The sequence below is a fragment of the Leptidea sinapis genome, chromosome 9 (genome assembly GCF_905404315.1).
Source record: "Leptidea sinapis chromosome 9, ilLepSina1.1, whole genome shotgun sequence".
NCBI lineage: Eukaryota > Metazoa > Arthropoda > Insecta > Lepidoptera > Pieridae > Leptidea > Leptidea sinapis.
The window spans coordinates 998,538-1,118,873 of record NC_066273.1 but is presented as its reverse complement, the minus strand read 5'-3'; the positions used below and the strand labels follow the sequence as shown (position 1 = coordinate 1,118,873).

The 120,336-nt window shown below is 33.5% G+C and overlaps 2 protein-coding genes across 4 annotated transcripts; one reads left to right on the top strand and one right to left on the bottom strand.

Annotated features, from left to right (window-relative positions):
• Positions 1–14,503: 14,503 nt before the first annotated feature.
• On the top strand, positions 14,504–111,955 carry LOC126965838 (titin homolog). 2 transcript variants are annotated; one of them, XM_050809599.1, is made up of 8 exons: positions 14,504–14,666; positions 31,970–32,122; positions 89,077–89,439; positions 104,398–104,522; positions 105,268–105,570; positions 106,745–106,928; positions 107,087–107,916; positions 108,049–111,955. In XM_050809599.1, exons 3-8 carry the CDS (start codon positions 89,099–89,101, stop codon positions 111,114–111,116), a joined length of 4,851 nt encoding a protein of 1,616 aa, XP_050665556.1. In that variant the 5' UTR covers positions 14,504–14,666; positions 31,970–32,122; positions 89,077–89,098; the 3' UTR covers positions 111,117–111,955. The 2 variants fall into 2 exon arrangements, with proteins under 2 accessions (XP_050665556.1, XP_050665555.1); XM_050809598.1 differs by having other exon boundaries at positions 107,087–111,955.
• A 1,706-nt stretch (positions 111,956–113,661) lies between these two features.
• On the bottom strand, positions 113,662–118,902 carry LOC126965860 (zinc finger protein 90-like). 2 transcript variants are annotated; one of them, XM_050809626.1, is made up of 6 exons: positions 118,660–118,902; positions 118,455–118,576; positions 116,704–116,913; positions 115,753–115,878; positions 114,316–114,360; positions 113,662–114,202 (listed from the first exon to the last, which is right to left on the bottom strand). In XM_050809626.1, exons 1-6 carry the CDS (start codon positions 118,776–118,778, stop codon positions 113,685–113,687), a joined length of 1,140 nt encoding a protein of 379 aa, XP_050665583.1. In that variant the 5' UTR covers positions 118,779–118,902; the 3' UTR covers positions 113,662–113,684. The 2 variants fall into 2 exon arrangements, with proteins under 2 accessions (XP_050665583.1, XP_050665584.1); XM_050809627.1 differs by lacking the exon at positions 114,316–114,360.
• Positions 118,903–120,336: the final 1,434 nt, after the last annotated feature.

The following is a 120,336-nucleotide window of genomic DNA, read 5'->3' as shown; positions in this document are numbered from 1 at the left end:
CATCAACCTTTAAGGCTTAAAATAATTGTTTGTGTGATGCTTCGTGAACATAATTGTCGAATAGCTTAAACACATCATCGGATTTGGTACGACCGAATTCGGATACAATGAATATGTTACGTGCCAATAATAGAGATTTTTATTGATGAACGAATTTTGAAATAGTTTCAAAAATTTTTGTGTTTATCCGGAACAATCAAACAATAATTAATCCATATTTCTTTATTATATAAAATAATATTATACATGTAATTAATTATATTTAGAGCTGGATATATATCATTGATAATATATTAAATGCTTCTCTTCCATGTAATGACGAACACCGTTCGAGCGTAAAATAAAAAGCGTCTACAAAAAAGGTAGAAGCTCGACTCATCCCAGCGTTACGTCACTTGTTAGTCATTCAGATTGTTATCCGCGAACTCGGGACGTGTCATAACAGAACCAGAATGATCTGCAAAATACGACCAGACTTAACAACACAGATATTTAATGTGGTTTATTTGTAGAAGTAAGACGCAATCAAACGCCCGGTTACTGCTCAACAATATGTTATGTTTTTAAAGTGATAACCCTCACTTCTAGAATTAATACACAAATAAAATTTGAAAAACAAAATTTTTATAAACGATGCGGGACTTGAACCCACGACCTCCGGCGTTCCGTGCCGGTGCTCTAACCAACTGAGCCAACCGTTCGAGTAACGTATTGTTACAAAATCTTGTTTGCTTTGTTCAACTCTAGGTTGAACAAAACAAACAGGCACTTCACGATTTTTGCTTTTTAATTATTCGTTGTGAACTGCACTAATCCTATTTAAAGAAATACGCTTTCTGCTAAGCTGCATCATAAATAGATTTTCTCGGTTGGTCAAGAACGTATTGTCAGAGCGGTAGTGGTTTATCATGGTGTAAGAAGGGCCAAGTTTTGACGCAACCTTCCCCTGTTAGCGGTCATTCAGCAGATTTGATTTTTCGGTCACATGTCTTGTACTTTACTCTAGTGGCTGCCTCGCCTTCTAATACGTTTCCGAAGAAACCAAGTATGCAGGAATGTACTATTGCAGATAGTCGCTGTTCAATATCTCATTTTAGGAGTATCGAAACGTTTGGGTGAAATTTGATCCACAATACTCCAAGCATTCTTTTTCAGCACAACATCTCGTTAGCGTCTACCACTCTCTGATTTATGGAAGAAGAAAACAAACACAGTGGAATATGATCACCGCCCACTCTCTTGCAACACCAGAGGATAATGCAAATGCAGTATGTTTATATAATAGTAATTAATTTAACAAATTAAATTTGTAACTAAAATTAATGAGCAAAGCGGGATTCAAACACGCAACCACTCGAACGGATCGCGATCCAAAATTTTGGTTAGAAATTAAATTTACATAATTAATCCCAAAAATGAGGGCTTAACAATTTGTTATTTTTAAAGTATCACATTAAATTTATATATTAATAAATTTTGAAGGTAATATTTTTAGCAGCGAAACATAATATGGAATTGGTCATAATAAAGTAATGATTGTAATCAATATACATACAACTATCTAGATTCATGTCTAGAAACATGAGCCTATTTTGGTTCCATTCAATCGCTAATACTATCAGTCTTGGACTGTAGCTAATAGACAAGTTTTTGTTGTGCTGACTCAAGAATAGCACTCAATGCTGTTATAAAAACCATTTACTAACAACGGCTGCTTTTTCCAAGATACAATATTAATAAGCAGTAAGTCTATTTTTTTATTTTTTGTCTTTAGAATCACTTGTATTACCTACAATCAAGCCTTAACTTAGACTAATAAGTAATTCTGCTTTAACTTAAACTGCTAGATAGATTAAACTAAGAATGTGTCCATTAACACATTTCTGTTCATAAATTATTATATGTATGTTACTTGATATTTATGCAACTATATTTCTTCTTTTTATTACTTCTATTATTTTTATAATTTACTGCAACTCTAAAATTGTAGATCGAAATTTATTTTGTACTTAATTTAATGTCATCCAATAAGAGTGATGTATGCACCAGTAAGGCCCTTATACCAGATTATGTATAACACCATGATCATTGTAATGTTTTATATGTAATGCTGTTGGTGTTTATTAACACTAGTATATTTATTTACATTAGCACTACACTAACTCAAATGGTTTTGTTCGTTTTACTATATCAGTGTTGTCAAGGAGCTGGATTGCCTCGACATTCACTTGATGGTAAAGTCTATGTTGATGAACTTCAGTGTTTTTTAGGATAACGTTGTCAATGAACTCGATGTTAAGGTCCCAATGGAGATCGCTGTTGCGAATGTACAAAGGTGCGTTAACAATTCAGTTAGTCTATGAAAATATCACATAATTGTGGGATATTTTTTACTAGTGGGAGACTTTGTACAGGATGCAAGGATGAAGGATAAGTGCTTACCACCTTTTTCTGCCGAGGAGTAGAACTGTGCAAGCATTTTTGTGTTACGGTTTGAAGGGCGCCGTTGTTGGTGAAATGACTGAGCTCATTAGACGTAGGCAGAGATCTACAGAGCGTTCTTAGACTTTGCTGACACTTCACTTACGTAAAACTTAGCTGAGTGATATAAAACACGAATTTACCTTTTGCATTGAGCTGTGAGCATAATTTCAGCTTTGCAATGACAATAAAAATGAAATCAAAGATTATTCCTAGCTTCATAATTATGTCAACAGGATAATATCTACTGCTGGACAAAAACCTTGCGCAAAGATCACCATGACGATCGGTCCCGCGCTGCCCTCATTAACCTTATTCCGGCAATCTTGACTAGATCATCGTTCCATTTTGTGGGGGCCTACAAATATTACGTCTTCCGATACGTGGTGGACATTGGAGGAATTTACTGCCCCAACGGCTATCTGTCCATGACGCTATTTGCCCTGCACACTGCCACTTCAGTTTCGCAACCATTTGGGCTAGTCGGTAACTTTGATACGGATCTCCTCATTTCTCATTCGATGCTGCAGGGAAACTCCGAGCAAAGTCTTCTCCATTATCTTCTGAGCGACCACGAGCTTCATCATAAGGCTCATAGCAAGCGACCACGTCATCGTTCCGTACGTCATCACTAGCAACACATGCTGTTTAAAAACTTTCGTCACTGTGGTATTTGGGAGCTATAAGCTAAGCTTACACTTAGCTGAGTTTTACGTGAGTAAAGTCTGAGCAAAGTCTAAGCTACTATAGCTTTAGATAATAGACAAATGTTTTTCCTTTTTCCATTGCAGGGGCGACAGGCCCAATTCGTATGTAGCGTAAAAGCACCCCTCTTTGTGAGTTAGGGCATGTTAGGGCCTATATAAAAAAAGCTTTTATATTAAAACAAAAAAGCTTATATTATATCTGTACATCCAACGTTAGAAAAAATGTTGTACATCTACCAGGGTAGTATGAATAGCGAAGAATCTATCACGTTGGCTATATAAAGTTCACGGGATTAAATTTAAATATGCTTTTTTATCAAAACAAAAAAGCTACATTTTATCTGTACAAATCCATCACTAGAATTTCGTCGTAAGTTAGAATAACCGTTGTTCATGGACTAGGGTAGTATGAATAGCGAAGATGCTATCATACATGCCGCTACGTAAAGTTCACAGGTATAAAGTTAACAGCAGAATTGTTATTTGCAATAAACTTTATAGCTGTCTGATATATCCGTCTCTTGTGGCCGAGGGGATTAGAGAGAGAAGGCATGCATGTCGAGGGCAGAGTTGTTCAGATGCATGTTATATGAAACCAGTCAAGCCAGGCCGAGTCACGAGTCGAGTTTGAAATGCGTTTTACTTTGTTTAACACTGAGAATTGCAAAGAATTGTGATTTAATGTATTCACTGTTTACAAATTGTACCTACGCCTAGTACATAGTACGTGCCTGAAATTTAATAAAGGAATGGTGGAAAAGGAAAACGGACTACACCACAGATTTGTATATGGACATACCTATGGGAGGCTCCTTTGCAAAGGATGCCGGCTAGATTATGGGTACCACATCGACACCTTTTTCTACCGTGAAGCAGTAATGTGTTTTGGTCTGAAGGGCGTCGTAGCTAGTGAACTGGGCAAATGAGACTTAACATCTTCCTTAATTAATCCTGAGCGACACTGTACTGTATTGGGCAGGTCGTATCAATTACCATCAGCTTAACGTCCTGCTCGTCTCGCCCCTTATTTTCATTTAAAAAAACTTAGAATATGACAGCGTGTAAGCAATCCGACAGCCCGATAACGATTGTGATTTGCAATGTATTTTGCGTTACAATTCAAACAATTTCAAAAACGAGGAGGTTAAGAATTTGATTAATATTGTTTTTGACACTTGATTGAATTTCAATACAATCATTACAGTATCTAGAGCTTTCATCTATACGCACCTAAAGTATCGCTGATCTAAGGACGAAGAATACTATCCATTCGTGATACAGTATTTACTAGTACGAAGGGATAGGGTTAATCAGTTTAATGACAGCCATTTGATCATCATCAGCCGGAAGACGTCCACTGCTTGACAAAGGCCAAAGATCTTGTGCCTTCAAGGTATTTTCTGCCCCACCGGCCATATGTCCGTCGAACTATGTACCCTGCCCACTGCCACTTTAGTTTCGCAATCATTTGGGCTTTGTCGGTGACTGGTTCTTCTACGGACCTAATCATTTCTGATCCGATCTCCCAGGGAAATCCGAGCATAGCCTACATTGCTCTCTGAGCGACCATGAGCTTTCTCATCTGGCCCATAGTTAGCGACCACGTCTGCGAACCGTAAGTCATTACTGGCAACACACACTGGTTGAAAACCTTCATCTTCAGTTACTTAGTTACATATATTAATAAAAAGTTAATATTAAATAATAAAAAGTTACATTTTGTTTAGTTAGATTGTATATATTAATAAATTGTAGAGTAGTTATTTTGTTATTGTAATAAATATTATTAATATGAATCAAGATTTATTTTTTTATTATTTATATCAATCGGTAAACAGTGCATGCAGTAGTTGTATTTAGTAACTGAATCGCTAAGGATACGCAAGGTGCGTGACACCCGCACCTGACGCGTGTACTTTGCTTCCCCTCTGCTCAGGAATTGAAAACCATTGGCTTGCCTGCTTTTTTTATAATATCTCCATGGAACTTTTTTTTTTTGGAGAGGAGTAAAATACATTTATGTATTAAAGACCCAGAAACGGGGCCTATATGTCGAGCTCGGGTGTAAAACACCCCCTGCCAGCTAAAAACCTCCTCTGTTCAAAAAGCTTTTTCAGCAAAGCCGGGCGGGTTACATATGTACATACAAGGTAGACTACTGTGTTCGGATCTTTCCGGTTCGATTCTTTTCAAAACACTTCAAAAGCTAGGTATCAGGCCTAATTTCTTATATATCGATCTATCACAATCTATCGATCCATCTAACACATAAAGACCATAAAAGATCGGGGTGGCCGTGTGCTCTTTCAACTAAAAAGGTCGTTAATGCTGCTAGAGCCAGAATGCGCCGAAATCCTACAAAGAAAAAATATAATGCAAAAATATAAGATTCCCGCTAGAGACTCTTTAGCGTGTGACTTGGTTTCAAGGCACCAATGACCCAAGTTTGGACGGAAGTCAACTTCACATTATAAGAGCTGAAAACTGGCCGTGATCACACTGAAACAGTGCGTAAATCCATAGATTTGTGGCCAGACAGATTAAAATCCTCCTTAAAGCCAAAGGTAGTCGTTTCGAATAGTTTTTTTTTCTTATTAAATTATTCCTGGGACTTAATAAATACATAATTATAAGTTGTTAAAATTACATTTTAATAATAATAATAATAATAATAATAAAGCCCTTTTATTTCCTTAACTAACATAATATAAAAAATAAAAAATATAAATTTATATAATATTTAAGTTAAGACCCCTGGTGGGTATAGGCCGCCTCCAAATATTTAAAGACTATAACCCTCCTAAAAGATTAAATTGCGCGAGAGTAAATTAAATGTATTTTTATTGGTAACAGAACTTATCGCCACACTAGTTATTTACCCAAACTTATAATTACTCAAAATTATCAATATGTTGATCACAATAATTGATTTTTACAAACATGCCCGTAGAAGTACAATCAATGAACCTTCCCATTACAAAATACAAAATAACTTGATTTAAGAAAGTTAATAATCAACGCCTGAGTATAGCCTCACTTTATGTCACATCTTTCATAATAAGTAATTAAATAAATAATTAATTCTAACGGCAATCCATCAAAATTCATACGGCCTCATTTTTCACTCGCCAATAATTGAGCCCTAAATTAACTGGTCAATAAAAAACTAAAACAAATACATGTAACAATTGATGTCTTGGATTGATTAAACATTACAAAAAAATGGGTTATTCATAGTTTACTTGTTGAATTAAACATATTCAGATGACAAAATAATCAAAAGTGTTAGCATCTAAATGAATCATTATTTAAATTTAAATCAAACGACACTCGCGAGTTATTAAACCGGTCCACAAAAGGAATTAGTTTCACCTTGACATCCAAGGCAAATGCCAAACCACCCATCCATTGCTGTTTGTCATAAAACGACGATCTTATTTAGGTTTTTAATAGCAGAGACCTTTATGATCATAAGCATAACCGAACGGCCCAAGTGTGACCACGATCAATGAAATGAAAACACAATCAAATTGTCGATTACATAATCATTGTAGTATGTACATGTAGTAGGTATTGACGTTGCCAAATATTACTAATTGTACACCCACCTGCGACAGTTGACATAGATACATAATATTCATAATTTGTCGGTGTAATATTTTGATTGACACTGCAACGAGTATAAAATTTTATATCCAATCTTGCAATTCATACCATTTAATTAATTCACATACATATTTTATGATAAATTTACTAAGTAAAATTCAACCGACAAAATGTAGTAAAAATAGAACACGAATCTAGTATTTTAGTAATAAGTTTCTAACTTTAAATTGTGTCAATATGATACATCAAATGATAGTTATGTCAATAATATAAGACTATTCCGTAAAGGTTGAGCATACCTGTCTTATACCTGTGGACTCAAGGGAAAGGGAGCCGTGACGTAATCAGTTCAAGCCTCAACTCTCAAGGACATTCTTTATATTTCTAGACACTTCCTGTACTCCACAGAATGACAAAAGAAAACACAAATACATCTAATCGTCCTTGTTTCTAAGAATAACTTAACTGCGCAGCTAAAAATACGGTAACTTCTTTCTAAATGACCCTCATTGTGACCGTTACTCGTGTGGTATTTTTAAAAAGACAAAACTGGTGACTCATACGTTACTAATTACGTTCTTTGCGTACAACAATTTATTGTTTTTGTTTTCTTTGGACTGCCAGATACACTTAAGATTTTTACTTTACTACAAAAATTTCAGCCAAAATTAGATTAATGTAATAGCAGTTTCTTTTACAAAAGGCAGTAATAGAAAGAAGGCATGTTTTGAAAGAAAATCAATTTGTGTGTTATTTGTACTATTCAACTCGCAGATACCTACACGATTTTATATGCCTACCTTACCTTACCTTAGAGATATTTAATTAACCATTTTAAAATTTCTTGTGACGATTAAGTTTTTTTAACCATTTAATGGTGCCATTGTTAGTGAATGTCATTTATACAATTTATGAAGCGAATCTGAGACCTAACAACAGGAAAAACTTACGATATAACTCACAATAGTCGCTGGAATTTAGGTATTTATAATTTTAATCCTTCTTTTAATCATAATTATTTGAGAATAATTATACTTCCTTAGTATAATGCGAAATAATTATATTAAACACATGAAAGAAGTAAAAATAAATGTTAATATTGCTTAATACATTAATCAGAACATGATCTATATTCGTAAGTACCAATTTATATCAAACTAACTATGTGATAAAATATAAGATTGTTTTTTGATAGAGCGTCTAGTTAGAGATCGAGAAGATACACTCTCTTGCTGATAGACAACGGTCAAAAACAGGCCAGGAATATTACTTTAGTGTGCGTGACAAGCTATTTGATATCTTACACTCGGGATTTGTATGACACTTTGTATTAATCTGCGTGATAAGCTCAAAATAGAGGTTAGTTCTAAAGAATATTTTTTTCGACGTTTTCACAGCTGTCATAGTCTTTCGAGACGTATATATGATCTATGTGTGTAACATTACTTTAAATTTATAAGTAAACTAGATAAAAGTGTACGCAAAGAATGCATAAAGTTTTACTTAAAAATTATACTTGTAAGTAAAGCTGCATAAAAACAAAACATACTTCCAGTAATTTCCGTATCATAAAGCTATTCGTAGTGTAATGATATTAAGTCAATTAGCATTCTTTAGTTTAACAAAGATATCAACATTCGTGCAACACAGCTGAACAATGGCCGACTACCTGAGTGTGGCTGAATGGAAGGATGTGGGATATGAAGATACCATAGAGCTTAGTGAATCAACTTGCTAACAATGTGGAATTTATCAATGATTTACTTGAATACCAGATAGTTCGCCTTTTGTATTATATTGGCATGACTAACAACAAGCTTAGCAATAAGTGGAATTAGTTATCTTCTATCAAATAATAATAATATCAATAATATCAGTTTTTAAAATTAAGGTTATTATATTTTTTACAAACACTAATAAAATGCTCACATCTACAGTACTAAATAATTCTAGTTTTTACGTATTAATTTACATTCACTAACTCGTGAGTATATGACGTTTGAGTATTATTGCTGCATCACTTTACATATAGTGTAGTTGAAATGATTTGTAAAACGACGGATCTGTAAATGTTGATTTAAAAGAGTGGCAGTGTATTTCTTGCCTTTTCTTCTCACTAAAGCTCACGTTTTCCGAAGTGGCGGTAAACGTAAAAAGAAAAGAAAAATTGACATACATAATCATCTCGCCGATAAACGTAACGTTTGGTGAGTAAATAAATGTAGGTCAAATGTAGTAGATATATGTAAATAAATAAATAAAAAAGTGTAATTACCTTAACCTACATGAATAAAGTAATTTTGATTTGATTTATAATGTCAAAATCAAATTATTACTATAGATGACGGATAAGTCTTCTCGACAGAAAGTTGTATTTGGTTAAGTATTGATCACGATATATTAATTTATGATTTGCATTTCCACTTGATGATACTTAAGTCAAAACCGAATACTTGTTTAACACCTTCGCTTATCAATTTCTTCTCACTCACTCCCTATTGCTATCTATATCACAAACCGTCAGTCGAAAAGCGGGAGAGTAAGTGGAAGCTAAGACTACTTTTTTGCTAACTGTACTGCTGCTATTTCAAGTACTGACCGAAATTTTAGATTCATGTTTCTATTGACCAATGGCATGTATGTAATAAACAGAAATGTGACTCAACTGGGCCACTAGACTAGCGATGCAATGGAGCAACGATGGTGTGCCGGGTCCCTCTCCTGCCTGCGTGCACTGATTCATTCAATTGCAAAGACGTCGACGCCACATAAATAAGGATATTTACCAGTGAGAGGTTTCTTTGCGCAGGATGTCGACTAGTCACTTATCACAGTTGGCACCTATTTGTGTTTCGTCTTTTGAAGGGTGCCGTAACTAGTGAAGTTACTGGGCAAATGAGACATCACCTTATGTCTCCAAGTGACCGGCGTAGTTGCGTTACCGCTCAGTATTTTGGAGTTTTTTAAGAATTCTGAGTGACTGCATTATACTGGGCAGTGCGATACGCACTGCCCAGTATAACGCGCATTTAGTATTGGAAGGTAGTCTTGCATGTCTTAACACAAGTTTTGCTCATAAACAATGTATATTTTTATGGCTAGCAATGCTCTTGTTTTGAGATCATGGACTAGAGTAATTATTATTACAATCTGGTGACTGATGTATACATCAATTAACCATTGATAGTTTTCTCATTAAAGGTGTCAATATCATACAAAAATTTGCGTCGACACTCTGGCTACTTCTCATGTCCAAGTTACGTCAGTTGGTGCTGGGTCTGCTGCTTCGACTGCCAAAGACAGCAAACGTCGCAAATATGTCGGTCTCAGTAAGTCTAAATCTTTGTGCCGATTGGTGTCGAGACACTTGGCAAGTTGGACCCCAGGCGCGTAGAATTTACAAAGTTATATTTACGCTCCTAAATAATGCTACTGGTAACCCAAGCGCTGGCCGCTATTTCGGTCAACGGATTAACCTAGCTATCCATCGCAGAAATGCTGCCAGTATTCTTGGTACAATATCTTTGACGATAGTTTTAATTTAATGTAATCATAGTAATGTTAAATAGTTATAAGATTTCTGTTATAGATTGTAAAATAGAGTAGAGTGTAGAAAACCACTATCATGTTTGATACGTATAGATACAAGATACTCGACCCAATAAGAACGTTTCGGTTCAGAGAGCGCACTACTTGCTCGCCCCTGCTTCCTGTGTATCAATGCACATGTCAACCAGCCTGCTTCTACTTACCTCCACTTATCATGTTTAACTAAATATTGTTCGAGAACTAGTTTTGTTTCTATCCAACTCCACAATGCTTCTTTATTAATATTCGAATGACACGTATTACTATCTGGCTACTTGTGGAAGAGGGGGACAATTGAGCGTTCCGGTCAAATCAAATCAAAATCAGTTTATTCATTATACTATATAATTATAATAATGACACACCCTCACACAAATTATCTTGTCCCAAACTAGACATAGCCTGTACTATGGGCACAAGACAACGATATATTTAATACAACATACTTACTTAAACATACATAAATACAAATAAATATCCATGACTCGGAAACAAACATATTCATCATATAAGTGATCGGGATTCGAACCCGGGACCTCTCAGTAGCAGGTTCACTAACCACTGCGCTATAGGGGTCGTTCATGGAGGTCACGGAAGTAACACTTATGAATGTTAAAAGTTTACTATTCTTTTTATATTTACCACCAATTCGTAAAAGTTTGAGCTTTATTGAGAAGAAGCGAAGTGAAGTTTTTAAATCAACAATTACACCTTCATCGTTATACAAATCATTTCAATTACAATATATCAAAAATCATTCACCAAATATACAAAAGGTAAGAAATAAACTTAACAATAAGCTTCATGCTTCAAAATATGCTTCCAGCCTATAAATATTGAAATCTGTTGAAAGAAAAAGCATGTTTTAAGAAAACACTAATTCTATAATAACTTTCATAGTATGCTAACTTTCTCCGAAGAGAGTCTAGGATGACACAGAATTATAGATTCTAATTTGCAATAATCCTCATTCTGTGAATACTAACACACAAAATGAGATTATAAATATATCAATATGAAATATTCGTCGTAATTAAAATGACAGATATTTTCACTTAAGCTCCTAACTTTTTTAAATCGCCACTCTTTTAACAAAATATAGTCATCACGGGTCTAGTTATATCAAATGTGAAAAGACTGCGTTTGAATCTCACTTACTCATATATAAGAACGCTAAACAAAGAAATCTGTTTGAATAATTTTTATAATTACGATCTGTTATGTTATATTTATGTTAATTGGATATGGAATAATAGGTTAATTGAACCTTGTTCAATTTAACCCCCAGAAGACTCAAGTTTGCTCGTTTACCACCAAAAAAAACTCCATTTGTCGTATCATCGCTGTTCGACAATTTAATTTGTGTAATTAATCGCAGAAGTAAGGTGGAAGTAGTAAAAAATAACAAATTGCTTACAATTTCTTTTTCGGGTAAGAATTAAAAAAGGAGTTTCAGTTTTAATTTAAATACCACAACAGTAAAAAATGCACAGATTATTACAACAGTGATTTCCCAATAACGGTTACTTAAGTGATCAGCAACTTGACGAATAATCAGTCTTCTTCATGCTTATCAGTGTTTCTGTAGAGCGATAAATAATCGAATAGTTCCATTGCTATAATGCCACTAATATTGACCAACGAGTACCTATTGAAGTGTCTGATCGTTGTGCAATCATTAATTATGTTTTTGTCAACTTATATTGATAATAGTAGTTCCTTGCGTAAAATAAGCATGAAATTTTTATTTACTAAAAACTGTTTTCTTATCATTAACATTATTTTTTTATAATTTAAGAAAATTAAACAATAAACTGCCAATTTTTTGAGTTATCTTGATTGTGAATTCCGCTAATGATTGTCTTCAATCAATTCGACATGCGCCTCTACACGAGGCGTCCTCAGGAGTTGTTGACTCGCCAAATTCTCATCTCGTCTCTTCTTCTCGTTGTCAAAAAAAGTTGGATAGTTATGGACTTCCGCAAAATAACGGTTAATTAAATTATCAAGAAATCAAATTAAATCAAAATTAGATTTAGATCATAAAAAGATACTTATACATACTTCGGGAACTGTTGAGTTTTAATGAGAAGTGGTAAGAAACTCATTACCACTTTTTTAAATTTAAGGTTGATTATTTTTCAAATTATTTTTATTTAATGTCTATTCGCAACGATCATACAAGATAATCAAAAAGTTTTGAAGCCAGTCAGTATGACTTTATTGTAAATAAAAAAGTTATTTTATTTTATTCGGAAAACTTACAGTATACTAATGCAATTTTCACTTATAATAACTAACAATAATAATAAATATAATAACAAAATATTCTAATCAAAATACCGATTATTTCGTATTTGACTATTAAGTAGTGTATATTTATTTTTATTTTTTTAATCTATTAGATGTACCAAAAATAACTCAACTACTATTAACATACTTTTTTACTAGTTCGAGGTTGTATATTCTATTAGGTACATTCACAATTTAAAAAAAGAAAAGTTTATGTAACTTGAATCTTATTGGATTAGTTTTTTGAATAGTTTTATTTTATCTTTTACGATTTATCATTATAACTTTATCAAATCAAAATAGGTTAGTAGTCTAACGCCAATCAGAGTTACAACAACTTTTTGACATGCAGTCTGTCCTTCTGTCACAAAAATCTATAAAATATAAACTAGTCTTTGCCTAAAAGTTGCAACTTATAGCTTTAATACATATTACTTAGATAATTCATACGTCTAGGTACAACCTGTAAAAACAGGCCAGGAATATTACTTTAGTTCGCGTGAATTGCTCAAAATAGAGGTTAGTTCTAAACTCAATATTTCGACGTTTTCACAGCTATCATAGTCTATCTAGACATGTAAATGTTCTAAGACATATTATTTTACTGAAAATTTATACATGCCTTCACATGTATACTTATCATTAACTATAACAATCTTATCAATTCTTTTTGCATTGCATCTGGTTTGTTTTTATTTTTCACCAGAGTTTAATATCAATCTAAAGGAAATTAATAAACTCAAGCCGAAAGATGCCATAAAACTTTTATCGTTATTTTACTGTCTTTAGTTTGGTTGTTGTTAAAACATTTTATCGTAAAATGGTTTGCGATATTAACGCGGTCGTGATTGCAAATCGAATTCCATGCACACATACAATAAAGCTTTACCTGCGCCGGACTTTTGTGAATGCCCTTCCATTATAACCCTGCCAAATTGCAAATTCTTCGAGCTTTACTGCCGAGAGCTTAAGATAAAGTTTCAATCATATTTATCTAAATATAAAATGAATATCGAATACCAATTTTAATTTTCACAGTTTTTTTGACGATATATATAGGCAGGTCTTTGTATTTGCATTGAATTTAAATATTAATTTCAATAATTACATTACATTTACAATTAATGCAATGTTACAATTTAAATGAACAGTATTTTCTAATTCAAAATAACCTTAAAGCGTAAAACATATAAAATAAAATTTATCGCAAATAGAAAAAAAATATTATACTCTATGTACCTAATTGATAGAATAAAAGTAAATAATATGTAATAATGAGTACTAAGTAATTGGAGTTATCTATTTTGAAGAAATATAACAGTTTTATTAATAATTGGGTATGTATATTGGTATTATAATTCAGTCTTACAATTAATATAGTTACATACATTACAATATAATGAGTGTTTTAAATCCGCGAATCAATATAATGAAAGGTAATCGATAGACAAAGATAAAATACTCTACACTTACTTCCGTTTCATGTTCTATTATAATTTACCTCTCTATTGTCCTTGTTTTTTCTTCAGTAAAATAGCTCTTAATAACTTCTGGTATGGACGCATTTCACAACCATTGTTTTAAGATGTACGTTTATCCTGGAATTAAAGTATATCCTTAACAAGATTACTTCGTTCCAAACTAACGTATTTTGTCAATGTATACTTTATATATTAAAATAATTTAATTATCATAGCTTATATTTGTAAATTGCTGTCAAAACACGACAAAATTGAACCACCAACAATAAAATTTTTCAATAAAAGGCAAGTGTAAGAAAATATGACGTAGGCTAAAGCTACCTTTCCAACTCGACAGGGTTACAGGTTGGTTTGGTTCTGCGCGTGACCGGTCGTCACTCGCGCGCTCACAGCGGACAAGACCGCTTCGAATTTCGAACGCTGACGTACATTTATTTTTAAATCCATTATTCTCAAGTGCCAGTGGGATTGAGTTGGATTCTGTGCCAGTGTTAGTGATTGTTTGATACAGGTTAGTTTTTTGTTATCTGTCACAGCTCACAACATGATGTTTGGTCGTGTTCCTTTTTGTTCCGGTTCCTGGGTTGATATTTTATAAAGAAAGGACATTCAACTGTACTCGGGATCAGAAAGTAACAAAATAGTGATATTTTTATTATTACATTACATTCTTAAAATCTGAATGATTGTTTATTAATATATTATCCGTATTTAAAATTTAAACTTGTTTAATTAAAATTGAATCTTTTCCAATCTGGCCAAAGTTATACCAAGCAATTATTAATTATCATAATTGGATTAAGTGCCTAAATTATTTATCTTTATTTTAATTAACTGCATTGATTTTATTTAACATATATTATTTTAATCTTAATAAATCATTAATATTTTTTTATTTATTATTCAAATGAGCATCTTAAAAAACGATATGACCTAAATTCAATTTAGCTATTGTAATTTCCTTGGTTTACTCTTCCATATGAACCAAACTCCTTAAGAAAAGACTTCAACGGGCTTAAAGCGTGATATCGGATTATTTAATAAAACATAACTATTTTTTTTTTTAATGGCGTGTTGTAATAATAAAATAACATAATATGCATGATTTTAATAATGATGATGATTTTAATATCCGGAAACGGTATAAAAAGATGTGTCCTTGGTCGGTTTAATTTGAATGTTCAACGGTTTTCATAGAGTAATGTTTGCAAATGATGACTAGTAATTTATCTGTCAGAGATCTGTAATCTGTGTATCTCCCGACTCATAAGATAATCACAAGAGATTACAAAACAATCTTCCTCGCAATGTTTACTATCCCTTTTTCTCTCTATATAGGGAACTAATATATATTATTTTACTTAGTTTTATGAAAGTATTTTTATCAGTGAAGTCATGAATTATATGGGCGTTTTTGGAGATACATAGTTCAACATTTTTCTGAATGTAGGTAACAGAAAAGTATCCATTCAGCTGGTGTTAAGCGGCACCCTAGCATGAACCTACGGCAAGGTGTAATGGATTCGACCCCAATTATATCACTTGCGCCCTTCAACCCGTGACTTAAGTTGCAATAACTCGTGTGTCTTTGAATAAATAATTATTATCATTTAAGTCTAGACCAATATTCCTGATATTTTGCAGTTACTTTAACGAAACCTGTCATTAAAAATATTTTTTTAACAGCTATCGCCACTTAATAAGTATTCTTAATACCTGGTTTTCAAGTTGTACACTACACAAATTAAATTTATAAATAAAATTTATGCACGATGCGGGACTCGAACACGCGACCTCTCGCGTTCCGTGCGAGTGCTTTTCCACTGAGGCAACCGTTCGAGTGACGAATCGTTGATAAATCTTGTATATTTTGTTCAACTCTCAGATAGTTGCTTCATCTACAGGATCTACTTTACAATTGATAACTTGCTCAACCACAATATTTGCATATTAGGAAATTGACTTCAGATGTCGCTCTTGCAAATCTAATTTGTAATTTTTTTTAAGTTGTAAACTAGAGGAAAAAACGTTCAAAGTTTGTAGGTTTTGATGTTTGAATGAATAACGGTCGTGAAGGAGATGAGAACTTGAAATTAAATGGTGATTGTTGCCAATATACATGGATGGATGGGTGTTCCTTGGGTATTTTTCTTTATTTTATTTAAAAATTAAAAAATAAATAAGTAAATTTATTTTGTACTTTTTTTTTACATATTACTTAATAATTAATAACTCTCTATATAAAAAAAAAACATTAATTGCAAATAGTATTATATATCACACATTGTTTTATTTTTAATGCTTAGTGTTTTTAATTATTATCAAAAAATTGTGTTTCTGAAATTATGTACGCACGCAATAATGTACTTATGTACACTTCTTTGGCGTAACAAAACAATAATCCTTATTTTTTTTATTCCTCGTTCTATTTTACGATTGTACAACAAACAATATTGTAATAATGAAGGTATTAAATAGAACCGATGAAACTTGTTATATATGTTATAATATATTTAAGTTATAATTTAGTCTGAAGTATGATGGTCTAGTTGACCGCTAACGCCAGGGTGTCGAATTTGGGTGTTCGGGCTATGTAGTAATAAAATTCGTAAACTTGCTTACTTAGTTATTTCTGTATACTGGCCAGTAGCGGAATAGCTGTTTATAGATATATTTATATAGTATAGATATAGATATATTTTACAAAATTTTAATGATCGCATTTCAAAGAACCAGAACAAGAGCCAAACTTTTCAAGGACTTTGGCTTAACTCGATTTCGTAGAAACTGGATTTGTATTTTGAATACCTGCTAACAGATTTTTATCGGTTTTTGGAATTACATTAGTAAATTTTTCATTATATTCATAAAACGTTGTAGGCTTTAAATATTACTAGCTAATGCCCGCGACTTCGTCAGCGTAGATAAAGGGTTTTTAAAAATAATAAGCATGTTTGGAATTGATGATTATCTCATGTCCTATTCCAGTTACCGTTTTCGCTTCCGTTTCCAACATTATATGTTTCCATATGAAGCTTATTTCGAGGAAGATTGAGATTAAGATTGCTATGGCAAACTAAACCTACTATTGGTATAGTTATAGCTCATCGACGCAAATTTCAGTTTTTCACAAATCCCGCGGGAATCATGGGTTTTTCCGGGATAAAATGTAGCCTATGTCCTTTCCCAAGCTAAAGTCTATCGCTGTACCAAATTTCATCAAAATCAGTTCAGTAGCTCCGGCGTAAAAGCGTAACAAACAAACTTACATTCACATTTATAATGTTAATAGGGCTAAATTAGTATGTTCATTAAAAACGTGGTGATCTTTTTTAACCAATTGACTATTCCATATTAGGATAATAAATACAACTCGCCTTTTGATGCCATACTGTAGAAAAGCGCTTCATCAAAATAACGCAAACGTTATGTGAATTAGGGTCTTAACCACCTTCCAAAAAATATTAGAGAGTTGCCTAAAACTATAATGCATAAATAATTCAAATTATGACGCTTAGATAGATAAATGCTTCTATAGTTTAAAAGAATTCTTTAGCCAATAAAAAAAACTACATTTAAAAAACCGACTTCAAAAACTGAAAAGTATCAAATAACTAGAAATTTAATTTAATACACCTCTTATGCATTACCTTTAATAATAATAAAATACTATTATTTATATATGCTTCCTTTAGATAAGTTTTAAGTCGGTGCCTTGTGCCTTAAAATATTCTTGATGAATAAGCAGCGATGTAAAACAGTTACTCAGCTTAGGTTCGATTCCGACAGTGACACTTGACAGTTTGACACACGACTAAGCAGAAGTGTACTAACTTTGCGTTAAAGCACACTTTTGCCGTTCCGCTATCAAGCTGCGATTGATATTATATTTTGGTCTTAAGTAAAGAATGATGTAGATTGTAGGTACAATATTAAAAACATCGAATAAAATTCTCAAGGAATCAGTTTTGAAAAATAAACGACAAGACTGACACTACAATTGTATAATTATAATTTGTAATTATTTTTGAATTTGCATAATTAAAATTTAATTAAATTATATTTATTACACATTATTCAAATTCAAATATTTTTATTCAAAATAGGATTTATAATCACTTATTGAACGTTAAAATCTACCACCTATTCAATTCTAAAAGATACAAATACCAGATACAAATAAGTATTTAAGAATGTGTGCTCAGGATCTACTTTACAGTTGATAACCTGTTGAACTCCAATATTTGAATATTAGGAAATTGGCTTGAGATTTCTCTCTTTCAAATCTAAATATTTTGTTATTTTAAATATCCCTCACTTCTAGAATTAATTTGATGTAGTTCCTGAAAAACGTTCCAAGCCACAACCATCCATTTTAAGGAACTCGTGTTTAAATTTTAATAAATATTAGTGTATTCCATACATGTGAGTCGGACTACTAAGTCATGATGCCATTTAAAGAGTAACAGTAGGGCTGCCATTTTTTGTCATTTTGTTAATATGAATCACGTGACCAGTGGTTTGGAACGTTTTTCTAGAATAACGTCCAATTATACAAATGAAATTTGTACCAATATTTATGAACGATGCGGGATTCGTACCCGCGTCTCTCGGGTTCTATCCGAACGCTCTTACCATAACTATGAACGATAACATATAAAAGAAATATTTTATTATAAAGTTTAAATAAGATGATTAATTAATAATAACTTGCATAAACAATAACTAACAAATATTGCGTTTTTTAGCATTAAAACGACTTAAGCCGTCACGCGCATGTCTTTTTATGGATATGAATAATTTCGTTCGTATTTCGGGGTTGTAATATTTTAAATAATATAGGTAAAAGCCATAATTTATATGTATTAAAAAGAAATACCCCTTAAATATACCTTAACCACAATTGAGGGTTGTAATAAGATTCTTAAATTTAATTCTGAAGAATATTTGGTTTTCTTTAAATATAGGTTTTAATAATTTAGTCAATAATTTGACTTTTTTTTATATAACTAGCTTTTACCCGCGACTTCATGCACGTGCAATAGTTACTTTGGGCAGCATTTTTTATTTATTAATATACTAATACCTTATATTAAGGTACCATCTATAGAAGTTTCATCCCCTTTTTACCCCACACAGGTCGTAATTTTAAAACGCTAGGACAAATATATGTTTTTCCTATCAAGTGCCTAAATACAAATTTTTATGGTGCTATCATCGATACTGACGAACTTTCATAAAAACACCATTCCATTCCCATTCCACCCCCTATTTCAACCCCGCCAAGCCCTTTTATTCGCGAAAAAAGTTAGTCTATGTCCTCTCCCAAGGTCGTGTCTATCTCTGTAATTAATATCATCAAAATCTGTTCAGTGGTTTAGGTGTGAAAGCGTAAGAAACAAACTTACATTCACATTTATAATATTATTAGGGATATACTAAATTTTAGCGATAGCATATCTTGTCAACCCGCACGTTTATATGTTTAACCATTTTAAATAAAAGTGGCACTGATATTTGTAATTTATTCTAATTGTATTTCAAGTTGCTTGTTAAAACATTAGTAAGAATAAGGCTTAGAATAACAAATATATTTTATCAGTAGTACAAATGATGCGGGTCACGAAACCATACAAATACAATTCAATTTAGAGATTTTGCTGTTAACAAAGTGTAACCGAAATGGATAAGTAACCGTAACTTATATAGTACTTACAGTGGTTCTAATCACTTAATCCCTGATACTGGCAGATTGATGGATAGAAGGTGCTAATAGGTTTATAATAAACTAGTTATATCCGCCAGGGTTTACTGTGGTTCGTTACGTCATTATCTCTGGTCCTGACGTCAATGACGTCACATCGTCGCTTTGTTACGGTGTGCAAAACAAACATCACTAGGGTATTATTATTAATAAATAAACAACGATTTATTTTTCACTATTATAAATTTATGTTAAGGTGTCGTGTGAGCGACTGCCCTCAGGCTCTTAATTAAGTTAAATAATTGTACAATATTACTTTGTAAGCATATTTTTTTGATGAAAAAAAGCCCGCTGATTTTGTTGCGCCCATTCTTCTCAGGTCTGAGGCATTCGTTTTGGAATGGGTGGTAGTTTTTCGAGTTTCACGTTCCGTCGAGGTGCAGAGATAATGTAACCGTGTAGTATATATGAATAAAATGAACTGTAAAAACTTTCATAACGATATCGAAAGAATTTTTGGGTAATTGCAATTTTGAAGAAATGAAAAGTATTTTTATATATTAATGATAAAAACATTATCTTATTTGAATACAATCTTATGTAAAAATTTCCGGATTTGTATTTTCAAATAATGCTGCTTTAGTGTCTTAAAAATTATATTTCCTATACATGACATAGTTTTTATTCTTAAATAATTATCCAGGACCTAGCTAGACATAAGAACTTAAAATAGACATAGTCACATTCAGAATTCCGTTCCCCTTGATATTTTTTTTTATATAAGAGGGGGCAAATGTGCAAGAGGCTCACGGGATGGGGAGAGGTGAGGCAATCACCCATGGACATCCGCAACAACAGGTGTCGAGAGATGAGATGAGATGCTCTTTTCTTGAAGGTCTCTAAGTAGTATCGGTTCGAGAAAACCGCAGACGGTAATTGATTCCACAAAAGTGGCTGTGCGTAGCAAATTTCTTGCAAAACGCGATGTTGTGGAATACCACACTTCAACGATATTAAATAATTTTAATTTAAAATCTTGCTTCAGTATTTATAATGTAGGTATTGTCAAGCTTAAAATTTTTTTTTTGCAAATTGTGTACTTCATAGAACTAAATTTTTGTTTGAAATCTTAAGGCCGCTATCCCAAGAATTCGCCAAAAGAGCGCATCATTGAAACCATTTCTTGATGTTTTATATAAAGCTTATATTTATACAAAAATTAATATATACCTACACTATATGAATACAAAATCAATTTTTTTTATCCATTTCTATTTTTTATACACATTGCGAAAAAAAATCACGAAGGTGCCCCTAACTTTTACATTTGGAGTCATGCTAATCATTCAAACTAGATAAATATTGTACTAAAATTTATTGATTGTACACCGATACTATTTAAAATAACATAGTTTTGTAAAGAGAATTTTATTACGTTTGTTATAAATTAAAAATGATAATTCTAAATTAAAACTATGGCGATGTTTTGCGAGAGAGGTAACCTAGCTCCTAGGCCGTTGGCTTGCTCCCCAGCCTTAAAGAATACAACATATTTCTTTTAAGTCCATTAGAAGCATTTTGCCTTACTGTCTCGGGCCGACTATAGCCACACAAAAGATATTAAATACTCTATAATCAGTTATGTAACACATTACCATACATTTGATAATATATATATCAATAATCACGTCCCATGTCACGACGACGTCACTCAATCGACATATTTCTTTCAATTTTACTGCCGAGTATGTGTACAGTATCGGTTGACACAAGTATTGCGCAGTTTGTACTATACCTACATAATGCATATAATTCCAATCGTTATATATCTGCTATATAATTACATATTCCTTAAGTTATAGATGGTTTTGTAATGCTTGCACGTGTTGCTTATAAAATCATGCATAACTTATTGTTTTCTTGTGTAGAAATATAAAAGCAATAAAATACGACGGAACAACGAATTGTCGTTAAAAATGAAATGGGGTTGGATTTGAATTTTTTGGTCTCTGTAAGAAAATCTTATCAGTACTAAGTTAAGATAAAGGGATCGTAGATAATCATTGAATACATTTGCTCACACTTGCGTTAAACTTCAAAAAAGCTGGGCGTCATAGATAGAGCACGGTGATACTTCAAGCCGGCCCACATTTGAGCAAGTCCGGCCACTAATGGAGTATTGTTGTCATCTCTGGTCTGGCCCAGTATTAGCTCGAACCATTTGACCGCGTGTAACGCAGAGCAGCTCGAATTGTCGGGGACCCAGTGCTCTGTGAACAGCCCTACCATGTGGCGTTGCGTAGAGTCGTGGCTTCATTGTGTATTTTCTACCGCATTTATCACGGGGAGTGTTCTGAAGAGCTGTTCGACATGATACCTGCCGCCGAACTCCACTTTCATACAACACGCTACAAATTAGAATATCATCCCCACCATCTCCACAGTGCAGTTTTCACGGAACTTTCTTCCACGTACAACAAAGCTTTGGAATTAGCTTCCTTGTGCGGTGTTTTCGAGATACGACGTCGGTAACTTCTAATAAAGCGCGAACACCTTCCTTAAAAGCCGTAAACACTCCTGTCACTCCTCTGGTGTTGCAATGTAAACACACAATTAACATCGGGAGACCGTACAATACACTGGTTTGTTCTCATCTTTCATAAAAATAAACTTCAAAATAGACAATATAAAATGGTCTGGCCTTTAAATAGCCTGCACTTTCGTGATGGATTTTATGAGAACATGTTATGAGACAAGCAAGACATAAATCATACGCCCTGCCCATCACAATACAGTGCCGCTTAGCATTCTTAATTGAATCCAATATTCTGAGCGCCACCGCAACGCGTCAAAATATGTATGAAAAGAAAGCCCGCTGTGTTTGTTGCGCCCATGTTTTTGTTTTTCAATAAGTGATGTCACATCCGTTGTAAATAAAAATATTTTAAATTGAATGTGGACGATATAATGCAGTCCACCACTGGACTGGATTGATCCTTTATATTACTGGACTGGAACAATGTGAACCGGGCATTAAAACCTACTAATTTTACAGAGCCCTTCAAACCGAAACCCAGTACTGCTGGGCATTACTTGATGTATTATCCAATTAACTATTTCATTGTTAACATTATCATAACCTGAGAGAATATTAATATTATTTGATACTTTGAGTACTAGCAATTCTACAGTCACTCAATATATTTTGTAATTTGTGGTTAACGATAATAACGTTTGAAAATAATAAAAATATCACTTAACCCGCTACTTTATGAGTCATTTTAGAATTCTGTAGAGTCAGTCATGAATTCAAATTCAAACAGGAAATGAAATCAGTTATTGAACGTCAAAACCCACCAATTAGAAAATTTCTACATCAAACCTGAGAAGAACTGGCGTCTGGCTCCAAGGCGGTTGCTCCATTCCCAATCTGTGGTCAATTATTAAGTCGTTTATAGCAACCTTTACCACATAAACATCTTTTAACAATTCTTTTGAATTTCGTAACACTTTCATTTGAACGTTTTGCAGATGTTTATTGCAAGGGATCATATTGCAAAAACATATATGCTTGTATATACATTGTCCAACAACAACTTACTAACTCGACCTAATCGAGTAATAGACATCAAGTTTAATATCATAGATTCTTGAAAAGTCGCTATGCGCTCATGTACAACATTTTCATGAATATTGAGAGGCAACAGTTAAAATGTTAAATTTCTTTATTTTTTTTTAATTAGGTATCTATATCAAATGAATAATATAATTTCAAAAATAAAGTGCGATTTTCAAGGAACTTTCTTCCAAGTACAAAAAACTGTTGAACACACTTCATTCCATGGTTCCAATAAATTCGTTTACTCTATTCCTAAAAAACGGTTATGACTTTGTTGGTTTACTTGACCCTTCATCTAAATTTATCAAATCGTCAATGCAAGTAATAGAAATAAATTAACCACCCCTCGAAATTGTACTTTCGCTATTGATAAAATATGTTGTTTATGGTCTAGTGTTGCCTCGGACATAATATAAAAATGACTTGCATTTTATTTCACGGATCGAAAGTGTAGAAGTCGAGAGTAGACGTCACATAATTCACTAGATCAATCGTGTCAACACGCTAAAGACTTTTCTAGAAGCAGCGCTTGAATTGTTGCCATCATAGAATAATCCATCGTGAAAAAGTTTAATACCGAAAAGTGGGTATATAATCATAAAAATAATGTGGGAAATAGGTATCACAAACTTATTCCTATTTCACATGTAAATTCAAGATTTACTATTTAGGTACCGGCGAGTTTTTTAACTTGGGTTCAATAAATACCTGGGCAATATGTACATGCTGATTTTCTGTAATTTAAAGTAAATTATTTGCAGACAAATATATTTCGTAAAAGAAGGTTTACATCAAAGTCCCCTTTCAATCAGTTTCATTATAAAAGCTTGCACAAAAACTCAGAGAGAGACACAAATAATATCGATCATAAGAATGAGTGAGACAGGAAACTCGGTTTAGTAGTAGGAGCGGTGCAGTATGCGTTTTTGCCGTTGAATTTCTGCACCTATAGTTGTGGTCGATGTCACAAGTTGAAGCAAGTTATTCAAATAATTGCCGTAGATGTATATGATCTGAATTTTATTATACCTAATTAAATTCATTATTAATATTAAGTAACATTATTATAATACCCTCATTTACGAATTAGTATCTCCTTTTAAGTTCGGCTTGCTATTTATTTTGTTTTTTAAACTATTTTTTATTTATAGACAGAAAAATACATATAAGGTAGAATGCGCTTTTGGAAAAAAGCAGCAAATGAAAGGTAGAAAACCTTCTTCTAGTTAACTCACTGAATCATGAATGACTTACACGAATCGGTAAAAGGACCTTGAGGAGCTTGACTTGACTTTTAAAATTTAAAGTTGAATTTTAAAGAGTATTATTATTGTAAATATGTCTCTCAATCTTGATGGACCGTGCTTTCCTTCAAATCTTGAATATGAAAAAAATATTATGAGAAAAAGTGACGAAAAAATGTTCGCCTGCAGGGAAATAATAAGCCTTGCTCATCGCAATGCAGTGCCACTTAGGATTCTTAAAGAACATAAAACCTGAGTGTCCTTGTGATTGTGTCATTTTTCAACTTGAGACATTAGATGATGTCTTATTAGCCCAATTATTTCACCAGCTGCGGCCTTTCAAATCAAAATACAAATAGTGTCTGCATACTATTGCTAAACGGCTGAAAAAGGCATCTTGTGCAAAAAAGCCTCCCACAAAATTATATACAAATATTTACAAATCGCTAACGTTCCTCACTTAAACGTTGTTAGACAGCTCGTTCGCCGGTCGTCCTTCACGAAACCGCTTCCAATTGCCGCTTACTTTCCACTTGCATTCGGCATTATTTCGGACAGGCACCATTAACTTCATCAATTACTAAACAGTGTTTGTTGCAAATAGGCAATTAACGGAAATATGAAAAACAAACAACGTATTGCAGAATCAGCTGGCTCTTGATTTTAAAACCTTTTTACTCAATTGAATGTTTATACTCTGTGAAATTTTTGTGGAATAATAATGCTTTTGTTATTCACGAAAATTTTTGATATAAATATGAAGTAAATAATTATATTATAATATATTAATTTCATTCCATTATTATTGATAAGTTTAGTTTCATTTCTTAACATTAGTTACTTATCTACTTTCATCTATTAAATTAAATTTGATTATAGTTAATTCAAAACTCCACTTTTAATATATTTACATAGGTATTTACAATTTGAAATAACATGTTTTTTGAAAATATGCTTTTTTATAACGACTTACATTGAATATTAGTGTTTTGTGAGTTTCCTACTTTTTTTGATTTTCGGTTTTCCACTCTGTCCCAAGATTCGTAACTTTATTCTGCATTTACCATTACACGGAATAAGTAACCTTTTAATTCACTAAAGAAACTGCTTTTATGGCAAGTATTCATTAATTACGAGCAAATTGTCGGAAACCTTTGACGTCATCAAATGGATTACACTTTGTATTAATAGTTCTTTACATAGATGAGAAATTTATTTAAAAAAGTCTCTCCTTGCATTTGTGTGAAAAAAGTCTGATAATCTATAACAACGAGCTACTAATAACTAAGGTCATATTGTGTAATAGTAACGTACCACTTACAAAATTCCAAACCAAATATAAGTTAAAAATTAATTCGATGTATTCGTTTTGGCATGAACAACTATCAACATGTCTTACAAGGCAAATATATCAAACCTGTTTGGTGGCCGAAGTCATAATATTTATTTAAACATTGCTAAAATCTCTTGGTTACCAATGTCGTTTGCAAGTAGTACATGTTAGCTACTTATCTATGTTAACAAACAATTATTATTGGGCAATGGCTTATGTTGTGTGTTTCTAGTATTCAAACTGTTTGGATTTTGTAATTTTAAAATTTAAGTAAAAGTGTTTTCTTCTCTGAACTTTTATTTATTGAAAAGGAGGTCATACCAGCATACATACAGGTTACCTGATGGTAAGTGATCACCGCATCTATACTCTCTACTGACACCAGAGAAATCACAAGAGCGTTGCCGATCTTAAAAAACGTCAAATAAACAAACATAATAATTAGAAAACCGAAAACACATTGGTACATGGCGGATGAGAATCGAATCAGGGGCTCCGTGGTGAAAGCCAACGGCTTAGATTATGGCGTCATCGACGTTTGATAATATATTTAAAATAATTTTTTGGCATACAGGTCTGTTGTGTTATGTGTATTCGATTTGGTTAAACTGAAACCCGACTGAACGAATTTTAAAAAATGATTTGCCTATAAAACGTTATTTTACCGGCAATTGACAAGAGTTTTTCCTTGTAGGTGCAAGTCATTATAAATTTGTCTATACAAGTCATTATAAGTTAGCCTATACAAGTAATTATAAATTTCCCTATACAATTCATTATATATTTGCCCATACAAGTCATTATAAATTTGTCTATACAAGTCATTATAAGTTAGCCTATACAAGTAATTATAAATTTCCCTATACAATTCATTATATATTTGCCCATACAAGTCATTATAAATTTGTCTATACAAGTCATTATAAGTTAGCCTATACAAGTAATTATAAATTTCCCTATACAATTCATTATATATTTGCCCATACAAGTCATTATAAATTTGTCTATACAAGTCATTATAAGTTAGCCTATACAAGTAATTATAAATTTCCCTATACAATTCATTATATATTTGCCCATACAAGTCATTATAAATTTGTCTATACAAGTCATTATAAGTTAGCCTATACAAGTAATTATAAATTTCCCTATACAATTCATTATATATTTGCCCATACAAGTCATAGTAAATTTGTCTGTACAAGTCATTATAAATTTGTCTATACAAGTCATGAAAACTTTTGCCTATTCAAATCATTAAAAATTTTGCCTGTACAAGTCATTATAAATTTGTCTATACAAGTCATGAAAACTTTTGCCTATTCAATTCATTAAAAATTTTGCCTGTACAAGTCATTATAAATTAGCCTATACAAGTCATTATAAGTTAGCCTATAAATGTAATTATAAATTTACCTATACAAGTCATTATAAATTTGCCCATACAAGTCATAGTAAAATTCTCTATACAAGTCATTATAAATATTGCTCCTACAAGTCATTATAAATTGGTCTATACATATCATAAAACTTTGCCTCTTCAATTCATTATAAATATTGCCTCTACAAGTCATCATAAATTTGTCTATACAAGTCATAAAAACTTTGCCTATTCAAGTCATTATAAATAAGCCTATACAAGTCATTATAAATTTGTCTATACAAGTCATACAAACTTTGCCTATTCAAGTCATTATAAATAAGCCTATACAAGTCATTATATATTTGTCTATACAAGTCATAAAAACTTTGCCTATTCAAGTCATTATAAATAAGCCTGTACAAGTCATTATATATTTGTCTATACAAGTCATACAAACTTTGCCTATTCAAGTCATTATAAATAAGCCTATACAAGTCATTATAAATTTGTCTATACAAGTCATAAAAACTTTGCCTATTCAAGTCATTATAAATAAGCCTATACAAGTCATTATAAATTCGCCTATACAGGTCATTATTGGTGAGTCCAAATAAAATCGATATGACACGACCTTTAAAAATGCGTAATAATTATTCAGGTATTCCATTAAAAATGTATTACTAACGTGCTTATTGGGCAAGTGTGTCCCACGTACGTAAAAGCACCCTTCACATATAAGTCCGAATCAGCGAATCCATGGATCTCACAAATAATAATAAATATATTTTTAGAAATACCTTGATGACAAGCATTGCATAACGTATTTAGTTATGTACATCTTAGTACGAGACTGCTATCTTGAGGAATATTCATTTTAGAATTATCCGCATAACTCTAATAATTTTACATGAATTATTCACGTCTTTTTAATGTTAAAATTCAATTATTTATTATTTAATAAGAGTGTTATTAAATACTTAGATCTACTGTAATGTTTAAATTCGTAATATTACGTATGCAATTAAAATGCTATATAACTGAAACTTAAATGATTATTTATTTTATTCTATACACGTTTATTTAACGAAGTCATATTTGAATACCTTAGAAGTTAATGGCGGATAAATAAAACCTGATTTGCATTGAAACTACATAAAGCAATAAGTAATCATGTATCTATTTTATAAATATAAAGTATGTAATTATAAATAAATCGTGGTATTTAATATTATTTAAATACTTCGAAGTTTTATCAGAATTACATGTCTCACTGAATATTAGGTAGTTGAATGATACTCACAATGTATAACCTACTAAATTAAGAACTAGAGAGAAATAAATATAATTTTATAATTATTTAATTAATGTTTCCGACTACAAAGTAAATTGACAAGCTCAGGGTACATATTGTCAACAATATCGGACATATAACACAACGTTATAATAATATACCTGTGGGAGGCTCCTTTGCGCAGGAACCCGGCTAGATTATGGGTATCACAACGGCGCCTATTTCTGCCGTGAAGCAGTAATGTGTAAACATTACTGTGTTTCGGTCTGAAGGGCGCCGTAGCTAGTGAAGTTACTTTGCAAATGAGACTGAACATCTTATGTCTCAAGGTGACGAGCAGAATTTAGTGCCGCTCAGAATTTTTAGGTTTTTCAAGAATCCTTAACGGCACTGCATTGTAATGAGTAGGGCGTATCAATTACCATCAGCTGAACGATCCTGCTCGTCTTGTCCCTTATTTTCATTAAAAAAAACATCTGGGAACCACCTGGATAATATTATAACTTTTCGCAAATAGTTTCCTTTTTCAAGACGATATAAACGTAGGCAGATATAGAATTAATTAATATCTATAAAGTATACTTTGTAAATTCATCTAAATTACATGAAAACTTGATGATCGAAGCATTCTGTTCCGGGTCGGCACCTCTACCAACACGAATTGATGTTAAACAATCATTTACAAACGTAACTGATTACGTAAAGTTTGGTAACTAACAGTCAGGTGGCGACTGCCCGGTACCCGGTAGGTCGAGCGATTCAACGAGGTCAGACTAAACTGTCCAATATGACATTTAAATCATGTGATTGAAGAGCATTCACAATATGTTTAGTGTGACGCGGTAAAGAGCTTGCATCATCATATTGTAGTCCTGTGTTTGGAAATTCTATCAGCTCTTTTCTTGTATTTGGATTGTATTTATCGGACGTTTGTGTAAAAGGCAATATTTGTAACCAATCATAACAATCTAATAGCGCAAAAAAAAGAATGCTGGGAGAGTTTCTTGCGCCTCTTCTTCTCTCTCAGAGCGCCATTTGTTTCCGAAGCGGTAGTAGTATCTATTATATTAGAAATGACATCAAAAAGAATTCTAAAGGAATCAATTTTGAGAAAATAAATGCCTTTTATGCCTTTATGCCTTTTAATAAAAAAAGCAATTTTTGAAGTTATTATTCTTTTGACGCGATACCTTCTATATTACGTATAATAGCCACATACTTTTTTTCTCGCGGTTAGTAATCGGTGTACTGAACTAAATTTTGTAAATTTTTACAAAACATTAACTGAAGGTCTACTAGAAAAAGGTTCCCGTGGGTACATGTCTGCTAGTCTGTAGAACTTGCAACCATATTCCCACCTCGCGGGGCGTTCGACACAAAAGACAAAACCTTCTGATACAAACGCCTGCATGTCTTCAACCTTATATCATTATGACGTCACTAAGGTCTGTCCCTATCTCAACACGCGGGATTATAGCGATTTTAATGCGCTTATTACGCAGGTTTCTACGATATTCAAATCATCATCTTGTCCTTCGAGAAGTCTCCGATCATTTTTAAAGCTTGGCAAAAATCTATCAGAACACCACAAAGTCTCCATTATATTCTAAACAATATCCTCAATGAGGTATCAAAAAATATCTAGTTACAGTTCATAAATTATCTCACAACATTAATATACTATTAGCGAGCGCCCGGGGTTTTTCCTGCGTTGATTTCATCGCAATATTTCAATTAAATATTTTTTTTAAACCGATTGGAATGAAACATACATAAAATATACGGGGACATTGGCATAGTACACAAATAAAAAACAGATTGTTTAGCTGATTGACGAACAGAAGCAAACAGAAAAACCGACAAATTATTCAAATGTATATGTAAAAAAGATATATATATCTGCACCAAGCATGATACGGTTAAAAAAATTAATACCCACTGGTATTGTCAAATTTGTGGTCTCAATAGACGTTTTAATCTTTGTATATAAAAATTTATGTCACAACTGCTAAACTAGTGAACTGATTTTAATCAAATTTTGCTCATTGTGTGCAGTTTGATCCAACTTGAGACATGGGGTAGTTTCTATTTCGATTCTCTTGAATTATTAATCACCTTAATTATTTTTATTTAAAATTTTATTTTTGTATGAATAATTCAATGTGATAAATTTTTGACGCACAGTTTGACAGTTCTGCTGTGAATTTAGGTTAGTTTAGTAATATAATAATATGACGTATTTTTTCTTTATCATTTAGCCACAACGCGTGAAGGGTATAATAACTAGTATATAGGATAAAAGTTAACCGTATGAAAAGAATATAAATAAATTCATACCACGAATAAGATAAACATAAAACTTTTGATTCTGTGTAATTGCGTTTTGTATTATAATGCAACATATATTTATATACATTCAAAAATCCATTAACAATTTGCATATTCGCTATGCATTTAACTTTTTATTTTGCGTTTGTGCGTTTAGAAACCAGTTTTGTTGTCCGGCGAAGGAATATTCCACAAAGAGGTGTTTGTTTCCAATAATAACATAAGTTTACGAGATTCTGATGACGTCTTTAATCTATTTATAATTTTGGGAATTTAGAAGTTGTTTTATTGTTTTTTTGAAGTTGTGTTTGTTATTTAGAAGCTGGGAGAGTTTCTTGCACCGTTTCTTCTCTCTCAGAGCGCCATTTGTTTCCGAAGCGGTAGTAGTATCTAGTATATAAGAAATGACATTTAAAGAATTGTAAAGTAATCAATTTTGAGAAAATTAATGCCTTTTATGCGTTTATGTTTCTGTAACAATTAATATTTTAAATTGAAATATAACAAACATTAATTCATAAATTTTAAATTTTCATTTCATATATACATTTGAAATATTATTGATTAGATTATACGTAAAACTTTCTATGGTAACTTAATTAATAAGATGTTTTATGGGTCCCAAATCGAAAGAAAAACTATCCTATCTCTTAAGGTGGACTAAACTGAACTCATGAAGTACCTAATCCCCGTAGTTTAGGAGTTCACTGGAGACAAACATCAGGCCACTGGATATATATATATTAAGATAAAGATTAGTTAGTTCTACTGGTAATAAAGCATTAATTATCCATATTAATTGCACTAAAATATCCACAATAATCTACATAACGTGTTGAGTATAATTAGATATTTTTGCTATTACTACATCAGCAATATTGTGCTTACTCAATTTACTGACACACTTTAACTGAGTGTTATTTTTGTTACAGGTAGTGAGGTGACTCGAACATCTGTGTCAGTGCATAAAACTAGTAATATAATATCGATATGTTATCGGAGGTACAGTGAATTATCGAGTGATTATATCGACTGGATAACTTTACGACACTGGCGTGAGCAATACCAGCCTTCTATATTGTTTGGTAAGTATTTCGTGAATTAGTCTTATATTGTCAATCAAATATTTGATAACGAATTCATTGATGGTCGTTATGTGGTCTACCGCCGTGATCGCCATACTTCCAGTAATAGCAAGTTGGATGGCGGAGGAGTTATGATAGCAGTAATGAAAGACATAACTTCAGCACGTATCAGTCGTTATGAAAGCGAATGTGAAGATCTATGGATAACTATAGAGTTGAATCTGAATAACATCCTTAAAAAAATAACAATTTGTGCTGTCTATTTACCTCCACCTGTCAAACTTCACACTCAAGCTGCTTTTATTAATAACGCTAACTCTGTCATCGATCATACAGAAGAATTAATTATAATTGGAGATTTTAATCAGAGCTCAATTATCTGGTCACCCTTAAACAACAGTACATACACTCTACCATCATACCACCACAATCCCTTAAGTTATAATTTGATTGATTTTATCTCTACTAATAATTTATACCAAATCAATAATATTCAAAACGCAAACGGCAATATATTAGACTTAGTACTTTGCAGTTTCAACTCTGTAAATATAAGTAAACCATTACAATTATTGTCTAAATTAGATCCGTATCATCCTAATCTCGTTTCAAATCTAAGTTTTCCCAACCTTACCTTCCTTAAACCTAAGCCCCGTAGCGATTATAATTATTTCAAAGCTGACTCTATGATGCTATTAAAAAAGAATTAAAGAGCTATCCATGGCAGGACCAACTAAAAGAAAAACATGTAAATGAAATGGTTTCAGTCCTATATAACAAGTTGTGGAAAACTATATCAAAATATGTACCAAAGCGCAAGGTGAAAACTTCCAGATATCCTCACTGGTATACTGGACAACTAATAAAAATACTTTCGGAAAAAATAAAGTCCGTGCAAAATATAAAAAATATAGAAACCCGCGGGATCGACTGGAATTTGAAATCCTCCGGGATCGGTGTCACTCCTTACATGATCATTGTTTGTCTGTTTATAGGAACAATATTGAGGACAATATAACAAAAGATCCAAAGGCGTTTTGGCGATACATTAAGGATAAAAAGAAAAATAAATGTAAACTACCTGACAGAATGACTAAAGACGACTCCGTGGCAAATACCGGCCCTGAAATAGCTAACCTTTTTGCCTCCCACTTTTATTCAGTGTACTCTAATATAAAGACTTCTACACACAATCACCCATCACAAATACTATCAGACACACTCATCAATTGTATTTATATAACAGAAACAGATATTATTAAAAAAATCAAAAAAAATAATATTTTTAAAGCTAGCGACGATATCCACCCATTTTTCATTAATAAATGTAGTACTGTTCTCTCTTTTCCTCTGTTTCTAATTTTTAACAAATCATTACAAGATGGCATATTCCCGGAAGTATGGAAAGAAAGCAAAATAGTGCCTATATTTAAAAAGGGCGACTTATCGAAAGTAGAAAATTACCGGCCAATTGCAATACTATCTTGCCTTGCCAAGCTCTTTGAATCTCTTGTTACTCCTACCATAACTAGGCATATCAGTGCCACTATTTCAAATAACCAACACGGGTTTTTCAACGGAAGATCTGTCCAAACAAACTTAGTTTCCTACGTTTCCAATATTTGCAGTGACATAGATAAGGGCCATGAAGTACACAGTATCTATACAGATTTTAAAAGCGCATTTGACAAAGTTGACCACAATTTGCTTACACTGAAATTAAAAACCGCCGGTGTATGTGGTTCACTTCTTAACTGGCTTATATCTCATTTAGGAATGAGATCCCAAATAGTGATGACCAACGGTTATAAGTCACATACTTACTATGCAACCTCTGGTGTGCCACAAGGATCCCACCTTGCACCAATCTTATTCTTGTTATTTATCAACGATATTAGTTCAGTAATACTCCACTCCAAGTTCTCTATATTTGCGGACGATTTGAAGCTTTATGTTACCGCATCCCCTGTCTCCTGTGCACAACTACAAGCCGATTTAAATAGAATATGGACATGGTGTAACACTAACAATATGTATTTAAATATCAGCAAGTGCTTCCTTATAAAATTTACCCGCAAAAAGAAACCATCGAATTTTGTTTACACGTTAAATAATACAGAGATACAAGAAGTAAGTGAAATCCGTGATTTAGGTGTTCTTATCGATAATAAACTCACATTCAATTCGCACATAGACTCAGTCGTTTAAAAAATCTACGCAGATGCTTGGCTTTATGAGACGCAACACCAATAAATTCCGTCGTGTAAAAACCAAAATACTACTGTTTAATGCTCTGGTACGAACCCATATTGAATACTCAAGTGTTGTTTGGAATCCTTTCTACAGTTTGCAGTCGCAACGCATTGAATCAATACAGCGGTCTTTTTCGAGACATATAGCTTTTTCAACACCTGGAATATCTTATAGATGCCCTTATACCCAACGCCTCGACTTCTTTAAACTTCATTCACTAAAATCTCGTCGCAGCTACCTAGATTTATTATTTCTGCACAAAATAGTTAATAATAAAATAAATAATTCTGACCTTCAAGAATGCATATCCCTCTCAGTACCCTTTAAATACCCAAGACAGACGATATCCAAGATCTTTCACATTCCTTACTGCAGAACAAACATTGGACTCAACGCCCCCATCGTCAGGCTTTGTAGATTATACAACGAAGTTAACTCAAAAAATTCAGAAATCGATATTTTCAACGATAATTCAAAAAAGTTTGTAAAAATTCTCGCACATCAAGCTAACCTGTGATTTTTTTTCCAAGTAGTATGTACCTATATCCTCTTCATTATAAAACCACATAAATTATATCCTTACTTTATATATATTTTAGTACTTAGACATTTTTGACAGTATAAATCACACTGTTCACTTTTACCATTGAATGATGTGTTCATCTTTAATTGTTACATATATCAGAATAATTGTACCTAGCATAAGTTTATATAAGTGTGTAATATATGTAATGTTGATGATCCAAATAAATAAATAAATTATTATTAGTATGTATGTAGTACACACGGACTAGTAAAGAAATAAGCACTCCGTGTCACCTTACATAACAGTGTAGCACCAAAACAAGCCGATCAACGTGTAAATACATAGCCCCACGCACACACTTACACTACGACAGGCCGATAGGCGGCCATTATGAGAATTATCATCGTCTGTGACAGATCAGTTTGCGTCTCAATAAAATATTTTAAAAATGCCGTCGTGCGTTGTGAAAAAGTGTAAAAACGATACTATATAAGCATTTGTGGCCATATATGATTATTTAAGAGAGAAAAAATTGTGTAACTAGTATCCCCCGTAACCGAACACACACTAGCATAACGGTCCATCACTTGCTAATAAAGGCATAAAGGCATAAAAGGCATTTATTTTCTCAAAATTGATTCCTTTAGAATTCTTTTTGATGTCATTATTATTTGATGTTAATATCACGGCATATCAATATAGTATATTTGATCAAAAATACGTTGCTATGTCACGGCAACGGTTACAATAGCAAAGTTACCATGGCAACGGTTTACAAGGCAAGCAACCATTTGCTTAATGTTGGGTGTAGGTGTCTTTGCAGATATTGTAATAAGTAGATTTTATAATATTTTGGATAGGATTTCCATAAAATCCGTTAGCAGTGAGTGTCTATATCGCGAAATGGGAAACGATGCAAAAATTCAATTCGATCGTGTATAAATTGTGTTAGAGTCGGCCTGTAACTCTTTTTTCCTACATGTTCGCCGGTTCCTAGTGCTTCGGACCTTTCCTTTTTCCAAAACGTCTTCAATTTAGTCGACGAATGTTCTACGAGGTCTCCCACGACCGACTTACCCACACACACTTGCCATTTGTCATTTTTTCTTCACTCATTTGCTCCACGTGTCCAATAAATGTTCAATATATAACATGAGAATTATTAAGTACAGAAAGCTCGTTCAAACTGGTTACTGTATCCGCGTGTACGGTTTTGGCGATGCAGTTTCACTACAATAATAATTACAGTGTTTCACTTAATGCATTCCTGAATATTACGTCAAGACAAATTATACTAGATGTATTCACACTTCCATTTTTGGAAATACAAGATTGAACTTTAGGCATAGACTTAAAATATTATACTTGTGTTAAAACTAACTAAGTACGCAAGGGAGAAGACCATCTCTAACGGAGATGCAGCAAAAATAAAGCGAAGATAATATTGTTACTTAATAGCCGAAACACATGATCCAATTTGGTACGGGTGAATCATCGGACGCGGTCTGGTACCGGACTTTATTCGTTGATATGTCGTATTGTCCATCGCACAAAATTATTATTACTACCGGACCATAACCGGTCCGTGTCGGACCAATGGGTGCGGGGTGGCCACCGGACGATCCGATGGTCCTCCGTACCAAATGCGACCATGTTTAGGCTATTTTCAATTTACTAAATAGAAATGAAGATTTCATATAATTTTAAAAACTATTTAAACTATTCATAAAAACCTACTTATATAATATACAATTATATGCATATTACTTTTTATTGCTACTACGACGTAAGTTCGTTCGCAAGGCACTATAAAAAAAAATAAAAAACATTGTAAAGGCTCTTGCAACAACTTAACAACGGCGTGTTAATATCATATCTCCCTCTCATACAAAAAGAGACAACTTAATTCACACGTAATAAATTAGACATTATAGAGGCTATAATATGTATAAAAGCTACATTAGTAACGCAGTGCCACATTCCTTCGACATCGATTATTATTATCAGATTGTACCGCTCAAGGGTTACCAATTAGTTATTTAAAAGTCCTCACAAACTGACTGACATTACAATATAAGTCCGGACTGTTTGGTTTAAATTTCATTTCTCGTTAATATTAAATACTTATTCGATATTAATTAATATGTTGTATTTATATTTAAGTTATAATTAAAAGTACATGAAAGGACGCAGGTCCACGCAGCGCAGGGCAGAGCAGATTTTGAAATATACGTACGTACTAAGAGCTACGTACATTGCGGCGCAGCTGCGTTCATTTAATTGAATTAGTGGTTAATTAATTAATGCCGAGAAATTAATAGATTTTCATATTATGTATGTTGAATAAAAATAGCCTACAAGCGACTTCTTGCTACCGCCTCAGCTTACAAAGAAACTGCCCCTTGTGTCTTTAAATAACGCTCACCTCATCCTAATTCTACGAACTCATTTTACTCGTCAACGAGAATACGTTTAACCTTTATACGACGGAAAAGCGTTCTTGCTGCGTCGCAGCATACGCTCGTGATCTATGTCTGCCTCCCCTGCCCTGCCCTGCAAAAACTGTACTGTGTTGTGCTGCATCACCTGCGTCTCAGCATACGTTTAGCCTAAATGTCCGGCCATGTCCGGATTAATCCAGGTGGATGCTAACCCCGCGTATGTTATGTAGAGAAAAAAGTTTTTATTTCAATAAGACTTACAAAAACGTCGCAACGATATCATTTACACCGATTTCTCCCATCCGAAGTTAGAAAAGAATGGACAAAAACTGAGTTTATATTTTGGCGACTTTTATCTCAAAGTCCTCTTAGATCCGTTTTGAGATTACGTCTTGGGACGCCGTCTGGGAAACGGCTATTAAATCAATATGGTGGCTTTTATTTTCGTACCAGGCTTTAGAAACCTGTTGATTAAAAGACACTTACGCCAGGTCAGCACGAAGGTTGTTAATTAAATTGGGTGTTGTTTATTGTTAATATTATATTTAAAGCGATGTCTTCACTCATACCGTATAATATAATTATTAACTATATAGTTAGTTCAAGTTTGGGATGTTGTTACTAATTGGTACTCTTTGAAACTGCGAAATTGAATTCTTAAATAATTTTATTACTAGAACACTACGATATCCCAGGCTCCTATATGTTATATATCATCGAAATTTAAATAATTTTATGTACGATCTTACTGCGATTTGAAATATTTTATTTAGCATTTTTATAGCCTTTCGTTCAGCAAACCTAACATACATGCCATTTTATAAATTTAAATCAACGCTGATTTATGCTAAAATATAAAACAAAAATAGGTAATATGGGACATGCTACTTATTATTATTATAGGTAAAATAAGTTTGAAAAACCGAATTGAAAAGTCGTGCATCTGCAAATATGTAAGTAAGGGTGCATGGCAATAAGTCCCGGCCGAATCAGATTCTTGAAAAAGAATTGAATTCAAAAAATTAAAAAGTTCAAAAGTTTTGAAATTCAGGAAAACTCTTACTTTCAAAATATATGAAACTGTCAGAAATAATACATCATAACTCTGTACTAACCATGATGACATGTAGAGACAGATCGTCGGCGAAACAATTTTCGTAGTCAGTGAAACACACAAATTGCAAGCTCATTAAATTACACATTCAATGCCAGCAATTGTATGTAAGAGTTATTTTGATAGCAATATAATTTAGTTTTAATGTTGTAAAATAACGCATCCCTCCTTCAGCTTGGCTCTTGTTACTGATAGAAGAATAACACAAACGTCGGATAAAAAAGTTTATTCGATGATTGCATTTTCATTCTTGTTTTATACTTTCCTTTAATTTTAAAACTTCAATAATTATAAACACGAAGTCATTTTTAATATGTTTGTATTGTAAATAATTTATTGTCATTAAAATAAAAAAAGGCTTCTTATTTCATCTCATCTGCATACGAACATATCGTGTACAAAACTGACATCTGACACAACACTTTTATATCTCACAAATTTAATTTGTAACAAAAATTTATGGACGATGCGGAACTCGAATCCATGCTGTTCGGGTTCCGTCCAAGTGCTACTACTACCTGAGAGTTGAACGAGACATACCAAGATTTACTTTCGATGCGTCACTCGAACGGTTGGCTCAGTTAGTAAGAACCCGAGTAGCACAGGTTTGAATCCCGCATCGTTTATAAATTTTGGTAACAAATTTCATCATCCTCATCAGCCGGAAAACGTCCACTGCTGGACAAAGGCCTCCCCCAAAGATTTCCATCACGATCGGTCCTCCGCTGCCCTCATCCAACGCATTCCGGTAATCTTGACCAGGCCGTCGCGTCGGTCCATCTTGTGCCTACCAATACTGCGTCTTCCGGTACGTGGTCGCCATTCGAGGACTTTACTACCCCAACGGCCATCTGTCCGTCGAACTATGTGCCCTGCCCACTACCACTTCAGTTTCGCAATCATTTGGGCTATGTCGGTAACTTTGGTTCTCCTACGGATCTCCTCATTTCTGATTTGATCTCGCAGGGAAACTCCAAACATAGCCCTCTCCATTGCTCTCTAAGCAACCATGAACTTTTCATAAGTTAGCGACTACGTCTGCGTACCGTAAGTCATCACTGGCAACACGCACTGGTTGAAAACCTTCATCTTCAGACACTGTGGTATTTGGGACGAGAAGATTATACGGAGCTTCCCGAAAACGCTGCCCATCCAAGTTAGATTCGACGAGTGACCTCTTACAGAGTGTGAACTGTTTCAAATTTAATTTGTATAATTAATCCCAGAAGAAAGGCATATCACTTTAAAAATAACAAATTGTTTAGATTAGTAAAAGAATCATAGATTGGTTTTATTATCAAAGTTGTTTGGCACGTGGCATTATAAAACCACTTTCTGGTCGTATCTTCCAGTAATTTCTCAAATGTCAGTGACCTTTATCTGCGCACAACACTGGGAGTGAATGCACTTGAGTGATAAAATAAGGTGTCTCGTATAATATCAACATGCAGATCGGCCCAGAGAAAGCGCAGACCGACCAAACTGGATAAATTCACTTTTTTACTTCACACCTACGTATTGCGTAACTTTTAGCTTGTGAACTTATTGGTAAACGTCATTTAAGTGGAAATTTTTGAATTCAAGTCTTCTGTACATTTGGGATGGGGATAAAGCCACTGAGCTCGCGTGATCGACACGCCAAAGAGTATTTATTATATGTTTTTTTGTACTCCAAAAAGACGCTCTAGGCACACATGCTTATTTCCTATTCCTCTGGTGTCGTCAAATTACGCACAACATACTATTATTACTCGGGTACATAAAACCTATAATAATAAGTATAGTTGATATTTTCCATCTCAATAAACTAAAATTCAAAAATGAGATATTAAGAATATTAGTTGAAACATAATTTTATGATTTTATTAAGATAGTTCATTTAAAAAATAAATATTATTTAATAAATAAATGACATAGAGCGTATGACACAAAAAAAAACAATTCGTATGAGGAATTTTTAATGATCGTCGTTCTATATACATATATCTTTTTTCCGTCACGTATTTGATATTCGACTAAAATTTGAAATATCAATAAAAATACGTGCGTTATTTTACGGATTTTCAGGTGTTCAGATTTTCAACATTACTTTCATAATTACAACAGTTCTTACAATATTATTGTCATATTCAAAAACTGATACGATAAACCTAAAAAAAAAATCCCACAATAATTTGATTTCAAATCTGTCAATTAATGTCAAATGCGAGATACAAATTTAAAGTGGCGCTGTCTACCGCGCATGCGCGATCCCGCGTGCGCTTGTATTAATGAAAAGTTAACTTCATTTACAGATGAAATTTAGTCGTAAACATAGACTGAATTTTGAAGCCAATGTCATGAAACGATTTAAAAAGTTTTCATTGCAATACAGTTGATTTGCTTGGAAATAGTCATTACAAAACGACCTGTTGGAATGAATAGTTCTGTGTTTGAGGATTTGTATTCAGTGAATTACGAAATGGGAGTAGAAAAACGCTAAAATATGAACCAACATCTAGACTTAAAGAGGCGTTATAACGTCGATACATAATGTATTTGTAAGTGCTAATGGTTTATTGTAGTTCGGTTTGTCCACCGCACGATAAATTGTAACTGAAATTCAATTACTGTACCCTGTAGGAATGTGAATTGTCGTTGCATAAAGTGCTTTTATACAGCGATGGAAAGCTCAACGGCCCACATAACTTCGGACTTGTTCCGTTTTACATAATCTCGCTGCAACTCGGTGCATTTTATGACACTTTACTTTTCAATATTAAATGATAAAGGCAATGGTCTTGATTGCGAAACCACAGCTGTTATTTAAGACTACAATACATAAGCATTTTTCTGTGACTTTACGCGCGTATTGTTCAGAATTAAATTTCAAATAATTTAACCTTTTTGTTTGAGAACCGATTGATATAAGAAACATTAAATCTTAGAGAGAGCTTTCCGGTTTCACCGTTTCTAAGATAAGAAAACAGACAATCACGAGAAATACTAACAACTATTTTTTGAGCACGCTTACATAGATACGTGGTGTAATTATATATTTAAAAAAAATGTACAGACACGATTTATGTATTAATTGAAAGCAGTGAATGATGTAAGACGATAAACATCGCTTTGAGTGCGTGCGAAGATTAAGCTTAGCTCGCCCTTAAGTCCACCATAACGACGACTTAAAACTCAGACTATAAGCCGAACAAAAAGGAGATCAACAATTCCTTGCGTCATCACAACAGCTGTTTTGAAGTTGCCGTACTATATATATATATATATATATATATAGTACTGTCTGCTGTCACTCATAGTTGGCACGCATTGATATTGGAATAGTTTACCGCGAAATGAGTAGGTATCATAGGGACGTGATTCGCGTCGCATGTCAGATAAGTCAAAAATTATAAAACCCGATTCGGGTCGGTCAGCGAAATAGCGGATAATGTTATAATTTAGTCTACTTTCTATTATAAAATATTTATACATAAATGAAATTTGAAAAACAAAATTTTATTTGTGTATTAATTCTAGAAGTGAGTTATCCATTGCTCTAAATTATTATTATTACCATCTGGACAAAGTACGACGCCGGACCAAATGGTGCCAGGCGCAACGGACCGTGTCATGGTCCGGCCGTACCAAATCCTACTATGCATTTGGGCTATAAGAAAACTCAGCGGAAAAAACACTAAATATATAGCACGACTAGGTTAGTAGTAAGAAAGTATTACAGTTTATTAGTAATAACAAACATCTGAAGTAAGGATTGCACAGTAGGATGGGATTATATTTTTAGGCTTCTGCTGCCAACCAAACAACTGGCAATTTGCAGTTATTAAAATGTAATCGTATAAAAGTTGTTTATTAGCATAGGCCGAGGGGAGATACAAATAAATTGATGGAAAAGGTCAGATAATTATCAGATCGGTAGCGAAATACTAAACAGGGACCAGAGAGACAAGAATAAGAGAGTTAGAATGAATTAATTGACACGAGTGTTAGAAGTCAGAGAAATATGGAAATTATAGTATTTTTATAGCACTTAGTAACTTGACTTTGAAAACATTAAAAGCTATTTGAAGCAGTTTCATGCTGCATTTAGTGCTCGACTGACAGTGAGCGCTGACTTCGGTCAAGCGTAGCTATAATAATGAAAACATATGAACACGTACAGTCCAGAGTGCCAAGTGTGAGATTATGATATGATAGATTTTATATATGATGCTTTTCACTAGATGGCGCTCTTCCGACGCCATACTAATCGTAGTTAACTTTTAGGCGTTCGAATTGGTAAAAAATCTCACCCATGGCACGCAGAGCTAATGAATTGCTACGCGCGTACAGCTACGACGAGCTGATAAGAATCGTCGGTCAAGCTCATGTTTGCTGTCAGCTGAGCACTAAACGCAACATGATCAGCGCGTATGGTACGCGCTACGCTCAACCGACGTCAGCGCTTACCGTCAATCAAGCACTAAATGCTACCTAAACTAGATGCAATTAAAAAATTAAGAAAAATAAAACTCAAGTCCAAATCTATATTTTAAACCGCCTCTTAATGAAGAACAAAATGCTTGATGAAACTATTTTTAGAAGTATGAGTTGTCTGATGCTAGCGTCATCAACGAATCTACGATGGAAATAATCGGAATCCTCCATTTTTTGCAGGATATCTTTGTCCAATAGTAAACTCGTGATTATGTCAAAATAAACTTCGAGGTCACTGCTGATTCGTACCGCTTTCAGTCAACTAGATTAAACCGCTTTCAGTGTTCTCAAAGCATGAATTTAAAACCTATTGGAAAGATATAGTCGTAAGTAATAAAAAACAGCTCTCATTTCAAAATCAGACAATTTCGAGTCCAAGTCGCCCTATGCTTATAAAAAAGGGAAAAGGTGTTTATTCATTCTTCATAATAAATAAAATACTCTAAAATAATTAAATATATGTTTAAGCATGTGCCAATGAAACCCTTTCATGCCATACCTACACTGCCATACACGACACGGTTAACTTAAATAAAAATTTGGACCACCGTTCCTTCCATAAAGACATATTATGAATATACATACCAAAGTTCTTGGTTCCAGATAAACGGAAAATACCCTATAAATTTTAATTCATTTGAGAGTGTTGAAATATACGCTTTTGAGGCATAAGCGGCCTGGTTTCTTCACAGCTTCGAAAGACTGTAATAGAGTATGTCGTAATTTCCTCGTCGTGTTCTCTAGATAAAGAGTAATTACAGACAGACGGTCGGAGGGACAACAAAGTCATAATCAATCATATATGGGTTACATTTTTCCTTTTTAAAGTACGGAACCCTAAAAAAGAATTTAGAATTAACAAAATATGTTTAGTAACTTAATGATAAAGTAACAGCTGAATCATTACCACAAAACTGGACACTTAAGATAAAATTTATGTGCTTATGAAACGTTTCAATATTTAACGTGAATCATGTGAGTACTTAACAAAGATTATTTGGTGTTAATTAAATCAAGCGACAACAACAAATTTTGAGCACAAAAGGAATCTTGCCAACTAGTAAATTCACCCTGGTTTGTTCGCAGACACATCATAACTTATACATTTCAACCATAAAGAAAGAAATAAAAAACACAAGACGATAAGCCTTGGCCATTCACCTTAATCTGCTAAACTGCTTGAGTTCACTCAAACCGTCAGAAGGCCAAAAAGAAACCAAAAAGAAAGGTTGGGCATACAAAACTGCACTGATGCGGTTTGAATTGAAAAAAAAAAGCGTGGGATGTAGAAGAATTATTATTTTAATAATATCTTAAAAAGCACCCCACGCTTTTTATAATGAAATATATAATATTTTTTTACTCTATTTTCATTTTAAATTTATTTTCTATTTTTTAGTTGAATTTTATATAAAGCGTGTTCTTTAGTTTTTTTTTGTTTAAACTATTATTTATTTTTCATTTTTAAGTTATTTTTTTTAGATTGAATGAAGGGATTTTAATATTTGCTAATAAAAATATTTTAGTTATATTGAAAGATCACTTAATTCAGCTAGCCCGAGATCCCCGAACTAGCTCTTATAAATAGCTAATTAGCTCAGTTAAATCACGCATTAATAATTTATAATGGAAATATAAATTCACCGCCATCTATTCGCTTCTAAACGAATTAAAATACTTTAATTTTGTGGAATTGTCTTGACATGTCGCGCGTTTCCTTTGTAGTTTACAATAAATTACTAGATGGCGCTTATTAGTGATTTATTTATTTAAAAATTATATAAATTAACAAAAATCATATTTTGCAAATTGAAAAATTTAATAATTTTATCAAATTAGTGTAATGTCATCGGTCCTCGATAAATGTACAAAGTTTGAACGAAATCTAGCCGTTTAAAGTAGGTCAAAATCGCGCCCAAAGAAGTCGGTTACAAACATACAAACATACAAGTGAAGCTAATATAAAGCGTGTAAAAACAGATACTCCTATTTTATTTATATGTGTGTATAGATTACTATTATTTAGATATTTAATTTGAACATTATTCTCGTAATCCGGAAATGTATTGAAGGAAAGTAAAATAATCACGTGATGTCTAGATCGTTCTATTGTACAATATTGCGATGTATATTGGGTGATTGGTATAACAAGGTCTTATAATATTTATTAACACTGCAGGTAAAATTTAACTATAAATAAGAAAATATCATAACAATTGTCTTAAATAAGTCTGCAGACAACTTCTTCAAACATTGATGACGCGAAAAAAGGAAAGAAAGGAAATTAAGCAGCAGTGGGAATAGTCACTCAAACGTTGCTGTGGAGGACCTTCAGACATATAGAATGAAATGTAGTTAAGTTTCCGGAAGATCATACAGTAATGTTATTTTGCAGATCCTTAAATAATTCAAATTCTACTTTTAAGCACCTTCTAAGATTTATCACCATAATCATAGGCCTCCAACAACAAAAGACTTCCACGACGACCAATCTTACGCATCCCCGCTACTTTAAGCAAGTCAAGCAGTCCATATTTTGCTAGTCACTCTACTCTCTCGGTTCTGTGAGCGATGCAGCCTGCCCATGATTACCACCAATCTTAGTAATTTTTTGCACTATAGACGTTCATTGTCTCTACAGCGAATATCCTCGCGCTAAGAAAGTCGTTGAGCGACTTTGGGCTTCTGTATCAGAACAACAGTGAAAGACCACTTTTCAGATACATACAACTAGCAATAATACCATAAGTCTTTCGATACTGAGGTATATTTCACTTCTAACAGAAGATTCAATATATTTTGTATTGTGAAATATTTACTCAAAAACTGCTAATAAACTCGTCACGATTTTCGTGATAGCTAATGACACAAAATGTGTGAATTACAAATTGAAGGTAATAAGCTATATTTATACTAGTTTAAACTTTATAAATAGTTGACTAAAATGTTCGTATTTTGATAAGCCTTCTTGCGTATATAACTGCAACTTCTTAAAACTATTACGGAGAAATAATAAATATTATTTAATCCATTGATAAAAACTACAAGTACACAACTCTTTAATTTTTGGCACTTCAGTTTTCAATAAACTTTATTCTTATTATAAAGTATTAATTACCACATGTGAAATGATAATTTATCCAATTATACTATAAAAATATTTCAGACGTTTTCGTACTTATTTTTATCGCTTTCTGGAAACAAATTCACACAGGACACCCATAATGTTTCTTATTTATAACGTCTTATCTTCCTAACACAAAACAATACCTTTATTATAGCTGTTTTGCATACGATATGTGCTCATTGTGGATTCTAAACAAACCTTATGTAATAATAAAATTATGTATTTTATATTCTTGGTATATAAGAAGCCTTCGCATAGATTTTAATGGAATGGTAATTGAAGACTTACAGATACTAAAATTTGATTAAGTCACCAATAACATATATCTTTAATTGAGAAGATCTTCACATTATAGTTGTTTTTATATATTTTATGAAGTAGTTTAATATTGCTGGAAATGAGCTATAAAAATCATTGTTTTGGCTTTAAAAAAAATATATGCCGTGAACTATTGCGACATACCATCGAACATGGCCTAGATGAAGGTGAGGGTGCATAACCCCAGCCCGCGCGTGCGTTATAACGTTTGGGGTTAAGCGCGACCTCCGTCTAATAATCTAAGCTCATGGTCCTGGAGGTCCTTAGAACATGGATGTGGTACGGCCGGACACTTCAAACCAATTGATCATATCGTAAGCGATACGCTTATTATATAAATGCGTTATTCGCATCCCGTACTTCCGACTGGTTTTTCATAAAAAAAAAACAATTAGCATTTAAAATGAAGTGACCAACGGATACCAGGACATCAGAAAGTCGTCGGAGTCTTTATACGTTTATGGAGTGACAGCTTTCCCGTGTCTGGTCGTCAACCGCACCCGTTTGTCAATTAAAAGCGAAATTACGAGCTACATAATATTGTACATACAAAGACCGGCCTGGGCAAGTGTAGGAACTTCAAACACTGAAGAAATATAGGAACTTGTTCTGTGAGTAATAAAAAGTGAATTTTATAATAGTTTGTTTTTATGTTAGCTATCAGCGGCGTAACTCAGAGTTCATAGCGGCAGTCTTTTATTTTTTTTTATTTAACTACAATTCTTACTTCATGGCCCATTCGTTTGTGAACAATTTGTAACAGTTTGGTAACCCCGCCCGAATCTTTCGTTAGATGCGCGTTAGGTTTGATAAATTTCTAGATTTACGCCGGCGCCAGTTTTAACTTACCACATATTTTATCAGGTGAAGATGATACAAAAAAAGCACAAAACATGAATGCTGGGAGAGTTTCTTGCGCCGCTTCTTCTATCTCAAAGCGCCATTTTTTTCCGAAGCGGTAATAGTATCGAGTATGTTAGAAGTGACATCAAAAATAATTGTAAAGGAATCAATTTTGAGAAATTAAATGCCTTTTAAGAAATTCTTGCGCATCTTAAATTTTCGCTTGGTTGGACGCCGACGCCACCACAAGAATCTTTTAAAGCAATATACTATTCTTTCATCAAGCCATAGACGCAGTTTAATTATATCTGTTTTTCCCAAAATTGGGAAAAATATGTTTGATAATTTAACAATTACATCCTCTGAAATACTTCATTGAATAGATTTTCATATACCAGCGCGTGCTACACGCTCTCAAAATGTATTTCATATCTCAAACACCAGGAAAATACTGGTACGTGCGCCACTGCACAATATGTTTGCGCTCCAAACTCAAGATTAAAGGATGTAGATATGTTTTCGTGTTCCTCCAAAACTTACAATAATATAATAATAATTGTTAGTAATTGTAACCGTTCACTGCTGGGTGTCAACATTATCAACGAGTCAACCGAATATACACTATTTTCATAGAATCATTGGCATCGTGGAATTTGATTAGTTAATTTCCTTCGATATGCCGAGTGAAATACGGGGTACAATTACCACACTCTTATGTTTATTCGATTATAATTAAATAACCTAGATAATTTATACGTCTAGATACACTCTTGTTGTGAGACAACCGATAAAAGCAGGCCAGGAATATTATTTTATTTATTTAATTAAATTGCGTTACATGCGACTTAGTTAGTGTTTAGTGTGCGTGACAAGCTACGTTTTACACTCGTGATTTGTATGACACTTTGTGCTAGTGTGCGTGCATTGCTCAAAATAGAAGTTAATTATAAATTAAATATTTTTTATTTTTTCAACGTTTTCACAGCTGTCATAGTCTATCTAAACGATCTAAGTTAAATAACTAATTTTACAATAAATTAATCAAAATCAAATAATATAAAGATCATTAATTAACTTATCTTAATATTATTTAAGAGATTTTCACCTATGTATTGTCATCAAGATATCTCTTGAACCATATGGTGTACAGAGATGAAATTTGGTAGGAATATTTGGGCGAGTAGAGGTCAGCTAAGAACGTATTTTACGAAATTCCACCCGCAAGAGTGTTTTTTTATTACAAACAGAACAAAGTCTGTTGGCTCAGCTAGTATTTATTATAATAATAATAAAAAACTCGTCGCTCCTCCTACTTCCTCTCCCTCCTTTCCTTTTCCAAGATGAAGAAGTAATTTTGTATATATATCTTAATATCAAATATAGACATTTGGAATTTGTTTTTTTTCTACGACGCGTCGCAGCTAATTTATCTCGGACAGCGACCAGTACGGTGTGACACTCAATAGTTTTGTCTTCCCAAGATTGCTTAGCGGCCATGTCAATCGTGTGTATGCACACATATGTGTTTGTGTGCGTGCGTCGATTCGGACGCTCTAGTATGACATTAAGGTACTGCTCTATTATTGTGTTGTGGTTATACGGTGCGTAATCTGGACAAAGAAGTGTAGGTGTAAGTAATAACACGATATCGGCACTACCGTACAACTCATCTCAAGCGTAAATTGGTACATTATTGGGGTTAACAGCTGTCACTGAATTTCAAAATAAGTCCCAATTCACATTATTGACTCCACTTTCCACCAATTTACGTAAGTTAGATATACGCTGTTTTCGTGTACCAATATTTAGCGAGTTTCACTATAATCAGTGACGTCACAACATTAGTGAAATCGCAAACATCTGCCAGGTCGTGATGACCAGCAAGTATATGATATTTACGTTGTAATTAAGGAAACTATTTCATATGATCAGCAATGGTTGAATATGAGACCCAATTGAATCAGTTTGTTTATAACAACTTGATTTATTTTTTCCTTAAATAGCTTGAATGAGCTTCCTTGCGATGTGTTTCCAGGACGATACGACATGGGTACACTTTTCTAAAAGGCCCGCAGTGCTTCTGTGATTCTTCTGGTTTTGTAAGAAAATGTGATTCGCGATGATCACTTAACACCAGGTGACCCGTATTCTAGAATGTCCTCCTCTCCCAAAAAAAAATCGGAAAAATTGCGAGGTTTAACAATATACTTAGAAAAATCTATTTTAAATATTTGGATTGGATTGTAGCTTTATAAAGTTAATTAATTGATTTTAAATCTTGTTTTGAATAAAAATATTTGAATTTGAAGTGAAAACTTGTACAAGCACTTTGGGCACTTTTACGAGTAGTAAGGGAAAAAAGCACTGATCTCGCGTTACCGCAACGTCAACTCAAAACTATTTGCCGCCTTTCGAAAATTAAACGTAAATCAGGCGTTACTTCTTATCATCGTATTGCCATATGAGAAATTACAATTTTACAATCAAAATGTTTACAACGATTACGTTATTTGGTAGGTTGCAACACAGTGTTAACGATGAAATTCATTCAATACATGAAGAAAGAATTAGCTGTACGTGGCGTTTATTAAATTAGCTCACTCACTGAATAGACGTCAAGATATATATTAAAGCTTCTTTGACAAAGAAGGCTGACTAAAATATAGTAGATTATATGCATAGATCTTGTCTGGTTCTGTGCAGGCCACCTCACCTAATATTATATTAAGTAGGCTAAGTTGTTATGTTATATAAAAGATAGGCTGGGAGTTTCCTATCATCTGAAGAGATTGAATTTGAATGGGGAGAAGTCCCCATGTCAAAGACATTCAAGATGTTAAGCAAGTGTTGTTGCAATATGTTAATGTCACTCCCTATGGTAATTAAAAATAAAACTATTTCTTTAAAAAAATCGTTACAATCATTACATTACTTCTAAATCTGTCAAAATAAAAGTCTAGGAACTGATAAAGGTAATATTATTTTAATTAACACATATTTTCTATAATTAATATACGAGTGTATGAAAAGTGTAAGTGATAGTAAAGTTCTCATAATTTAATGAGCACATAATTCCAAGTGAGAGTCACTTAGCACCTTCTGCTTTCGTTCGCTATCTTACCAACTTCATACACTCAAAGTTATCTACGTCCCACTTGTATCATGTTCGTTTTATTTTCATTAAATTGTTCGATTTCACTAAATCGTGCTTAAGAAAATATTTACAAATACTTCTGGCACGAAATATTGCGATGAATTTTCTAATTGGCTTGAGTCGGCGCTACTAAGTATACTACAGCAAAAACGTACTTCAAACTTCAATTAATGTGTGATATTAATGTAGGGTATAAAGTTGTTTACACTATGTACTTATACACTGTATACTTACACGCTATATATGCATAGTGTAAGCAAACTTAATGGGTAAATGATTTTTATACAGTAATTAGTAAAAATATTTTTTCAATTAGAGATCGCATTAGTAAAAGTTCCAATAGTTTTGAAAATATAATGATATAATAATGAATCTGTGCCGACAGGCAAACGCAAAGAGACTATGGTATGCCATGAATGATGAAAGAGATCCGATCAAAGAGTATTTCATAACCCCAGCACGCCTTTTCATAGCACATTGCAGGAGCGTTGCAATGTTCCAAATTCAAAAACGCTCCTGAAAATTCGATACTTCGCATGTCCTTTTTTCGAAAATAATGACAATATTTCCATGCATGTTTGAGAAAATGTATTTAATGTGTTACTAAACCTAGAATAAGATTTTACTAACATTATATTGGCTATGGCCTGAAATGAATGATATTATTATTATGTAGGTATTGTAGTGCGCACCGATGCGCTTCAGTCTGCGCATGTGCCCCCCCTCTCGTGCCGTCCGCCATTGAGACCCTATAAATGATATGTGCCGTGATTTTACCTTTGAGAAATATAGTTCTACTTGATTAACTAAGCAGTTCCTCGGCTAATAATAAATAATAATAATTTAAAACGAATTTAATCCAAGCGTAATGCTTGGATTAAATCCAAGCTATTTTATTTCAAACTTATTTCGTTCCGAAATTATTTAAAAAGTAGAGAACTTACAGTAAAAGTAACATATAAACATAAAACGTTTTGCATACAATTATGTTCTTTTATAATCCTTGCCGTTATATTTTTTAATTGACATAAATTATTTATTGACTTTTAAAATATTTATGTTTTTATATTATTGTATATTTTAATTCATTAAGATTTCAATGTGATAATATTTTCGTGATACTATGATAAAATCGCTAATTTGCATGCTAATAAATGAAATGGCTTAACATGTACGTCACATAAAAATATATTTTGTAACACCTATTTATTTACCATGTTTGAAATAAATGAAGAATTATGGATAAAAATTTCTGCTTTGAGGAAATACTGCTGATATTAAAAGCATCTTTGTTTTACAAATAACGGGGCATACGATTTATCAGCTAGGTTCAAGATTTTCCGGGAGATTTTTAAGGACATGCGAATGTAATGCATGTCAGTCAGAATTTAAATTTGTTTGAAAAAAAAGTAACGGACGAGTAAAAAAAGAAGGACTCCGTGCTGTGATATTAGCAAGTGAAGCACCGTTATGCTAGTGTGTTATTTTTTCTCTCTTAAATAATCATATATGGCAAATACTTACACAATTACTATATAGTATCGTTTTTACACTTTTTCACAACGCAAGACAGCATTTAAAGTATTTTATTGAGACACAAACTGATCTGTCACAGACGATGACAATTCTCATAATGGCTGCCTATCGGCCTGTAGTAGTGTAAGTGCGTGCGTGGGGGCTATGTATTTCACGTTAATCGGCTTGTTTTGGTGCTACACTGTTATGTAAGGTGACATGGAGTCCTTATTTTTTTACTAGTCCGTGGGTTGTGTAGCGAAACTCATAAAGCAATACATTACTTCACAATAACATAATAAGTAATATAAGTAATTTAGATTTGACTTTGTTTAAAATTTTTGACAAGTGTATGTTAATACCCAAGTGCTAAATAAGTATGAAGTATGCAGTAAGTATAGTAGTATATGTGAAGTATACAGCTCACGTTGTCAATTTGGATTCAAATAAAACGTTTGTTATAAAATCACATATATTAATGAAAAACAACACGAAAACAGCACGTATGCAACTGTACTTATTTCAATCATACTACATATTACTCTAATTTGACAAGTATAAATTGATAAACGGCGCGGGTATGTCGCTAGAAAGGTGCGTTCATGCGTTGGCGCCAAATCACAAAAAAACATGGCTGCCTCGATCATGACACTCCGGCAGAGCGACTGTCAGCTGTCACTTGCGTTGACACTTGACAACGACAACCACTCTCGTTCAACGCGCCGATATATATCATTGTTCGTTTCATAGAATAATGTAGTAGCAATGGTAAGAGGCTCACTGATTAGTAACGTATATACACAAGCATGTTACACAAACTGTCGGCAAAGATTGCAACAAGATGAGCCAACAGTTTAATCATTATTTACACTGGAGTAGCTAATTAAGAATCTTCACTTATTGCATGACTTTGTGAACACATACCTAGATAATTTATGTGTAAGTCAATTTTGTTTATTTCAATTATGTACAGTATCAAGAAATATGAAGGTTTTGCGTTGTTAATAGCTGATAATATTTAGCTGATTGTAATTGATATGCCCCGCTCATTACAATGCAGTGCCGCTAAGGATTCATGAAAAACACAAAGATTCTAAGCCGCACTACAACTGCTCTCGTCACCTTGAGATATAAGATGTTAAGTCTCATTTAATTTTACTTCCTACGGCGCACTTCATACCTAAACACAATACAAAGAAACCTCCCACTGGTAAATGCTTAAGTCGCGTCTTACAACAACCTTGGGCCTGGAACTTCCCTATTCTTTTTGTGACCCGGGGAAACGCAGGGAAAATAAGATTATTAACTATTATGTGCTATTTTATCTGAATTCTGCTGCCAAACTTTAGCACCGCACTATTGCCATAAACTCAACATATTGATGTATGTTATTTATACACAGTGCAGTCCTTATAAACTTGTTATGCCTACTACTCGGTTGGGTCGAGTTAGTAAGTCTTTTTTGGGCGATGTAAATGCTTCTACAATATGATCCCAGAAAATGTACAAAACAAAATATGTGTTACGAAATTTAAAAGAATAGTAAAAAAACGTTTGTGTGGGAAGGTTACTAAAGCATAAACGATTTTCTTAATGACACCACGGACTGGGAATAAAGTGAACACCCTCAAGCTCTTTAATTATAAATGTTTATTGTACGATATCACATTGTAATCCATATTTTTATATTAAAAAAAAGCCCGAGTTTCTTGCGCCCATTCTTCTCAAGTCTTTGGCAGTCTCTTTTGAATGGGTGGTGGTTTTTGACGTTCAATAAGTGATTTTGAATCCTACTTTGAATAAAAATATTTGAATTTGAATTTAAGAAACATTCCACTATTTACAACAAAACTTTTTTCTTGGTGTTTCTCAAACACAGAAACATTTAAAAAAACACACATAAAAATCAATTTAAAAAATCATTTATTCATTAATTATGTATTGACATATTTAACATAATAAAGTATAATAAGTTATTGAAATTAAACTTAATATTAATGAGTTGTATAGGAGTATATTAATTTTATATATAAATCATTTTTTATTTGATACAGATAAAATTAAATATGGCATATTTTTAATTTTATCTGTACTTTAATATTGTTTAAAATCAATGTAAACTCAATAATGTAATGTATTTTAAGTTATTCTTTTTTGTTTCAAAATTATTATTACCTATTATTATTAATAAGGTCAAAACTTACCTATGAATGTCAAAACAACATTTTTATCATTTACCACTACTTCGAAAAAGTTACTTGAGTCCTATCGAGAAGTGGTAAGAACCTCATTGCCACTATATATAATATAATGTTTATGTAATTATGCAAAAAACCTCAAGGGATTTACGAAAAGATGCAATAGATGCATCAATCTGAACACACTGTAAATAAAAATGTTTATAGATAACTCAAAGGCAGGCAAACCTATTACTAACGACATCTGAAATCAATTTCCTGAGATGCAATTATTTGGGTTATAGCGAAGTCGAAAGTTCACCAAACATATTAAAATTTATAAGCCATGCGTCAATCGAACGGTTGGCTTAGTTGTTAAGAGCGCTGATATGTATCCTCAGAAGACGCGAGTTTGAGTCCCGCATCGTTCATAAATTTTGGTACTAATTAAATTCGTATTTTTAATCCCAGAAGTGAGGAAAAATACTTAAAAAAAACATGTTCACAAATGGTAGAAGTAAAACCTTAAAAATATTTGGTTTCAAGATAAAGACGAATGTAAAATTTCGGGAAGAGGATAATTGTAGATTTTAGTAATGATCATATTAATACAAAGGCTGATAATTATTTAACATTTTATTCATATATATCACATAGACTACAGACTCAGAGCATACATTTTCAATAAATGATACAAGAGGCATATGGTAACTAAAGTATGAAATAAAAACATTATCATAATAATATGGTCAATATATCTTTGGAATACTGCGTCAATTACTGTTTTAGATCTTGTTGTTGCGACTGCTGCACACTTTCAAATTAAATTTGGCGTCTGAAAACTCAATCAACGGTATCGCTGGATCCACAGAAGAAGTTTAAAGAGTTACTGTTCAGTGGCTATATCCGATGTAAAATTTACATTTAACCTCTGAACTGCTTTCTTCCTCGTACTACAAAGCTGTGGAATGAACTTCCTTGTGCGGTGTTTCCGGGACGATACGACATGGGTACCTTCAAAAAAAGCGCGTACACCTTCCTTAAAGGCCGGCAATGCTCCTGTGATTCCTCTGGTGTTGCAAGAGATTGTGGGCGGCGGTGATCACTTAACAACAAGTGACCCGTACGCTCCTTCTATTCCATAAAAAAAAATATGAAGTCCTGGTACATGTTCCTAGGATGACACATGATTTCAACCGCTATGAAAGACATAACTTATTCTCTGATTTTCCAGAAGTCTCCAGTGGTCTAACTACCATCAGATTAACACACAGGGCTATAAGCCTCCGAAATGAAAGTCCACATTTAAAAGGTATTGGTATAAACTCAAAGTAATGTAGGTATTACATAAAAAGATAACTCATAAAACTTGATTAGAAAAGTACGGTACACAACAAAAGAATTCATATTACAATAATCGGCTTAACGCCAAGTTATAACGCTTGACAAGTATAATGTATATTATTATGTGACAGATAATCTTAATGCTTAGAAGTTGTATTTTACTTTATAACAGAGATTTAGTTCTTAAATCCGTTCATAAACTTTTGATAAGGGTATACAATGATCGGATTTTTCATTTTGTAGTCATCATGCGTATGCTATATAGCACTGACTAAAATGGCGTTACTTGCGGCGGCGTCGTGTGCCGAGTCGTCTCCTTTCCTTAAATATGTGCAAAGGGAACGATGGCTGGTCTGCACAATGTCTTTCTTATTACAGTAAGGGACGAGTCGAGTAGGACGTTCAGCTGATGGTAATTGATACTCCCTGTGTATTGCACAATACAGTGACGAAGTTCTTGAAACCCGAAAAATTCTGAGGGGCACTACAAGTGCGCTCGTCACCTAGAGACATATTATGTTAAGTCTCATTTGCCCAGTAATTTCTCTAGCTACAGCAACCTTCCGACCGAAACACAGTAATGCTTACACGTTACTACTTCACTACAGAAATAGGCGCCGTTGTGGTACCCATAATCTAGCCTGGAATCCTGCACAAAGGAGCCTCCCACTGCTAAATGCCCTCTTACGACATCCAGTGGCCTGGGACTATTCCTATTTTTTTGATGACCCGGTGAAGCACAGGGCGTCTCTAGCAATTTGTTACAAATTTGATTTATAATATGAGACTTCACGTTTGAAATATTTTATATGTTTGTACATTTTACAAACTAAAAGTATATCAAATCATTCAAAAACTCACAAACAATGCAATTTTATGCTAAAAAAACTTCAGCGCATCACCAATAATAACAATAGAAATCTATGTAATTACGTAAATAACAAACAAATAAATTATATAAATAGACAAACTTTCTAGACTCACAAAATGATTTTAAGTTGAACGACCGATTACTAAGATTAGAGTTAACTTAGAAGACCACCAACACAAAATACTGGTATTAGTTCTAACGCTTGTTAACATTATTTGAGTCATTGTTCTGTGTTGGTGAACCTGCTTACTTCATTACCTGTGACTGATATGTGCGACAATAATTAATACAACATTCCTTAAATATCTTTTATGAAGTAATGCTAGTAAAGTGCGTTTTAATTGCATTATAATGTCCTTTGTTGCTTTTATTACGACATTTTTATGGTTGAGCAGAGTTGTGATTTTCTTATGTAAGTTCTCTAATAGAATAGGGTTCGCTTATTCAATTAAAAATTCAAATATTTTTATTCAAAATAGGATATGAAATCACTTATTGAAAGCCAAAACCATCCATTAGAAAAAGTATGCTTCGGAGCTGAGAAGAACGAGCGCAAGAAACTCAGCGGGCTTTTACTTTATTTCTCTATTTTTCATGATTTCTCTGTAATCCCCAATAATTTTTCCATAGATAGTACAATCCTTCTTTCCAGTTCTTTGCCTATACAATTTTTGAAAGATACCAACTGTCCGAGATAAAAATATTCTTCGAAGTATACTATTCCCACGCCTTCCACCATTACATCATTGGTTTCCCCATTGGATAATATTTTGGTTTTTGATGTATTTAGTGATAATCCTAACTTCTTTCTCTACGTCGTGATCTCTGTAAGCATATTATGCAGGTCATAGGCGTATTTGGCAAACACCACTTTATCGTCCGCGAAGCGTAAGTGGCTCAAAAACTCTCCATTGAGTCTTATACCTTTGGTCTCCCAATTTAAATGTCTAAAAACTGACTCCAATACTGCTGTGAAAATTTCTGAAGAGAGGGAGCCTCTCCACTCCCTGCCTGGCACCCTTTATTATCTGGAACTCACCACCTTCACTTTGTAGTCGTACGTAACATCAGGTCGTAATAAAATCAAGTTTTATGCCGTGGGATTTACAAAAGATGATAATATGTAAACCAACAACTCAACAGTAACAGTTGAATTTAAAGATTATAAGTAACTTATCTATAAACGTAATGCTCAATATAACGATTAAATTAAATATATAAAATGATAAAACAAAACTCACAAAGTAATTCAAAACAAAAAACGGTGTTCTTTTAATAAAAAATGAATAGGATAAATCTAAACGTTTCCTTACAATAAGTCACGAAACAAATATAATAGATACAATATTCCTTAATGTTGTAATCGTGTTATAAATTAATGACAAAGTCGCGTGATCTTCAGTCTTTTATTTGAGCGTCTGAACTTAGAATTTGAACCGTCATTCTAAGATTACCCATGATGACGTCATTTAGATTGTTACTCCGATCATTGTATAGATTATAGTTTGGTGTTGTTAGATTTACTAATAGGCAGATTTAGCTTCGCACAATCTAAGAGTATGCCTTATAAGGACGCATGAGTAACAAAGCTGTTAACGGGTATTTGCTACTGGTAAACAAATTTGGAGTTCCATTGCTAAAATTCTATGGAATTCGAGTTGTTAAATAATCTATCAATTTAGTGTGATGTTTATCTGATGTGATTATGTAAGCATGACGCGTGGATCAGCTATCGCCTTTCCGACCATATTTTAGGGAAAAAAACAACCCACCCCACAGTACAAATATTATTGTAACTATTCCAATCTAGGTATTAAAGCCATAAAGGCACAAAGGTGCTTATGTTTTCAAAATTGATTCCTTTAGAATTCTTTTTGGTGTCATTTCTAATATAAGTACTAGACACTACTACCGCTTCGAAAACAAATGGCGCTCTAAGAGAGCTCTAAGAGAGCGCCATTTGTTTGCGCTCTTTTTAATAAAAATATACAATATTGTACTGTTATTATAAAAGTTACCTTTACCCTTAAAGCTATATGTTATGTTTTTAAAGTGATAACCCTCACTTCTAGGATTAATACACAAATAAAATTTGAAAAACAAAATTTTATGAAAGATGCAGGACTCGAGCCCACGACCTCCGGCGTTCCGTGCCGGTGCTCTAACAAACTGAGCCAACCATTCGAGTAACGTATCGTCATAAAATCTTGTATGCAATGTTCAACTCTCATACGATACGTTACTCGAACGGTTGGCTCAGTTGGTTAGAGCACCGGCACGGAACGCCGGAGGTCGTGGGTTCGAGTCCTGCATCGTTCATAAAAATTTCTTTTTCCAATTTTACTTGTGTACCCTTAATGCTATTAAGTATCTTATGAAGCCTACTAGAATTAATTACAAGCAATCCCTTATTTCTAGTATTAATATAATGAAAATCACTATTATGAGCAAAATATATATATTTTGGCAATATCGGCTCATGCATTGTAGATATATTGCAGTTTTTAATTTCACCAACTCTGTTCCCAAGGTGAGATCACTGAATTTAACAAGGTTGTAACACCGGACTTCTGTTAGAAGTTGAGAGTGTGGTCTACTTATGGCCTTGTACGCCTACAGCAAATATGGTCTCTGATATTATGTAGATTAGCTAAATCGTTATGTTGAAACAATTAATTAATACAGACCAATAAGACGAAGGTTGTATAACTTACAAATAGTTAAATACCTTTTTCGATTCATTCATGAAATACATCACTATAATGAACCCTTTTTCAACCAAAATCTTCAATGTGTAAGATTTTTTAAATATTCATTTGTTTATTTTACAACTTTGTAATTACAAAAATAATTAGGACTCTAGGCAATAAAAATAATTTTAAGTATTTGTCTGTTTATCGGTTGTCTGTGCGTGTTAAACAAAAAAATGGCAGTTGTAGAGACTGTATATACAATAGAAAACTTAGAACTTTATTAGAATTAGTAGTTTAAGTGTTTAAAACAATTAAATTATTAATTTCGATTAATTTTTAAAACTAATTTTCAATAAAAAATTAATCAAACAAACACACTTTTTCAACAATACACACATTAAACTTTTTTCTAAACCCATTAAACTTCACTTATAAGATTTAAACATCACTATTGTTGTACAATACGTCAGCTGTATAGCTACAGATATACTGCTATAAGCATTTCGGTGAACCGAACTCAGGAGATTTCACCCACACAAAGTGTCTAACTATTTATATTTAGTTCTTTTATATATTTATTTATCGCGTGTTCCAGTCATGAGCATGTCGGTGACGCGAACCCTAAAGATTTTTCCCTACCATAAAATTCGCAACCCGGCTAAAGAAGTTTTCACTTCTAAAAACGTTTCAATGGATTCGAATACAGTTTTAACTGGTAAAATTTGATAAAGTAAGCATTAATGTTTACTTCAGTACAATCGATTCATATAAACAAAAAATATTAGGCTGAAATCTAGGCGAGTAAAGTTGCGGGCGCACACTTGTAAAAATTAACCGTCATGTTATTACAATAGAATTAGTAGACGATTAATAGAAAAAAAAACAAATTGTCATTGTTAATAATGTCAATTGTCAAGTTATATAAAAATAAACGTATTTTAAATAAACGTTGTAATAAACGTTGCCTGCTGTTCTTACCATATACTTACAATACACTAGCGAATAGACAAACAAAGCATGCAAGAGAGAAGAAAATCTCTAACGGAGATACAGCAAGAAAACGAAATCGAATCCATTCTCACTGTAACCGATTTTGACTAACAAGTCGTAAAGAGTCAGCCACGCTAGGAGTCAGCTCTTTAATATTTTATATGTCAAACTACCATCAGTCGTCACGCGACCTGTAATGTCATCTATACGCTATTATACTCTAAGTATGATTTCCTAAACTAAAAACCAAAAATAGAAAACCGTCATAATTATTAGAATAAAACAAACACTAAGTTTCTTCCCACTTATATATAAGAAGCTTTCCTTGACATTAAGATAATATACATAACATTCATAAACATATAACTGTTTAAGACAATGAGTTAATTATATGATATATGAATGAACGATAACACATTGTTAAGACGCCTTTCTCTACTGCGCTTTCAACTTGTGTGAACTTTGATACCGCATGTAGTTTTTAAATCTAAAATAGTATCCATATTTGAACTAAGTTGGTGCTTATAGAATTTACTAAAAATAAAATAATCTATATCCCTACTAATATTATAAATGTGAATGTTAGTTTGTTTGTTACGCTATCATGCCTAAACCATTCAATCGATATCGATTAAATTTAACACAGAGATAGAATAGAGCTTTAAAAAGGACATAGGGTACCTTTTGCTCCGAAAATAAACAAGAAACGAAGTGGTTGAAATAGGGGATGAAAGTTTCTATGGAGATCATCATTATCGAAGATGACTGTAAAATTTTTGTATTTAGGCACTTGATAAGAAGTTATTTATAAACATTTGTTGGAAGGGATGGAATAGACGATTAAAGTACGCAGAGAAATACTATTAAAAATACTGTCCACAATAATCAGAGATATCCGCTGTATCGTAGAAGAGCGCCGCGCCGGCAGCGTAGAGCAGTTTGTATGTGTATTATTCGCAAAATATCCTAACCAATACAAAATGCTGCACGCGGACAAAGTCGCGGATAAAGCTAGTAATATATAAAGCATTAGCGGACCCGACAGACGTTGTTCTGTTATAAAATAAAAACTCTTGCGGAAGGAATTTCTTTAAATCCGTTCTTAGCTGATCTCTACTCGGCGAAAGGAATATTTCTACCAAATTTCAAGTGTCTGCGTCTTATGGTTCCAGAGATATCGTGATGAGTGACTATATACGTGGAAATCTCTTCTATATATATATATAGATAAAGACCCTGTTGGAAATTTTATTGCTCAGCAACCACAAAAGGTATAGACCTATATAATATATCGTTGGAAAGGTCTCGATGAAAAAAGGTTAAAATCGTTGCGTTTGTGTTTCGAGGTGGTCGAGGATCAAAAGCTAGTCAGGTTCAAATATTTCCCATGGCGTTACATTGATAATGAGGTTTGTTGCTACAGGAAATCGTAAAACTGTACATCCCTTTTTGAACTAATTCGAGCATTTTTTCTAAGTTTTAACTACCATTGCATTTGCTTAACAAGGCATGCATACACAGGTAGGATAGCGCGACAAACGAACAGTACTAGTATGTTAATAATAACTCTTTAATTTACGTTGATGTAGCAGAGGTATCGGTAGTTAAGTCCGCTAGGAATTTTAGTAACCTTTGCTCTTCTCAAATATTATTGTTTATAAAGAATTGGCCATGTCTTTTTCCGTATCCGGTATCCGTTCTATGTCAAATATAAACTTTAATCTAGCTAGTCGAAAACCAAGTCTGAATGTGACAATACAGTTCAGATCTCTATTAGACCTAACAAAACAATCAAACAAACGATCTGTAATGCATTACGTAACTGGCGCACTGAACTTTCAAAGCCCAGACGGAGGCATTCGCACTCACATCCGGCTGAGGAAGTAACGGCACTTCGCGTGTGTGGCGAATTGATCCAACTTACGATCATTAGGCTTTGTCATACCGGAAAATAGAAGATGCGCTTTTGTGAATATTAACGACTTTGAGGTTTATGTGGCTGCACATAAATTTGCTTATGCTGTGCACTCGAATAATTTATTACGCACCATTAAACTACCTCGGTATCGCATGGGAAAATTATTTTTGTAGGGAAAACATCTTTACGCGCACTTAGCACTTTAGTTAGTATTTTGACTGGGATGTTTACGCACCTAGCTCCTTGATTGAGCCATTGTGCGTGACTTCTTACTTCAATCAACCCAGATCATCTTAGTAATCTAGCAGCCTTTCAAATTGCTGCAGGCGTCAGGAAGCAATACTGAAGATCGGTGAATTTTTTCCGTTATTCGGCTACACACATGGCGTTTCTTTTCAACCTCTGCATCAGGAGCTGTCTGTCACACCTATTGTAAGTAGATGCTTGTTTAAGCGTTAGTAGCCGGTAATAATACATATAGTTTAACGTATATTCTGTTCTGTGTGTTCTGATCTTTCTTTTTTCTGATTCTTTGCCTGCGTTCTTCATTGTTTCTCCATTCTGTAAGACGGGTTTCTTCCTCTTTATTGCGCAGTCACTTTTGATTTAGGATTGAGATGTGCCAGCAGTTCTTTCCCACCTCGGACCCCCTTTTGGCTAGTTCGCCTGCAATATCATTGCCTTTTGATCACTTTATTTTGTGGCTATTTTAAATGAGCTGTCACGCCTGGCTGTACAGCGCTCGTCGATTCTCGCAATGGGAGTGCCATCATTCAGAGCAAAATTGTCCACAGACAAAAAAAAAAAAAATTGTTAATTTAATAACTTTGTCACGGTTGCACAAAAATAGTCATAAAGTTATAACGTTAACAAGTTTTATTTTGTAATATTAACCTCGCTTTTATTAAGTTTTCACTTTTGTCGTGTTGTCTTAAACACACATCGTAAATAATAATTCACATGAACAAATTGGTCTATAATTTGTTATGGTTTCAAATTTAACACCACCTAACGGTTTTTATACTCGATCATCTTAAGCTTAAAGCTCCAAATATATTTTGACGAAGGTATGGTGTTGTATAGGGGCTTCAGTTTTAGCAATTAAACAATCTAGTTGGGTCAATTTTACGTGCAGTGATGGCAGTCACTCCAATCAGCCTAGCTACTTATGTAACTTCGGAACACTTCTAGGATGTTTGCAAATTTCGACCTCGTAATTATTAAGGCTTTTGCCAGATGGCTGGCCACTACTCCACATTCCATGATAACATAGGTGAGGTATTTTGACGATATTTGTCTACATTCCAGAAATGTCTCAAATTGAAACTGAATGCTATTAATATCAGATGTCTCTTTTAAACACCGGTATTCAAACAGTGACAATAATATACTTGAATATAGTTTACGTATTTACTACTACAACTTCTGGAACCAGTAAGATCCCTGATACTTATTAATGCCCTTAAATATATATAACGGGGCAAGGCGGGTCACGTCGTCAGGATCCTCGTGGTTATCCATTGTTGTGGGTGTTTTAACACGACAGCAAGTAAAACACATTGTTAAAAACACAGGGTATCATTATTAGCAACAAACGTTACATTCCCGCAATGCGCTTGCGACACAACCGCCTCGCTCGAACGTTCTTCTCTGGCTGCCTGCTCGGCGCTCGGCGCTCGCCGCGCGCCCGCTCTCGTCCGTTCTCGCAACGCACCCCGATTACACGCGAGCAAAAACGAATAGCGGATGCTCGCGTCTTGGCTCGACGTTCTTGACTACGACACATATTTTACTATAAACCAATTTAGATTTAAAAATCTCCTTAAGGGATAAAAAGGCTTACAAGTTACAAGTTTATAATTAACACAGTATTTTTATCAATGCAAGCTATGTCGCCAAACTAAACAGGGGCAAATTTTGAAAACGAAATCTCAACGTCCTCGTTACAAGTGTGCATACAGGCTTACCTTAACTAAGCGGAGGTCACTTAAGCCGTTTATCAGTTCATTGCTAAGTAAAAGTTGAGTGGTGGCTTTTCGTAAGCGGATTGACGAATTGAAAGTTATTCAGACATCGATACGTTGTAAGAAATTCTTACACAATCTTGTGAGATATCATCAATTGCACTTAGTTTCATTGAAGCAGACGCAGATGTTGACCGGAACGAAGGGCGATGTCGGTTAGAGCTAATATGGTGATCCGTTTCACGCTTTCAGGATGCTGTTGAGGCTCCCTCGCTATTGCAGTGCCTCAGCGTTGACTGTTTCTATGCAATAAATAATGACATTTAAAAATAATGATTATAATTTAAATTGACCTAAGTGCTTAAAATATAGAGTTTATTAATGTTAAATCAATTATAATAATAACTAGATGCATCAACCTTTAAAACTTGAATTCATTGTTTGTGTAAGGATGCTTTGTGAATACCATGGTCGTGATAACTGTCATATAATTAGTAATCGCTCAAAAGTAAGGGAATCCATATAAATTTTATTATTTTTGCATACTTTGGCGTACAAAACGTATTTATTAGCTCTAATCACATGCTGAGCCCATAATAACAGTTTGGCAATTTGTCCGTACTGCTTATATTACTCCGCTCTCAATTACAGCTTGCACATTCATTAAATAAATTCTATTATTCAATACCATTGTGTTTCGCCGCGACGTGACTTGACGCCGCGCCCAAATTCTTCACGCCTGACATATTACGACTTGTCACTTTGTCAGTTGTCACCAGAGTTAGCTATTACATCCTCGTTGCAATGATCGATGGTGTAAGTGAAAATTGAAATCATTACTCTATTTGTTTGAACCGTAGATTTAGACTAGCGCATAGATGAGCTGACAACCCGATAGTCGGTGACCAATTTTGATTTGGTCCACTGTTGAATATCTTTGTTTATTTTATTGCAATAACAATGACAGTACTATATTGTAACCCCCTTATTCATAATAGTGTGCTAACTTAAAGCATTGCTAATTCTCACTCTGTCTTCTTCTATTGATCTAAGTCAGAATGAGAAAAAATACTACTAAGCGGCTGTTTAAAGTTAGCGGACCAATATGAATGAGGGGGTAAATATATTAAAAAAGAGCGCAAAAAATGAATGCCGGGAAAGTTTCTTGTGCCGTTTCTTCTCTCTCAGAGCGCCACTAATTGTTTCCGAAGCGGTGGTAGTAATATGTGAACTGATATGAAAAAAAAATCTTAAGGAATCAATTTTGAGAAAATAAATGCCTTTTTATGCTTTTTTATTATAAATATAACTATTAGATAATAAATAGAGTTATAAAATATCAATGGATACATTTCATGAGTCACTCCGCTACTATTGGTGTGTTGTATCACGACTGGGTGCTTTGTTTAAGAATGCTGTAAAGCCTTGTTCTGTAACAGATTATTGCTTTTATAATCATTACATTGAGAAACGTAAGCCGCCTTTCGAATAATAAATGAAACCAGGGTTGCTTGACGTTGAAATTCTGATATTAAATGAAAGAATAACTTAAGAATAATAACCTATAATTATATATTATATATTTTATTAAAAAGAGCGCAAAAAAGAATGCTGGGAGAATTTCTTGCTCCTTCTCTCTCAGAGCGCCTTTTGTTTCCGAAGCGGTATTAGAAATGACATCAAAAAGAATACTAAACGAATCAATTTTAAGAAAATAAATGCCTTTTATTAGCCTGCATTAGAAATACTTATGTTTAGGTATATTTAGTTTGTGTTAATGTTTTTACTAAGGTTCTTTATTGACTTCCAATGACGTTGTATACACATATAAGGATATATCATTCACAGTCTGATAGCGGAAGGGCAAAAGTGTGCTTAGAGACAATGTAGGCACACTTTTCTGTTTAGTCGTGTCTCAACTGTTACTGTTCGAATCAAACATGAACTGAATAAATATTTTACATTGCTGTTTATTGACCAAGGATATTTTCAACAACTGGAGTAAATGCGGCAATGTATATATAACAGTCGAAGCTTACTATGGTGTAATTTGTGGCATGTTCCATATTTAAGGCTTTGTTTTTATTTGAAGTGATTTGTCTATATGTATATATAGATACAGAGCATATAGAATATTATTGTTAACACACAAATAAAATTTTATGAAAGATGCGGGACTCGAACCCACGACCTCCGGCGTTCCGTGCCGGTGCTCTAACCAACTGAGCTAACCGTTCGAGTAACGCCTCGTTATAAAATCCTGTTTGCTTTGTTCAACTCTCGGGTTGTGGCTTCATCTACAGGATCTACTTTACAGTTGATAACCTGCTCAACCCCAATATTTGCATGATAGGAAATAGATACGCATCGTTCATAAAATTTTGTTTTTCAAATTTTATTTGTTAATCCTAGAAGTGAGGGTTATCACTTTAAAAACATAACGAATTGTTTATCATTGTTAACTTCAAACGATTTATATTTTGAGTAACTTCACCTGGTTCTCAAGTCGTACATCAGGGCCTATTTGAAATCTTCTTCTCACTTGCACGCCCTGTTCGTCTAAACGCTAGTATATTGTAAATCTTTGGTTAAATTTTTATAATTCATAGTTAAACATGCTCGTATATTCACTAAAAAGTTATCCGAGCAGATTCTAGGTACCTATATATTCCACGGTGTTGACATTGTTACCTATTTCCACTCACATCAGACGTAGGTATGTGATATTAAACTACATCGATTACATGTTTTGTGAAGCATTTTTAAATGAACTTTTAATTCATTATTAAGTATTAAGTACTTCGTGCATGCAAGAAAAGTGAAAGAGTTATTGTTGTGAACGAATACCTCTCACGCCCCCGAATAGACTTATAACCGTAATTCGCTGCTTCTGTGTAATAAAAAAAATATTAACATAGTTTAAACAATTTGTTATTTTTTAAGTGATAACAACTTTAATAAGTTTTAATTTTTTGTCACTTAAATAACAAATTGTATAGATTTGAAAGAGCGACATCTCAAGTCAATTTCCTAATATGCAAATATTGGGGTTCAGCAGATTATCAACTCTAAAGTAGATCCTATAGATGGAGCCACAACCTGAGAGTTGAATAAGACATACAAGATTTAACAACGATACGTCACTTAAACGGTTGGCTCAGTGGAAAGAATGCTCGAACTGAACGCGAGAGATCGCGGGTTCGAGTTACGGATCGTTCATAAATTTTGTTTTCAAATCTAATTTGAGTAATTAACATAGTTATTATGATTGCAGTTTCGTAAAGCCTCATGATCCTGAATTTTTAAGTGTTTAAAATTAGCTCAAGTAAATTAGAGTGATGGTATGCTTAAAATTAAGTCTCAATGTAATACCCAAAATGATACGTGTTACAATTGTAAAATGTTAACAGTGTTTTTTTTTTAACGTAGCTTAATCGTGGCGTATAGATCTGTCTATCTTAGGGGTTAAGGGTTGTGGATTTAACCTCTACTTTGCCATTATCCCCGTCAGTGCGTTTGTTTTAAGCAGTTCGTACAAGCAGTTAAAAGCGGACACGTATGGCGTCAGCTTAAATCTATCTGATCAGCGGAATGTAATTGTTATAATGACCGGGAGTTATCACCTACTATCGAATCAGCCCCGTTATCGTTAGTTGCTGATGTATAAAACGAAGAGTACTTACGGATGACAACTCTACAAAAGCTGTCTTAACTCTACAAAATGTTTCCAGCCACTAAGGCGGGGTTTCCACTGCGTTCGTTCGTTCAGACTACGAACATTCGCACGAGCTAGTTATTATAGGAGTTTACTCGAATTCTGATGAGCACACATATCCGAGTAACATTCGGCTTTGCACAATCAAGATGACTAGAATCTATTATGGAAGTGATAAGATTTTGTAGTTATTTAAAGTCTCAATAAAATATAAAACTATAAAATATATAAATATATGAAAAAAGATTAAAGATTTTGATTCGAAAATAGATTTTAAGTCGTTGTTTGCGTGTTACAACTAATTATATCCCATTATATCCCATAAGTGTAGGTATAAAGAGGATATATGTAAAAGATTGTTTTAGACTCCATTACGAACAAAAAAGTATGTCATTGGCAAAATACAATTTTAGTAAAGCAATACTTGCTAGATCTAAACATTCCAGTTTAGTTTAAACGTATACACTTTTATAATAAAGTCCCAGCCACTGTTCAGGCATTATCTATAAATAAATTTAAATGTTTTAAAAAAAATGGCTCTGCCGTAAATCCTATTACTCCACAGCTGAATATCTAAGTGATCGGACAGCCTGGGACTAGATTATGATTATTTTACAGTGACAGAAATGACTGTACAATATTTTTTATTTTTATTGAAAAGAGCGCAATAAAGAATGCTGGGAGAGTTTTTTACGCCGCTCCTTCTCTCTCAGAGTGCCATTTGTTTCCGAAGCGGTAGTAGTATCTAGTATATTAGAAATGACATCAAAAATATTTTTTTCTACTACTAATACTTTTATCTAAGATGGCGCCATTTTGTTATTATAAATTGATCTGAATGAACTCGAATGAATATAACCGCAACCGAGTAAGCGAAAACATAGCTCGGATTATGTGTACTGTAGTGTTCTCTAACTAACACTAATAGTAGTGTTAATCTCAAATTAGCTAGCTTATTTATTTACGCGGACTGAGGCAATGGAGCGAAGCGGAGTTGTGGACTGTATACGTCCTGATACGGAGTGAGCTAGCAGGTCGGAGCGACGTTCATGCGACGGGTCATCTTTCGCTCCCACGCTCCGCTTTCTGCACCGAATACTCCGTTTCTCTATGACATTTTAAACTAGCTCGCTAATCCCTGTCCACTGCAGAAGAGCAAATTCTAAGCAATCCTATTGGTTAAAATTGGCGCAGCTTCGCTCAACCTTAGCATGGTGAAAATCCTGTTTTATAATCCTGCGAAATTTATATTGTTGTTGTCATCAATAACATATCTCTATTTACAGATATATTGCTATCATCGTTTAATAACAAAATCTTATCTATACATAGTTATGTCCAATATAGTTATATTATTAGCTGTTATAGTCCAATGCTATCTGTCGATGGGTTACTGAAATGTAATTAAGCGTAAAAGGATAGATTTGTCTACCTCTAGTAAGTTAAACTAAGGATAGATAGTTTATTGAAAACGGCTGTAAATAAACACCTTTATAGCTGTAAAGTAAAAGACCCCGCAAACTGCAGACTTTCGATCGGCCGATACTTTGGTTGAGTTCGGCTGTTAAGTGCGCACACTGGCCCGACTAAACAGTTGGGTCTGTGATGAGTGCGCACACTAGATAACTATCGGTTGACAGTTTTAGGGACGATTCGCTATTAGTTTTAAATCGGCTATTGATGAGTCTGGCCGACTAAGCAATCGGTGGTGTGCGCGCCTAGAAGAGCGCTGTACTGATTTAACAGTTTAATAGTTTGCTGACGGTTCAGTTTGAAGGCAATCGTGTAGCCCATCAAACTTTTTTGTCGGCCAATACCGAATGGTTTTAATGTGCGCCCTCTCATACATCTTCATACTAATTAAGAAACCAACCAAACTATCGGCCGATCAAAAGTCTGCAGTTTGCGGGGTCTCTAAACTGGAACTGTGTTATTTATAAACGCGAAGTAAAGTAATTACAAATTTAAATACTTTTTGTCTTTATCTTACCTTTGTCACTACAGAATTACATGAGAGGGAGAAGTAATTTTAAACTTGGAGTAACTTTTCATTGCATTTGTTAATAAGACTGTTAATGTACACAGTTCGTCCTGAGCAGAACTATCAACACATCTATTTCTACCGCAAAACAGCAATGCACTTAAGCTTACTGTTTTGTTATGGTTTGAAGATGTGAGTACCAGGCAATTAGAAGCCCATGAAACGTTCCATTTAGTTAATAAAAGTGGAACAGACTTTTTTAATTATTGTATGGTCATCAGTCCTTGACAAGTGAGCGAAGTTTCAATGAAATCCGTCGTTAAAGTGCATGAGAATGACGTTCAAAGATACCGTTCCGTTATTTATCACTCACCTCCAATACATTGCGCTGACAGACAAACGAAGAAGAGAAGGAACCTTTAATTTGTGATTGTACTATCTCATATTTAATTGTGCTTTTTTAATTTCAGGTAAGTCAACTTAAGGATATAAGACACACGTCATTTAATGCACAAGAGAACTCCATGTGACTACATAAAGGTGAGTAAAATTATGATAGTGCCTCTTGTGGTGGGCATGTGTATTAAATAGATTCCGGAGTGCAAACCACATGAATTTAAGGCGGGCTGTATGTTTCAGGCTTCAATTTGAGCATCTCTATCAATTATATACACAGATGTATATATTTATTTTTAGATTTCAAGAAATTTATTCAAACAAAACTGCTTATATCTGTATTTACAATTCTATGATTACAATGAAATAATTTATCTTTACGGGGAAGCTGGTACGCTTCCAGCGTTGACAGCGTCCGGACAAGTCCGGACTTTTTGACTCCAAGTCCGATTTTGTCCGGATCTCTTACTTGTCCGGATTTTATTTTCGATTAGATGGAATATAATAATAAGACTAATTAATAACTAATATCCAATAAGTCTTTAATCTTTACAATGAAATTTCAACAAGATCAACTAAAAACTCCGGACATTTATCGAAATGTCAGGACTTTTTAAAATACAAAATGGTAACCAGCCAGCCAAGCTAATAAGAGATAGAAATACCCAATAACAACTGACAAATCACGAAAAAAAATATAATTTTTCTCAATTTATTAACCATTCCCTGGTATTAAGTAGTGGAGTTAGTCTAATTGACTATTGTCTTAAGATTGCTTCCAAGTCATCAATACAAAATATCCCAAGTCACATTCCTATAGAAAAAGCCTTCTACTCGGGGCCAGTAAATACTTGTTTAAACCAGTTTCACATTGTTTACGATGTTGGTAACTATTCACGTGTTTTAGATTTTTATGTTTTCCATAAATATAATATGTAGGTACTTATGCGGTTACAATTAAAAATATTAACAATTATTGCAGATGCAAAAACAACCGGTATGTAAATAGCATTAACAACTCTATCATACGTAAATAATATTAACAAAGTTGATTTCAATAAAAACTTGTGTTACAAGCTTATTAAAAGAGAACTGCATATTATTCTCGATTTAATTTGAATTACAAAAATACATTGAATAAAATATTATTAAATTTAAACAACACGTATTGCTTGCAGTCCTCAGTGTTACTTATTAAACAATTATTCGCATTGTACCTATTTAGTGATAATAGTGCTGTCTCGGCGTTTCCCAAACGTGCGAACGGGAGAGATGCATCTCTTTGGCGATTTCAGTATTTTTTTTGATGAAATTGGCGGTTTAGGAGTAAACTGTTTTTACCTACTAGATCGTATCAAATATTTTGATTTTAATGTCAATCGCTTGAGGAAAATGTAATCTAGGATTATACGTTTCGCTTTTTAATTTTCGGAATACTCATCTGTTTGTGAAAAAAAACTCTAACGCGAATAATCTTAATTTACACTGCCTATAACTTTTAGGTTATTATGAAAAAGTAAAATTATATTGACGTAATTTTCTATTATCTTTATCACTTCCTAAAAAAATTATCTAAAATTAATATGATTTAGGGATTGTTGAAACTTGTTCGCTTTTAATTCGAACATGTGGGTGGTACCTACACGTCTCTATTAAATACGTTAATACTTAATAAACAATAAATACGGTGCTAATAAATCGTAGATTGTCTTCAGTTAAGTCCCACGCGGCAGTGTCATTTACCTCGAAGACATTAGGATCACTGACCATCATCAAATACAGTTACTTTGCCCAAAATGGTTGAGTGCAAGGAAGCACTACAGTTGAACCACAGTTAAACTTATGTGACGCACCTTCTAATTCGTATTGTTTGTGGACTTCTTTAGGTATTCTGAGCACTTTATTTTGTGAGTTTTGAATTAGACTAAGGCGTCACGCTCGGCTATGTTCAGCTCATTTGAGTAGGAACAGTCAGCTCGAGAGAGACGTTGTTTGAAACTAAAAGTAGATTTGATATTATAAATTTAACACGCACCTTTTAAAATTTCTGTTGTGCCATAATTTCATTACAAGAAAAGGGAAAACTAAATAATTATTGTGATGATAAAAATTCTACAAACTTTCGAAAAATTAAATTTTGATATGACATTTTGCATATAATGCATTTGTTTAGTTGAAGCAAAGCGCACCGGTCACCAGTTAGTTTAACATATAAATTGTCATTAATCCTTATTTATTTTAGGTTTAATTGTTATTACCTAAGAGGTTAAATTATTTTTTAGAGTGGAAGTAACGAAAATGAAGAATAGAAGGATGTACGTTTACACATTTTTAAATAAGTACTTAGATAATAAGTTTACGAATGTATAACAAATAAAATATTTAAAAAATCAAGTAGTGGCATCATTTGTATAAATAAATTTAAATTAAACAAAAACTTGTAACTATATTTACAAAACTATTATTATATTAAATATATCTTTACTATATGTGTACCAAGAATAGCGTTGGATAGCTAGGCTGATCCGTTGCCCGAAATAACTACCATCGTTTGGGTTTCCAGTAGCCCTGTTGAGCCGCGAAGATAGTACTTTGTACATTCTCCGCGCATCTAAGTCTCACGTGCCAAGTGTTTCGACACCAATAGGCACAAAAATGTATGATTCACTGAGACCGACATATTTGCAACGTTTGCTGTCTTCGGTAGTCGAAGCAGCAGCCCCAGCATCAAATGACGTAGAAGAGTACGACGTACTTGGACAGAGAAGGACAAAGTGTTGATGCGTCACGTCCCACACCAGCGCCCTAATTTAAATTAAATCTAATCCACATTGCTCGATGCTGATGATTTCTGATGCGACACTGGAGTTCGAATTACCAGGCGAAGCCAGGGCGGGACGCTAGTTATAAACAATATTGCACTAATAATATGTTAATTTGTAAAGTGTCCGCCAGTTGTTAATCGATTACACAACTCAATTAGCTCAATTGTTGTTTGAAAGCATTGAAGGTATTTGAAATTCAGTTCAGACTTAACTCAAAGTCAGAACGAGGTCAGTTGGTGTCACGATCTCAAGAGACGACGGCCTACAGGAATTATTATTCAAGTGCAACAAGCACATTCTATATTGTAAATAGTGATTTGTAAATGTACTGGCTAGCTTAGAGACGGGCTTGGGGTTTCATTCCCAACCATTCCGACATCACCGACATCATGACCGACATAGCTCAAATGATTTCGAAACTGAAGTGGCAGTGGGCATGGAACATAGTTCGACGGACAGATGACCGTTGGGGCAGTAAAGTCCTCGAATGGCGACCACATACCGGAAGACGTAGTAAGCCACCCTCAAGATGGACCGACGATCCGGTTAAGATCGCCGGAATAGGTTATTCTGTATAATGCTACCAAATAATGAGAGTTGCTGAGAGTTACACAACACAACTAACATAGAACTTAGTCGTAAAATAATATACAGTTTCACGCCGCTTTTGGCGGTAAGCGATGTCAAAATGGACGCCAAGCCCATATCCCTCGTAAAAATTGGTTACGGCGGACTTCATTGTAATAGTTTGTATTGTTGGTCAATTCTCTTAAATGTCTTTGGTGTGCGTATTACTATATCAAATACCATGACAGCAAATTCATAATTTACAACTTACCTACTGTTATAGCGCCATCTCTTGTTTTGTTCTATAAAAGTATTTAAAAGTAACCTTTGTGTGCACGGGGATTCGTATTTGACCGGTCTTTAAGACAGCTACATACATTACAGGTCTTAGTAGTAATTAAAACGTCAGCTTTTCTTCATACTTTTACTCATATCTTTAGAGTATAAGTATTTAGTGATGGGAGTGCTATCTTGACGTTTCTCAAACGTGAGAACGGGACAGATGCAGCGCGTTTGCGACTTACTGTATATTTTATAGTGAAATTGGCAGTATGGGAGAAAACTATTTTCAGTTGTCATGTCATCAATCGCTGGAGCAAAATATAATATAAAATAATACGTTTTGCTTATTTGTTATATTCAACACAAACAGTGTAAAATTACATTACAATGTCAAAGTTTTAACGAAAAAAATCGTAATACATGCAAAATTTAAGCATTTATAAAATTTGGAAAAAATACATCACAATTGAATATTACTAATGGATCTTAAAAAGCGTTTTTGCTTTTCAATTGAACAAGTGGTACAAGTCCCTTTTTATATGAACAAGTGGGTGGTACACGTTAAATTCTGTATTACACTAGCGTATAGCGCATTCAAATGAGCTTGAAAGTATCTTCATTGTCGAAGGCAACCATTTCAAAGAACGGGCGTGAAGGCGCCTTGCATTCCTTATGAGTCACACACGGTCCCACAACGATCAACATACCTACATCCAACTATATTTGACTTTGCTCAGCTGTTTTAAACAATTCGATATTCAAAATGCAATGACTAATAAACGAGTTTGGCTCATGATTGTTTTCAAGTTATCGTTATCATCTCAAAATGGCTCTAACTAATGAAGTATTTCCTTATAATCCGCTACAAATTCCTTAATTGAATTGCTTGTTAAATGTTATAGTATCATTGTCCAATTACGTGGATTTAATGGATCAAGTAAGGGCATATTAATCATTTTGCTATTAAGCAAATTCTTTGATACTGAAATATAGTGGTTGTACCTACGATTTTACTTATTAAGTACTTCGCAGTTTTTGCATAGAAAATGTACAACATCTGGAGTAATATTGAAATATATTTCGCACGATCAACATTACTACATATTATAATACAATGTACTCCGCTACGTCTTCCTGTCTGTCTGCCCGCGATAAATTTAAAAATTACTGCACCGATATTCGTCCTGCTTTCGAGGTTTTTAGTGTTTGTGTTTTTCGAGGAAGGTTTTAGTATGTGATTTGTTAAGTTTTTAGTCCGCGCTGGATTATTTAATTCAGACACTCGAATGAAATGCCTGCCAACTTTAATTCAATATTACTAGTCACAGAATATTTATGAGCAGGTGGTACGAAAAATTCATATTATTTGTCTACGTTAACGTGATGTTTTATTCTTCTTTCACTAGATGGCGCTCTTTCGACGCCATACAATTACAAATCGTAGTTAATTTTTACGCGATCGAATAGGTAAAATATCTCACACTTGGAACTCAGGAGCAAAGACGATTTAAATATTACGTAATAAGAGGCGGGATTGCCTAAGTAAATATTGAAATTTAGTTTAGTATGAAACGTGCAGTGATGACTTATGTTTGACATAGTAGTAATTACAGTATGGTGATTGGCGACGAAGTATTTCCAGTTACGTTTAAAAGCGAACAGTTGCATAAAACGTAGTGGATTTCGGCTATCTCCGTTTTCACAAGATTATAGCCGTTATCGAATCGAGTGAATCGCTTTTTTCTTAGAGAGTTTCGCCAGGCTGCTAAGGAGTGTTAAGAATATAATGTGACACCTATGACGTAAGACAGTCCTGTATTCTGTAAGAGAATAATCTACTATTAAGAATGTATATCACTCAATATATAGTATAGGTATATGCATCAATGCAGCAATAGGTAGAGTACAGAAATGATTGCTCATTGAATACAATACTTTACACATTGAGTTTAAGGTCAAATTGCTTTATCTGTAGGTTTCTTGGTGATTCAATATTTATCCCACGCGCTAAAAGTGCGTTTTGAAACCTGCGTACTTGGAGAAATCTTTCTTTTTTATTGAACTGCTTAAAAGTACCAACATTAAAATTTATCTTTGATTATAACACATTTAGTAAACTTTTTAGGTATCAACACATTCCGTTCGATCCATAATAATATGCAAAATGCATGCATGCATAATTGTGTTGTTCATATGACCATTAGGATGAATCTGAACATTGACATAACCCTTGGGACTGAACTGCTGGACTGTTACATGTCTGTCTCAGTTTGATGAATGTCATTATAGTTATATAATTTAAATATCAATATTGTTTGTATATTTTTAATTAATCTTAATAAAAATAATATCAATAATAATTATGAGTTACTTATGTAAATTAAAACAAAATGGTAAATTGTTATTAACGGCATTTGCTCGCTTAAATGCTAGTGCTTGTGGCGGTGACTTGGGGCGAGTGTTCCCTTCCCTAAAATGGGGTCGAGGGAGGCGATGGCTGGTCCATGCGTCATACTCGTGAACGGGCGCTACTTGTGTTACCTTCATTGTGCTTCATATTTTTTTTTATTTATTTTATTTAATTATTTTAAAATTAAAGTTATTATATATTTTATTTAATATGTAAAAGGCTCGCACAATGCCTTTATTTATTAATGGTAGGTATGTGTTGATTAATGTATCTACTGTACTCAATCTCAAAATCTTGTATTTTTATTTATTAATTTACATTTTTTTTTAATTACGTACTCGGGTAAGCTATTTAGTTTTTGACGTTTGAGCACATTTGTTGCAACACTTTAAATTGTTATAGAAATGATTTGAAAATAAAAATTAAAAAACAGAACTTTTACTACCCAATCTGTTTTGAAAAGAGCAACCTTAGAGTTTCTTGCTAGTTCTTCTCTAAAGAAATCTGCATTCCGAATCAGCTGTATGAAAAAAAAAAGCACATTTCAAGTGTCATATGATTTAGCTATGAAATAAAATAATTTTGATTTGATTTGACTTTGAAGAGAATTAGTTCAATATAAACTTTTATATCTGTTTTTGTTTAAATCTAATTATTTTGGTATCAAGCTTTGGTAGAAGTTGTTACATAAACACCGGAATTCTAAACTTGTAATGAATACTACACATGCCATATGGCTGAAATTACATTTTTAAGGAAGAAAGTGACGTTCACAAAATAAACACAAGAATTAAACATAAGCTTCAATTGCATTAAAACACGTCTCCACCAAATAAGTACCTCGTTTATGGATGAGCCAGTGTAATCTTTTATATGTATTCTTCTTCTCTTTTAGAACATTCTTCTCATTAATATCCAGGTTCTATCAATTCGTAAATTTAAAATTAATATTATAGAAATTCTCTGCAAAAAATGGCATTACAAAAAATTCTCATTATTTGGAAGACAAATATCAGCTTAAAATAAGCCGTGTAATAAATATAAAATATGACGGTTTATTTTAAATATTTTAAAATAATTAAGATATAGTTTAAGACATGTAAAAACGCAAACTACTTACAGAATAAACATTTGAATTTGAATGTCATACAAGGGATATAAGTTTGATAGGTTCAGAGACATAATGTTACCATTTGAGCTATTTCTAGGCTTCTTAGTACAAATGCACGCCGGTTTAAAATACTCTTAGCTATTTCTCAGACATTAATGTCTTAATCGGGTAGAAATCTGATATTTATAGATTTACCAAAAATCTGTTGTTTATGTTTTATATGGCAACAAGAGACTAGACGTGGCGGACGTTCAGGTGATGGTTATTCATACGCCTTGTCCAATACAACGCAGGATTCTTGAGTAACCTATAAATTCTGAGCGGCACTACAATTTCGCTCCTCACCTTGAGACATAAGATGTTAAATCTCATTTGCCCAGTTATTTCACTAGATACGGCGCCCTTCAGACCGAAACACAGTAACGCTTACACATTTCTGGGCGCCGTTGTGGTACCCATAATCTAGCCGGCATCCTGTGCAAATCAGCCTCTCACTGGTAAATGCCCTCAGTCGCCTCTTACGACATCCTTGGGCCTGGGACTACCCTATTCTTTGACAATTGCCTAACCCGGTTTCCATAAACAAGTTAGCCAACATAATATGCAGATTTTGCTACAGTTGCGTAAGGTAACAAAGCATGATAGGAATTACCTAATATTGAAGTCGCAAGCCGCTCCGCAATGAATCTTTGATTGGCTCTCTTCAAAAGCCAATTTGTATGAACGAAACACAATGTTCATGCAAATTTAGATCTTATAACCTTCAGGGCGCGTGTATTGTTTTACAAGTACTAGATGCTTATGTTTGTAAGGGCTATTGAAGTCGAAAATGTTTTGCATTCGAAATAGAAATGTTATTTGAGAGCACTTATCGAACATTTACTGTGTTCGAATTCCAAACAATTTAATATAAAAGAATTATCAAGCACAAACCAATATTGAAAATGTCAACTTAGTTATAATTAATTGCATTTGCTTTCATAACATTGACATTATAATATTCTAGAATAGCTTATATAATAATTTACACGTTTAGATAGAGCCTCTCCCTGGTAGAGAACCGATGAAAACAGGCGAAGTTTATTACTTTAGTGTGTGTGACAAGCTACGTGTTACACTCGCCATTTGTATGTCACTTTGAGTTACTGTGCGTGCACTACTCAAAATATAGGTTATCATATATAGTCAACATCAATTTTTTTCGATGTTTTCACAGCCATCACAGACTATCTATACCACTGACCTCTACTATATACTCTAATTTAGTGGACTGGCGGCTGTCAAAGTACTTTTGTGCCTGTTTGATATTCGCCATTTCAGCACTGATGGCCATAGCGAGTCTGCGGAACTAAGACTAGTGATAACGACCCCACCTAAATAAACATCGATATATAGTAGGAATCTATTTACAAAAAAAATGTGTTCTTTATATACTTCTTCTTTTTATACTTCTTCGTTCTACTCGTTCTTTATATTTTATAAATAACACGGAAAAACGAACGAAATTAGTTCAAAATGCAATAATACTTCAATGTACTACTGGAGATAGGTCAAAATTAGGTCTCTGGACGCTCGCGAGTGGCGCTTCAAATAGCCACAATAAATTTGCTGTCAAACTTATGGAACAGCCTGTCCACTGTCCAGTGGTATTTATACAGGTCAGTGAACTAGACGTATAAATGAACTAAGTAGATTAGTTTATTTGCCAATATAAAGTTTTTTTACGGAACAGTATAACAAACATATACTTTTATAAGTACATTTAGCTTTAAGAAGATTTGTGGGTACTAGAGATATAATTTATTTAAATTATCCAACATCAATGTCATCAAAAGGAAAATCCGTGATATTCTTGTATTGAAAATCGTGCTCATGATCGGAATAATGTTTTTTCCTTCTCCAAATGTTTACGTGATCTGTTTAATTGAATGACATTTTCAAGGTTTTTGAGAGGTACACTTCCCCGTTGTAAGGGTAAAACCGATGTGTCATGTCCTCTAGAAGCAATCTATAATTATTATTATAAAAAACTTGCTGTTTACGCTATTTTATAACAACAACTAATAGGTAGGAAAGAGATGAGAGGATTGAGAGAGAAACTTCCCATAACACATAGATCAATGGAGAGGAATATGGCCGGTTATAAACTACAGGATAAGATAAGAAACACTGACCTAAGGAAAATTACGAAACTACCGACATACTCCAACGAATAGACCAACAAAAGTGGAGATAGGCAGGGCACATCATGCGAGATAAAGTGGGGAAATGGATCCAAAATAGTTACAGAATGGTACCCCAGAGATGGCAAAAGAAAACCAGAAAGACAGCACACAAGGTGGTAAAACTTTGTAAAAATAATATTGCAAGAAATAAGAAAGACACTGGGATCACATATCAACACCAAGCGTATGTTACAAAATTTTAAAATATGGCATTGAGCGTCAAGACGTATCTAATAGTGGCCGTAATAAAGAAGCTATACTGTTCCTAGGTAGTGCGGTATCTAGTTGGAGCGCAGCGGAGACCAATCCTTAATCTAAGACAGTTAACGAAAGATTAATTTAGTTCTCAAGTCAATCAGTTTGTTGTTATCTGTCATTGTGTAAACTGTGAACACACACAGACAGCGCGTTCAGCGTGTACCAATGTCTAGTTACCCGTTACTGTTAGTTACCTTTCACAACCAAACAGCATTACACGCATACCTATTTACTAATCTGATTTATATTTACAACGTCCTTGCTTTGTATTTAGTTCCTAGAAACTTGTTCGATCGTTTTAACACTTTAACTATAAATAATTGTTATGAGTAGGTACCGGGAAAGAAAATCTTAAAACAATGGATGTTTCCGCCCAAGATGTTAATTGTTTTTACCTTTACTTTAATTGATAAGCAAAATAAGATGCTTCTTTTCTATTGCATTTTTAGCTGGAGGACAATCTTTTTTTATTGTTTTAAGTAAATTATAATTTCTTGCAATCTATTATTATATTAGTACCTACCTATATGACGTGGTTTTGCCAGTTAAATTAAGTTACCGCGCCCGCTCATTGTATGCATCATGTCATAATATATAATGAACAGTGGGAGGCTCCTTTGCACAGGATGCCGGCTAGATTACGGTTACCACAACGGCGCCTATTTCAGCCGTGAAACAGTTATTTGTAAACATTAATGTGTTTCGGTCTGAAGGGCGCCGTAGCAAGTGTAATTACTGGGCAAATGAGACTTAACATCTTATGTTTCAAGGTGACGAGCGCAGTTGTAGTGCCGCCCAGAATTTTTGAGGCTTTTCAAGAATCCTGAGCGGCACTGCATCGTAATGGCCAGGGCGTTTCAATTACAATCAGCTGGATGTCCTGTCCGTCTCATCCCTTATATTCATAAAGAAATGAAATGTCTGAACTATTTGTACTTATTGTGAATATATAGGTATTTTAAAGTAAAAAAAATAGGTTCTGAAATAAGTAAACACCATGAATTATATTATAAAACCTCCGAAACACGCTGCATCTTATGGTATAATTATTATTTCGATCGGTTCAGTAGATTTCGGAGAATAACCGAAAGAAAAAAACGGCTGTCCATTTAAAATAGATAATATAATAAATACATCATAATCTTAATAAAGTTATGACACTATGTGCTTAAGTGCCTAAAGGTTATAAGGGCTTTGGTGAAAACCAATCACGTTGTATACACATATAAGAACATATCATTCGCAATCTGACAGCTGAACGGCAGAAGTGTGCTTAAAGGCAATGTTCTCCTAAGTCAACTGTCACTGTCCGAGTAAGGTCTTAAATCCAACTAACTTTACCTGAACTGATTTTTTTACATTGCTGCTTATTGACTAAGAATATTTTAAACAACTGGAGTAAAGGCGGCAATGTATAGATATAGCAGCTTATTCAAAGTCAAAGTCAAATAAACTTTATTCAAATAGATTTAAACTAAGTGCTTCTGAATCGTCACTATAAATTACTGAATTAACGATTTGTTCGTAAAAAGTTGAGCTCGCGAGAAGAACATAGAAGAAACTCAACGGCCACTCTTTTCAATCAAATAGAGTATTTTACATTGGCTGTAACATATATTATAACAAATTAGATTGTAAGGTGCTGCATCCAATATATAAATCGTGCTTAAGTAATATCAAATATTTCATAAAATAGTACTAAAGAAATAAACTGTATTTAAATATAAATTATCGTTACTTGGATGCATCAACCTTTAGAGCTTGAACTCAATGTTTGTGAAAGGATGCTTCGTGAACATGATGGTCGTTATTACTGTCACAATAAGTAATTGCATCCAACAAATATTATTTTTATTTATTTATCTTCATTATGATTCATTTGCTATAATAAGTCGTGTTATAGTGTCATTTGGGGCATGTTCCATATTTAGGCTTTGTGTTTATACGACGATATTTGTCTATATGTATACAACGTCATTGGTGAGAACAAAAATACTCGTCTCATTATAAATAATATCAGTAGTAAACAATATATAAGCATGTTTTCATACATATTATTGTTCACAACATTGCTCTCTGAATGGACACACATTTTATGATTCATCTTTAATAATATTCTTTTAACATGACTGTCATTGTAAATATTTATATACAAATCTGAATACAATTTTTTTTTTATCGGAATGAATGAAAATACTAAATACATAGACAGATTATGATCTTTACATTAGAGGGATAAAACGGGAAATAAGCTCAATATGATAGTGCATACCTGGAGTTATACTTCCGCAATACCAAACTTAATTCTTACTTACTTCCATACCCTTGGGCACACACAGCTCCATCTTTCAATGCGAGTGTGTAGCCATCAAGGAAGCTACCAACGCAGTATTAAGAAGAAAAGTACATGGCCACAGAATCAGAATTCTTTCTTACAGAATGGTGCTTCTAACAGCTCTGTGTCACCTGGAACATGTTACCTCTTATAACCGGGAAACTCTGCAATGGATCAAGTGACATAATGGTTCGTTGGGTAATGATGCAGCGGATGAGCTTGCAAGGCGGGCATCGGCAACCCTAGTGACTGGTCCATTGCCACTTCTGCCACTGCACTTGAGCCAAATGCGCTCAAGGATACGCTCTCTCACCAACAACCTACACAACACCCGATGGATGAATGTCTCAAGCTGTAGACAGTCGAAAGAAGCGATACCAGCACTGTCACCCAAACTGACACGTAGACTTATCAGCCTCAACAGGCATGACATCCGTATAATGGTGGGCACCCTAACGGGTCACACATCACTGAACAGGCACCTTTTCACAATCGGCGTAACGGACAGTCCTAAGTGCAGAGGCTGTCTAGCCGAGGACGAAACGGTCACTCACGTAATCCTGGAATGTGCGGGGGTGGCCTACCAACGGGCAAAAACCTTAACCAATACGAGGTCACTCCAGGAAGTCTGCGAACACCCCAGGAATGTCCTGAACTTCTGGAAGGAGCTGGGCTGGTTGAAGATACTGGCCAATACTGCACGGACCCATACTAGTGGTTTAATTGCGGAAACAAGAGCCCCTATACCATACCATACCCGAAGTAATGTTGGAGTGTGCTCTATATTAAATTTATAACCAAAATTAATCAACATTGCGGGACTCGCACCCGCGACCTCTCGGGTTCCATCCGAGCGCTGTTTCAACAACTCAAACGGTTATAATTATTATTAATCCCAGAAGTGTGGTGTTTTAATAATAAAAATTGTTTAGTATGCTCTTAGATTGAAGGTTAAATGAAATTGCTATGAAAATTGTAGTACCGCTATTAAAATTGGAAAGTAAAAAAGTATAGATACATTTCTCAAGATTTATTTGTTAACTGTACCTATTTCTTATTATTAATGTTAATAATGCACACAATATCCACTCCTTTCTTTTTCTCGGACAAAGTTTAACCTTCGCTAAGTGGTGGACAGCAAATGAATAATATTTATCGAATATTAAGATAAATTTTCATTATAAATAGTGTGCCAACCGCTATCCGTGTGAAGCAATTGTCTGAAAGAAATATTCCTACGACATGACAACACAAGAGAAGCGCGCTAGCTAGTCCATTCAAGTACGATAGTTCTTGGGATGATAAAAATAAAATAAATACTCGGAGAGTTATAAAATTTCCTTTGATCATTTATAAATCTAGATAGACTATGACTGCTGTGAAAACGTCAAAAAAATTGTGTTTAGAACTAACAACTATTTAGAGCAATTCACGCACACTAACACAAAGTGTCATACATATCGCGAGTGAAAGACGAAGCTTGTCACGCACACTAAACTAATATTCCTGCCTATTTTTATCGGTTGTCTAATAGCAAGAGACTCTATCTAGATTCAAGACGTACTAATTATCTAAGAAAATTTCCATAGGTATTATTAGACCAAACATACTAGAATATATTGAATACTTTAACAATTTCTATCTAAATTCATTGGTTTATAAAAGCTTTTTTTTTAAGTACTTTTTAGTTATTGCACCGTTTTTGACATTTAAAATTTTACATACTTATTCTACCCCTAAAATGTTAAATTGTTAAGCGAAGAAGTAAAATCAGTGATCCAAAATTTAATTTAACTAATTACACATAAAATCACACAATCCCATTTCTTCTAATAACTTAAACACTACAAAATATCTTTAACGGTATGTGTGATTTTATCAAACTGCTCAAAAGGAATTGACAATTTTATGGAGTACAATCGACAATAATCTGTCGTACGTTCTGTTAATATTTGAGCCAGAATATTAACAGTCCAGCACACCCCTATACATATGAATTGAAAACAATAAATGTTGACATGATTATTGTATTCGTCACTAGAAACCCGTGATTGTTGTGTGTCCGCGCGGTCGTCAGTATTCAGAATTTACCCGCGCATTAACGTCATAAAAAGTACATTACATATTACAATAAGTCGTTAGAAATATTTATTAATATGTTTGTGCATTAGGTTATTAGATAGTGAAGTGCAAATATGACCGGTGGAGGAAATTTGATTAGGGAAGCGCGGTACCGAAAACCGCCACGGACAACTCATTCTGCGCATGCGCGCTACTATTATACTACTAGATCTCTGGTTGACGCGCCTGTCAGAAGAAAATGTCATTACCCTACGTCAAGGTAACGGAGACCATAGACTATAGTCTACTTCCAGACCCACTAGGGTCTTAGTTAAATTTTTTTAACCTACATCAAGATTTTTTTGCCCATAAATCTAACGGGTTTTTTTTTGTAATCGAGTATATAAATGATTTAATTATTCTTCTTGCTTCAATGCTCTAAATAAATAAACCTAAAAAAAACTTGTCCTGTCCTGTTATGTTACACTGTACCGAGACAATGACAAGCCTATTTGCCTGCATTTACAACAATCCACACACGTGTTATATTCAAGCGTTTTCTTGAAAACTTGAGTATATTGTATCTAAATTGCAAATGGATAATAACAATCGAAATAGCAACTCATCATATAAGCCCCGATCACAAAAATCCTTGACCCCACATACCTACATCTTCCTACATCATCAAAACCAAAAGTTCAAAGATCGTGCTTGTTAATATTATATCATTGTCTTCGTTGGGAATTTAATGAGTTGCTTTATCAGACTTTTTTATGTTAATAAATAAATTATGAGCCAGACTTGATGATGGGATAATATCAACAAAGCGCCACCGATTGAGTATTAACTATTTGTACACCACCGCAATACAAAAGACTGTATTTCGCTCAACGACAGTTCCTCGTTTCAACTTGTGAAACTTGCCAATGTATAAACGCATTGAAAATTATGATCAAATTTATTTAAACAAAACAATTTTACAATGCTATGATAACAATACATTAAAACTATCATTACGGCGAAGTGTACCAAGAATTGGATAGCTAGGCTGATCTGTTGGTCGAAATAACTGCCTGTTTCCAGTAGCCATATTGATGAGTGTAGGTAGTACTTTGTACATTCTCCGCGCATCTGGGCCCCACGGGCCAAGTGTCTCGATACCAAACGGCACAAAATGTATGACTGACTGAGGCCGACATATCTGCAACGGTTGCTGTCTTGGGCAGTCGAATCATTAGCCCAACTGACGTAACTTGGACATGAGAAGGAGCCAGAGTGTCGAAGCAAGTCGCATCCTACACCAGCGCCCTTCTCCGTGTCCAAACTACCAGGGTAGAATAATCTATACGTTTGTCATCACGGCGGGTAATACCGTTTGGCTCTAAACCAGCTGGTATATTATTTAAGGCAGGATAGTCCATAACAAAGAAATATTGTTTATATTTAACATCCTTAAATTAAATTACTTCTACATAACCTAGTTGTGTATAAATTGCGTTCAAAAACGGACACAGTTAATTGACGATTTACGAATAAACACGAAAAACCACTTACAAACACACATCTTGTTTGCTAAAACAATTCGTACTTTATTTTTTAGCACAAAACACGTTTCACAACAAATGAATTAAGATAAATTTCAAGTGTCGAAAATAGACAGAAAATTATTCAGTAATCATTAAAATCAGTGATTGGATCTTGTATTGTTGTTTCAACAATAACGAACTATATATATATTATTCATGTTTTCGTTTGATTAAATTCTACAAATTATTTATATTTAAGTTTAAATATAGCCTTTGTTCGTCCGAAGAACGAATCTTTTTTTTATTTTAAATAGCAATCGATTGTTGCACTTAGCGCCTAATTCTATAAATTAAATGTGGTTTACTCAAAAGGCTTATTTGTCAGTCATTTTTTTTATTAAATTATTTTTTTAATCGAATAGCGTAAGCGGTAATCTTAAAGCGACACAATTGAATTAAATTTAAAAACATAGTTGATAATATGGCCAAATAAACTTAGTATTGTATAAACACTTTTTCTATGTACTTAGCATTTCATACCTCAAAGTTTTACATAGTAAGATGTGGATAGCGTACCTGACTATAATTTTATTTGACTTGTAGTTGTTTTGCTTTTCCTAATAAAGAAAAAAATGGCAATTACATATTTAAAATTTCAATGTAAGGTCAAACTGTTCCTTTTTGCTATTCATTATTATAACACTAGAAATAAGGGATTGCTTTTAACTAATTCTAGTAGGCTTCATAACATACATAATAGCTTTAAGGGTAAATGTATACACTTCTATAATAAAGTCCAGCCACTGTTCGGGCATTATCTATAAATAAATTTAAATGTTTTATAAAAAATGGCTCTGTCGTAAATCCTATTACTCCACTGCTGAATATCTAAATGATCGGACAACCTGGGACTAGATTATGATTATTTTATAGCGATAGAAATGTCTGTACAATATTGTATATTTTTATTGAAAAGAGCGCAAAAAAAGAATGCTGGGAGAGTTTCTTGCGCCGCTTCTTCTTCATCAATTTGAGAAACTAGACTAGACAATATGAGAAAATAAATGCCTTTTTATGTGCTGTATATGTGTGTGTGAGTGCAAATATTAATAATTTAGTAAACAAATTACAAGCACCAGCTATGACAATCAGATATTATAGTTTGAGTGTATGTTAGTCAAGTTAAAATGATCCTTGATCCTAACGCAACTCAGATGACACCAGGAATGTGAGCTGACATTTAGATATGCTATTCAGGTTGTGCTTATGTTCTTAGTGAATCGTTATTGCAATTATAAACAAATTTGTTTTGTTTGCTGATGCATATTTCTATCTCTGAACACAATAACAATGCCGACAATTGACAACGGTTATGTTCGAACAAATATTGTTTTATATTAATGCGTGAAGTTCCGGTTGCAAATAGTGGAATTATTTTAGCAATCTTCCTTACACAAGAACAAAAAACTAGCGGGGTATTACTTATAAAGGGGTAGGTACCTAACCGGCTAGTTCAAAACTTTTTTCCTCAAAATCGATCTAACTATGCATTGCTCTGAAATTTTACGACGAAAGCGATTTTCTTTAGTCCTAGTAATGAAACAATCTACCTATTATTTTCTGATTTTTGGGATTATCTACTTTATCATTTAGCGTTCGAAGTGTGACATTCGAATCCAATGACAGTCATAAAACCGTATTAAACATGTTTTAGGTCTGTCAAGATAGATAATTCATTTTTATGGGATAAAAAGAAGTTTTGGTGGATTTTGCTGTTTACAAAAATGTCTGTAAATCGTCCAAGTACCTTTAGGTATTGCTGATTCCTCGTTCAAAAGACATGTTTTGTTAAATTTTGAAGTAACGAGATGTTTATTTTTATCACATTGAGCTATGAAATTTTAAGGCTCCGGTTAATTGTTGAGTGTCTAAGGCTGAGATCTACAGAGCGAACTTACACTTTGCTCAGACTTTACTTACGTAAAACTTAGCTGATTTCAAGCTTAGCGCAATCTACGATTTGGTATTTATAGTCATTTGACAGCCGAGATTATGATGAGCTTAAGATAAGACGGCCCAATATAAAGATCTAGCGCGTGTTTCATTATACATAGTACATTGTCGATTATTATTAAACAATCTTTTACAATAGAAAGTATACCAAATTATAACAAAATCCAAAACCTATTTGATTATTAGTTTTATTGAAATAATTGGAAATAGATGAAAGATTTATGTGAAGAAACGGAACACAAGTTTAGATGCGTGGCAACTGACAGTGTATGTATATGTATTATACGGGAGTTTGAAAATCGTTGAACAAAAGTAATTGTGATGACGCAAGAAATTGTTAATCTCTTTTTTGTTCGCCTTATAGTCTGAGTTTTTCCTATTTTGTTGTCGTCGTTATGGTGGACTTTACTTTTTTTTAAATGAAAATAAGGGACGAGACGAGCAGGACGTTCAGCTGATGGTAATTGATACGCCCTGCCCATTACAATGCAGTGCTGCTCAGGATTCCTGAAAAACCCAAAAATTCTGAGCGGCACTACAATTGCGCTCGTTACCTTGAGACGTAATATGTTAAGTCTCATTTGCCCAGTAATTTCACTAGCTACGGCGCTCTTCAGACCGAAACAAAGTAATGTTTACAATTACTGCTTCACGGCAGAAAAAGGCGCCGTTGTGGTACCTACCTATAATCTAACCGGCAACCTATGCAAAGGAGCCTCCCACTGGTAAAGCATACTCAAGGTACGCTTTATAGATCTAAGCATTAGATCTAACTTAGCTGATGTTGCGTATCTAGTCTAGTGGATTTATTAAGCCAGTCACACATCGCTCAGTAAAAGGTTGCTCGCCTCGTTGTCCGGTACCTCACCACGTATTATTGAGATTAAGGACACGCTCAGTTGAAACGCAATTATTTTTGTTATACTTTCTAGCGAGTATTCGCATTAGAATATATCGTAACAGTTCTGGCCTTTTTGTTAATGGAACAGCAAATATATATGGTTCAGAAGTCATGAGATAATAGGATTGTTTAAATTCTTACCATATTAAATTGTTCGATGCATGATTCTAGAAATTTCTAAACAAAAGCAACAAAAACAAAGTCTATTTAACTAAAACATATTTTAACTGTATTTTTACATTAGGTACTTTTTGCGTATCAGTTTCTCTGAAAACGTACTCTGAAAAGGTCTCGAAACGTCGGGTTACCTAAAAATATAATAATAAAAATGAAACATTTACTTTTACTAAAATGTAAAAAAAAACAATCACAACGATTTAAATCCTTTAAATAGTGTTTTATTTATTGTATAACACTCGCGTTAATCAAAGGAAATAGTGTAAAATAAAGTCTATTAATAATTACTCGATTAAATAATAGCAAATGTTCGTTGTTTCGCTGATATTACGATAAATTCTTAAAACATTAGCAAATAATTATGAAGTTCATTAAGCATTAAGTGCAACTTAGTTAATGGTCAACGATTATATGAATAGCGAGTTTAATTTGTGCAATTCTTTTCAGATGTCATTCCGCTCCAAAGCTGATGGATAGTCACAGTAGATCGGCGTCGCCGCGAGAGGCTTCGCGGCCACAGCACCGTCCTCCCTCCCCTCCCGCCTCCCCCGCAGGCTTCGACAACAGAGCCTACCAACACGACGAGGCAGACCCGAACCACAATGACTCCTTTACATCCACCGTGCACCAGAACGGCCACAGCAAGGAGCCCAATGGCGACACGAAGACGCTAGAAGCAGTTAATCTTGAGCTGATTAACTTGACTCCAAAGAACGGCGCAAAGAAAAAAGACGTGGAGGTCGATATGAACGCCACGAATCCCTACGACGAATACTTCGTTCCTGTCAACGAACACAGAAAATATATGAGGTAGGTTGTTGATTACTTTATTGCTTCAATGTATCTTATTGGTCTTACAAATAAACATTATGTTAAAGAGTTAACAATTACTCATTTAGTATCCGTTTTGAGTTTTATAAAACAAAATAACTTATTCCATTTTATGTTTATTTGTAAGAAATACTAGTCTTTTGTTTCGCTATGTATTAATAAGATCATGAATGAGTTATAGGTTTCCACAGTTAGTACTAATGTAGAAAAATAAAACTGAAAACATGAGCATATACTATTTGATTAGCACAAATAAATTCCGTTATATTTAAACATAACCTAATATCAACTGAGACATTGTAGGGTTATTAGTAAAGAATTTGTTGGTTAAGGTACGTAAAGCAAAGTCAACGCTCGAACAGAAGAGATCTAGATTACTAATTATTAACGTTATTTAACAGTAACGTTATTTTTATATAATACCAGCTGACCGGACATACGTTGTTCTGTAGATAATAAAAAAAATACTGTTTTATAGGACTTTGCCATCAAGAATTATTTCGTAACACGTTCCTTGTTGTTATAATGAGATTATTTCACAGCGGAACTGTTAAACCGTGCGTCACTAAATTCTCTCATAGAAAATATATCCGTACAAAACAAATATTGAAAATTAAAATAATTATGGGTTCCAAATCGAAATAAAAACTATCCTATCTCTCAAGTTGGACCAAACTGCACTCCGTGAAGTAATCCCCATTTAAATCCGTTAGTTAGTCTAGAAGTCCATCGCGGACAAACAACGTGACACGTAATTTATATATATAAAGATAATATTAAAGAACAAGAATGTATCATTTAATCATTGGATTCTTTGATGAACTAAATAATAACTAATAATTACAAGCTTGAATGAGAATAGTAAAAACAGAGATATTGCAATATCACTGATTACAATTGTTTGATAAACCGCTAATCTTTAACTATGTATCATATAAAAACCGTTATTAAACCGTTAATTACGATTATATCTTAGTCATTTTTGATTGTATACAGTACATACGAGTGTTATTATTTAATTATTTGGCTTAATACAAAACTTCTTTAGAATACAAGATAATGTATAACATTAATATTCAAGTTTTCACCTCTGGTGGCACTGCCGGAGTGGAACCCGTTTTTTTATTAATGTAGTAATAATACAGTAGAAGTTTTTAATGGATAAATGAAATTAACACATAAATTTTCTTCTTCACAATAATGGCTGGGTCTAGAAATAATGATTAGTTGTCGTGAATCGTGAATACTTGTGTTGATGTAACAAATAAATGTCTAAAGTTCAAACAAATCTCATGATCGTCTTGAATGTTACTCAAAGATAATATGGTTTGTATATTACCGGCGAAACCCGATTTTAGGTCAAACTCTTTCCTAAGCCAAATCCGTTCATGCTTTAGAGTTTAGGCGATGGGATAAACCGGTACAGACTAGGTTAAACTAGTGTCACTTGTCAGCCTTAAGATAAACTGGTTTTCATCTAGTGTATACTAATTTGCCTCGTCGTATAAACTATGCCAAACTAGTTTATCCTGAAGTGAATTTATTCATATTAGTCTCAACTAGTTCAGCCTAGGCTAAATAACTTTTGCCTGATTGATGAACTGAAATGACATAGGAAAAATTAGTTTGTCCTAAAATCGGGTTTAGGCAGTAACATATTTATTTATCAATGTCATCATCAACGTCGTGATTTATTACGAGACTCCTCCAGTACCCCTTATTTTTTTTACATATCTAAATGAATATTATATAATATATTATATGTATAAAAGCTATAGGTCTATACGTCGCTAGTCTTCGTAAGCGCATTATGTCACGACCATGTCGAGGTCAACCGTGACGCGACCCTATAAGTTTATTCCCTACGAAAACCGAGCTACATATCATTTGTTAAAACAATAAATTATATTCTAGTACAACAGTAGTTTTCAAATTTGTGGTAAGTAATATTTGAAGAAACAGCTAGAAGGTGATTATTATGATTTTGTGCCGACTCTTGTGACCCAAAATTTAAATTTACAAAGTTGGCGGCAACCAGTTTGTAATTATAAAATTATCCGGCCAGTATTTGTCCTAGTTGTCACTGCGTGGAGGTGCCTTAAATTTTAACACACTGGTTAACCTTGGCCAGTATTACAAGCTTATAAAGCGAGAATGTCAACGGTTGTGTCAAATCCAAGCCATCCATGGAATTTTAAATAAAGAATGTCAGTTTTATTTTTATTTTGGCAGCGTTTGTGTTTATGGTCAGGAATACTAATATATTTGCAATGCTAGCCTCCGTTGCCAAATACATTGTAATAGGGATTATCGACTTTTTGTTTGTATATTCTCTAAAACTACCGATAAAAATAAATTGAAATGAACAAAAAACACACTTTGCTTTTTACAGTCCATAGTAATAAATTAATGTGCAAAACAATGTTGCAAAGTAACTTATAAATAATAATTTTGTATTTCTTATCACTGTCACTTTCCTTACTTTGTATTAATTACTTTGCTTTTATTTACTTAATCTACATTTACAAAATAATATCCAAATATCAACAAATATCAAAGAAAAATAAGGGTAGCTTCTATTATTAATTAATTTTTCATTTCAAACGGTTGTTACGACCCATGGATTTAAGACATTAAGGTACAGTATTCTTAAAGGAGTATTAATAAGTAATCTGTGTTCAAGTGTATTGTCACTGAATCATATCACGATATTTTCTACTTCTTCTACACGTGCCACTCCATTAATGGAGGTGAGCAGTATTTTTTTAAAACTTCTCCATGGCTAGGCGGTATGTTTCTTGGACTGTCTTGATGCCAGTCTACTCCGTTATGTTTTTATGTCGAGACTTCTTCCTTTTTCCAACAACTCTTTTACCAGCTATTTTCTCCATCAAAATAGTTTGCAGCAGGCGGTACCTATCGTGGTATATGACTGAAATACAAGATTACTATTACTTAGCTACTTGATAATTCTCACTTACTCGAAGTTGTTCTGCATTCGGACAAGGACCTCTGCATTAGACACATTAGCCGTCTATTTTATATTAGTTGGTGTTCCAATACTGTCACATGTATATTTCATATCTACAAAACAATTATTACAAACTTGTACCTTCGATCTCAAAACCGGGAACAAAATTCAGACTACCCAGAGAAGAATGGAAAGAAATTGCCTAGGTATTAAATTAAACTCAAGGATAAGGTAAAGAAGGTTGACATTCGAAAGAAGATAAAAGTATGCGATGCCTTAACTTTTGCAATGAAGGCTAAATGGAAGTGGGCGGGCCAAGTAGCCCGTCACTAGGACGACAGATGGATTCTACGATCGATAAAGTTGTCTGGGCCAAAAGGCACCAAATCAAGAAGTCAATCAAGGGCCAGATGGGCAGACGAAATTATAGCGTGTGCCGGTGGAAGTTGGCTAGACAGAGCTAATGACAGAGAAAGATGGCATTTCTTGGGGAATGCTTTTACTTGAACGGGGTCAATATATTAAATAATTAGGTAGTTAATTAAAGCACATAATAGTTAAACTAATTACAAAATATAATGTAACTGGAAAACAAATTCATCTGTGTAATTAAATATAATAGGTTAAAAAGTTACCAATTGTTATAGTTAAATATTTACTATGCATGGATTTAAATAAAGCTTTATTATTATTATTATTATTATTATTATTATTATTATTATTATTATTATTATTATTATTATTATTATTATTATTATTATTATTATTATTATTATTATTATTATTATTATTATTATTATTATTATTATTATTATTATTATTATTATTATTATTATTATTATTATTATTATTATTATTATTATTATTATTATTATTATTATTATTATTATTATTATTATTATTATTATTATTATTATTATTATTATTATTATTATTATTATTATTATTATTATTATTATTATTATTATTATTATTATTATTATTATTATTATTATTATTATTATTATTATTATTATTATTATTATTATTATTATTATTATTATTATTATTATTATTATTATTATTATTATTATTATTATTATTATTATTATTATTATTATTATTATTATTATTATTATTATTATTATTATTATTATTATTATTATTATTATTATTATTATTATTATTATTATTATTATTATTATTATTATTATTATTATTATTATTATTATTATTATTATTATTATTATTATTATTATTATTATTATTATTATTATTATTATTATTATTATTATTATTATTATTATTATTATTATTATTATTATTATTATTATTATTATTATTATTATTATTATTATTATTATTATTATTATTATTATTATTATTATTATTATTATTATTATTATTATTATTATTATTATTATTATTATTATTATTATTATTATTATTATTATTATTATTATTATTATTATTATTATTATTATTATTATTATTATTATTATTATTATTATTATTATTATTATTATTATTATTATTATTATTATTATTATTATTATTATTATTATTATTATTATTATTATTATTATTATTATTATTATTATTATTATTATTATTATTATTATTATTATTATTATCTCTCTTTGTTAATGCAACGTTCATAATAATATGCGTTTTCGTCCAACCTTTTTCCCTACTTAATTTGCAGGTCCGACTACTACGAAGTCTTTTCATTTTTCGGAGTAATATAATATAGCCTATGGTCCTCACAATTAATGTGGCAGTCTATTGTTAATAGAAATTTAAAAATCGGTTCAGTAGATCCATAGATAACCCCGTACAACTTCACAAACTTTACCTTTTTATAGAAAAGATTCAAAAATACATATCTATTTTGGTATTCATCAAAATTATAAAAACAGCTAAAAGAGGACAGAGGTGAAGTTAGCGGCCAATTGATACGGTATCTGTTCGCATGCGAAAAATCTAGCCTTAACATCATTTTGTTTCTCTCGAATATCATGCGGTTACTTTACATTTGTGTCATTAAAGTGTTAACATTATGATGGGTAATAATTTAACTATATGTTTTAAATTAATCCAACGTTATGAAGGGTTCGAAAATGACGTTTAAAGATGGTTCAAAGGTGTTTTGGTCCGAACGGCGCCGTAGCTACTGAAATTACTGGGCAAAGGCGACTAAATTATTTAATGCATTTGTGCGTTCTTTACTTGAATTCGGCTCGGTAATTTGGAATCCTCATTACAATGTCCATATTCAAGAAATAGAGAAAATTCAAACGAAATTCTTAAAGCATTTAAAATTTAGGTGTTCCGCTATCGATCAATATGTCCCTAACTTAATCTCTCTGGAAAAACGTCGTAAGGTAAAGGATCAAACATTTCTGCTAAAATTACTTCATAATATGATTGACTCTCCACTTCTTCTTAATTGCCTTAATTTCCGATGTCCAAGACAATCTTCGCGAATTAAATCTTTATTTAATTTACATACTACACGCACTAACTATGCACAAAATGCCTTTATTCATCGTTCTTGTTTAGTATACAACAAATAATTCTGTTCAATTGATTACTTTTCAGGGTCGATACAGAAGTTGATTGAACAAATTAAGAAAATGTCTTAGTTTTAATTAATTCTCATTAGTATTATATATAATAAATATTGCATCTCTTTATTAACTTAAAAATGTATGCTATTATTATTAATATTATTACTAAAATCATATATAATTTTCTAAATATTTTGTTATTTTCAATTCAATATATTTAATTAATATTTATTATTTTCATTACAAATAGGTACTTTTAAATTGTAATTAATTTGCTCGCATTTTTCTATGTACTATTTAATTGTGGAAACTTTTATTGGTCAGTGATTTATATTTTAAGTTTTATTTTTTAAGTGTATTAAGTTGTACTGTTTGTTTCCCGAATAAAATAAAATAAATATCTTATGTCTCAAGGTGACGAGCGCAACTGTAGTGCCGCTCAAAGTTTTTGGGTTTTTCAAGAATCCTGAGCGGCACATCTTTTGTAATGGGCAGGGCGTATCAATTACCATCAGCTGAACGTCCTGATCGTCTCGTCCCTTATTGTCACAAAAAAGTTTAAATTCAATCCGACATTTTTAAGTAGGTGAAAATGAAATCCAAAGTTTTTGTTACATACTATACTAACATACGTATAAGATTTATTTATTTATTTATTTATTTATTTATTTATTTGTATGGATCTCCAACAGTTGTACATATTAACTTACATCTAACACATGCCTTATAACTAAATATTTATATGTACTACCAATTATAGGAGAACACATCATTCCATAAAAATAACAGTGGTTAATTTGCATTTAAGGTGACTATAAACTACTTAAGTATCTTAAAAATAAGTTATATAATAAGTATTAGTTGGAAGAATATGGTTTTCTGAACAATAACAAATGTTGAATATAATAGAAACTTAAACATTAATTAGTAATTGGCCAGAGCGTCGCTACACTTTTTTAGAAAAAGTGGGAGCCTATCACAACCAATGTCCAGTGTTGCTATGTTTTTTACACATTCGTTGTATACGCGTGACATACGGGCTGTAGGAGCGTCCTGTCCAAGTTTCGTTCGAGCATTATAAGTTTTAAAGAAAGGACATGGGTTGCGAGGAGGTCTCCAAGGTACGTTTATATTGAATCTACTCAACAGTTCATTGTCATCTATTTTTCCACTGAAAACTTTATGGAGAAGTTTCATATCTTGAAGAGATCTACGAACTGCCAGTGGTTTCATCCTAAAGTAATCGAGTTTGTTTTTGTAGCACTCTCTATAACTTGAGATCTTAAATCGGAAGGTTAGGTGTTTTATAAGTCTCTTTTGAACACGTTCGATTCTGTAAATGTGATTTTTGTACCCGGGGGACCACACTTGACAACAATATTCTAGTTTGCTACGAACCAAGCTGTTGTACAGTTGAAGGATTGTTGTTAGCTTTTTGAAATCTTTTGACTGTCTGAGAATAAAGCCAAGCAATTTGAAAGAAGCTGTTACTACAGAATTTATGTGTTTGTCAAATTTTAAATAAGATAATAAAAGAGTTTCAAAAATACAATCGCTCAATTGACTCTCAAAAGTGGTTTATGTCAGAAAATGACCCACGTCTTACTCATCGAAACAGCATTTACCTGTAAACAGTAACCTTTGTCACACGCAATTGTAAAGAAAATCCGGCAGAAAGTTTTAAAAGAAAAACATTATCTTCGATCCTGTAACTGTAGTTGACAACCTGTCAAGCGTAAACCGGACCTGCTCTGCACAAGGTGTCGGGTTCCGTAGCCGTTTTCACAATTATACTAGATATGCAACCATGTACATCTGTCGTGGAAGTTACAACCAGTTTGATTTATAGGCCACTGTAATTCCTCATGTTAAATCTCTTATTAATATTAAAATTAACATTTCGCACTTAATGGGCAACGATCTTACGCAACAGTTTTAGAGTGTTGCAACTGATACAGTCCAGTATTTTATGAGTTATCGGGCGAGACAGAATAACCGATTGATTAAATGGGCCATAAATCTTAAACGATAAGTTTTACAAAAAAGTTGACAGGAAATACTAGATGCGAAATAGTATTTTCTACATTAATGGTTCCTATAACTTTTGGCCTAAAATGCATAGTTTTCGAGATATCAGCAAAAACTTTTTTTGAAGAGCTCCCACCTGAATCTGGCAGCATTTTGTGATTTTATGGTCATTAAGTGACCCTAAGACCCTTACAAAAAAGATTGGATCGAAAATTTTGTGCGAGATAATATTCTATTTTTACTGGCCTACTTTATTTAAACGCTTTAGTTAAGTTTTTGCTGACCGTACTTCCTAGAAATGTTATTCGAGTAATAATCAAAGAAATGTAAGCCTAGTGATCATTTGAAAACATTTGAAATTCTGAAATCTAATCAAGACATTGCTCCAAAGTAACTTGAATATCGTAGTTCACTTAATGTAACCTTTTTAAATAAAACTAATTTATTAAAAAATGCCATAAGTCCAGTTAATTTAGCTGTTCATTGGTGAATTTCATTTTCTAACTATGATCCTTAGAACAACCTAATTCAAAATTAGCATCAATTTGAATGGACAATTTATTATATTAGATATTATAAGATATAGGCGACTACGGATCCCTAAAACAAGTAATTTACGTTACAGATACATAATGTCAGCTAGGCTATGAATAATGAATATTCATTGAGTGTACAAGAGCAAAAGTTTAAAGAAATTGTTCACAATACCCGGTATGACAATAGAAACAAAATTATTTTCGCTTAGTCCGACACAGTTTGACTAAGCCTTTTTGAAGTGAAAACTTCTGTAGCAGCGCTGATCACTTTTCTTGGGATGGGTGTAAAATGTGAAACTCGCGTCAGTACACGTTACCTGATCGTAAATTCGTAAGACAGTTGAAATTACGGATGTAGAGATAAAATATACTTTTTAATGTAAAATAAAAAAAAATGCATTTCCTGCAAAATTATTCCCTAACCATTCCGGTTCCGGTTAAGAAACTCCTCTTAAGGGACTTAAAGCGAGCTTTTCATCCAAGTGGGAAATAAAATCATATACGCACCAGGTGAGATAAGCAGGACATTGTCACAATATTCCGCGAGTGAGAATGACCCACTTTTCTCCCTAGGTGCGTAATATACTATTATTTCCTGTACCTACATTTTTGAATTACAGTTATATTTACTTATATTTTTTTATGAAATAAGGGACGAGACAGTTAATTATTTAAACAGTATTTGTTTATTATGGTGAATTTTGTACTTCTTGTTTGTTAAAAATTATTAGATTTTTTTTAAGTCAAAGTCAAATAAACTTAATTCAATTAAGCTTAAACTAAGCGCTTTTGAATCATCACTACAACAATAATGTGATTTAGTGTTTAGATTAGAAAATGAAATGTCCTATACCTTAAATGATATTTTATTCCAAAATAATTCTCCAGTATTTAGCTAGCTCGACTTAGAAATTAATAAAATGGGCTCTTTTTTTGACATTCATAATTGTCATTTCCGTGACCTACGTGAATAAACTGATTTTGACTTGATTTGATTTGATTTGAAAAAATATATTTTTTTATTACCTATATAAGTACCTACTTTACAGAACAAATTTTTTGTTGAAGTTTTAAATAGAATCTATTCTATAGAACCCTCTGATGGATATTCTGAAGTAAAATACACTTCATTAAATATTCGAAGGTTATTTTAATATTTTTGATAAAATTATTGCATATATTTTTAACAATAAATGCCGTAATTGCGCACTTATGCTGAGATCGATCGTACTTAGACTTTGCTCAGACTTAAGTAAGTAAGACTTAACAAGTAAAGTTTGAGCAAAGTCTAAGGACGCTCTATATATCTTAGCCTTAGGACTCTAGTGGGTATTATAAATGTTCATTTGCATTCAATCTTCACAGAGGTGTTCACATAGCAGTAATTAACATCATGTGAGCAAATGACATTCGAGCACTCCTAATTTAATATTAAAATTAATATTTTAAACTTTCAGAACTTCTTTTCCATAGTATTAGAAACTTTAACAAAATACACCAAACATCTTAACAAATTAAAAAGAATTCCGTATCTCACATTCATTGATTTTCCTAAATTTCAATACATCATTATTCTGTAATTGAAACAGCATTACCAATATCATTCTCACATCACGTGCTCAAATACGTTTTAAATCCCAATTCTCATAAAACCTCATTACATTAACTCTTTAAAAACGTAATGTAGCTAACAGCAAGTTCACGACGTTCCAAACATCATAATTAGTTCTATAAACGATTCAACACACGTACTTCTACAACAACGTGCACGATACCGAACAAGCCACACACGATCGAAAGGTGCATTCAACTAATTACTTTAAATCCTTAATAAAGGACAAATTCAAATAAACTTTATTCAATTTGGCTTAAACTAAGCGCTTTTGAATCTCCACTATAAACATTTCTTTTAAATTACTGAATCTATCATATGTTCGGAAAAAGTAGAGCTCGCGAGAAGAACATACAAGAAACTCAACGACCACTCTTTTCAATCAATATAGTATTTTACAATGGCTGTAATCTACATAATAAATTAATTTGTTAAGAGCTGCATCCATAAAAAGTAATAAAGAATAAACTGTATACATATAAATTATCGTATATTGGAAACATCAACATTTAGAGCTTGAATTCATTGTTTGTGTAAGGATGCCTCGTGATCATGATGGTCGTGATTAGTGTCATAATTAGTAATCGCATCCAACAAATATTACAATGATTTACTAACTATAACAGGTCGACCTGGCTACAAGCGCAAGAAGCAGCACCCGTTTAGGAGTTGACGCATGGACCAGTCATAGACAAGACATTAATAATATATTATATAGATTTCCCAAAGTAATACAATTTCAGCAGCAAAATTTTGCTAATCAAGATAACATCGTTAGTACTGTATTTATTTTCAGCTATATCAATATTTAGTTCATTTTACATGTCTATTCTTAAGTCGTGGTAATTTCTGGATAAGTTTTTTCTGACGGTGTGTTGTAATATTACGTTTCATATTAAACTAACAAACTTTAGTACTTTATAATATAAGTTAAGAGTTTAGACCATACTTAGATTATACTAGCTGACCCGACAACGTTTTTCTATTAACAATAAGGAAAACTCTTGCGGATGGAGTTTCGTTGAATTCGTTCTTAGCTGACCTTTACTCGGCGAAAGGTATATTCCTACCGAATTTCAAGTCTCTACGCTTTAGATATAATGATGAGTCAATATATAGTTGGAAATCGACTGGCTTGCCGAAGTTGGTGGCTGACTTTGCAATCAAAATCGGTTACAGTAATAATTGATTGATTCTATCTTGCTGTATTTCCGTTAGATATTCTCCTCTCTTGCATGCTCTGTTCGTCTCCACGCTAGTATATATATAGGTTTCGACTATCCTTTGTCAGCCTCGCATCCTCACAAAGGAGTAGAGTAGGTACATATTGTGAAATATTATAAACATTTGTATGATGATTACGGATGTTTGGTTCCCAGTCATGGATGTTTATATTTATATAATATGTATGTTCAAGTATTTATAGCGTATTAAATATATCGTTGACTTGCCCCATAGTACATACAGTCTAAGCCTAAAAATCACCCTTAAACGAATTTAATTCGAAACAAGAGCTTGTTGCGTAGACACGTAACCCCAACCACTATGTAGAGTTATGAAGCAGCAAGAACAAGAACAATTATTGTTTTCCTTGTTATTTATATTTGCAATACTGCAGTTGTTTACCGTTGAAGTTTTAATGAGCAGAGTACTTTGACCAATCAGATGTATGGTTTCGAACCCGGGACCTCTAGCTCAGTAGATAGGGTCACTAAGCAATGAACTTTTTTTATGACAATAACAGACGAGACGAGCAGGACGTCAGCTGATAAATTAATACGCACTGCCCATTACGCTCGTTTTCATGCAGTGCCGCTCAGGATTCTTGAAAAACCCAAAAATTCTGAAAGGGGCACTACAATTCCGCTCGTCTCCTTGAGACTTAAAATGTTAAGTCTCGTTTGCCCAGTAATTAAACTAGCTATGGCGCCTTTCTGACAGAAATACAAAAATACTTATACATTACTGCTTCACGGCACAAACAGGCGCCGTTGTAGTACTCATAATCGGCTAGATAGCCGACATCGTGTGCAAAGGAGCCTCCTGGTAAACTATATAAGTAGTATAAATTAATGTGGTGTCATTTTAATGATTAGGTAACGTTCCTTAGATATCAGTTTTAAAGTGTTTTGATATCTGTAGTAGTTACGAAATAATCACCTGGTCACAATTAACGATTACACCCTGTATAAGTTTGTAATATTAACATATAGGTAATTAACTAATTATTTGGCAACCTTTAGCTATAACACAATTAAAATAGTGTGAAATACCAGATCGAAAAATCTTTATGGCAGTGATCTCTCGCAGAAATGTCATGTCACAATGGCATAAACATTAACACTTACACAACAGCGTGACTTATTTATAAATGGCGTAGGGCTATAGAACCTCCGCCACATGACATTATGCAAGCTAGAAACATCACAATCAAATGAAAAGCGGTTGCTCAATAATAATAATATTACCATTAAACTACAAGACAAGTAGTATGAACTTACTACATTTTATCATTAAACTACCCTCAATACCTTAAATTTTTATCCTATACCTAAGTCAAAAAATTAGTAACAAAAGTATGCCTCGAGCAAAGTTTAATCATATTAAAATATATTTATCGATATTTCTTTTGAACTAACGATTGATAGCTTTGAAGATAAATCAATTCTATAAATTAATTTTGCCGAAAATGACCAAAAAGGTTAATGACCTTATTGGTCATTTTTTGGCATATTCTGAAGAGCTGGAGAAGAATGAAGAGATGGAGACAAAGGAGCGTACATCCGTACGCTCCGTACCCGTACACTGGACATTAAGTGACCACCGCCGCCCAGATTCTCTTGCAAAAGCAAGGAATGACAGCACCGTTACCAGCCTTTAAGGAAGGTTTACGCACTGTTTTCGAAGGTACTCATGTCCAAAGAGGATGTAAATACTACGTAATAAGAGGAAGGATGGCCTAAGTAAAAATTGAAATTTAGTTAAGTATGAAAGGTGCAGTCATTTGACATAAGTTCGAAATAGTAGTAATTACAGTTTGGCAATTGGCGATGAAGTATAGTCCGGCTAAGTTTGAAAGCGAACAGTTTCCAACACTCTTTATTAAAGCTAAGAATATGTAATAGTACCAGTCTTAAAGTTAAAAGTTAGGACCATATTTTTTTTATATTTCACCAGAGATGATTTTGTCAGTGTTGATAACCTACCCGAGGGCACAGGACCTCTATTACTAAGAATTTGAATAGAACATTAACAGAAAATAAATTATAAAATTCTTATCTGTGTGTCTGTAACGGCTAATTCCCCAAATGACCGGACAGATTTCAAACGAGACTCTGGTAATGCTTGTTTTAAATAAAATTTCAAATATTTCGAGAAAAAATATATTGAAGGACTAACTCTAATTATATGCTTAAATCCTGAGCAAAAATTGTAATTCATGACCGAATGATAAATATTACGTGCATAATTACTATGAGTTAGTAGTATTGCGTTAGGAAGGATAGGGAATTTCACGTCGGTTAGAAAACAGACAAATCTAATAATTAACTTTACATCCGTTGTTCGCTATTTCTGAAAACCGGATGGTTTTATTAATATCTGCTTAATATCCAATGATGCTCTATACATATAGACAAACTAGCTGTTCCCGCCCGCTTCGCTGGGCGAATTTTAAAAGGAAATGAATTAAAACAATAAAAAAATAGTAGCCATAAACCATCTAGGATATATTTCGCATCGAATGGTGGTAGTTTCTTGTCGATACGCTGAGTGGTTTAGGCGTGAAAGAGCCTCAAACAAACACCATTTTCACTGTATATATATAGATAGAAAATCACGTCGTTTAAAAAAAAATAAATTTACATGACACGAAATTTTTATATATAAAGATACAGCTTTATGGGTATTCCTCAAAGCACATTAGGTAATAATATTAATATTTTACTAATGTAAAAATGTTCATTCTATTCGTAAAACACTGAGATTCACGATTTTAAACGTCGCCACTCGCCACTAACGAAGATATGGCTATATGGAGTCACGTGATATGGCGTCCATTGCAGGAGCCGATTGTTGTGACTACCAAGCAGGGTCAACGGGAGGGGTGGGGGTTAGGCTCGGGAACAAAGCATAGGTCGACGAACTCTACAGCATTACATGCGGCTATATTTTATATATATTAATAGTGTTGGGTAGACCTAAATGTATATGGGTAAACGACGAATACAAAATGAACTAGATTTAATTTTGGGACTTTACCCAAAGCCCTTGGGTAATACTAGTTACACCCGGGTAAACCTAAGTTAACTTAACCTTCTAGCATTACCCGTAACATATAGATATCAAATTATATCGTATTTAAAGTTGGCGCCTTCATCAATCAGTATATATACCAAAGAATATTATATATTAGTACCAGAAATAGTTCTCAGTATCAATTAGTTTAGTTTAATTGTTGTGGGTATATTTGAATGCGAATTTTTTTGTTTTTTTTTTTTAGGTTATAATATTTAGAATTAATACAAGTGATATTAACAATGACGTTCTATACATATAATATAAGGATATATCATTCGCAGTCTGATAACGGAACGGCAAAAGTGTGCTTACTGACCACATGAGCACACTTTTCTCCTTAGTCGTGTGTCAACTGTCACTATCCGAATCAAACCTGAACTGAATAAATGTTTTCCATTACTGGTTATTGACCAAGAATATCTTAAACAATTGGAGTGAATGCGGCAATGTATAGATATATCAGTCGATAGCTATGTAGCTTATAATGTTGCCATAGTAGCGGCACATCGTCTGAAAGATAAATGATTGTTGAACTTATTAAAAATATCAATTAATTGCTATTTTTACATAATGATATAAATACACACTACACAGCAAGACATAAATGATTTTAATGGCTTCTGGTGTGAATTTACAGTCCGCATGGCGGGATAAACACAATAACTTTTGCAAAAATATAAATGTTTTAACTCAATTTTTTTTATCTCTTCATTAATAATGTGGTAAGCCACAGAATGTATATGGCAGTATAATTTAGTCTTGTTTATCTATAATTCATTCGGCTGGGACAAGCCGAAATTTTCGGTCTTTGAGCAGCCATATGTAATAATGTTTCTAAATAGATGTTGAAGACAGCTTATTTTGTACAAAATTATTATAATGACACGCTCGCGCGCTTAAGGCTTACACATTTGGATTTACAAGTTTATTTTTTATTTTCAGAGGAGAGAAGCTGTATGTGACGGCAGACAAACGTGGTGAAAAGGGGGGATGCAAGAGACCGCTGTGTTGGACTTTACTGGGGTTGCTGGTCGCCGTGATAGTAGCTCTCATCGTCCTGGCAGCTAGTAAGTAACTTCATACACCCAAATAACTAATGCAGGTGTTTTCTATCACTTAATCTCTACATTTTCTACCGCATTTAGCACGGGAAGTGCTCAGAGGAGCTATTCCACCACCGAATTTTAAGTCAAAATGCGACTCTTGCTATCCTTTACCTCGCTAAGATACTCATGCTCGGCTCGTTAATCATCGGCGATCAATTCATCTCTGATCGGTTTAATTCTTTGGCGTTGTGTAGAGATTATCACGGGGAGTGCTCAGGTTAGATGTTTTTGTTGTTAATGTCTGACATTACGTCAAAATTCAAAATCCCACCCGTATCATGTTGACGTCTGAAATTCTTCAACCACGCATTTTGCGAGGAACTTATTGCCTCGCACAGCCACTTTGTGGTATCAAGTTGCATATGTCTATAGGCGGTGTAGTTGGTGGCACCAAGTGCTAAACTTTTAACGTCACCTAGATCGATAATATTATTGTGAAAAAGATCGATAATATTTTTGGCAAACTTTTTTTTATGGAAAAGGACAAACGAGTTAATAACCTTAAATTTATAATTGTTGATTACTATTAAGTTCAAAGGACTGATTTAACAAATAAAAACTGATTGATCTCAATAAAATTTTATTGTATTCGATGTAAAAAAGTTTATGGTGTGCCATTTTATCCGAAGTTACTCTAGAATAAAGTAAATATTATAACTACCAAATATTTTAATCAATTTAATAAGTTAACATATTCTTATTTCAGCTGGAATCCTGTTTTCAAACACTCCAACACCCTTGGAACAATACAATGTATCTGTTAGTTCAGCAAGAGCCTTCGGTGGGATTGGAAACATTGACAGCGAGCAAGCTAATCCTGACCACACAGATCATGTTCACGACCATACGGGTCATAACCACGATCACATGCATGATGCAAAAGAGCACAGTGACCATGATGACCATAATGACGTCACAACGATGGCAGCCGAACGCACTCAGGAACAAAACGATGATGACCAGGAACATCTTGTCATGTCGGACGAGTCCAGTGACGTAAACATGTACGGTAAGTTACGCAAATTCTATTTTTATGTCACACCAGGTGGTTTGTTAATTTTGTTTAATTCATTTTTTATAGCAATAAGGGACGAGACGAGCAGGATTTTCAGCTGATGGTAATTGTGACAATACAGTACTGTTCGGGATTCTTGAAAAACCCAAAAGTTCTGAGCGGCACTACAATTGCGCTCGTCACCTTGTGACATAAAATGTTAAGTCTCATTTGCCCAGTAATTTCACTAGCTACGGCACCTTTCAGACCGAAACACTGTAATGTTTGTACATAACTGCTTCACAGCAGAAAAAGTGGCCGTTGTAGTACCCATAATCTAGCCGGCATCCTATGCAAAGAAGCTTCCCACTGGTAAATTCAATTCAAATTCAAATACTTTTTAAATATAATTCGAAATAGAATTTTAAATCACTCATGAGACAAACGGGCGTGAGTAACTTGGCAGACTTCGTCTTTTAAGAAAAATTGGATACTGTATAATTTATTAATTAAATAGCCCGAAGAGCAGGCTTATTTATGAAATGCCTGTGATTTAAAAGAGTGATTGTTGAGTTTCTCATGAGTTCTTCTCGGGAGCTCTACTTTTTGCGAATATATGGTAGATTCAGTAGTTAAAAACAAATATTTATAATGACTATCGGATTCAAAAGCGCTTAGTTTAAGCCTATTCGAATAAAGTTAACTTTTCTTTGGCTTTAAGGCGGTCGCTCCATTCCCAACTTGGTGTTCATTAAAAAAGTCATTTATGTTATAGTAACCTTTACCACTTAGACGTCTTTTAATAATTCTTTTGAATTTCTTAACACATTTGTTTTAAATTTACTGGCATGTTTTTGGAAAAGCATATACATCTCCCAACAGAAGACTTAAAAACTCGACTTACCAAATAGTAGGGGATACGAAGTTAATGTTTGTTTCAGGTGTAAGCATTATGATAATCACAGTTATTGCCTCATAACAACATTTACTAATATGCCTATAAACATATTATAAAACATTAACTAGAATATATTGATAGGCAATAGTTCAATAGCCTAGGTTATAATTAACGTGAATAGCCCTCTTCAATTGCATGTATATATATATTTTCTTAAACAACGTAAAATTTATTATTCTTATCAGCCCTTTTTGGAAGTAAATAATTTTTCCAAATTTGATTATCTTTCAGTACCACGGACAGTTGAAGGTGAACTAAGAATTGACAATGAAGACTTTGTCCCTGCTCTACAAGATACAGAAAGTGAAAAATATAGGGAGTTCACAGCAATCTTTAATGATGCACTAAAACGGGCTATCCTAGAAAATATAGATACAAGCGACAACGACGTCACTCTTGAAGTTATTGAAATAAGGTATGGAACTACAAAATAATTGACTTGATTCATTAGCCTAATCGTAAAGACTTATAATGTTTTTTTAGTAATTAAACTTATTTCATTTTATTCTATTCATATTTATATTGAGAATTAAATTATATTTTTTTAAATACAACATAATTTTCTCTTTTCAGGAATGGGTCAGTGATAGTTACATACAGAATTAACTGGACACCAAAATATAACTCTGAACTCAAAGAAGAACTTTTCACGGCAAATTTACTTAAAAGGAACTTAGACATATATCTATCTAAAAACAATAGAATGATCAGTATATATCACGTCGCAGAAGGATCAGTGAACGCTAGACCAGTACTCGATATGTGTAAAATCAATAACTATAATTGCGAACACAGTTGCGAATTTGACGAAACCATTCTTGAATTTATGTGCACATGCCCAACTGGCCAGATGATAGACATTAAGTATCCAAAGAGATGTCTATCCGTTTCAGAAACACCAGAAACAAATAATGACAATCGACAAACATCAGCTTCTGTTGATACAAATTCAATGGAATCTTCAGAAACAGAGAAACCGAACACAGAGTTACCACAAGTTGTTAACAAATTCGACTGGAAGGAAATAAAATACGTTCCGACAACAACGACTGAGTCAGAAGAGGTAAACTTCTCACATATATTTGGTCATCCTAATGAAGATCATGAGGAAACAGAGACTCTTAAGCCTGAACCAGCAACAACGTCTAGCCAAGATACATATTCTGGATTAGGGTCTGACCCCAGGCCCGTTCCAACTTCGGAGCCCGGTCCTCAACCTGAACCTACCGCAGAACCAAATCAAGAAACAATTGCTGAATCAAGTTATGAGCTTCAATCTGCAGTGGGTGATAGCTCAGAATCAAAATTATCTTCAAATCCTAAGCCAGAACCAGAACCTTCAGCAGAACCCAAACCAGAGCCTCAACCAACAGCAGAACCTATTCCCGAACCAACAGCAGAACCTATTCCCGAACCAACAGCAGAACCCAAACCAGAGCCTCAGCCATCAGCAGAACCTATTCCCGAACCAACAGCAGAACCCAAGCCAGAGCCTCAGCCAATAGCAGAACCTGTTCCCGAACCAACGGCAGAACCCAAGCCAGAGCCTCAGCCATCAGCAGAACCTATTCCCGAACCAACAGCACAACCTAACCCTGAGCTGGAATCAACTACAAAGCCTTACTCTGATCCGCCGTCCTCGGAAGTACAATCATCAGAGCCAAATTCAGAACCTGAACCATCAACAAAATCCAATTCAGAACTCTTACCACTAGGAGAACGGTTCCCAGAGCCGGAACCATCGGCAGAGCCTAGTCTAGAGCCTTTTACAACTTCAGACTCTAAAACAGAGCCAAGACCTATGTCAGAGCCGAATTCAGAACCTGAGCTATCGAGAAAAGACTTAAATCAAATCCCCGAATACAATGCAATGCCTTCATCCGCAGAACAAAGTAATATTCCATCTACAGCCCTTCCAAAATCAGGTCTACAAGAAGACTTTACTACCTCGTCACAGCTGTTTGAAAATATTGAACCTAGCTTTCAAGAATTACATGAAGTTTCTCAAACCAAAAACATCCCTGACACAAACACGGTATCATCGCTATCTAAAGAATGGAGTCAAAATGATTTTAATTTAGCCGTTATAGGAAGTGATCCAAAAAAAACTTCAAGTGAGGGTCAGACTACAGAAGAAAATATGTATCCGGAGAATACTAAATCGGTCACATCTCCAGATGCAGCGGTAAACCAAAATGAATTTTACTCGAACGAGTCAAATGGAAACAAAAATCCAAGTATATTTATTGATACGACAGATCAAACTCCAACGACTACAGAGAATTTATTCTATGGAAGTCTTGACTTAGAAGTGTCAACTAAAGCTGACGTACAAAATGTAGCCTTACCTGTGAATCCACTTAAGGAATTTAATAATGCAAATAATCGTTATGATGAAAATGTATCAACTACAGCCAAAAATTCAAATTCTAAAACTGAAATTATAAATAGTACTGTTACTGATCATGAAGCTGAAGTAATTCCTATATTGACAAACAAAAACGTAGAACCAACTACGGAGAGTAGTGCGAATGATGCGACGACCGTAAGTGATTGGATCAGTGCTGATATGTCAACTTCTAACCCACCTCAAATATATTTAAACAAAGAAATGTTTGCAACAAAAAATTTACAACCGTATATCTTAACAGAATCAAGGGCATCTAAATCAATTGATGATAATAATTTTGATGTAACCACTGAATCAAGTGATCAAATGGATGGTGATGATATCACATTTGAACTATTACATAAGCAAGATTCAGCAATGTACAAACCACAGCAGGATAATAGTTTTAAGGATCAATCTACGATAACTGTACCACCAGAAATCGACCACTTCCAAAACGTTATATTAAATGAGACCGGCTTGCTTATTAACAACTCTGTCCAGCCAATGATTGATAAAATTGAAAATGATACAACACATTTAGAACCTGACACTCCAGCAACAGTTTCTTCAAAGTCAGGTGATCAAAGTGAAAAAACTACTGTTTTAAATGAAGTGGCCACGAATTTTTCAATTCAAAAGGATTATAAAATGTCTAATTTGAGTTATGATTTAATACAACTCCTAGAAAAAAATAATTCAACAGAATCAGTTCCAAATAAAACAATTATTTCCGAGAATAATATTACAAATGAAAATCCTGATATAACATTTGACGGTATAAGCAGATTTTATAATAATACTTCTAACTCTATGGAGAACGAAAGTAGTGGAAAAGAGACAACAACTGAAGTTAATAACAATTATACATTTGAAGTGACAGAATCTGACTGGCTTGCGGCTCCAATTACTGAAATCAATTATGAAGAAATAATGAAAAAATCAAGTAGTCTAGAAACAACTGAAACGTCTATCACAAAACTGGATGACTTACTTAATAAAGACGACTTTGAGCCAGACTACTTAAGCATGAGTACTAATAATAATAAAACAGACCAAGAAGAACCCCTTTACGGGATGGCCCACGATTATGATTCTGATGATCCTCGTATTAAAAGAGTTAACACCGATTATGTAAACAATATAAATGTGAGTAATACAATCCTGAACACTACTGAGACATCTCTGTTTATGAACAACAATGTGCCATTCCAAACAACTACTATTGGAGATTACATTTACAAGTCCACTACAAAAGAAACAGTTCAACAACCCGGGACATCGCCAATAGTTTTAAATGAAACAAATAATGAAATGGTGACTGACTCAATATTATCAACAACTGAACGTAATATAAGTGATTCTGGAGAAGAAGTTATTAATAAGACTATTCCTAATATTGAAAAAACAGCAATCAGTAGCTTGAATGATTCAAACAGCAGCACATCATCAACACTTAATGAGAATAATAGAAATAATGAATCGAATGTAAATAACCTAAAAGTTACGATTTATGAAATTCCTAATCAAAATACTAATCAAACAAGCATACTATCGAAGACACAAGCTTCACACTCAATAGAATATGACGACCACGAAACAGAAATGAATCCATTTTTGCCAGAAATTGAAAACAATAAAGTCCTCGTTAAAAAACTCCAAGAAGGACACGATATTGAACCCAATAATTTAAATGAAACACAAAACGAAAACACAGAAGAACACAGTTTTATAAACAGTGAACCAAAAGTTGATACAGAAGTAACGATAACTGAAAAGCAATACTCCAACACAACTGAAACTCCGGAAAAAATAGAACCAACAACCGAAGAAGATACATTTAAAGAACTTCTAATGAACACTCCACAAAAAGATTCCAGCATGATAAACCAAAACGCAATTAATATTATAAACAACACAAAACAAGAGACTGATGCAGTTTTACCGATTTCATCATTTTTATTAGATACTGATGATTTAGATACATCGAAAACGTTAAGTAAGCCTTCATCGCCGGATAATGATGTAAATGATGAATCTCCAACAGAATACCTTAGTGTTGTTCCAATTAATGAAAAAGATTCGGTTAAAAAAATTTACAAAAGTGAAAACTTACAAGAACTTAATTCCATCAGTGATTCCCCAAAAAAAAGTGACAGAAGGACAATCGAGAGTGTAATATCAACTGATTCCTTATCTAACAATGAAGCGTAGCCACTTTTATCCGTAGATGTAGGATTCATACTTAAGGTTGTACATTTTTAAGCTAAATAACTACTGTGATTTATTTTGAACAAAATCATCGAGATCTAATAATCATTCACTAATTCAAGTGTAATTATTTATAACATTACGTTGTTAAAGAAACCTAAAAAAGAAACCTAGCTTTGGTAGCCAAATCTTGTTATAAATTAGAGGTACTATGTTTATGTTTATGCAATAATTGAATATTTAGACTCTAAAGTTTAGAGTCTAAACATTACTATACTACTGTAAGATTTGGTTGCCAAATCTTGTTGGAATATGGTAATAATATGTACTTAATAGTAATTGAAACTTTAAAGATTTTACTATACTATTGTTAGACTAGTCAAATTAGGAAGTCGTCATCTTCGTTGCAAATATTTTATTTATTGCTTCAATTTAAGATGCACCCGGCCAAAAATGTTTCAAATGGAAAATACAAGCCACTTTAAACTTGTTACCATAGTTAAATATACCTGATGTCTATATCTTAACGTTTCTATCAACGAGCACCTAATTTAGTATAACGTTAATATAATATATTTAATTGTGGCACTTTTATGTGACCGTTTGCCATTTTGTATTGTGATGTGATAAATTCTGATCCTGGTATTCCTGTATCTATAACATAACATTCCATTCGTACATAAGGTATGACAATATATTATTTTAGGTATATTTCGGAAGCGTGTTCTGATTGTAATATAATTATTATTATTAAATAGTTCTTGTTAACTGAGAGATATTGTATAATATGTTTAAACTGTAAAGAAATACATTATGTTGTAAATAAAAAATATGTTAATAAATTATTTTTTATTGCGCCATACATTTGACCCCTTGGGGTCGGAAACTGATTTTTGGGAGCCATCAAGGTTTAAAAATCGAGCGCTATTAATTAAAACAAGTTCTTTTTGGGTACTTCGTCACTTCCCATCAGACTCTACAGTCTTGCTAGAGAGTCCAAGAAACAGTTTTAGGTCTTCACTCCTCTTTTACAGAAATGAAACTTTGTGATTTCGTAATAAGACATCCCCCACCAAACTATGACTGACGCAGCATGATGACCGCGTTGCACTTTTCAAACCACTTGTGACTAATTTGGAACTATCTTCGTATATTATGTCATTTAAATCAGTTACTTATGTATACAGAAACAATTCAAAGCAATACCATCCTCCGTTTTGCTTAAACTTAAAGTTAGCTAGAGCCCTGAAGCAGTAATTTGTCAAATAGCAAAATCTACTGCGTTGTACTTATTTTATATCGACGATCTCTATTGTACAGTCAATCTACTTTCATTCATGTTCTGTACGTGACCAAATTTAACCAACATTTTTTTATCAATTGCTGTGACCTCTTCTCTGTCAGTGAAATTAACTCAAAAATCCTGCACAAAGCTCTCATTGATACCACATTATTATGCTTTCGATCTTCCGCAACCCCCAACATTCACTACGTAGGATCTACGTGCCTCTATGAACACAGCTAGACGTGCCTTGTTGAAAGCATTATGCGCATATGAGCGTGCAAAGGTCCGTTAGGTTACATAATTTGACTCTCCTTACAATGTCACCTTCACACTTTCAATCTATAGTACCTTAACATACATGCAAATAGTTGTATTTACAAAACTATTTCGCTTGTCCCGCTGTCTAAGGATAAATCATGGAATAATATAACATTTGCCAAAAAAGAGTTAAATGACCTACATAAGCGCCTACGGCATATTCTTCGCTAGCTAGCATCGAAAATTGTATCGAACAATAACTGTTCAAAGAACACTGTGCAATTTAAAAAGTACAGTAACAGTTAGGATGACGCATAAATTCTTAAAATGCTTCCTTGTTGTTTGTGTTTACCCTGATGCTATATTTACAGCGTAACAGGTGTCTATTTTATCTGTTATCCCCCCTCATGTATGGTAGTCCAGCTGAACCGACAGACGTTGTTCTGTTCATAATAAAAATCTTTTGGGAGTGGAAAATCGTAAATCTAGTGCGGACGAATATATTATATATTAGTGGACATATGAGTACCTATATTTTGTGCACCCGTAAACTTCGATACTGACGATACTTGACTGACATACCTTCAGTCCTACCGTGCGCGAATTCACCGCCGGAACATCCGGTGTGAAGCCGGCATCATCTTCGGCACACCGCCACCCTTTGAAGCCTAGTCTTACAAGCGTAAATTCATGGTGTTAGGAAGAACGTCACCGCTAGCTCACTCCACTCACCTTGATGAAGGATCTCAGAGTTTTCCGAAACTAGTTGGTACCAACACCGATGAATCGTCAGCCGAATGAGACAAATAAAGTTAATAATGTCTCAAGAAAGTTCTACTAATTTATGAGAATATTGTTATTTGATAAATATGTAGGTACTAAGCGATCTGTCAAAAAACTTTTAGAAACCGATTTGTTTAGTAGAGAAGTTAATAGCGTCATTCCTTTGCTATTCGTTAATAATCCAATTCCCATCCAATTCTTAAACTAATCAATAAAACAATATTTTGGTACCCAAACTTTATTGGTCAAGTAAATGCTGTTGTGGGGCAAGGTGTTATTTCGTCTACTTCTTGAGAGATCATTAGTTCATCATCTAAAGCCATTTTCGCACATATGCACTCTTCACTTATTGTGCCATTTCCAGAAACTATACATTTACCCAAAACATCTCTGCAACTGTTATATGGAAAAATACTTTGAAGCTCCTCGCCTGATTTTTGAGGAACTGTTACAACATCGATGTCAATATCAACATCAACGAATTCTTTTATTTTAATTGTGCCATCATCTTTATATTCTAACTGAGGCATACTATTCTCAATAAATTTTCCACTTTTACACTTGCATGTGTGACATTTACTCTCTTCAGGTCTTTCCTTATTTCTAAGATCATTATTATTATCTTCTTTGCTTATCTTAATGGAATCGGTGTTATTTTGAATATTATTATTTTCTTTAATTATATTTTGCTCTACTAATATGTCTAATTTATTTTCTTCCATTCTTACATGGGAAAGGCTTGGTTGTGACTTCAAATTGTTGTCTGAAAAAAAATTGAATCAATAATCAATCTCTTGGAATTGTTCGTGGCATGAGATAATAAGCAACTTAAATTATTAGTCTCTAGTGCAAGTACATTTCTATCAAGATATTTACCTAAATACAGTTCCTGACTTGACACCTCCATTTTACATTTGTTTTCTGTAATAATAATAATTATAGGTACATTATATATAATTTGGCATACTAACTTGTAATAAACATATTTTTACTACACATCCCTTTCATACGTCGTTATTTTTAATCAGTCTTTCAGTACAGAGTTATCTTTAGTTTTATTTCCGCTAAGTTTAGTTAGTCTACATGCAGACTCTCGTTCCGGACCTCCGCGGTCAACATCTGAGGATGCCCCGTGTAAAAGATTACACGAGAAATTCACTACGTTTTAAGCAACTGGTCGCTTTCAAACTTAGCAGGATTATACTTTGTCACCATATTGTAATTACCATTTCAAACTTATGTAAAATCTCACTGCACGTTTTATACTGAACTAACTTTCAATATTTACTTAGGCAGCCCCGTCTCTTATTACGTAGTATTAACATCCTCTTTGATACGAGTGTAAGAATTTGTGAGGTAAAATTTTAACCGGTTAACGATTAAGTGCACAGAGAATTTAAAATTCGGTTTTGTACTAACTTTACCAACATTAACGGTTCTTAGTTAAGTTCACTGTAAAGTTATTGTCAAATAAACCGGTTTAGAACGGCTTTACATCGCTGAGTCATTGGACAGAGCAACGTTTCAATTTTAGTGATACTTACCTAAATTATTTTGTTTATGAAAATTTTCACGTTCCTATTGAATGAATACATACAAACAAATTTTAACCGTTAAATTTAAAATCAGTTCTAAGCCTTGGACACGACCATAAACGAACAATAAACGAGCGTATAGAGAGACATGATCTTCTAAAACGTAGATACAGCAATATAGAAAAGGTAACCGAATCCATTGCTACTGTAACCGATTTCAATTGACAAGTTGTAAACAGTCAGCCACATTTCGAATTCCCTCCAATTATTTTGAATATTAAATTAGCTATCGCACACATTTACAAATCAAACCTGGTCATCCATTATCGAGCTGTCCGGTCGTCCATACGCTAGTATGTTCCAAGGAGTACCCATAGAGGGTAGGGCCGTAATAACGCTCTACAACCATTTCCTTTATATTTTTTACGAAAATAAGGCACGAGACGAGCAGGACGCAGCTGGAGACGCAGTTTGGATGGTAATTGATACACCCTGCCCATTACAATGCAGTGCCGCTCAGGATTCTTGAAAAACCTAAAAAATTCTGAGCGGCACTACAAATGCGCTCGTCACATTGAGACGGAAGATGTTAAGTCTCATTTACCCAGTAATTTCACTAACTAAGGCGCCCTTCTGACCGAAATACAGTAATGCTTACACATTACTGCTTCACGGCAGAAATAGGCGCCGTAGTGGTACCCATAATCTAACCGACATCCTGTGCAAAGCAGCCTCCCACTGGTAAAAATTTAGTATAAAAATAAAATATTAAACTCACTGTGTAGTTTATGATGTCTCTTCAAAGCATACTTGTTGGAGAACTTCTTCATACATTGTGAACACTCGAGGGCTGATGGTTGGTGAGCCAACAGATGCGTTTTATAGTGATTCAATTGTATATAACCTAGAAACAGCATACACATTCATTAGCGGCCACCCATAAACTACGTCAAACGAGGGAGGAGATGGACGAAGTGTGACAATGTATGACAAGGGACGAGGAGGGGACCAAAATTTTTTGACGTCACTTTTTTTCAAAATATAATATTTTTTACTGTCGAGGACCCAGTGCTCTGTGAACGGCTGGATCACATGGCGTTGCTAAGAGACTTCGTTTCATTGTGTGTATCGCATTTATCACGGGGAGTGTTCCGAAGAGCTGTTTTACCTGATTCCTGCCACTGAATTCCACCTTCGCACGACACGCCACACATTAGGACATCATCTCCACGTTCCTCCACAGTGCCATTTTAAAAACAATTTCGAAACACTGCTGTTTAATCATAATCTAAGTGTTCAATTGCATAATATGTGACATCACACTAGGTCTCAAAAATGTGACCACCTATGACTAGGACGGAGGAGGAGGTCATAAAATCACCCCTTATCAGTGAGAAGGTCTTTGGGCGCAATATGCGTTATTGAGTGAAAGTAGAGACAAATAAAGAAATCGGTTGGTTGGAATCGTGTAGACCTCTATTCAAAAAGTACCGTCTCTTAACTCTACATCAAATATTAGAAATCAGTATGTTTGTAAAGATATATCTAACTTAGGCCAGTATTTAAAGATATTTCTAACTCAGGACTTTTAGTCGTTATTTAAAAACTTTCTGCTCAAAATAGTCACCAACAGTGACCAAAATTCATTCAATGACGAAATCAGTGTGAACAAGATCTTTGCGGGCTCTGTATAATATATAAATATCTGTATAATGTCAAGTCCACCTACCCTTTCCACATTCTTTGCAGTAATATGGTTTGTTATCAGTGTGAGTCAACTCGTGATGTCTCAGATGATGAGCAAAGTTAAATGTTTTCTCACATCCATTGTGTCCACACCGGTATCTTCTTTCCAACTTCGGCTTGTGTGTTTTTGAATGTGACAACAATGCTTGCTGGCTGTTAAACTTTGCATAACATTTTGCACATATATATGTGTCTGGAACAGTAATGTACATATTACCACACAATGAAATACAAATAAATAGGCAATGAAACCTAGAGCAGTCCTTGAAGCAACATCTGATGAAAGTAATCTAATTAAATAGACAATATAAAGTTAAAGATTAGTGTTATTTTATTTATTGCTTTATTTTATACATCACATCACATCACGAATGAGCCAGATAATATAATATAAAACATTGGCCAACAATGATTTTATATTATTTAGGCTAAGTACAAACTTATTACCTATACATACATATATTATTACCTATAGTAGGCTAGTAGTAACCCACAATGCTCAATGGGAATTTACTCGAGCGTCATAGAGACCTATTGGGTTGCAAAGCTTATATATAAGAAGAATCAAATGTATTATAATATACATATACCTTATTATGACATGTTTTTTAACAACTTTGCTGCCCTCCCCTTACTTTATGTCACTCTCAAATTGTCAAATTAGTGGAATAGTAGCACTTTTTAGCATGCTATTAACTCTAAACCTTAATCTGATGCGCTCGAGAATTTCTGATGATCAATTTTTTTTACTAATCTGATCCGTTATCCATCACGGGCAGCCTTATATATGGAGCTCATATTTGGTGGAGATATTTAACCGGGTACACGCTATCCCCCCGTATATTAATCTGCCGCACTTTAGTAAATCCCAAAATCCTGGCTTGAGCTCCCCTACAACTACGAAATCTATTCGTTGCGATTTTTAAAATGCGATATAAAATCGCAAACATAAGGTAGAAAATAAATAATATAAATTAATTAGGAAAGTTTTTGGCATCTACAATTTTGAATCGCAAACGATTTATTTTCGCGATTTATGTACGTGGATTTAAGACAATTGTATTTCTGTTGTTTACAGACTAACGATATTTTTTCGTAACAATTTTTTATCGTAGTGCGCGCTTAGCCTAATATGATTTATGATTAAGATGTAAGGTAATCATTTGTTTTTAAGCATTTTGTATGAGTTACAGTCTTGGCAATTCCAACAATTTACACATTATTTGTGCATATATTATTAACGCATTAAATAGAATAATAATTCAATGTTTGTCTCTTTTTTTTTAGCTTGCTTTCTATTTTTTTTGTTTGATGATGTCAAACTAAGAGATAGAAAGCTCTTTTAATTTCTCACCATATTTTTTTTATGGAAAAGGAGGACAAACAAGCGTACCTTGTGTTAAGTAAGTCGCTCCCATTCTCTTGCAACACCAGAAAAATCCTAGGAGCGTTGCCGGCCTTTAAAAAGGTGTACGCGCTTTTTGAAGGTACCCATGTCGTATCATACCGGATACATCACACAAGGAACTCTGAAGTCATTCCACAACTCTGGAAGACCGCCACACATCCAGATGGCGGGGATGATATCCTAACTTCTGGCGTGTCATGCAAATGTGGAATTTGACATTTATTTATTATATGGACCTGACAATTTTAAGATCTTGTTATATGCCTTGAATATTATAAATAAATAAGTTCACATACTATAAGTAAAGACTAATGAGCTGTTATTACCTTTATGTGCATACTGAATGTGCCGTTTCAACAATGTCTCATCACGGAAATTGCGCCCACACTGAGGGCATTTTACACTGCCAGTTCTTTGATGTTGTTTTTGGTGGCGTCTTAGTGCTGACCTATATTTGAGTGATAAAAATCAATATGGTTTCAAACGTGGTTTTTAAACGAAATAAATGATATACCACCATGTTAAACTTACAAAAAACTAAACTTTTTTTTACATTCTATACATTCAAATTGAGGAATGTGGCTTTGTTCGTGCCTCCCTTTCTCACTTTCGTATTTAAACTCTTTATTACAATAGAGACATGAATACATGTTTTTGTCTTCAATAACTATTTATTTCATAAAAGTTTGTATCTATGAATAATAGTAGTAAAGTACTTCAGACAGTTTCTGTTAATGCTTAATCATAATCCTTATCAGCTGATAACAACGAAAAAATGTGAAAACACTTTACAAGTTTACAAACGTCAAATTTTACAGCTGAATACTGATTAAAATATTTTTTTTTTTTGGTTATGGCTTGGCTACTGGGGGCCTGTATTACGTATTAAATACGTAGGTATTTACAATAAGTATTAAGAATAAAACAAATTTTGTTTTATTTTTTATTTATTTCATGAACATGGATGGATGCTAGTATTTCAGTTGATGTTACGAATTCAATAAATAATGTTACCAGGCATAACATAAAAATAAAGAACACATTTTCACTCCTATTATTGTTATGCCCTCGCAGCCCCGTCTATAATATGAATAACTGTTACAGAAGATACCATTATGTGATTCCTCCCAGGCCTCAAAAATATTCCTGATGAGTTCAACACCTGCATCGGTAGTTGAGCGTCCCCTAGTAAAGCCAAATTATTTTATATTAAGTAACTTATAAGTGTTTGAGTCAGTAAGCATTTGGCTTAAAATATTTTTTTCAAAAATTTACTAAGGTCGCCAACACCAAAACAGGACGATAGTTATTCGGGTCAGAAGGCCTACCATCAACTTTTAATAAGCGATGCGATTCCGATGCAGTTCGATTTAGGTACCAAAACTGCATCGCTAAAATTCGTACCATGAAGTGCCTTTTACTGAATGGCGTTTGGATCCCTTAAGAAGAATGAACGAAATAAAGCCCGTCACAGACTTAGCTTTAATATATATTAATATTTTTATAGCTAGGGATATTACTATATATTTTCTATACTAATTTTCGCGTGACCGCACTCAGCTATAATATATATTTCTGTGACGTCACCAAGCGGTACCGTAATATACATTATTGCATATTACTATATATTATAGTATAGCAAGACATATTCCGACATATTTTGAATGTACAGCGTGTTCCGATCCCCGCGCTCGCGCGCCCGCGCGCCACGCTGCCCCTCCTCCGCCTGCAGTTTCTTTTCATTCACCAAAGAACGAGCACGTCTTTTTAATTATAATGGAGCATTTGATTGAAAGTGTACGAAAACATCCCTGTTTATGGCAACTTGATTTGAAAGAGTATAAGGACAGCGAATTAAAAGAAGCAGCGTGGGAAGAAGTATTTAATGAGTGTGATTTTCCAAGTGGTAAGTAAAGTAAAACAATTTTTTCTTACATATTACGTTCTAATTACGCCTGATTTGATTAAGCCTCTCCGTAATTCGTGTTGACTGCCATGGGACTGCTCTCACTGTATTAAAATAATTACAAAATTATTCTCGAATAAAGAAACAGTCGTTTGCAAAACTGGCATTTTGCGTATCTGACATTGGGCGTGTAACGTTATTTAAATTGTCAGGTAAGCTGAGCAACTGATGCTCGCTGTCAATTCGGACACTGCGATGATTTTGAATGTTGAAATAACCAATGGTATTTTCTATACAATAGG

Excerpts from the sequence above, each read along its gene's own strand:
- LOC126965838 (XM_050809598.1), top strand. The coding sequence starts at position 89,099 with ATGGATAGTCACAGTAGATCGGCGTCGCCGCGAGAGGCTTCGCGGCCA. Across the intron at positions 104,523-105,267 it reads TCTCATCGTCCTGGCAGCTA|CTGGAATCCTGTTTTCAAAC; the intron begins GTAAGTAACTTC and ends TTCTTATTTCAG. Across the intron at positions 105,571-106,744 it reads CAGTGACGTAAACATGTACG|TACCACGGACAGTTGAAGGT; the intron begins GTAAGTTACGCA and ends ATTATCTTTCAG.
- LOC126965860 (XM_050809626.1), bottom strand. The coding sequence starts at position 118,778 with ATGTATTCATGTCTCTATTGTAATAAAGAGTTTAAATACGAAAGTGAG. Across the intron at positions 118,577-118,659 it reads AAAAAAAAGTTTAGTTTTTT|GTCAGCACTAAGACGCCACC; the intron begins GTAAGTTTAACA and ends ACTCAAATATAG. Across the intron at positions 116,914-118,454 it reads CATTCAGTATGCACATAAAG|ACACATATATATGTGCAAAA; the intron begins GTAATAACAGCT and ends TTACTGTTCCAG.